Source organism: Pistacia vera, unplaced genomic scaffold (genome assembly GCF_008641045.1).
Source record: "Pistacia vera cultivar Batoury unplaced genomic scaffold, PisVer_v2 Contig180, whole genome shotgun sequence".
Taxonomy (NCBI): domain Eukaryota; kingdom Viridiplantae; phylum Streptophyta; class Magnoliopsida; order Sapindales; family Anacardiaceae; genus Pistacia; species Pistacia vera.
This window is the reverse complement of record NW_022195899.1, coordinates 195,987-308,522: the sequence shown is the minus strand read 5'-3', so window position 1 is coordinate 308,522 and position 112,536 is coordinate 195,987. Positions and strand designations below refer to the sequence as shown.

At 35.2% G+C, this 112,536-nt stretch overlaps 15 protein-coding genes and 1 long non-coding RNA gene across 21 annotated transcripts; 10 read left to right on the top strand and 6 right to left on the bottom strand.

The window, feature by feature from the left end:
• Positions 1-2,712: 2,712 nt before the first annotated feature.
• Positions 2,713-4,968, top strand: LOC116126589. 2 transcript variants are annotated; one of them, XM_031412268.1, is made up of 2 exons: positions 2,713-3,155; positions 4,594-4,968. In XM_031412268.1, exon 1 carries the CDS (start codon positions 2,945-2,947, stop codon positions 3,116-3,118), a length of 174 nt encoding a protein of 57 aa, XP_031268128.1. In that variant the 5' UTR covers positions 2,713-2,944; the 3' UTR covers positions 3,119-3,155; positions 4,594-4,968. The 2 variants fall into 2 exon arrangements, with proteins under 2 accessions (XP_031268128.1, XP_031268129.1); XM_031412269.1 differs by lacking the exon at positions 4,594-4,968 and adding an exon at positions 3,629-4,539.
• Positions 4,969-9,432: 4,464 nt separating this feature from the next.
• Positions 9,433-12,391, bottom strand: LOC116126563 (putative glycerol-3-phosphate transporter 1). Of its 2 annotated transcripts, XM_031412236.1 has the most exons (3): positions 12,239-12,391; positions 10,388-11,478; positions 9,434-10,283 (listed from the first exon to the last, which is right to left on the bottom strand). In XM_031412236.1, the coding sequence occupies exons 2-3, from the start codon at positions 11,394-11,396 to the stop codon at positions 9,715-9,717; spliced, it is 1,578 nt and encodes a 525-aa protein (XP_031268096.1). In that variant the 5' UTR covers positions 11,397-11,478; positions 12,239-12,391; the 3' UTR covers positions 9,434-9,714. The 2 variants fall into 2 exon arrangements, with proteins under 2 accessions (XP_031268097.1, XP_031268096.1); XM_031412237.1 differs by lacking the exon at positions 12,239-12,391 and having other exon boundaries at positions 9,433-10,283; positions 10,388-11,405.
• An 8,250-nt stretch (positions 12,392-20,641) lies between these two features.
• Positions 20,642-21,464, bottom strand: LOC116126564 (23.6 kDa heat shock protein, mitochondrial-like). The gene is made up of 2 exons (XM_031412238.1): positions 21,193-21,464; positions 20,642-21,098 (listed from the first exon to the last, which is right to left on the bottom strand). The coding sequence occupies exons 1-2, from the start codon at positions 21,389-21,391 to the stop codon at positions 20,689-20,691; spliced, it is 609 nt and encodes a 202-aa protein (XP_031268098.1). The 5' UTR covers positions 21,392-21,464; the 3' UTR covers positions 20,642-20,688.
• Positions 21,465-32,640: 11,176 nt separating this feature from the next.
• LOC116126591 (23.6 kDa heat shock protein, mitochondrial-like) lies at positions 32,641-33,593 on the bottom strand. The gene is made up of 2 exons (XM_031412271.1): positions 33,216-33,593; positions 32,641-33,121 (listed from the first exon to the last, which is right to left on the bottom strand). Exons 1-2 carry the CDS (start codon positions 33,412-33,414, stop codon positions 32,712-32,714), a joined length of 609 nt encoding a protein of 202 aa, XP_031268131.1. The 5' UTR covers positions 33,415-33,593; the 3' UTR covers positions 32,641-32,711.
• A 1,004-nt stretch (positions 33,594-34,597) lies between these two features.
• On the top strand, positions 34,598-41,213 carry LOC116126574 (conserved oligomeric Golgi complex subunit 7). Its single transcript, XM_031412252.1, has 10 exons — positions 34,598-34,987; positions 35,431-35,520; positions 35,601-35,720; positions 35,841-35,942; positions 36,026-36,306; positions 36,718-36,863; positions 37,671-37,869; positions 38,071-38,752; positions 39,542-39,874; positions 40,671-41,213. Exons 1-10 carry the CDS (start codon positions 34,703-34,705, stop codon positions 40,947-40,949), a joined length of 2,517 nt encoding a protein of 838 aa, XP_031268112.1. The 5' UTR covers positions 34,598-34,702; the 3' UTR covers positions 40,950-41,213.
• A 3,333-nt stretch (positions 41,214-44,546) lies between these two features.
• Positions 44,547-46,639, top strand: LOC116126533 (protein NRT1/ PTR FAMILY 2.6-like). The gene is given in 4 exon segments (XM_031412219.1): positions 44,547-44,554; positions 44,625-45,161; positions 45,762-46,461; positions 46,463-46,639. Coding segments are annotated over 4 exon segments (1,380 nt in total). The 3' UTR covers positions 46,598-46,639.
• A 1,428-nt stretch (positions 46,640-48,067) lies between these two features.
• On the bottom strand, positions 48,068-52,050 carry LOC116126521 (luc7-like protein 3). Of its 2 annotated transcripts, XM_031412195.1 has the most exons (8): positions 51,846-52,050; positions 51,634-51,762; positions 51,417-51,456; positions 50,169-50,244; positions 49,453-49,653; positions 48,972-49,184; positions 48,446-48,853; positions 48,068-48,341 (listed from the first exon to the last, which is right to left on the bottom strand). In XM_031412195.1, the coding sequence occupies exons 1-7, from the start codon at positions 51,886-51,888 to the stop codon at positions 48,488-48,490; spliced, it is 1,068 nt and encodes a 355-aa protein (XP_031268055.1). In that variant the 5' UTR covers positions 51,889-52,050; the 3' UTR covers positions 48,068-48,341; positions 48,446-48,487. The 2 variants fall into 2 exon arrangements, with proteins under 2 accessions (XP_031268055.1, XP_031268054.1); XM_031412194.1 differs by having other exon boundaries at positions 48,068-48,853.
• A 2,771-nt stretch (positions 52,051-54,821) lies between these two features.
• On the top strand, positions 54,822-55,717 carry LOC116126590 (peroxisomal membrane protein 11B). Its single transcript, XM_031412270.1, has one exon. The coding sequence runs from the start codon at positions 54,917-54,919 to the stop codon at positions 55,592-55,594; it is 678 nt and encodes a 225-aa protein (XP_031268130.1). The 5' UTR covers positions 54,822-54,916; the 3' UTR covers positions 55,595-55,717.
• Positions 55,718-57,935: 2,218 nt separating this feature from the next.
• LOC116126565 (cell number regulator 6) lies at positions 57,936-60,761 on the top strand. 2 transcript variants are annotated; one of them, XM_031412239.1, is made up of 5 exons: positions 57,936-58,069; positions 58,300-58,424; positions 58,580-58,694; positions 59,421-59,686; positions 60,260-60,761. In XM_031412239.1, the coding sequence occupies exons 2-5, from the start codon at positions 58,317-58,319 to the stop codon at positions 60,479-60,481; spliced, it is 711 nt and encodes a 236-aa protein (XP_031268099.1). In that variant the 5' UTR covers positions 57,936-58,069; positions 58,300-58,316; the 3' UTR covers positions 60,482-60,761. The 2 variants fall into 2 exon arrangements, with proteins under 2 accessions (XP_031268099.1, XP_031268100.1); XM_031412240.1 differs by having other exon boundaries at positions 57,937-58,068; positions 58,309-58,424.
• A 1,789-nt stretch (positions 60,762-62,550) lies between these two features.
• Positions 62,551-63,450, top strand: LOC116126503. The gene is made up of 2 exons (XM_031412174.1): positions 62,551-62,962; positions 63,059-63,450. Exons 1-2 carry the CDS (start codon positions 62,654-62,656, stop codon positions 63,242-63,244), a joined length of 495 nt encoding a protein of 164 aa, XP_031268034.1. The 5' UTR covers positions 62,551-62,653; the 3' UTR covers positions 63,245-63,450.
• A 3,365-nt stretch (positions 63,451-66,815) lies between these two features.
• On the bottom strand, positions 66,816-68,292 carry LOC116126572 (GDP-mannose transporter GONST3-like). The gene has a single exon (XM_031412250.1). It carries the CDS (start codon positions 68,290-68,292, stop codon positions 67,165-67,167), a length of 1,128 nt encoding a protein of 375 aa, XP_031268110.1. The 3' UTR covers positions 66,816-67,164.
• A 1,978-nt stretch (positions 68,293-70,270) lies between these two features.
• On the bottom strand, positions 70,271-72,677 carry LOC116126561 (GDP-mannose transporter GONST3-like). The gene is made up of 2 exons (XM_031412233.1): positions 72,580-72,677; positions 70,271-71,747 (listed from the first exon to the last, which is right to left on the bottom strand). The coding sequence occupies exons 1-2, from the start codon at positions 72,592-72,594 to the stop codon at positions 70,620-70,622; spliced, it is 1,143 nt and encodes a 380-aa protein (XP_031268093.1). The 5' UTR covers positions 72,595-72,677; the 3' UTR covers positions 70,271-70,619.
• Positions 72,678-73,602: 925 nt separating this feature from the next.
• Positions 73,603-74,558, top strand: LOC116126509 (probable aquaporin TIP5-1). The gene is made up of 3 exons (XM_031412182.1): positions 73,603-73,732; positions 73,828-74,078; positions 74,169-74,558. The coding sequence occupies exons 1-3, from the start codon at positions 73,603-73,605 to the stop codon at positions 74,556-74,558; spliced, it is 771 nt and encodes a 256-aa protein (XP_031268042.1).
• A 535-nt stretch (positions 74,559-75,093) lies between these two features.
• Positions 75,094-81,024, top strand: LOC116126567 (NO-associated protein 1, chloroplastic/mitochondrial). The gene is made up of 14 exons (XM_031412242.1): positions 75,094-75,111; positions 75,156-75,566; positions 75,940-76,125; positions 76,339-76,425; positions 76,528-76,607; positions 76,834-76,915; positions 77,341-77,361; positions 77,894-77,939; positions 78,907-79,025; positions 79,214-79,327; positions 79,414-79,512; positions 79,603-79,692; positions 80,286-80,395; positions 80,548-81,024. The coding sequence occupies exons 2-14, from the start codon at positions 75,177-75,179 to the stop codon at positions 80,795-80,797; spliced, it is 1,674 nt and encodes a 557-aa protein (XP_031268102.1). The 5' UTR covers positions 75,094-75,111; positions 75,156-75,176; the 3' UTR covers positions 80,798-81,024.
• A 1,705-nt stretch (positions 81,025-82,729) lies between these two features.
• On the top strand, positions 82,730-95,024 carry LOC116126602 (structural maintenance of chromosomes protein 2-1-like). Of its 2 annotated transcripts, none has more exons than XM_031412280.1 (22): positions 82,730-82,945; positions 83,222-83,559; positions 84,137-84,817; positions 86,979-87,122; positions 87,241-87,531; positions 87,616-87,801; positions 87,880-88,044; positions 88,136-88,195; positions 88,402-88,464; positions 89,478-89,569; positions 89,816-89,912; positions 90,322-90,438; positions 90,582-90,800; positions 91,292-91,432; positions 91,502-91,669; positions 91,744-91,928; positions 92,048-92,141; positions 92,212-92,300; positions 92,440-92,665; positions 93,515-93,589; positions 93,850-93,981; positions 94,688-95,024. In XM_031412280.1, exons 2-21 carry the CDS (start codon positions 83,242-83,244, stop codon positions 93,967-93,969), a joined length of 3,531 nt encoding a protein of 1,176 aa, XP_031268140.1. In that variant the 5' UTR covers positions 82,730-82,945; positions 83,222-83,241; the 3' UTR covers positions 93,970-93,981; positions 94,688-95,024. The 2 variants fall into 2 exon arrangements, with proteins under 2 accessions (XP_031268140.1, XP_031268141.1); XM_031412281.1 differs by lacking the exon at positions 82,730-82,945 and having other exon boundaries at positions 83,382-83,409; positions 83,505-83,559.
• Positions 95,025-97,079: 2,055 nt separating this feature from the next.
• On the top strand, positions 97,080-97,854 carry LOC116126501. Its single transcript, XR_004127494.1, has 2 exons — positions 97,080-97,374; positions 97,596-97,854. It is a non-coding gene; the product is annotated as an uncharacterized LOC116126501 (long non-coding RNA).
• The last annotated feature ends 14,682 nt before the right edge of the window (positions 97,855-112,536 follow it).

The following is a 112,536-nucleotide window of genomic DNA, read 5'->3' as shown; positions in this document are numbered from 1 at the left end:
AGCTCGTGTTGGGTTCACTGGTCGAGCAATTGGAAGAACATATCTCTTATGTGGGAGCTCGCAACTTTCATATAACTTTGCCAATCCCACCACCATGGTTAGTGTAGAAGGCCTATTTGCTTGCACGTCGGTTTGAATGCTGTCTTTCAAGCCTGTGATGAAACAACTGACTTTCCTAGATTGAGAGAAATATCAACTTTGGCCAATGTTCTTTCAAATGTGCTTTGGTATTCAATTACTAAGCTAGTTTGCCGCAATTTGATAAGTTCACTAAACGGGTCTTCGAACTGATTTTGACCAAAACAAGAGAAGAACCCATTTCTAAAATTCTCCCAAGTCACATAAAGGATTTCCTGTTCCAATGTTTGGAACCACAGTTGGGCATCACCCTCCAAGTAAAATGATGATAGCGCCATTTTGTCTGATTCAGCAATATCATGAAGCGAAAAATATTTCTCTGCTTGACTCATCCAAGTAACCGGGTCGTCTCGACCGTCATACTGAGGGAAATCAAGCTTTATGGTTCTTGGAATGAAATTCGTGCTAGAGCTTCCTCCCTTAGAAGAACGTCCACCCATTTTAACACTAGAACCTTCACTGGTTTCATTAAAGTTCTTGCCATATAATTATTGGCTCATCTTCTCCATTTGCTCAGTAACATGTTTGAGAAGATCATTTTGTCCATCAGAGAGAGATTTAAGGCCTTCTTCCAACTTCTTCACCTGCTCTTGCAAATCCATAGCCAGGCTCTGATACCAAAGATGATACACTCACTTTTGCTAAATAAACAATTAAGAAAAAAATAAGTTTCTTGACACTTTGAGTGGTCAAGGCCTCCTAATACAACAGTAAGTTGCATATTTTTTTATATTCGATACATTTATTCCATAATAAAAAATCATTTAAATACAAGTCAAAAGCCAAACTAACTAAGCAAAAATAGGGAATAATGTTAATAACTCAAACGTAAACTTAAACAAGAAAAACTAAAATGAATGAACTAATTCCATGTTCAAAACAGAATGACATGATCAATGTGGACTTGATATTTTGATAAGTTTCAACGTAACCATGTAACAGTTTCTTTCTTCTCTTTTCATCTTATATTTCTATTTTTCTTTATCTTTTTTTCTCCTCCTCCTCTTCTCCCCTTATTTTACTTTAAAAAAAAAAAAAAAAAAATACAACTATTTAGGACATTGCAACTAGCCAAATCTTGAGGGCTAACTTTGGCCACCAAGGTCTATTTGCGAGACCATTGATTTGATTAATCTTGCCAAATCACACCGGCACAAGTAGATAATCTCGTTTAGTCTTTTTTTCATTTGTTAAATTATTTATTTATTTATTTATTTATTTATTTATTGGATTCAAGTTAAATAAACTTTATTTTATGATTTATTTGATATCTTTGATTATTTTTGGTAAGAGGGAAAAAATATGAATTTACTTTTGGGTGAGAAATTTGATGAATGGACTTATGGACTTAATATTAAATTTGCGTTAATAAGTATTTGATGATAAGTTTTGTTGGTAAGTAGGAAAGTATAAGAAAATGGATTAATTTAGTTTAAGGTGAGAAAAGTTTGAAGAATATTGAATGAAGTTTTGGTGAGAGAAAAGAATGGAAAAGGAAATAAAAATATTGTTTAAATTAAGAAAATTGATATATTAAAATATTTATATCAGTATTAATTGGTAAAGATACTAAGTAAATGATTAAATGAAAAAAAAAAAAAAAAAATTGTTAGTGTTATTTGGATAAAAAATACATATGATAAGGTGAAAATGTTATTTTATAACTTGTAGATTTTCTTCAACGGACGCTACCGGTATGGGATTATCCTTGCATTTTAAATGGTGACGGGTGGTATAGTAAATTGCAGAAACTGTGGGGGGTTTATTTCAATGTTCTAAAACCCAGATCGGACGGGGCGGTCGAATTAGTCTGACCAGGTTTCGGTGAGATCATCGATTCAAAGAGGGTAAAAAACCAAGATTTGGCATTGGACCGCTTTAAACCGCTATTGGACCATACTGTATCAAACCGCCAGTCCAACCGGCCCAACACCCAAATTCGGTCCACTAACAAAACCCTAAACTAAACCAAATTTTTTTAACCCTTTTTTTTTTTTTTTTTTTGCGATTGTATTTGCTTTTTGCCTCCTCCTCCATTCGCGATCTCCTTTAGCTTCAAGTCTTTAGGTCTTCAAGTCTTCAACCTCTTCAATCGCCGTTGTCACCATCTAAAGGTCTGCTTCTTCCTTGCTGTGGTAGGTTTGCTACAGATTTGCGACTTCAACTTCAGCCTTCACATCTATCATTATTGTCACCGTCTGTGAGCTGCCGTCTGTCGTCGACCAAGTAACAAACTGTAAGAGTCATCCTATCTTTCTCTTTCTTCTATTTCATATCATGATATTGTATTATTGTGATGTGAATCTGTTAATTGAATTTCTAAAACTCTAAAAAGTAATTTCTCATGGGAAATTCGAAATTGATTGTGAAAGTTTCACCGTGAAACTTCATTACAGTAATTTGAAAGGGGGATCAGACTGTCGATCGAACTAGTCCAACCGTGAAAACTGGAAACTGGGCCTTTGGCTGAGTCGAGTCATGGTCCGGTTTTCAAAACATTGGTTTATTTACTTATCCCAACTTATAAGACAAAAAATAAAATAAAATAAAAAGTATACACTACGCTAAGCCGTTGACCATCTTCTCGGAGTCAAACGCTCAAACTATTGTGCTTCGATTACTTGTACATTTAAGCCGCCCAAGGCCCTTCATCTTCCCGACGGTTCGAGAAACCACGATGTTTCTGTAGACAGAAAAACCCTAAGAATTTCTCGAAATTTAAATACCAGAATATTAGCAGAACGATTCTTAGTTTTTGTTGGTTAGGGGTCGATTTGAGAGCATCAATCGTAAAAAACAAGTTGCGATGGGGATCATAAGAAGCAGTTTCTCGTTTATAGTAGGGACGGTGTCTGGGATTTACATTGCTCAAAACTATAAAGTTCCGAACATCAAGAAGCTCGCTAACGACGCGATTATCATGGCCAAGCGCACTGAAGAGACGTATCGTAAGCCCAAGAAGAGAGACAAAGAAGATTAGTTGCTGCTTAACGACGCCGTTTTGTCAACCAAGAAAGGTTATATTTTGTTATTCTTAGTTCAAAATTTATAAGTTTTTCCGGTTCAGATGCGGTTGGGAAGAGAAAATTAATCTATACAAACATGCTCAATTTTGTCTTGGCATAGATAAGATGATTCATGATTATAATCCATTGCTTCTTCAATGTTCTTATTTGTCAGATTGATTGCTATATTACATTTCAGTTGATTCAATTTAATTTATAGCCATCAGGTCAATATTTCTATTAAGATTTAGCCTTGGAAGATGTTTCTGATTGAAATGAAATAAGAGAACCAGAGAAGATTATGTATTGGAAAATAGAGTTATATTGAAGGTGGATGTAGACGGCTTTCGCATGATGCAGTATTTAGATTTTTAGCTTGACTACTGATTAGGGATCATATTTTGAACAATTCTTGAGTCTTTTTAGTATCATTAGGAATTTGTTATGTGTCTAGTTAAATAAACAAAAGTTTTCTAATTCTGTAGCTCTAATGGCCTGATGGAACATTGTCAGTGTTGAAGCACACATCGACAGACTTCTTTTGAAGAAGCCACATTTCTCGTTGCTTTTAAGCCATGTATTGTATTCTTGGGTATCTATCAGTGGAGAAAGTGTAAATGTATATACAAGTAGTTGCTATACCATCTTCACTAATTCAAATATCCGAATGTATTTTCTTCAATCATTTGCTGTGCTATAGTCTTAAATATCAATTCATGTAGCAGTAGTGCCCATACCTAATCCCATTGCACCCAACAACCTGTTGTTATTGTGTTTCTAAATTCATTGATGTAGTTTTTATATCGCGGGCCATAGCACTATTTTTACATTTGGGTTAAGGTCTCTATGTTCTATTCATCATGACCAATGTGATTCAGAAAATAGCTGATTCCCGAAAGGCATTATTGTTTACAAAACCCAGTTTCATGTGAAGGATGTATGCTTAAAAAATGAACAAATACCTGGCATAACCCCTTTCCGTAAGTTGATTTGATCGATGGAATTTGGGGACCTCAATTACCAATTATAAGGATCATACTATGTATGTTGGATCTCTGGCATGCAGAAACTCCAATATCTCTGTTTGAAATAAAAAAACTGGTATAACACTCTTAAATTGATTGATGGATTTTGTTTCATCCTTAATTACACATAGGTGGCTAGGAGAGTACATAACTGAGGTATTAAGCTTGTATTTTATGAATTTCATCCCACTTCTAAGCTTTTATGTGAAAGGAGTTTCTCTTTCTTTAGACTCATTCACTTTATCTCATGTTTCATGGTAAGCCTCTGACTTATAAACATATTTGTCTTTACGTATCTGGTTCAATAGAAATCAAGTTGTTTACTTCCCATTTTATGCTGGGTTGAAAATCTAAAGTATTGTAACCTGTTTGTCCACAATTTGATAGAAACAAAGTGTTATTTATTTATTTTTATTTTTTTGCAGAGTAAATGCTTAACCTTTTCAAAGTTGCATGATGGTCCACAGAGTGTGTGGAGAAAATCTGGAGAGTTCTTAAGATTCATTAGTCCTTGTGTTCAGAGGTGTCTAGACTTGTCCAGTTAATCCAAAATGTCGATTCTACCAGTTCTATTGAACTATTTCAGATCGTCACATCACTGTCTGAGTCTGAACAATGCTCAAAATTGTTTAAAGATCACAGCTTGTGGGGCTTGTAAGATCAAGGGATAAGAGGATTTGAACCTTTTACTTTTCAGGTTGGTATTCAAATTCTCAGTATTGTAACTGAGCTCTTCTAGGGCTAGATTTCACTCAGTATATCAAAACGAAAAAGGTAATAAAATTCTAATTTTCCCCTTCTTTTCCTCCATATATGAAATAGATAAAATTAGTCGAAGAATCTTAAACATAATGCTGCTAGAGCAAGCATCCCCTAATTGAGCCAGTTCCGTTAATATTGGTGCTGTCACGCTTGCCAGTGATCCAAATAACTAAGCCCAACAACCACCTTATGGGTGAAGCTTGATTAACACATAAATTGATTACCTTAAGGTGGCCCATAAATTTGCTATGCCTGATGGGCCTTTGGACTGGGTTCATATTCTTAGTAGTTCTACTTCTATGTTCTTCAATTAAAAATTTAAATGGAAGAACAAATCCTCTTTGTCAAGTCCATATATTGAAGGCGTATTTAACAATGTTTTAAGTGTCTCTTTATACTATTTTAATTAGATAAAAAAAAAGTAACTTTTAAGTATTAAAAAAAAAAAAAAACAGTTGAAGATTTGTATAATATTAGATAAATTGTTGGAGAGTTTAATACGGCAAACCTTTGTCATCCTCTAGTGCGTTTAGGTAATCTTATTGAGGTTTTATTTATTTCATAAGCCACAAATTCTTATTCTAATTTTAATACTGTTATGCCTAAAATAAAGACTGAATGTTATCAACACCAATCAGAATCAAAGAAATTATTCCACTGTCCAGAACATGACACGTCTCCACAAGCAAAAGGAATATAGTTGTCACAAATCCAAACCAATTCAAGATTTTGTGTCTGAGTAAATTTGGTTCGCATATCTATCCAAGTCTCATTTAAATTAATTTAAGGATATTCTTTGAGTTTTCAATGAATGGGAAGGCAAGAGAGATCTTCACAACACTACTTACAAAAGTGTAATCATTATCTTAAGCTAAACGGGTATAAATAGGCAGTTCTTCCTCAGAAAATCAAGATCAAACATTCATACATTCAACAAATAAAATAACAAAGACACATTATTTGAAAGAGACTGTCTTGACATTCTCTATAAACACTTGTAATCTCATATCGCAGTTCGTAACCTCTTGTAAACTTATCTAGCGACTAGTAAATAATTTATATAAATAAATATAGTAGATGTAGAATTTGCTTTAAACATCTGAACCATTGTAAAAATTATCTTATCAACTTTACATTTACGTCTGTGCATGCCATTATACTCACAATACCTCACCTACTTACTATAATTAACTTATATGTGATTCTTTAGCATTTTACACGTACAAAGTCGTGGGTGTCAAGTTTTGAGCATCAACTAATACTTTACAAGTTTATTGATTACTTACGTGGTGATTTTGTTCCCAAGAATAAAGAATCTGTGGTTAATAAAGAAATCGATATAAATCTTTATGGTGGTTTCAGAGTAAGGAGCATCAAGTTTGTGGTGGTTATTATTCAAATGGGAATATAGGATATTAGGATTGGATTGGGTAAAGGGTAGATAAATATGTCAAAATCTATAATTCTTTAGTTAGTGGCTGTCTTCTCAAATCTCAAATAAATGCATGGCACAAAACTAAAGATCTTTCACATTAGATTTAATAATAGTGGGTTACTTTTCATTTCAAAAGTGAACAAAGTAAATGCCTTTCTTTATCCTCTGTTTTCTTTTCCGTTGAATTTGACAATACCATGGATTTTAACCTCTCAAATTGCGGCATCTCCACTTGCACTTGCACTTTTTTATGTATATAAGCTGTAATATCACAATTCTGTCAAGCATAATATCCACCATTTTCTTTTTAAATTATTTCCCTTCTGTCGTAGTCTAGAGATAAAAACGAGTGAAAATTCCTGGATTTGATGAACAGGGACCACGTCAGAAATTTCTTGGTGGTTATATTGTTTGGTGCCTATCCTTCTCTAAGTCAAAGGTTGGTTTTAGAGTTTGGAAAAAAATACATTTTTTTCTTCGTCCCGTGATGCCCTTGCGTAGGCCACAAAAGGTTATGAAGGATCAACCTTTTTTGGGTTTTTGCTCCCTAGTATTATGATAGTACATGAAACACGACTCTCTCTGCTCAAATAGGTGTGATTCTGATTCAAATGGTCATTTGTGTAGCCCAAAATTTCAAAGTTACTCTCCAGCTCATCTTTCTTGTACCTGACAAAGCCCCACCAATTTGGTACCTGTAACATTTTTTCTTTAAGAAAGTAGAATGACTCTCTTTAACCAACAATGTTTTGCCGAGTGGTAAAGCTTACAGCCAAGGGATTTGTTCTCCTTGTGGCCTCAAGTTCGAATCACAAGAACGGTTCTAATATTGTTAGCCACAGATCACAGAACTTGTTCTGTTTCGAAAGCTTTGTTTGGGGTCGAAGAATTAGTCAAGGTGCGTNAACAGTTGAAGATTTGTATAATATTAGATAAATTGTTGGAGAGTTTAATACGGCAAACCTTTGTCATCCTCTAGTGCGTTTAGGTAATCTTATTGAGGTTTTATTTATTTCATAAGCCACAAATTCTTATTCTAATTTTAATACTGTTATGCCTAAAATAAAGACTGAATGTTATCAACACCAATCAGAATCAAAGAAATTATTCCACTGTCCAGAACATGACACGTCTCCACAAGCAAAAGGAATATAGTTGTCACAAATCCAAACCAATTCAAGATTTTGTGTCTGAGTAAATTTGGTTCGCATATCTATCCAAGTCTCATTTAAATTAATTTAAGGATATTCTTTGAGTTTTCAATGAATGGGAAGGCAAGAGAGATCTTCACAACACTACTTACAAAAGTGTAATCATTATCTTAAGCTAAACGGGTATAAATAGGCAGTTCTTCCTCAGAAAATCAAGATCAAACATTCATACATTCAACAAATAAAATAACAAAGACACATTATTTGAAAGAGACTGTCTTGACATTCTCTATAAACACTTGTAATCTCATATCGCAGTTCGTAACCTCTTGTAAACTTATCTAGCGACTAGTAAATAATTTATATAAATAAATATAGTAGATGTAGAATTTGCTTTAAACATCTGAACCATTGTAAAAATTATCTTATCAACTTTACATTTACGTCTGTGCATGCCATTATACTCACAATACCTCACCTACTTACTATAATTAACTTATATGTGATTCTTTAGCATTTTACACGTACAAAGTCGTGGGTGTCAAGTTTTGAGCATCAACTAATACTTTACAAGTTTATTGATTACTTACGTGGTGATTTTGTTCCCAAGAATAAAGAATCTGTGGTTAATAAAGAAATCGATATAAATCTTTATGGTGGTTTCAGAGTAAGGAGCATCAAGTTTGTGGTGGTTATTATTCAAATGGGAATATAGGATATTAGGATTGGATTGGGTAAAGGGTAGATAAATATGTCAAAATCTATAATTCTTTAGTTAGTGGCTGTCTTCTCAAATCTCAAATAAATGCATGGCACAAAACTAAAGATCTTTCACATTAGATTTAATAATAGTGGGTTACTTTTCATTTCAAAAGTGAACAAAGTAAATGCCTTTCTTTATCCTCTGTTTTCTTTTCCGTTGAATTTGACAATACCATGGATTTTAACCTCTCAAATTGCGGCATCTCCACTTGCACTTGCACTTTTTTATGTATATAAGCTGTAATATCACAATTCTGTCAAGCATAATATCCACCATTTTCTTTTTAAATTATTTCCCTTCTGTCGTAGTCTAGAGATAAAAACGAGTGAAAATTCCTGGATTTGATGAACAGGGACCACGTCAGAAATTTCTTGGTGGTTATATTGTTTGGTGCCTATCCTTCTCTAAGTCAAAGGTTGGTTTTAGAGTTTGGAAAAAAATACATTTTTTTCTTCGTCCCGTGATGCCCTTGCGTAGGCCACAAAAGGTTATGAAGGATCAACCTTTTTTGGGTTTTTGCTCCCTAGTATTATGATAGTACATGAAACACGACTCTCTCTGCTCAAATAGGTGTGATTCTGATTCAAATGGTCATATGTGTAGCCCAAAATTTCAAAGTTACTCTCCAGCTCATCTTTCTTGTACCTGACAAAGCCCCACCAATTTGGTACCTGTAACATTTTTTCTTTAAGAAAGTAGAATGACTCTCTTTAACCAACAATGTTTTGCCGAGTGGTAAAGCTTACAGCCAAGGGATTTGTTCTCCTTGTGGCCTCAAGTTCGAATCACAAGAACGGTTCTAATATTGTTAGCCACAGATCACAGAACTTGTTCTGTTTCGAAAGCTTTGTTTGGGGTCGAAGAATTAGTCAAGGTGCGTCCCGATAACCAAAAAAAAAAAAAAAATGACTCTCTCTGCTCAAATATAGGTGTGATTCAAAATTTCAAATGGTCAAGCTTAGAGCCCCAAATTTGAAAGTTACTCTCCAGCTCGTCTTTTCTTGTACCTGACAAAGCCCCACCAATTTGGTACCTGTAAGTCTGTAACATTTTTTCTTTTAAGAAAGTAGAAATGAATCCAACTGATTACCAGCTTGACCACTTACACTGCAAGTTGAAAGTTCATAGCAATTTGAGTCCATGTTCCCACCTAAATAATAATGAATCCTTTAACCGAGTACCAATTCATGAGTAGAATCTTTCAATTCATATAACATACAAAAAAATGTGTATATACAGACATGGAAGAATCTTTTATCTGATTCCTCTGATCTTTCCTAACCTTAATCGGAGAGAATTAAAAACCATTCTCTCCTATCTTTGAACATAATCTGAGGGTTTTGCCCTCTTTCAATTTTTTGTTTTTTAAATCAGAACTAGAAATACCCTGACCTATGAAGATTACACAAGATACAATATGAGTGATATTAGCATATCACACTTCTTCAATTGTCACTGATGGAGACCTTGATTGTTGCCTTCCTTGTGACCCTGATTCGGCTAGCTTTGCAGTAACCTCAGCCACAACAAGCCTAGTAAGAAGTAGCCCTGCAATCAAAGCTGCTGCCATCAGCATTGTGAAAACTGCACTCCAGCTCGTAGCAGAAATATAACCGGTGATTAATGGTCCAATAGCAGCCCCGATTGAGCCAGTTCCATCAATAATTGCGGTTACAGTTGCCAATGCCCGTGAGTTCCCTTTCAATGAACTGTGGGTTCCTAAGTCAGCTGAGACAGCAGTTGTTATAAGAGCATAAGGGCCATTTACAAACATGCCGGTGATGAACATAAGAACTATGTTTAAAATCAAGGAAATGTTTCCATAGCTCCTATAGAAGAACAAAGCAGGAATTGCACAATACATGAAACTTGCTGCTGTTATGGCTCTGGCATCCAGGCGATCCGAAATATGGCCAGCTAGGATGCCCCCAACTACGCCCCCAACGTCGAATAATGTTGACAGGTTTCCAGCTGCCGAACTGGATAGATACTTCCCATCTATGGCTGGAGATTGATGAACATAAATGAATAAGGATTCATCAAAGAATTATAAGAGTTGATATCTTTAAGCTAACCACAAGAATGAGAAGACAAACTAGACTAATTACCTGTATGGGTAATGTAGAAGGGAAGCCAATAGAGAAATGTATAAGCAACCAATTTGGAGAAGAAGAGGCAAAGAGCAAATGGAGCAACGCCGGGAATTTTCCATGCTTCTATGAATCCCACAGGTTTCTCTTTAACCGGTGTCTCTGGTCTCAACAAAGGCTCTGTTACTTCCTCCCCAATTTTCTTTAGAGAATGCAATTCATCTTCCTCTTCTCTATCAGCTCCAACAGATTCAGGACTAACAGGCAGAAAGAAGAAAACCACCAAGCCAAGAAAAGCAATCATAAGACCGGGCACAACAAAGGACCAACCCCACCCGTAACTCAATAAAGCAGAGGCAACCAAAGAACCAGTGATATTCCCGACAGATGTGTGAGCATTCCAAATACCCATAATTAGCCCTCTCTTACTCTTCCCAAACCACTTGCCAACCACTGCAACAACTGAAGGCCACCCAGTTGATTGAAACAAACCAGCCAGCATTTGTACTATCAAGTAGTAGTAGTAACTATGGATATTTCCCCAATATCCTACCCCAAATAATGAAGTAAACAAACCGGTTCCAATCATTCCAACCGTTAAAACTATCCTCAGATCCAGTCTGTCGCCCAAATGACCAGAAAAGTACATTCCAAAAGCATATACAGAGAGGAAAGCCACATCAAGCTCACCGAGCAAGGAAGTCCCATCTGACCCATTAAACGGAGCCCATCCATCTCCCAACTTCCATGATAACTTTCTACTTTCAGCTGGTTCATGAAGGTAAGTTTTCCTCCAAGGGATGAATTTCAAGCTCACATCTGAAGCTTCAGGATCAAGGGTACTCTTGACAATGCTAGTGGTTTTCCGAGTGGCATGATAGCTAGCATATGCCAAAAAAGTTAAAATTAAAACAATGACTTGATGGGTTTTGAAGGAAATTTTTGTTCCCTTAATGTGTTCTATCAATCCAATTCCAAGGGGCTTTCTATCACTTGTCTCAGGTGTCGGTTCTGCCAACGAACCCATGTATGGATATTCACTCTAGAAGAAATAAGGAAGAAGCAATGGATCAATTTCCTCCGATAGATTACAACAAGAAGCTGAAAGCCTGAAACACGGACACATAAACTTCATAATTAGATTTCACTTCCTCTAGCAAGTTCAAGCTAATACTATAAGATAATTTGAACGAGGAAACTTAAGAATGATATCAAAGGAATATTAACACAAGCACAAAGAAAAAGCATTTTAACAAGAAATTTAAAACAGATTTATTCTAAATTAAACACAAGAAATCAGATGTTTACTTTCTCCAGCAATAATTCAATCAAATTTATTCGGACAATGCAGTCTCAGAAAACAGAATAACAAAAAAAGTGTACTAGTCTTCTAGAACGTATAAAAAAGATATTCCATTTTATCACAGTAAAATCCCAGCTTTACTCTTTTGTAAACCGCATAACCTCATAATTCATTAATCCACCTGAGTCTTAAAAATTAAGCCCAAGAATGTCTAATCGAAAAAATAAAAAATAAACAGATTCAATCAATTGTTACATAAACACCTGAATGAATAAAAACAGAACCTGATTATCAACAACTATACATGGAAGAATATATTTGACGAAAAACAGTTTCAAACACATATCAAAGTCCGCAAAACAAACACCCATTTGTCAAATTTACTTCTTACTGGTATTTATTAATAAAAAGACAAAACTTTTGACATCGCAAAAAAAACTCGAAGAATAAATCAAAAGAATTCTAAAAAAGAAACGTCAACAATTTTTACTTCTTCCAAACGACGACCACCATATGAATTCAAGACACATAAACAGGCTTGAAAAAGAAGCATCCATTGAACTCACCAGCTACTTAAATAAGCTTCAGTTGATCGATGTTGCGGTTTCTCTCTCTAAAATATTCTGAGATACTCTCTCTACTCTGGATTTTCCAGTTGCTTAACGAACAAAGAACTGAGTTTGTGCTTTGCAGTTTGCGGAGGAAAGCGAGGATTCTTATGCTCGTCCATAACAATATTTTAATACTAGTAAATTACTATCTTGCCCATTTTTTTATTCTGATTATTTGTGGGTGGTTTTTCTTCAAACGTGTAACGGAATTGGGTGAGTTGACGAAATTGACCTTCTGACGTGCTGGTTTCTTTAGACAAACAACTAGAAGTAATGCTACAGTTACTGAAAGGAGCGTGGCTCAATCTTAACCGTTAATTAATATTAATTCATAATTAATCGATGATCATGATTGATCTACGTCATTCGGTGTATGAATTCGGTACGCTCCTTTCGATAACTGTATTATTTTTCAACAACTAAATATATGAAATTATTAGCTTTCTGTGTTTGTATTTGATTAAGATCTACAATAAGGCTAATTTCGATAGAATTTTAAATTATTCCCCCGATAACTAACAATTGGTTACATTTGGGTGAGTATTTACTTATGTCAACGTCGTTTAACTCTAAAAATACATTTTATGAACCATCATTGGATGATCGAACAGTCAACTATAACTTTTGGATATATTACTCAAGAGGTATTGAGTTCGATCTATTTCAGCTGCTAATTGATTGTCACTGAGGCTTATCCAATTGTTAATTTTAAGGTCTCGAGAGATTAATTGAGTTTACATGCAAACTTGATCGGATACCCTCGATATTAAAAAAAAAAAAAAAAAAAAAGTCTCAACACATAAATAATTTGTTAAATTCACAAGTTACAAAAAAAAAGATATAAAAGTTTACTTGAATAAAACGAGTATAAATTCCAAAATGCAAATGGGACAATTAGGTCTTCGTCATCTCTTGGTAATGTTAATTAATACGTGGCTTAAATTTCATCCGCAACAGACACTCACCAAAATATTTTAATTTACGTTGACACGCCAATTAATTACAGCCTCTATTGTTTATTAGAAAAAGTTGGTTTATATGGAAGTCGTGTGGAGAAGCAAAATGGAATATTATAATGTAATATAATTTAATTACGCAAACCAAAACTACTTTTAATTTATTTAATGTAATAGAAAATATATTTCTCATTCATATGATCCATAACATCGATTAAAGTTATTAGATGTATTATTTAAAAGATTTTGAGTTTAATTTATTTAGATTATTTATAGGGATGATCATTAAAGAGATTTATCCTATCATCAACTTCAAAGTTCTAAAAGATTAGTTGAGGTGTTTATAAATAAATCTGAATATTTTTATATCATCAAAAATAAATAAATATTTATTGTTACGAAGTCCTCATCATCTCTTTTGGGACCACAAATCTTACACTTACACGTTATCGTATTTAGGTCAATATCACTATTCTTTAATTAATTCTTCATTTTACGTGCACTTTCACATTGTCATTTCCAACTGATTTGACTACACATACTAAACAGACGGCTTCAGAGAGAAATGTAATTAGAAAAATAAATAAATAAATAAAAACCCTTTTAAAAAAGGCCATGTAATTAGTTTCCATTACCTTTTTTCTGAAATATAATGGAGGGAACCACATTTTTAGTACTTCTACAAAGCTAGGTGTTGTCTTGCTTATTCATTAATGGGTTGTTATGATAAAAGTGGTGGTCATAATTTGCACCATTATTACGTTGTTATTGCTTTTTAAAAAAAAGAAGGAATAAGGTTAAAAGTAATGGTAAAGCCAAAGCTTACAAAATGATTGTTGTGGGGAAAAAAAGATATGAAAATAATCATGCCAAATCTAGAGAAAAGATAACAATTAATGTTGTCAAAATTGGATTAAATGTAATAAGTATCCTCGGACTACTTGAATACAAGACTCTCTAAATATAATTAATTCTAATAACTAAAGTGTTTGTCATCCGATCACAAGGAGAGAGGTAATTTTTCTTAATTATAAGATAAAAATATTAGGATACTTATAAAGTTGAAACTATTTAATAAAATTTTTTTTTTTTTACTTTTTTATAATATTATTTTTATAAGAATTAAGCGTCCAAGTCCATTATATATCTTCATATTGATGTGGGCAACTTCGTGACATACCAATTCTCTTATGATATCACCAAATTTAGACACCTCCAAAATTTAATTAAAATAATTAAGAAAAATGCCTCAGAGTAAAACAATATGATAAATCTGTAATTATTGAACTCTTGATTTATTAAATTTTACTCATCAACTGTAAAATAAATCCTGATAACACAAATTTAAAATCATCCTTTTAGTCATATACGTCTTAAATTATCCATCCTCCGATGCGTCAAATTTGAACATCTTTCTTTTCTTAATCATCCCCCTAATTTCTTATACCAATAATAACCCCAATTATTAAAGGGGCAATTTGGTTAAACCAACCAAAAATTCAGCAAGCCCCAAATCGGAACTTTGGTAAACCAAGAGGGGTAATATCGTAACTTCGTTTCCGCCTCCGTTTCAACAAATTGAAAGGCTGGTGGCGGCAGGAAACGCATATGCGAATATCCAAAAAGAATTATTCTTAACACCAGGCGTATATCCGCATCAAAAAGCCGCGGGCCCATGACGCCACGTAGCATACGACAAACTGATGATGTGGCAGAGTTGATGGATCAGAATTGATGATGCCATGCACGTGGCAATGCAAATGATATTTATACTTGGCCCTGTTAAGAATGGTTGTCCGAATCAAGGACATGGAGAAAGAACAGAGAAAGTTCCTTCTGTGTCATTTTTCGAGTCGCTAGATAAGCTGATAAAGAGGAAGCTCATAATGGCGTTTTGGATTTTTGCATTTATGGACTAAAATTAAAGTTGGGATTTGAAAGCTGAAAGTTCCGTTTCATGGGGCAGCCATTTCTGTCGAGTTGTATATCCAAACAAATAGAGGGGAAATATGTAGTTTCGAATGGAAGAAGATAGAATTTGGATGAGGTTTGAGTGAAGGAAGATCTCGAATTAACCATTCGGATTTAATTAATTAAATTGAAACTGACACGTAATTGGGGAGGAAAGGAATAATAGAAAAATGGGTCGAGGCTCCATTCATTATTAAATTGTTTCGGTTTTAGTTTACCTAAGAAGCAATTAAGATAGTGTTTGATGAGTAGATGGAGAGCGATTTTTTATTTTTTTATCAGTTCATGTATAGTTCAATTAATTTTTTAGGATCCTGAAGTTAACAGTTTGATAAATTCTCTCAGTGACCAACCCAGATGAATCAAACTTAGAACCTCTTGAGTAATACATCCAAAAGTTATAATTGACCTTTCGATCATCCAATGATGATTATAGCACAAAATGGATGAAGGGCATTCAGTTTCCAATCCAGACTGCGTAGACATTTATTGACCACGTTTTTACATAATCTGCATATAAGATTCCAGAGCAAATGGGAACTTACATCATTCTAAGCAATTTATTATTATACATCAATAATAGTGAATACCAATAATAGGATCGTCCACAACTTGGAGAAATCTTTTTCAAATTAAAAAGGGCCCTTCAAGCACACATATTTTGATGTTCTAGAGTAAACACCCCGGGCTTGACTTAGCGGTGATTGAAAGTTGACCACAGAGTACAGACTACAGGAGTACAGGGTACAGAGGCTAGAGGCTGCTGTGTATAAGAAAGAAAAATATTCAATTGTTTAATTAGCAGAAGATAGATGCAGTGGCCTGCCGCACGAGGTATACAATTTGAATGTATTATATATATATATATATATATATATAATCAGTAATCACCTGGCAGGCTGGTCGCTGCTTCCAGAGTTCTTCCGTCTTGTCATTTACACTATCTCCAAAAAGTATAACCTGTTTATTATTGAAAACTTATTGGCTTCGTTTAGTTGGCAATTGGAAATACTACTTTTAGTATTCCAAAAAAATTAAACAGTAAATTATCTATAAATTACTTAAAAACTAATAATATTATTCAACTTTATTCAATTTTATTCAACTTTTTTTATACCCCATAAATTTATTAATTTAATTAAATGTCCCTAAATATTTTTTAAAAAATTATAAAAACACCCCAACAATCCACATTTATCAGATTCTGGCCACCACTACCGGAAAATAGTCGAAATCTGGTAAGATGGCACACTACTAGCTGAATCTGGCCGATAGTAAGCCGATCTAGCCTTTTCCAGCTAGATCCACGGCGAATCTAGCCGAAAAAGGCCAGATCTAAGGCCAAAGACGGCCAGATCTCTGGCCGTAACCAGTCAGCAACGACTGCCAACAAACGGTCGTCGTTGACCATCAACGACGACCGTTTGTTGGCAGTCGTTGGATAGCAAATACAGCCAGATCTGACCGTCAATGGCCAGATCTAACCGTAAATCTGACATTTGCTAGTCAGATCTACCGTGGATCTGGTCGAAAAAGGCCTTATCAGCGCACGACCGGCAAAATCCAACCGGTTATGCATCGATACGGTGACTTTGGCCACCCTCCGGCGGTGGTGGCCGGCTGTCCGTATTTGAGGGTGGGTTGGGAGTGTTTTTGTTAACTTTTAATGTTTGATTATAGAGTGTATTTTGTAAAAAAACAAACATAGAGAGTAATTTATTAATTTATAAATCCTACATCGTAATACCCGCCCAATTCAACTTTTTTTTAACTTTTTTTAAAAAACTTTTCCCAAAAACTCAAAATTTTGAATCAAACGGAGCCGATGTGTATGTATTATGGTGCACCCTTAAATAACCAATTCTTTTTCTATATTAAGATATTCTTTCTAGGTGTTTATATAACTCATCAATCCAATATCAAATTTAATATAATGATGCCTCACCAAATCTCAAATGACACGAATTTAAAACATAAAAAACTATCTCTAGATAGTTTGACAGTTCGCTTATAACTCTTGAATGTATTACTTAAGAGGTTCTAAGTTCGAATAGAGACTTACTTGACTGTTAACTTCAAGCCTTGGAAGACTAATCGAGATGCACACAAACTAATCCAAACACCTCTAGATACCAAAATATATATATATATATATAACTAATCGAGATGCACGCAAACTAANCATCAATCCAATATCAAATTTAATATAATGATGCCTCACCAAATCTCAAATGACACGAATTTAAAACATAAAAAACTATCTCTAAATAGTTTGGTAATTCGTTTAGAATTTTTGAATGTATTACTCAAAAGATTTTAAATTCGAATAGAAACTTATTTAATCCTTAACTTCAAGTCTTAGAAAACTAGTTGAAATACACGCAAACTAACTTAAACATCTCTAGATATAAAAAAAAAAAAATATATATATATATATATATTAAATTCAAGCATAAAGTTAGTTGCACTATGTGAAAATTGTAGCACTATTTAAAACTTTCATAAAGTGATTTAATTATGTGTAAATAATAAATTAGGGTACATGAGGAATGCTTTTATAATCTTTAATTTACACGTGGAATATTGTACGTTTATATAGATGACAGCCCAAGAAGCCAAGATTAAGAATGTGAGTCCAGTCTAAATGTTTAATGGGTTTGGTAGCAGAAAGGTAGCCCGTAAATTGGTCATCTGTTGATGGCCTTATGGTTCTGGTCCATGATCTTCACTAGTTTAAGACAGTCCAACACCAGGAACTGGAAAGAAGAAAAGGGGCTAGATCCAATGAAAAGCAATAATCAATTCATTTAAAAATACGCAGGATATTAATTGGAATTAGAAGCTGTGTATGAGCTAAGAAGTTAAGATGAAATGAATTACAGTCAACAGTAGGGGTATACACGAGCCGAGCGGAGTATTTAGACACTCAAGCTCAGTTCGTGATAAACAGTATCAAATTCAAATTTGAACCAATCTTAAATACTTGGGCTCGAGCTCAAGCTCGCGAATATGGATGGATACTTAAACTAGAGCTTTGAGTTTATTGTGAAAAGAGCTGTTTGTCATTTTATAAACTTAAAATAAAAAAAAAATACAAAACTTGTAATTTAACCCTTCGAGCGCAATGAAGATTGAGCTAAGCTTCACCCGAATCAAACTCGGCTCAACGTCTTAAAAGAGCCACTCGAGCCTCAACGTCTTAAAAGAGCCACTCGAGCTCAAGCTCGACTCAATTGACTTCAAATCAAGTTCAAGCTCTCGTGAATCACAAACCGCTTAACTCACTTCTCGTTCCTGACTCAACAGCAACAGCTCAATGAAGAAGACAAAGTGGGTTACTACTATATTCCTTACAGCTGGAAAAAATGCTAATCCAACGGTTTCATGTTTATTAGGTGATCATTGTTCTGAAACTTTAGAACCAGGAGGCTGAAATCTTGGGTGGGGTTGGTTGGAAGACTTGTTGAATGTCATGTCAAGGTTTTCTCGTATTCTACTTGGTGCTTGAAACTTGAGTAAAGCTGCAAAATGATCAAGTTACTGGGGATGAATCCAAATCAACAGGGAATTTAATTCTTGATTCGATTCAACAATTATGTCCAATTTTTTACAAGAGCAAGAATATCACTCAACCTTAACACGAATCACATCACACAATTACTCTCCTCTTCCTTGACCTAAGGAACCACCACCTTCGTCTCTGCCTTGATCTCATTGCTCTTGTACATCTACCTGGCAAAGAAAATTCTCATGGACCTTCCAACGCTACCTTCATCACCACCTTCGTTCGCTCCTTCACCAGCTTTAACCACCAGAGACCCTGTTTCCACTGTTACCTTCACGTCATCCTTCCCCAGCCCCGGCATATCCATTCGGAGATTCAGGCATTTTCGTCTTCTTTCAAATCCCGACCTGGTTTAAACTCATACAAATTAAAGAGTCGTAGCCGTATTGACGAGTACCGTTGGTGTTGTCGTGTTGAAGAAGTGAGAGGCTGAGGTTTGCGGTCAGAGTGATTGTGCGGGTGAATGAGCTAAGGAGGCGAGTTGAGAAAAAGTTTCCTGAGAGCGAGAGAGGACGCCATTAACGAGTATGAGTACAAGCTTGGAGAGCAAGAAAAGACTCTGTTATCCTCAACGCTTGGAGGTCAACAACGCCATTTGTTAAATATTTAAAGTTTTTATTTTAATTCATATTTCTGTATTTTATATTATACATTAGAATTTTGTTTAATCTTAAAGCATTTGATAATTGAATATTAACGAGTATGACTAGAAGCTTGGAGAGCAAGAAAAATATTTAACCGACAATGCTACTGGACAACGGTGGTTGTTGACCTCGAGTCCTCGACAAACGTCGTCAGACACGTCCGGCGACACCGTCGACATTATCAAGGTCGATTGAACTAAAGTTTTCTCTCGATACTACCAGGACCACACAAATACCACCATGTTACCGTAACATTTCTTAAATAAAAAATTAGAAAACTATGGAGATAATTCACCGGAATTCACTAATTCTCGTTTGTATCTTGTTTGGCTGGCTTTTGCAGTGACCGGATTAAATCAAAGCTTGCATATGACAGGACGCATTAAATGGAGCAAAATAAACCCACCACTCTTTTGGATCTATGCCAGACAAGTGAAATAGAGTGCCACAAAACATAGAAGACAATTCTCAAACCATTTTTGAACGATTAACAGACTATTTAATAAACAATTATCTCAATAATTGATTAATTACATAATAAATTAAATTACAATTAAATTATTTCATTTATTTGTGAAATTGTATTTTCAATAATTGAATATATGACTTTTAAATATTTTATTAAATACTATACAAAAGTAGTTACATATTCAGTAATTGACCTTAATTTAGTCATGTCATTTTGGAATTATTTCTATTTTTTATTATCTTTTCTGAATTATTGTTCATCAGTAATTTTTAAATTTTTTTCGAATTATTCTTAATAAATTTTTAAAAAATAAAGTAGACGTAGTACAATTACCAAATTAACTTTTTAAATTATATTATTATAGTAAAATCCAATCCACCACCCCCCCGAACACGAAGAACCCACCCCTTAAAACCACCCCAAAAATAAATAATAATAATAATAATTATCATTATTATTCCGATGGAATCCGTGCCAAACCCACCAGATTAGTTCCAAAAGTAGTCTTTCCTTTTGTGTATAATGAGAATTATCAGACAGCTATTGAATTTATTAACCTTTTCTCTCTGTTTTCTTAAGAGCTAAGAATAAGATTAAGGCTAATTTACGGAAAAATTAGTGAAAATAGAAAAAAAAAAAAAAAAAAACCTCAAAAATCAGATACCAGAAACGAAAAACCTCTTTTCACTTAAGAAGACGAAACAGTAACATGATTAGAGAATCAGATTCCAACAGTAACCTCACACTACACTCGCTACCAAATACCAATTACGAAATTATTCACTAAAACCTCTCGCCTTTCACTCAACGCTCACATGAACAACGTCACTCCTCTCCTCTTCCTTAACCTTAGGCACCACCACCTTCAACACACCGTTCTTCATCTCCGCCTTGATGCTATCGGTCTTGTACATCTTCTCAGGCAAATCGATTCTGCTCGTGTACCTTCGAACGCTCTCTTCATCATCACCTTCTTTCCCTCCTTCACCTTTGATCACCAGAGTGCTCTGTTCCAGGGACACCTTCACATCTTCTTTTCCCAGCCCCGGCATGTCGATTCGGAGATTCAGGGCGTCTTCGTCTTCCTTTGCATCCCAACCTCGTCGTAGGCCGCCACGTGTCCCGGCAAACAACGGATTCTCTGTCATTTGGTCCACCAGGTTAAGGACCTGGCTCAAGCTCCTTGTAGGAGAGAACGGATCAAACACATCTACAAACAAAATGGATCAAATCTTAGTTGATTTTCAAAAACTTGAACACAAACTAAGAGAGTTTAAATATTGAAACACATATTATACACGTACCTGAGAAGAAATCGCGGCGGCGAGGAGCAGAGCGCCTGTCAAAGTCGAGTTCACCGGAGTCAGAGTCATCGTATTCACGAACGGCATTGGTGTTGAAGAAGCGGGAGGCTGAGGTGGCAGTCGGAGTGATGGTACGGCTGAGAGACCTTGGGAGGAGAGTTGAGGATACAAATCTCTTGAGAGCAAGCGAGGACGCCATTCATGACTTAAGAGTAGGTCCTTAGAACAAACGAAACGACTGTGTTTGCTGAATCGTAGCTATTTACTTGCTGAAGACGAAATGGTAGAAGAGGTGAAGTGCATTTATAGGAGGAGGCGAAGGTGCGAGAAGGCAGAGAAGATTCTGGAGAGATTTCTGTTATGGATAATTCTGGAAGGAGAAGGACACGTCAGCAAGTGCAACTCTGATATTTGTTTTCCCCTTCCCCGCCTTGCGCTTTAAGTAATAATGTAATATCTTAATTTTGATTAATTAAATATTTAATTTAATTTCTTGCTTGTTTTAAATCAGGGAATTTAATCTGTTAATGTCTCAAATAAAAAAAGTAATTAACCTTGTAATGATGTATTAAATAGCAAGATAATAGAAGATAAAACTAGTAATTTAGTTAGTAAAGTATAGAAGCTTTTACAGTATTTGGTCATGACAATAAATTGAGATGGTAAAGATATCGTGAATACCAATAATAGGATCGTCCACAACTTGGAGAAATCTTTTTCAAATTAAAAAGGGCCCTTCAAGCACACATATTTTGATGTTCTAGAGTAAACACCCCGGGCTTGACTTAGCGGTGATTGAAAGTGTGACCACAGAGTACAGACTACAGGAGTACAGGACAGAGGCTAGAGGCTGCTGTGTATAAGAAAGAAAAAATTCAATTGTTTAATTAGCAGAAGATAGATGCAGTGGCTGCCGCACGAGGTATCAATTTGAATGTATTATATATATATATATTATATAATAAATCAGTAATCACCTGGTAGGCTGGTCGCTGCTTCCAGAGTTCTTCCGTCTTGTCATTTACACTGTCTCCAAAGGTATAACTGTTTATTATTGAAAACTATTGTGTATGTATTCTGGTGCGCCCTTAAACAAGCAATTCTTTTTCTATATTAAGATATTCTTTCTAGGTGTTTATATAACTCATCAATCCAATATCAAATTTAATATAATGATGCCTCACCAAATCTCAAATGCACGATTTAAAACATAAAAAACTATCTCTAAATAGTTTGGTAATTCGTTTAGAATTTTTGAATGTATTACTCAAAAGATTTTAAATTCGAATAGAAACTTATTTAATCCTTAACTTCAAGTCTTAGAAAACTAGTTGAAATACACGCAAACTAACTAAACATCTCTAGATATAAAAAAAAAAAATATATTATATATTATATTAAATTCAAGCATAAAGTTAGTTGCACTATGTGAAAATTGTAGCACTATTTAAAACTTTCATAAAGTGATTAATTATGTGTAAATAATAATTAGGGTACATGAGGAATGCTTTTATAATCTTTATTTACACGTGGAATATTGTACGTTTATATAGATGACAGCCCAAGAAGCCAAGATAAAATGTGAGTCCAGTCTAAATGTTAATGGGTTTGGTAGCAGAAAGGTAGCCCGTAAATTGGTCATCTGTTGATGGCCTGGTTCTGGTCCATGATCTTCACTAGTTAAGACAGTCCAACACCAGGAACTGGAAAGAAGAAAAGGGGCTAGATCCAATGAAAAGCAATAACAATTCATTTAAAAATACGCAGGATATTAATTGGAATTAGAAGCTGTGTATGAGCTAAGAAGTTAAGATGAATGAATTACAGTCAACAGTAGGGGTATACACGAGCCGAGCGGAGTATTTAGACACTCAAGCTCAGTTCGTGATAAACAGTATCAAATTCAAATTGAACATCTTAAATACTTGGCTCGAGCTCAAGCTCGCGAATATGGTGGATACTTAAACTAGAGCTTGAGTTTATTGTGAAAAGAGCTGTTTGTCATTTTATAAACTTAAAATAAAAAAAAAATACAAAAACTTGTAATTTAACCCTTCGAGCGCAATGAAGATTGAGCTAACTTCACCCAATCAAACTCGGCTCAACGTCTTAAAGAGCCACTCGAGCCTCAACGTCTTAAAAAGCCCTCAGCTCAAGCTCGACTCAATTGACTTCAAATCAATTCAAGCTCTCTGAATCACAAACCGCTTAACCTTCTCGTTCCTGACTCAACAGCAACAGCTCAATGAAGAAGACAAAGTGGTTACTACATATTCCTTACAGCTGGAAAAAATGCTAATCCAACGGTTTCATGTTATTAGGTGATCATTGTTCTGAAACTTTAGAACAGGAGGCTGAAATCTTGGGTGGGTTGGTTGGAAGACTTGTTGAATGTCATGTCGGTTTTCTCGTATTCTACTTGGTGCTTGAAACTTGAGTAAAGCTGCAAAATGATCAAGTTACTGGGGATGAATCCAAAAACCAGGGCATTTAATTCTTGATTCGATTCAACAATTATCCAATTTTTACAAGAGCAAGAATATCACTCAACCTTAACACGAATCACATCACACATTACTCTCCTCTCTGACTAAGGAACCACCACCTTCGTCTCTGCCTTGATCCATTGCTCTTGTACATCTACCTGCAAGAAAATTCTCATGGACCTTCAACGCTACCTCACACCACCTTCGTTCGCTCCTTCACCAGCTTTAACCACCAGAGACCCTGTTTCCACTGTTACCTCACGTCATCCTTCCCAGCCCCGGCATATCCATTCGGAGATTCAGGCATTTTTCGTTCTTTCAAATCCCAACCTGGTTTAAACTCACACAAATTAAAAGAGTCGTAGCCGTATTGACGAGTACCGTTGTATGTGTCGTTTGAAGAAGTGAGAGGCTGAGGTTTGCAGTAGAGCGATTGTGCGGTGAATGAGCTAAGGACGCGAGTTGAGAAAAAGTTTCTGAGAGCGAGAGAGGACGCATTAACAAGTTAGTAGAAGCTTGAATAGCAAGAAAAGACTCTTCACTAATCTACTGGATAAACAACGGAAAATGAGAGTACAATAATAAGAGGGAGCGAGGTGAAAATACAAGGATACCATAGCACATATGTTACAAATGTATAACAAACCTATAAATTCATGCCACCTTTCATTTTTTCTTTTTATCCATTTTTCATTTTTTTAAAATAACAACAATATTAGGATGAGTTTGTAACTTCCCTTATAATCACTCATTTCCGTTTCCATTTTATTTACAATCTATTTTATTTAATTTCCAAAAATAGTATTTAAGCTGTTAGATTTTAAAATTAACTTCTAGAATATTGAATTACAAACGCTTTAGATTAAACAAAACTCTAATATATAATATAAAATACAGAAATATGAATTAAAATAAAAACTTTAAATATTTAAAAAATATTAAACCGACAAATCTATTGGACAACAGTAGTTGTTGACCTCCAATACAAATGTCATCAGACACGTCCATCGACATTATCAAGGTCGACTGGACTAAAGTTTTCTCTTGATACACCAGATAGGACTGTATATGCCGAACCGAGTTGAACACTACGGTGTTCGAGCTTGGCTCATAAAAATTTAACGACTCGAACTCGAGTTCGACGAACTCTGAAAACCAGGCTTGAAGCTCGAGTTCGTTAAATATTTTGAGCTCAAATTCAGCTCGCAAATCGCTCGTTTTAAGTCCTCAATCTAAAGCAATCCATCAACAATCCTTCAAAAATAACCCCAATACAAAGCCAACCCACTAATCATCACCAACCATCATCAGATCCAAAGCCAAATAGCCACAAATATATGACTCAAAATTCAATCAACTGTGAGAGATAGAAGAAGATAGAGAAAGAAAAGCAAGAAAAGCAAAGAGGGAGAAGGAAAGAGATGGAAGATCGAAGAGAAGTAAAGAAAGGTGAAGAAGAGAAAATAGAGGAGGAAAAAGACGAAGGAGAAAAAAGATGAAGAAAAGGAAGGAAAAGTGGCGACGCTAAAGAAAGAAGATAGAGTTTAAGCATGGGATAATTTATATTGAATATAATAATTATTATATATATAACCCCCTAATACTTAAAAAAATAACACTTATACCTCTTCGATCATTCACAAGCCTATCAAACCGAATAATGGGTATTTCGTAACTTGGCTCGAGAGGGTATTCGAGCTGCTCAAACTTGACTCGACTTTTATCAAGCCAAACCTAGCTCATTCGAGTCCAACCGCGAGTGACTCAGCTCGCTTACACCCTACTATTTTCCAACTGATTTGACTACACATACTAAACAGACGGCTTCAGAGAGAAATGTAATTAGAAAAATAAATAAATAAATAAAAACCCTTTTAAAAAAGTCGATGTAATTAGTTTCCATTACCTTTTTTCTGAAATATAATGGAGGGAACCACATTTTTAGTACTTTTACAAAGCTTGGTGTTGTCTTGCTTATTCATTAATGGGTTGTTATGATAAAAGTGGTGGTCCTAATTTGTACCATTATTACGTTGTTATTGCTTTTTAAAAAAAAGAAGGAATAAGGTTAAAAGTAATGGTAAAGCCAAAGCTTACAAAATGATTGTTGTGGGGAAAAAAAGATATGAAAATAATCATGCCAAATCTAGAGAAAAGATAACAATTAATGTTGTCAAAATTGGATTAAAAAACTTAATAATAGGTCATTATCTTTTGTTTTACTTAATAAATGTGCTAATAATTCTATTATAACCTTTAATCACATTCTTCGTTTTTTTTTTTTGTTTTTTTTTTTTTTATGATTTTCGTTCAAATATATGAATTTTGAGAATGAGGATAAGACATCTCTTCAATGTTTTTATCCATTTTTATTTTTTTAGTCCTCTACAAGATTATTATTTGTCTATTTTTGGAGACAAATAATAAAACAAAAACAAAAACAAAAATATACTTACTATACCCTAAATATAATTAACTTTTAATCATAGTAATATGATAAGATTATCTTTCTAAGTTTTTGTATTTAGAAATATTTAATTTTTTTTTTTTAGGTATTTGATGTATCTAAGCCTACATTGGAGGGTGTCTAATTCTCAAAGTCACAGAACACCTTACAAGTTTAATAGATTAAAGTAATTGTACAAATATAGTAAGTATTTCTCCTGTTATTCGAACACAAAACTCTCTAGGTATAACTAACCCCAGTGGTTAAAGGGTTTGTCATCCGACCACAAGGAGAGAGATAATTTTTCTTAATTATAAGATAAAAATACTAGGATACTTATAAAGTTGAAACTATTTAATAAAAAATATATATTTTTTTTTTTTACTTTTTATAGTATTATTCTTACAAGAATTAAGGGTCCAAGTCCATTATATATCTTGATATTGATGTGGGTAATTTCGTGACATACCAATTCTCTTATGATATCACCAGATTTATGCACCTCCAAAATTTAATTAAAATAATTACGAAAAAGGCCTCAGAGTAAAACAATATGATAAATCTGTAATTATTGAACTCTTGATTTATTAAATTTTACTCATCTACTGTAAAATAAATCCTGATAACACAAATTTAAAATCATTCTTTTAGTAATATACGTCTTAAATTATCCATCCTCCGATGCGTCAAATTTGAACATCTTTCTTGTCTTAATCATCCCCCTAATTTCTTATACCAATAATAACCCCAATTATTAAAGGGGCAATTTGGTTAAACGAACCAAAAATTCAGCAAGCCCCAAATCGGAACTTTGGTAAACCAAGAGGGGTAATATCGTAACTTCGTTTCCGCCTCCGTTTCAACAAATTGAAAGGCAGGTGGCGGCAGGAAACGCATATGCGAATATCCAAAAAGAATTATTCTTAACACCAGGCGTATATCCGCATCAAAAAGCCGCGGGCCCATGACGCCACGTAGCATACGACAAACTGATGATGTGGCAGAGTTGATGGATCAGAATTGATGATGCCATGCACGTGGCAATGAAAATGATATTTATACTTGGCCCTGTTAAGAATGGTTGTCCGAATCAAGGACATGGAGAAAGAACAGAGAAAGTTCCTTCTGTGTCATTTTTCGAGTCGCTAGATAAGCTGATAAAGAGGAAGCTGATAATGGCGTTTTGGATTTTTGCATTTATGGACTAAAATTAAAGTTGGGATTGAGAGCTGAAAGTTCCGTTTCATGGGGCAGCCATTTCTGCCGAGTTGTATATCCAAACAGATAGAGGGGAAAGATGTAGTTTCGAATGGAAGAAGATAGAATTTGGATGAGGTTTGAGTGAAGGAAGATCTCGAATTAACCATTCGGATTTAATTAATTAAATTGAAACTGACACGTAATTGGGGAGGAAAGGAATAATAGAAAAATGGGTCGAGGCTCCATTCATTATTAAATTGTTTCGGTTTTAGTTTACCTAAGAAGCAATTAAGATAGTGTTTGATGAGTAGATGGAGAGCGATTTTTTATTTTTTTATCAGTTCATGTATAGTTCAATTAATTTTTTAGGATCCTGAAGTTAACAGTTTGATAAATTCTCTCAGTGACCAACCCAGATGAATCAAACTTAGAACCTCTTGAGTAATACATCCAAAAGTTATAATTGACCTTTCGATCATCCAATGATGATTATAGCACAAAATGGATGGAGGGCATTCGGTTTCCAATCCAGATTGCGTAGACATTTATTGACCACGTTTTTACATAATCAGAATATAAGATTCCAGAGCAAATGGGAACTTACATCATTCTAAGCAATTTATTATTATACATCAATAATAGTGAATACCAATAATAGGATCGTCCACAACTTGGAGAAATCTTTTTCAAATTAAAAAGGGCCCTTCAAGCACACATATTTTGATGTTCTAGAGTAAACACCCCGGGCTTGACTTAGCGGTGATTGAAAGTTGACCACAGAGTACAGACTACAGGAGTACAGGGTACAGAGGCTAGAGGCTGCTGTGTATAAGAAAGAAAAATATTCAATTGTTTAATTAGCAGAAGATAGATGCAGTGGCCTGCCGCACGAGGTATACAATTTGAATGTATTATATATATATATATATATATATATATAATCAGTAATCACCTGGTAGGCTGGTCGCTGCTTCCAGAGTTCTTCCGTCTTGTCATTTACACTGTCTCCAAAAGGTATAACCTGTTTATTATTGAAAACTTATTGTGTATGTATTCTGGTGCGCCCTTAAACAAGCAATTCTTTTTCTATATTAAGATATTCTTTCTAGGTGTTTATATAACTCATCAATCCAATATCAAATTTAATATAATGATGCCTCACCAAATCTCAAATGACACGAATTTAAAACATAAAAAACTATCTCTAAATAGTTTGGTAATTCGTTTAGAATTTTTGAATGTATTACTCAAAAGATTTTAAATTCGAATAGAAACTTATTTAATCCTTAACTTCAAGTCTTAGAAAACTAGTTGAAATACACGCAAACTAACTTAAACATCTCTAGATATAAAAAAAAAAATATATATATATATATATATTAAATTCAAGCATAAAGTTAGTTGCACTATGTGAAAATTGTAGCACTATTTAAAACTTTCATAAAGTGATTTAATTATGTGTAAATAATAAATTAGGGTACATGAGGAATGCTTTTATAATCTTTAATTTACACGTGGAATATTGTACGTTTATATAGATGACAGCCCAAGAAGCCAAGATTAAGAATGTGAGTCCAGTCTAAATGTTTAATGGGTTTGGTAGCAGAAAGGTAGCCCGTAAATTGGTCATCTGTTGATGGCCTTATGGTTCTGGTCCATGATCTTCACTAGTTTAAGACAGTCCAACACCAGGAACTGGAAAGAAGAAAAGGGGCTAGATCCAATGAAAAGCAATAATCAATTCATTTAAAAATACGCAGGATATTAATTGGAATTAGAAGCTGTGTATGAGCTAAGAAGTTAAGATGAAATGAATTACAGTCAACAGTAGGGGTATACACGAGCCGAGCGGAGTATTTAGACACTCAAGCTCAGTTCGTGATAAACAGTATCAAATTCAAATTTGAACCAATCTTAAATACTTGGGCTCGAGCTCAAGCTCGCGAATATGGATGGATACTTAAACTAGAGCTTTGAGTTTATTGTGAAAAGAGCTGTTTGTCATTTTATAAACTTAAAATAAAAAAAAAATACAAAACTTGTAATTTAACCCTTCGAGCGCAATGAAGATTGAGCTAAGCTTCACCCGAATCAAACTCGGCTCAACGTCTTAAAAGAGCCACTCGAGCCTCAACGTCTTAAAAGAGCCACTCGAGCTCAAGCTCGACTCAATTGACTTCAAATCAAGTTCAAGCTCTCGTGAATCACAAACCGCTTAACTCACTTCTCGTTCCTGACTCAACAGCAACAGCTCAATGAAGAAGACAAAGTGGGTTACTACTATATTCCTTACAGCTGGAAAAAATGCTAATCCAACGGTTTCATGTTTATTAGGTGATCATTGTTCTGAAACTTTAGAACCAGGAGGCTGAAATCTTGGGTGGGGTTGGTTGGAAGACTTGTTGAATGTCATGTCAAGGTTTTCTCGTATTCTACTTGGTGCTTGAAACTTGAGTAAAGCTGCAAAATGATCAAGTTACTGGGGATGAATCCAAATCAACAGGGAATTTAATTCTTGATTCGATTCAACAATTATGTCCAATTTTTTACAAGAGCAAGAATATCACTCAACCTTAACACGAATCACATCACACAATTACTCTCCTCTTCCTTGACCTAAGGAACCACCACCTTCGTCTCTGCCTTGATCTCATTGCTCTTGTACATCTACCTGGCAAAGAAAATTCTCATGGACCTTCCAACGCTACCTTCATCACCACCTTCGTTCGCTCCTTCACCAGCTTTAACCACCAGAGACCCTGTTTCCACTGTTACCTTCACGTCATCCTTCCCCAGCCCCGGCATATCCATTCGGAGATTCAGGCATTTTCGTCTTCTTTCAAATCCCAACCTGGTTTAAACTCACACAAATTAAAAAGAGTCGTAGCCGTATTGACGAGTACCGTTGATATTGTCGTGTTGAAGAAGTGAGAGGCTGAGGTTTGCAGTAGAGCGATTGTGCGGGTGAATGAGCTAAGGACGCGAGTTGAGAAAAAGTTTCCTGAGAGCGAGAGAGGACGCCATTAACAAGTATGAGTAGAAGCTTGAATAGCAAGAAAAGACTCTTCACTAATCTACTGGATAAACAACGGAAAATGAGAGTACAATAATAAGAGGGAGCGAGGTGAAAATACAAGGATACCATAGCACATATGTTACAAATGTATAACAAACCTATAAATTCATGCCACCTTTCATTTTTTTCTTTTTATCCATTTTTCATTTTTTTAAAATAACAACAATATTTAGGATGAGTTTTGTAACTTCCCTTATAATCACTCATTTCCGTTTCCATTTTATTTTACAATCTATTTTATTTAATATTTCCAAAAATAGATATTTATAGCTGTTAGATTTTAAAATTAACTTCTAGAATATTGAATTATCAAACGCTTTAAGATTAAACAAAACTCTAATATATAATATAAAATACAGAAATATGAATTAAAATAAAAACTTTAAATATTTAAAAAATATTTAAACCGACAAATCTATTGGACAACAGTAGTTGTTGACCTCCAATACAAATGTCATCAGACACGTCCATCGACATTATCAAGGTCGACTGGACTAAAGTTTTCTCTTGATACTACCAGATAGGACTGTATATGAGCCGAACCGAGTTGAACACTACGGTGTTCGAGCTTGGCTCATAAAAATTTAACGAGCTCGAACTCGAGTTCGACGAACTCTGAAAACCAGGCTTGAAGCTCGAGTTCGTTAAATATTTTGAGCTCAAATTCAGCTCGCAAATCGCTCGTTTATAAGTCCTCAATCTAAAGCAATCCATCAACAATCCTTCAAAATAACCCCAATACAAAGCCAACCCACTAATCATCACCAACCATCATCAGATCCAAAGCCAAATAGCCACAAATATATGACTCAAAATTCAATCAACTGTGAGAGATAGAAGAAGAGTAGAGAAAAGAAAAGCAAAGAAAAGCAAAGAGGGAGAAGGAAAGAGATGGAAGATCGAAGGAGAAGTAAGAAGAAAGGTGAAGAAGAAGGAAAATAGAGGAGGAAAAAGACGAAGGAGAAAAAAGATGAAGAAAAGGGAAGGAGAAAGTGGCGACGCTAAAGAAAGAAGATAGAGTTTAAGCAGTGGGATAATTTATATTGAATATAATAAATTATTATATATATAACCCCCTAATACTTAAAAAAATAACACTTATACCTCTTCGAGTCATTCACAAGCCTATCAAACCGAATAATGGGTATTTCGTAACTTGGCTCGAGAGGGTATTCGAGCTGCTCAAACTTGACTCGACTTTTATCAAGCCAAACCTAGCTCATTCGAGTCCAACCGCGAGTGACTCAGCTCGCTTACAGCCCTACTATCAGGACCACACAAATACCACCATGTTACCGTAATATTTCTTAAATAAAAAAACTAAAAAACTACGGAGATAATTCACCGGACTTCACTAATTCTCGTTTGTATCTTGTTTGGCTGGCTTTGGCAGTGACCGGATTAAATCAAAGCTGCATATGACAGGACGCATTAAATGGGGCAAAATAAACCCACCCATCTTTTGGATCTATAGCAGACAAGTGAAATAGAGTGCGACAAAACATAGAAGACAATTCTCAAACCATTTTTGAACGATTAACAGACTATTTAATAAACAATTATCTCAATAATTGATTAATTACATAATAAATTAAATTACAATTAAATTATTTCATTTATTTGTGAAATTGTATTTTCAATAATTGAATATATGACTTTTAAATATTTTATTAAATACTATACAAAAGTAGTTACATATTCAGTAATTGACCTTAATTTAGTCATGTCATTTTGGAATTATTTCTATTTTTTATTATCTTTTCTGAATTATTGTTCATCAGTAATTTTTAAATTTTTTTCGAATTATTCTTAATAAATTTTTAAAAAATAAAGTAGACGTAGTACAATTACCAAATTAACTTTTTAAATTATATTATTATAGTAAAATCCAATCCACCATCACCCCGAACACAAAACACCCACCGACCCAAAAAAAAAAAAAATATATATATAATAATAATAATAATAATCCGATGGAATCCGTGCCAAACCCACCAGATTAGTTCCAAAAGTAGTCTTTCCTTTTGTGTATAATGAGAATTATCAGACAGCTATTGAATTTATTAACCTTTTCTCTCTGTTTTCTTAAGAGCTAAGAATAAGATTAAGGCTAATTTACGGAAAAATTAGTGAAAATAGAAAAAAAAAAAAAAAAAAACCTCAAAAATCAGATACCAGAAACGAAAAACCTCTTTTCACTTAAGAAGACGAAACAGTAACATGATTAGAGAATCAGATTCCAACAGTAACCTCACACTACACTCGCTACCAAATACCAATTACGAAATTATTCACTAAAACCTCTCGCCTTTCACTCAACGCTCACATGAACAACGTCACTCCTCTCCTCTTCCTTAACCTTAGGCACCACCACCTTCAACACACCGTTCTTCATCTCCGCCTTGATGCTATCGGTCTTGTACATCTTCTCAGGCAAATCGATTCTGCTCGTGTACCTTCGAACGCTCTCTTCATCATCACCTTCTTTCCCTCCTTCACCTTTGATCACCAGAGTGCTCTGTTCCACTGACACCTTCACATCTTCTTTACCCAGCCCCGGCATGTCGATTCGGAGATTCAGGGCGTCTTCGTCTTCCTTTGCATCCCAACCTCGGCGTAGGCCGCCACGTGTCCCGGCAAACAACGGATTCTCTGTCATTTGGTCCACCAGGTTAAGGACCTGGCTCAAGCTCCTTGTAGGAGAGAACGGATCAAACACATCTACAAACAAAATGGATCAAATCTTAGTTGATTTTCAAAAACTTGAACACAAACTAAGAGAGTTTAAATATTGAAACACATATCATACACGTACCTGAGAAGAAATCGCGGCGGCGAGGAGCAGAGCGCCTGTCAAAGTCGAGTTCACCGGAGACAGAGTCATCGTATTCACGAACAGCATTGGTGTTGAAGAAGCGGGAGGCTGAGGTGGCAGTCGGAGCGATGGTTCGTCTGAGAGACCTTGGGAGGAGAGTTGAGGATACAAATCTCTTGAGAGCAAGCGAGGACGCCATTCATGACTTAAGAGTAGGTCCTTAGAACAAACGAAACGACTGTGTTTGCTGAATCGTAGCTATTTACTTGCTGAAGACGAAATGGTAGAAGAGGTGAAGTGCATTTATAGGAGGAGGCGAAGGTGCGAGAAGGCAGAGAAGATTCTGGAGAGAATTCTGTTATGGATAATTCTGGAAGGAGAAGGACACGTCAGCAAGTGCAACTCTGATATTTGTTTTCCCCTTCCCCCCCTTGCGCTTTATGTAATAATGTAATATCTTAATTTTGATTAATTAAATATTTAATTTAATTTCTTGTTTGTTTTAAATCAGGGAATTTAATCTGTTAATGTCTCAAATAAAAAAAGTAATTAACCTTGTAATGATGTATTAAATAGCAAGATAATAGAAGATAAAACTAGTAATTTAGTTAGTAAAGTATAGAAGCTTTTACAGTATTTGGTCATGACAATAAATTGAGATGGTAAAGATAGGATTGTTTAAAAAAATACAAAAACCGAATCGAATCAATTTTTTGTTATCTGAAAAATCAGTTCGGTTTCGGTTCAAAGAAAATAAAAATCGAATTTTCGGTTTAGGTATCGATTTGGGAGAATATAAAAAGTGTTAACCGAAACCGGTTAATAGTTTAATATAAAAATATTAAATTAAAATATACAATTAAAAAAATCTGATTTATTATTAAAATATTAAATATTAAATTAAAATCAGTTAAAAACCGATATTTTTTTTAACCGGTTCGGTTTCAGTTCAAGAAAATTCCTAAACCGAAAAATTGATTCAATTCATAAAAGTATAAAACTGGTTAATCAGTTTTAAAAGAGAATTGTAGCTTATTATGTTTTTTAAATGTATAATTAATAATTAGATGAAATTAAATTAATTATTATCTTATTGATATTAGATCATACTAGTTGACATTAATTAATTACTTTAATATTTGGGAAATGATCTACAAAATTTTCAATTATATCATATTTTGCCAATATCAATTACAATTTTATTAAAATTTCAATGAAAATGTAAATGTATTACGTTGAATTATTTTTTAATCCAGTCAATGAAATGGTTTCATCCTATTCCTTACAAAGAACAACATCCTCTTGTACCCAAACAGAAACCAAATTTTGTCTATTTATCCTGTTATACCATAAGTTTTTAAACTATTGCAATTGCCCCCCTGACTACCATACTCCTTACCCAACTGCAAGCAAGAGCTCGAAAAAACAGACTGACTGTAAGTAACGGACTCGAGTCCTCTGGCTAGATCCAATTCAAATCAGTCGCCATGATGCCGGATCTAGGTCCGTTCTCGGACGAGAAATTCGACCCGAAGAAATGGATCAACTCGGCGAGTCAAACTCGGCACTCGCAGGACTCTTTCGACAATCACCTGGTGGATCTCGAAATGAAGCTCCAAATGGTCTCCGAAGAAATCGCCGCTTCTCTCGAGGAGCAGAGTGCAGCCGCCCTTCTACGTGTGCCTCGCGCCACTAGAGACGTGGTCCGCCTACGTGACGACGCTGTGTCGCTCCGCGGTTCCGTCTCCGGAATTCTCCAGAAGCTCAAGAAGGTATACATTAGAGATCTAGTTTATATAATGATAAAATCTAGATCACTCAAAATTGTTGAGCCCTTAACGATACAGGGATACACATATTGATGCAGTAGCAATTTCCTGTGTATAAATCATTGAATGGTACTGAATGGGATGAAAATTTGGGTAGCGGTACTGTGATCAATGAGTTATTGATAAAATGTAACATTTAATGTCAAATTATTAGCAATGAAATTGCACGACCTCATTTTGGTAATATAGTTGCAGTATCTTATAATGTGTGATTGGATAATGTTAGCAAATTTGCATTGTAACTAGCTTGAGCCAGTATCATAGTTCTTTCGTACAAATCAATACATGTTCGGAGAACTACTGGATTTTTGTATACTGTGTCAGCTGATTGTATTGTTAATCAGAATGGTTGTGTGTTTTTGTAACAAGGGATGTCTCTCTTGCAGGCAGAGGGATCTTCTGCAGAGTCAATAGCGGCCTTAGCTAAAGTTGATACTGTCAGGCAAAGAATGGAAGCTGCTTATGAGACATTGCAGGTAGAGACTGTTTTTGTTGTAGATTTTGTGTGTTTGATGATTTATATAAATTTTTAATTTTTTTAATCGCATAATTACAGGATGCTGCTGGATTAACTCAATTAAGTTCGACTGTCGAGGAAGTGTTTGCCAGTGGTGATCTTCCTCGGGCTGCAGAAACCTTGGCCAACATGAGGCATTGCTTGTCAGCTGTTGGAGAGGTAATATTTTCAGTTTTCCCCAAGTGCAGTTATATTATGATTCTGTGATTCACAAAGTTTTGTTTGTGTGATTTGATTCTTTATTAATTTATTTAATTTTTTTAAATCTATGTTTGTTAGGTTGCTGAATTTGCAAACATTAGGAAGCAACTTGAGGTCTTAGAGGATAGACTAGATGCAATGGTGCAGCCTCGTCTCACCGATGCATTATCGAATCGCAAGGTAATTTTTTTTTTCTTTTTGTTTTGTTGTTCTGTAAAATTCTTTATGAATTGCCATGTGTTCAACCTTTTGCTATTATTCAGATTGATATTGCCCGAGATTTGCGGGGAATTCTCATTCGAATTGGGCGATTCAAGTCTCTAGAGCTGCATTATACAAAAGTTCACTTAAAGCATATAAAACAGCTCTGGGAAGATTTTGAATCAAGACAACGAGCCAGTAAACTTGCAAATGAGAAGAATGAGCTTGAAAGACTATCAAGTAATAATGAGTTTCAATCAAGTTCGCCTTCAGTTTCATTTTTCAGTTGGTTGCCAAGTTTCTATGACGAATTGCTCCTGTATCTTGAACAAGAGTGGAAGTGGTAATTTTCATATTGCTTACTTATAAATTCTTTCATATTCTCTGAGCTATTTGGTCAAAATAATAGAAGCAAGAGCCATTAATTTCTACACATGATGGATTTCATGGTAATACTACCACTTAGTTTAGGCTACCTTATTTTCTGAAACATCTAAATTGCGTACTTTAGAGTGAGGCATTCAAATTTCTGATGTTCCCATGGCAAATTAGCTTGTTCTCCTCGGTACTTAATCCATCCACATTATTTAGACAGCTTTGGTAGTCAACATATCATAGAAACTAGTTCATTTTGTGTATAATGATTTTTCACTATATGAATAAGCAATTAGAATGTATCAGTAGACAGTGTTATGGCCTAGCATTGTTTTTTCATTACATTTTAAGCATCTATCTAAAACTGGTTGTCCTGTAGGTGTATGGTTGCTTTTCCAGATGATTACAGAACTCTTGTTCCGAAGCTGTTAATCGAGACAATGGGTACTGTAGGGGCAAGCTTTGTTTCACGTATTAACCTTGCTACTGGAGATGTTATTCCTGAAACTAAAGCACTGGCTAAAGGTTATATTTAATATCTTTTAGAGTTATATAATTTAGAATTTCTATAAAAAGAAATCATTTCTTCTCTTTTGATAACATATGCTACTTTGTATGTTCTGATGGTGATACATCATTCAATTATTCACTGCTGCACTTTTTAGATTCTTGAGATGACTGCTGGTTCAGATCGTACAATTCTCATTTTGTATCCAAAAGTATTCTTTGGTTAATATTGGAGCCTTGTTCTGAAGAAACTGTTTAGTACCAATGGGTAAAAGTAAACTATAGAGTTCACTCTAGGATTAGAAAAATAGGAGAGTTCTCTTTTGGAAAGTACCTGTTTTCTATCACTCATCTGTGATTGTGTGCTATGTGTTCCCTTGAACAGCTTATCTTCTCTTATTTTGAAGAGTTTTTTTTTTTTTTTTTTTTTTCATCTGCAAATTCCTGATGCTGGGTTTGTTCACATGATTAGTATGTTGTGATTCCCATTTATTAGTTTGTATGGTACTCGTCACTGAGTACTTTGTATGCTAATCCTAAGACAGAAGCTTCTACCTGGACAAATGACAATCCAAGATGGGTTTGGTGCAAAATTCTTCTCACTTGTCTTGGTTGATGAGCTTGGATATAATGAAGTGCAACTTCAAGCATTGTAGGACCATTGGAGATCTATAATGCTAACTATCTTCCTATATTTATCATTCCTTTAAGTAGTGGTTGCCTAATTCCGACATCAGTGTTCTTTTCTTATGGTGTTTCTAAGTTTATTCAAACATTCAGTTTTTCTACCCTTTGATTCATCTGATTAAAGTCATATAACTTCAGGTATATTGGATATTTTATCTGGAGATATGCCAAAGGGCATCAGGCTGCAGACTAAGCATTTGGAGGCCTTAATTGAGTTACACAATATGACGGGTACCTTTGCAAGGAATATTCAACACTTGTTTTCAGAATCTGATGTCCGTATTTTAATTGATACAATGAAAGCTGTATACATTCCTTATGACATTTTTAAACAGAGGTAGGTTATTATTTAGAAAACTAAATCCGTGGTTTTAATTATATGACACTCTAGATGATTCCCATTTTTTCAAGTATTTTTAAATTAGCCGTTTGAATCCAATTAATGTCTGGCCTGAATCTGATTCTCTTTCTATGTTATAAATGGTAGACAATGTGATGGTGTTTACCACAACTTAACTAATAAGTAGATGTGCTCTAGGTACGGACAGATGGAGCGTGCTATTCTTTCCTCTGAGATTGCAGGGGTGGATTTGAGGGGAGCTGTTACTCGTGGTGTTGGAGCCCAGGGTATTGAACTCAGTGAGACAGTGAGAAGAATGGAGGAGTCTATTCCTCAAGTTATTGTACTTCTTGAAGCAGCTGTAGAGAGGTGCATAAGCTTTACTGGTGGTTCTGAGGCAGATGAGCTAATTCTTGCACTTGATGACATAATGTTACAGTACATTTCTACCCTGCAAGAACTCCTCAAGTCATTAAGAGCAGTCTGTGGAGTCGATAATGTTGGTGACGGTGTTACTTCAAAAAAGGAGATGGGTGTGGATAAAAAGGAAGGAACTCAAAATGCACGGAAAGTTGACATATCAAATGAGGAGGAATGGTCCATTGTACAAGGGGCCTTGCAAATACTCACTGTTGCAGATTGTCTAACAAGCAGGTCCTCCGTCTTTGAAGCTTCTTTGAGAGCAACCCTTGCTAGACTGAGCACTACATTTTCCCTTTCAGTCTTTGGTTCAAGTTTGGACCAAAACCAATCGCATGTGACCAGTGTTGATGGAAATGGGGAATTGTCGACAGGAGGAAGGGCTGCCTTGGATGTTGCAGCTGTGCGACTTGTTGATGTTCCTCAGAAAGCTAGGAAACTCTTTAACCTTTTAGATCAGGTACATGATATTTATATCCACTCCATTCTTTTATTTTTCTGAGGAATTCCTTTATTTCTTTTCAAATACAAATTTTCCTCATTTTTTACTTTTGACATCTTTAGAGGTTGGAAGGGTAGTTGTTGACTTATATCATCTGAATAGCAGCAGACACCCATCAAATCTTATTGGAAAAATTGAACATGAATGACCAGATTTTTCAACAGTCATTCACTGTGTCCACATTAGTAAATTAATGAACATTAATTCAAATATTCCCAAAAAAAAAAAATAATAATAATAATTTAAAGAGAGCCTTTAGAAATGTTAGTGGTGATCCAATTGTGGTTTACAAACTCAAAAGTATAACAAGTTTCTTCTTTCCAGTTTTAATTATGTTTGAATTGACCATTTTAAAATTAAACAAATCCTAATGAACTGAAATTGAGATAAATAAGCTAATTGCACATAAGTACATTTGAGTTGTGCATGCTTGTAATTGTTATCAGTCTTGATTATATGCTCAGTACACAAAGATGAGTGATATGAAATTCCGAGATATACCTTTTGAATGATTATAGCAGTTAATTCTGTTCCACATCCCACTTCTGTTGGAATTTCAATGAGCAAATTCCTATTACTTTCTTTTTCCTTTTACTTCCCACTTTCTTTTTTAAATCAACAATTTTTGGAATTTTTTTTTTTTTTATAATGTGTTTCTAAATTATCAATGCTTTCTTTGCCTTTGGAGATTCCTTTTCTTCGTGCTTATAAGTTTACACTAACAGATATTCTTTTGTTGTCATGTAGTCTAAAGATCCCCGGTTTCATGCTCTTCCACTGGCATCTCAGAGAGTTGCAGCATTTGCTGATGCAGTGAATGAACTTGTCTATAATGTCCTCATATCTAAAGTACGACAACGCTTCAGTGATGTGTCTCGCTTGCCAATCTGGTCCTCAGTAGAAGAACAAAGTGCTTTTCATCTCCCAACCTTTAGTGCATATCCACAATCTTATGTGACTAGTGTTGGTGAGTATTTGCTTACTTTGCCCCAACAGTTGGAGCCACTAGCTGAGGGCATTGCTACCGGTGATGTCAACAATGATGAAGCCCAGTTCTTTGCAACTGAATGGATGTTCAAGGTAACCAACCTATACTTTTGGGAATTAAATCTTGAATTTGAGTGCTCAAACCGATATATTCAAAAAATTGTTTAGAATGCTTGACATGCGGTGAATCCTGTGTTAACACCATATTGGTCCCATCTGGGATATATAGTTGCTGTGTGTAAAGTCTAGTCGCTCAAGTAACTAATATCTGTTGATAGTCTGACCAGAATATTCTTTAGTTTTTGAGAAGTAGAGAATACAATTATCAGCTTTACCAGGGTGCCATAATGCCTTTCACCCAATAATTCTCACCACGTCAGTTGATAGTGAGCTATTTCATCCTAAAATGTCTTGTCATAACATAAGCAATTCAACATAGAGAAGTGCTAGTCTTACAAAGACAAATACAAAGGGGGCATACAAAGACAACCCCTACTCTTGATCTTCATGGCATCTCTCTCTCTCTCTCTCTCTCTCTCTTTCTCTTTTTCCGTTTTTTCTTTGTTTTTTTCTTCACTTTGTAGCTTTCTTTGTATAAGTCTTTGTAAGATAGCATTTTTCTTCAACATATTGGTCACACTAGCTTTAATATTCAGTCAAGTCAATAACAGTTGAGCACTTTCAGCCAATAAAAATAAAATCCGCATTAGCTAAATGTTAACTAAATGAGATAAATCTTGTCTGATAACAGGTTAAAAAATTAAACCAATCATAGGGTCAGTTTCTTATATATGTATATAATTTCGAAATTATTTTTGAACTAGAATATTATGATCATGCCTTAAAATGCACTAATGCCACAAATTTTTGGTTTTTGTTTCTTGTAAAGGTTGCGGAGGGTGCCACTGCTTTATACATGGAGCAGCTACGAGGCATTCAGTATATAACGGATCATGGAGCCCAACAGCTTTCAGTCGATATTGAGTACTTGAGTAACGTGCTCTCTGCTCTCTCAGTGCCAATTCCTCCAGTTCTGGCTACATTTCACACATGCCTTTCAACCCCAAGAGATCAGCTTAAAGATATATTGAAATCAGATTCAGGGAACCAGCTTGATCTTCCGACAGCAAACCTTGTATGTAAGATTCGGCGTGTGAATTTAGATTAGACATTTTCATCCAACAAAATTTTGATTTTGGAATAGATAATAGTCTCCTCAAAATCTTTACCTTTGTTTATGCGTCTGTGATTCCTTTCCCATCAGAATATGATATTCTGCATTCTTTATAGTGTATGATATATATTACAAATGATTCTGCACAATAAAGACGTGTTAGAACCATTGTTTTAAAACTCGACCAGTCGTGAGACCCGGTAAGATAATCAGGTCACGGGTTGACCGGTTCAATCGGTTGGACCGTTGATGTCAGTAATAATTTTATTTTCAAAAAATTGCAAATTAATTTCTTAAATTTTAGTATATTACAAAATACCCTTAAAAAGTTTTAAATTAGTCCATAAAATTTTTATTTATTCCAAAATGCCCAAAAAAAATCAATTAATCTCTAAACTTTTGACAGATCTTTAAAACACCCCTAGAAAATTTCAAAGAGTCCCCATAAATTTGTAGTATTATAAACCCTCCTAAAACCTGAGCCGGGTCGGAGAAGTTGTCGAGTCCTGGTTTGATCAGCCAATTCGGTCCAGCTTTTAAAACAGAGGTTAGAACCCACTCACTCAATCAAATCAAATGATACAATAGTCACAGCCAATTAAAGAGAAAATCAGGATATAAAGATAAACAAGCAGGAAATATCCCAAACTGATGAAGATAGATGTATATATATTTGGTAATGGAAGATGATAACAGCTATACCGAGAAAGAAATAGTCAACACCAACCCAAAACAGAAAGTAAACAACAAAGAAAGACACAACTATTAAGAACCAAGCTAGACTTCGAGGGCCTAAGCCTTATCAACTCTTAATCTAATCGAATTAACTAAGCCTTATCACAAATGAATAATCAATGGAAGTTTAATTACACTAATTTCGAAGCACCTGATTCTATCGAGGACTCTGTTTTACTGTAACCACCCTTTCATTGTAACTGAGATCTTCTCTGTTGAAAGAATAAACAAACTGTTCAATGGATTGACAAGCTACCATTGGTGGTTACTGGAGAAGAAAATATCAATATCAATAGCTAAGATATTGATGATAACTCATACAAACAGGCTAGCCCATTGTAACAAAATGGCAGAAGCAATGGATGCCATTTACCATTGACAAAGAATTACCGAGTGTGGGATGACAGAGGCAAAAGAGGACGCTGGATCACCTTCTCTTTCATTGCAGGTCTCTCTCATTCTCAAGTACAATTATGTTATGTTAATATAACTCATCATGATCCATGAAGTCTCTCTTATTGCATTGATGGATTAGGGACGGTGGTGGGGTTGACACTCGCTTGTGGAGGGTGGCTAACAAACCTGATAGTATATCTAATTGAAGAATTCAACATCAGTCGTATTGATGCTGCCCAGATTTCCAACGTGGTTCATGGTTGCTCTATCTATTTCCGATTATCATCGATACAATAAACGCAGGCTCCTTCTTAGGCTCTTTCTCTGTCATCTTCACATCTTGTTTTATTTCCTTGCTAGTGATCGACACTGCAATTCCTCAACAGAAACTCAGGTACAAACATATGCTTTTAATAACTTGTGAAAGTTTGAGCATATAGGGTTATTGTTCTAATAATTTGTGTTCTTGGAATGGGGAATGAAACCAAATATTTATATTTTACATATATTGTGTTTCTTAAGCATGTTCTTAAGCCGTGCTGCACTGAAAACTGAAGGAGACATCCGGGAAGATCGGTCAATTGCAAAACCATGGAGGCTGTGCACAGTTGAAGAAGTAGAAGATTTCAAAAAAATAATCAGAATTTCTCCCCTATGGTCATCTAGTATATTCTTAGGCACCACAATAGGAGTTATCAATAGCTTGATAATTCTACAAGCTCTGGCCATGGACCGTCATCTTGAGCCACATTTCAAAATCCAAGCTGGATCATTTCCAGTCATTTACCTGCTCTCTAAATCCATCTGTCTTACCTCAGTCGATCGCTTTCTTTTTCCCATGTGGAAGAAGCTGATTCAACAGTCGCCAACTCCGCTTCAACGAATAGGTGTAGGCCACGTTATAATCATGGCTGCAATGGTTGTAGAAGCAGTATTTGAGTCCAAGAGGCTTAAAATAATCCATACTCACCACCCTCAGGTGCAAGCTGGTTCAGGGAACCATTTTTCTAGCCTTAACTACAATACTACATCACTCAACTCCTGGAGGCCTCCACCATGTAAAATCGGATCAAATTTGTGCAAAACTCCATTGAAAATGCAATTTCCACTCTTATATACGAGTTTAGCTCCAGCATCCATGGGACAGGGATTACACACTCTTTTAGCAACCGTGGGAGCCAACCAATTAGATAAGCCTCAGCATCGAGAAATTTTCTTCAACTGGTACTACTTCACCTGATGCACTTCCTTTGTGAAGAGTGCCACAACCATTGTCTATATAGAAGAAAACATCAGTTGGAGAATTGGGTTTTGTGTATGCATTGCTGCTAACTTCATTGGCTTAGCCATTTTTCTGCTGGGATACCATTTCTATCGTCGTGACAAGCCACAAGGTGGCCCGTTTTTGGGCTTAGCTCGTGTCCTTGTCGCTACTATTCGTAAATGGAAACTAGTATTCTCATCCAGAACTGAGGGTTACTATCAAAATCAAAATGGAATCTCCAACATGGTTCCTGCAACTCCCCAATAGGGCTTCAGGTACAAACTATTCAGAAAATTTTCCCCTCTGCTAGAACAAAGTTTATGATTTACATTTGGATTCTGATGCAGGTTCCTAAACCGTGCGGCCATAACTTCTGAGTTCAGTTTGATGAGCTTTACACTAATTGGAGGAGTTCTTGTTCTTTCCTTTCTCTGGTTCAATCTAATTATATCCTCCTTGTGTATAATTAACATCCCTTTATTTTTTTCAAGAATAACAATAATTAACCTCCTTTGATCAACTCTGTCTACTTATGGTCAATTGTAACAAATTCACCATGAATATGTTCACATCTCCACCTCCTCCATAGTTGCTTCACCATCCATATTTCTAACATTGGAATTGCAAAACATTGATTTTTGGACTAGAATAATCACTTATAAAAAAAATACATTGAAAAAGTACTTCAATTTATTCCAGAATATGATTCTAATCATTTAGTTTAATGCTAGCATGAATCAGCTTTTTTCCTTTTTTATTTTTTTTTTTTGCCGCCCTTTTTTGAAACCTGAGGTGATCAGAATTTCCCTGGTTTTTTTAAACATTGTGAGCCCTCCTAGATCGAAGCTTTTACGATACCACTCCACTGGCAGTCTGGTAGTGTTATTTTCTTTTTTATGCTATATTACTTTACTGTCACCATTTAACTAAATTTTATCACAGATCAATGACTAATGAAATTTTATCACAAACAAAAATCTTCTTGAACAGGAATCTGATTCTATCTTGGGACTATTCTTTTTATCACAACCACAACCACCATCACTATCAATATCATAAATTCATACTGCAGCATCGTTACATTTTAATAGGGTTCTTTTCTTAATTGTTCAGTGGAATGACACAACACAGTTGATGCTGCTTGAAGGAAATATTAATATTAATATTTATATAATATTGATGATAACTCAAATAAAATGGCTAGGCATAAGCCACCATAAGGCTGAACTATAACAAAATGGCAGCTGCAATGGAGGGCATTGCCATTGACAAAGAATTGCCATTCTAGCCTTAACTGCATCACTCAACTCCTTGAGGCCTCCATCATGTAAAATCGGATCAAGTTTGTGCAAAACTCCATCGAAAATACAGTTCGCGGTCTTATATACGAGTTTAGCACTGGCATCCATTGGACAGGGATCATACACTCTTTTAGCAACGGTGGGAGCCAACCAACTCGATAAGCCTCAGCAACAAGGAGTTCTCTTAAACTGGTTCTACTTCACCATATGCACTTCCTTTGTGATGGGTGCCACAGCCATAGTCTATATAGAAGAAAACATCAGTTGGAGAATTGGGTTTTGTGTATGCATTGCTGCTAACTTCATCGGCTTGGCCATTTTTTTGTCGAGATACCCTTTTTATCGCCATGACAAGCCACAAGGTAGCTCGTTTGTGGGCTTAGCTCGTGTAGTTGTTGCTACTATCCGAAAACGGAAGCTCATACTCTCATCCAGAAGTGACGATTATTACCAACATCAAAATGCAATCATGAATACGGTTACTACTGCAACTCCACAACAAGGCTTCAGGTACAATCTATTGATAAAGTTTTTTCCTTTGCTCATGATTTATATTTAATTTTTGATGCAGGTTCCTAAACCNTGTGCAAAACTCCATCGAAAATACAGTTCGCGGTCTTATATACGAGTTTAGCTCTGGCATCCATTGGACAGGGATCATACACTCTTTTAGCAACGGTGGGAGCCAACCAACTCGATAAGCCTCAGCAACAAGGAGTTCTCTTAAACTGGTTCTACTTCACCATATGCACTTCCTTTGTGATGGGTGCCACAGCCATAGTCTATATAGAAGAAAACATCAGTTGGAGAATTGGGTTTTGTGTATGCATTGCTGCTAACTTCATCGGCTTGGCCATTTTTTTGTCGAGATACCCTTTTTATCGCCATGACAAGCCACAAGGTAGCTCGTTTGTGGGCTTAGCTCGTGTAGTTGTTGCTACTATCCGAAAACGGAAGCTCATACTCTCATCCAGAAGTGACGATTATTACCAACATCAAAATGGAATCATGAATACGGTTACTACTGCAACTCCACAACAAGGCTTCAGGTACAATCTATTGATAAAGTTTTTTCCTTTGCTCATGATTTATATTTAATTTTTGATGCAGGTTACTAAACCGCGCGGCACAAAAAGCCGAAGGAGACATTGGAGCAGACGGGTCAATTGCAAAACCATGGAGACTATGCACAGTTGAACAAGTAGAAGATTGCAAAAGACTAATCAGAATTTTCCCACTATGGTTATCTAGTGTAATTTTAAGCTCGGCAGTGGGAGTTCCCAACAGCTAGGTAATTCTACAAGCCCTAACAATGGATCGTCATTTTGGGCCACATTTCAAACTCCCAGCTGGATCTTTTCCAGTTGTTTACCTGCTCTCCTCTGCCATTGGTGTAACCTTAATTGATCGCTTGTTTTTTCCAACCTGGAAGAAGCTGACTCGACGATCGCCAACTCCACTTCAACGAATAGGAGCAGGCCACGCTATAATTGTTGCCACGATGATTGTAGCAGCACTAGTGGAGTCCAAGAGGCTTGAAATAATCCATACTCACCATCTGCAAGACAAACCAGGTGGTTTAATTGTGCCAATGACGGCCGTGTGGCTATTTCCACAACCTATTTTGGAAGGCATTGGAGAAGCATTTCGTTCTCCAGGACAAATTGCATTCTATTATCAAGAATTTCCTGCATCTTTGCGGAGCACAGCGACAGCTATGATTGCTCTCATCGCAGGAATTAGTGTCTATATGAGAACAGCTTTTATAGACCTAGTCCGGAAGGCTACGACTTGGCTACCAGATGATATAAAATAATGGGCGGCTAGATTATGTGTTTTGGACATTTGTTGTTGTTGGTTTGCTAGTGTTTGGTTTTTTTCTAGCTTGCTCAAGGCTGTACACATACCGGAGTGTTAATAAGGGAGAAGATACTATATCTGGCTAATCTTAGAGGAACTGAGCCTTGAAGAAAAGAGGATGAAATAAAAGAAAGATGTTCAAGTTTAATGCCTTGGCATGTTAAAGCATTCAGTATGAAATGTGTAATTTGTTTACATATAAAATGTCCTGATCTTTTGTTAAGGGGATTACATAGTTATAAGGTGTTTATAAATTACAAATCGTAGCATCTACATATAATCATTCAGTCTGCAGATGTGCTACTCGTACACATACAAACAGGAATAGTCCAACATATTCAGATTTTTTTTCCATGAACATTGAATTGTAAAAACTGTCATGGAAAATCCTACAAAATTATCCCTTTAGATCAACTTAAGTGACCGAAAAAACAATTAAATAGAATTGTCTGGAGATAATACGATGGAATTATAGAACCCATCTTCCATACCAATATTTTGGCTTCACTGGTTTGTTCATATGATTATAAAAAAGCAAAATATAAAAAAGATTTATTATTGATTGCCTCGTGCTATAATTGTTTATCCCAAATATCATAAATATAGGATTTTAGGAAGCCCACTGCCTAGTCTCTGCAAAACCACTCCATCCTTCAGAGCTCACAAATTTACTCTAAAATATTTACAATGTCAAGACAAATTCATTGCGTTATAAGCACTAAGTAGTCCAGCAGATTTCGTTCACATTTGGATCCCCAATTTCAATCTTCTTTTAGTCTAAATAGTATGGCCAACAGTAACTAATTTGAAAATTTTAAATCCCTGCAGAAATCATTCCTTACCCAAACATAAGAACGAACATACTAACCAGCAGAAACTATGTATCTACAAGGTTCAATAAGTTACCTGCCGATCCTGCAAGCTGGGATAAAATTATGCTACTCGACAGATTATGAATTTATTACCTCCAGGCACCCAAATATTTGCAAATCTACTACACTGAAAATGGCCTTGCATCCCAGTTCACCGAAGTTGATTTTCATGCAAGTAGAAACCTCTGCTAAATAAACTGTCTTACAGAGACAACTAAGAAGCTACAAAATATCACTTTGCAAAGACAAAGTAGTTACCTATAACCATCTGACACCCACTTTTGAAATTTTAACTCCAAAATTACCCGAATCTGTAAAAGAGGAAATTTATTTTCACATAAAGATAAACATGCAAAAAATTTAAATTAATCATTAAAGACTCCTCCAGTCTACAGGTCTAGTAACTGCACATACATGCACATAATGCATGCACTAAAGTAGTCATTCAATTCCATGAAGGACCAGGGAAGGGCAGAAAGAAGGGAAGAGGAAAATGAGTTTTCTATCTTATAACTGTTATTGAAGAGTGAAATGCTGTGCCTCTGGTCAGCATTTGCAATTAAATTGGTTTAATTCAAATCCAGAAAAGAAAAACAGGGAAAATAAAAAGACAGGAAATCAGATATATGGCTAATCTAGGGCGAGCTGATGACGAAAAATGAAATTTAGGTTACCTCTAAACAATTGAAAAAAGAACACCTCCCTCAGCAGCAGTGTCATTCAAGCATATGTTTTTGAGCCTGTCCTCTTACATACTTGAGAACAGTTAGCCATCCATGAACCCAAAAAAGGGACTCTCAAACAATGTTTCAGCGACCATGCATAAAAGAATTCAGTTTAACCAAATCCTAAATTAAATGATAGAACAAGAGTTACATCAATATAGTTATACCTACCTCAACTCTTTTCTCCTCTACTAATAATTGATGAAAGGTAGATTGTATAGTCTCAACAAAAGCTGTGAGATGGCAAAAACAGTTTCAACCATGAAGATTGATGACCATGAAACGCAAGACTCCAAAAGCACACATTTATAAAACTCTGAGATATTAAAAAATCTACCTCATTTAATTTCAAAGCTCAGAGACCTATCTACACAATCCACTAATATGGGCAAATTGGACTTCTAGGTGACCTCCTGTGACCATGCCTAACAGGGGAACGTGATCTGCTACGATCACGATACTTTTCCCTGCTTTCATCTCTTTCTTTCTTGTATCTCCAATCCATCCCCCTCCCTCCATCTCGACCACTTCTACCATCCAACTCCCGAGACCTTTCATGATTCCGATCACGTTCTCTGTATCGCTCTCGCTCCCTGTCACGGTCTCTATCACGATACCTGTCCCTATCACCCGAATCACTTCTTCTCTTTCTACTCTCATATTCTTTCTCCCTCTGTTTCCTCCTCTCTTCTGCCTCTTTTTCCCTTACCAATCTTTCCTCTTCCCTTGCCTTCTCCTTCGCTGTCTGGAAAGCATAAATGAAATTATCAATTCACATAAAACTGGATAAGTGAATTCCAATTTGAATTATTCTTAATTCACATAAACAAGATAAAACTGTGAATTAACTAAGGGAGACTAACCTTGTACTCAGTAATGAAATCACGAACCATGCCATAACCAATATGCTGCTTTCCAGTAATATGAGACTGAGTCCTCTCAGCTGCATCATTTGCTACCAGAAAAGAACCACAGATCTCACATAGAGCCATCTTTTTCTCTTGAGCCATCATCAACAACTTCTCATTCTGGGGTTGTTGGGTCAAGGCTGTCTTCTCAATATTAAGTAGCTCCACCTGCAACAGGAAGATAGCATCAGTAAAAATCTTGAGATGGCAAATTCAAGGTTTGCAACCTGTAGTGAAATTATTGGAACATTCAAAAATGCAGACAATGAATAAAGAGAAGCATAATACTAGCTACTAAACAGTTATAAAATCTGTGTAGGATATATATTTTCAGACAATGGCAGTATACTTTCATCGAATTATTATATTAATTAACAAGTGCTAGTCAAAATAAAAGTTAAAGAGGGAGAGAAACTCAAGAGATGTATAGCAGCACCTTTCTCATAAGCGCTTCTGCTTCATCCACCTTGCCAGCTTCACCAAGGGCCTCTACTTGTTCCAGAAGATTCTTTATCTTCTCCTCCAACACAGATAGCTGTTCAGATTTTTCCTCTGGTACTGGAACAGGTGGTGCAGGTTCCACTTCTTGAGAAAGGCGCTCTCGCCCACGCCGAACTCTTCTATCCAGGTCCATGACCTACAATTAAAAAAGTACTATTAGATAATACACAAAAGTTACAAACCATCAAAAGCAGCAAAAAAATAAAATAAGCCACCATGTAATTCAATTTTTTACCTTTTGCTTTTAAGGAGTGACAATATAAATAAATATCTTTCGCTATTACCTTTTGTTTCCCGCTTTTAAAAATTGACATTAATGAATCTATAACTGAAAAAATAAAGCCAAAAATAACATTTTCACACATTTTTTCTTTTATTCAAGTCTTTGCCGCTCTGCAAGAAAACCATTAGGTTAACGACCGGAATAATCCCTTTTCAAGAGATGAAAGTTGGAAACTCGTGAACATTGGATTAAGTTTCCGAAAGAAAAAGTTGCTTTCCAACAGATACAAGATTCTTATCTTCTACTATATAAAATTGTATGTTTTTATGCGGGCAATAGAATGCTGAATTTTCCTTTTGAAAGGATCTAAGAGAGAAGAGAATCTTTCAGATGCATGAAAAAAGTGCTAATATAGATATCAAACCTACCAATTTCTCGCAAAACTGAGCAAGTTCAGCTTCAAATTTGGGTACATAAGCATCATGTCTTGTGGACTTCTCAAAACTATAATACACATCAAAACAAGAATATAGGAATGTAAGAATTTTTCCCACGGATTTACAATGTACCCAAAAACATATACTTCACCAACAAACAGTGATGCGGATAAACATAATATAAAAACACAAATTCAAAAATGATCTGAAACAAAGAAGACTTGTACAATCAGCAACACTGTTATGTAGCTTGCTATAAAAGAACAGCGACTTTGCACGTGGGAATTACTGAAGATTGATATTCAGCAAAACTAAATGTTAACCAAGCATATGAGCCCAAATTACTGTTTGAACTCGTTTATTGAAGCTTTTCAGAAAAGATGACGATTGATTCAACATACTTTGGATTTTCCAATCTTGTTGGAAGAGATGCTGTGACCCAAAGAAACATATAAAGGAGAAAAGGAGATGAACCAAGCTTCACAAAGCAAGCAACAATGAAGGCAGCTTTGTTAATAAAACCAGAAAATTATCAGTTCCAGATGCCCAAAAAACCAGAAAAGAAACTAAAAGAGAAAAATCAAAAGAGTGGGGCTCCCTGTCACCTTGATAACAAGATAAGGCAGCAGCTTCAAAGTTTCTAAAAGGCAACACAGAAGAAAAAAGTGCCAATGCAACTCTGCCAAGATGAACCTCGAGCAATTTCAACTATGTTTTCTTGTTCACTAGAGAAAGTAGCAACCTTAGCTACAAACAAGGAGCTAAAAATGGGAAGAGGAACATGGTAGCCAACACTGTCTCGTCACTTCATAACAGTAGAAAGAATTTAATTGCCAAACAATCTTTAGTCATTCCCACAAACTTAAAACTTCACTCATATATGGCAACACCAGGATTTAAAAGATGACGAAGTTATGGTGAGAAGGTTACCATCTAAAATCATACAAAATTAGTAGTACAGCTTTACTTTTACACTAGAAGGAAAAAAAATCAAATTAGTCAGTCTATGTAGAGATCATGAAATATCGCAAAAGTACCATGAATACTATAACAGCCAAATGAGGCGGCAAATTTCCCAAACTTACAACAATAAATTAAAAAATAAGGCTAATATCAAATTTAATGCCATTTAAACACATACAAAATCAAAAAAGAAAAACCCTAGAAAGTAGAAACACATGACAAAATCACAGGCAAGAATTCTATATACTAAAGAATTGGAGCCACACTCATATATACCTTTCCTTCAACTTTGGATCATGAATTCTAGGGCACGGTCCTGTTACAGTAACGCCATCAAACAATAAACTACAGTTAGCAAAATCTTCCTCTCTCTAATCATCTTAATGAACGATAAAATTAGAATTCATAAAATGTAAATAAAAGATATTAAATAAACACATTTAAGATACAAATTTTTGAACTGAATCTAAACAAAGTGAAGCATATAACACACCAAGATCGCTTCGAGTATTGACAAAGAGGTCATGAGGACAAAATCGAACCATATAAAATGCGCAAACCTCCTTATCATCCCATTTGACTTCTTTGTACCCTTTTTTCTCCTCTTCAGTCAAATTTCGAGCTAAAATAAACCAAACTCGTTTCAGAATAACATGGTGAATAAACGTTCAAATTCAAACAAAACCTAGGGTTTATGGAAAATACCTGCACCCATGAGTTCGTCCAGAAGAGCTCGCTGAGCGTCCATTAGATTGTTTTGAAGAAAACGTAATTGCAGATTTAAAGAGAAAAGTGAGAGAAATTAAAGTGAAAGGTTTTCGGGTTTTAGATAAATAGGAAATTGCGAGAGAATTTCGTGGTGACTCAGATGAGTGAGAGGTTAGAGCAACTTTTACAGGGCATAGAGGAATTACAACATATATAATTGGCCGCCAGTAGTGTGAAGAAAACGACATGCCGTATAAAATAATTTCTGAGATATGCATCAAGTTTTGCATATAAACGCAAGTAATAATAAATATGAGAATATATTATTTACAATATTTTATTATTTTATTAAATTTATAACAATAACCATTTTCAGTTTTCCTTTGGATAAATATAACATTGCAATGACTGAATAATTAAAAAAGAATGTCAACTTATTTAAATTATAATTATAATTTGATATAATATGTTCATCTCTCTTGCTTAAACTGAAAACCTCTGTAAATTAATGGGTTATTACTGATAAATGTGAGAAAAAAAAAAAAACATTCCATCAACTTTTTAACATTTATAATTGTTAAAATTTTCTCTTAGCATCAACCCATTAAACTATCTGTACGGATAATATATAAATATCACAAATATTACATTGATTTATTTTACATAAACCATAGTTTAGCTCAACGTCATTTTGTATAAACTATTTGTACGGATAATATTATTGGTCAATAAACGGGAGTTCATATTCAGAAAGACTGCAAATGTGTTGCAATCAAGGATTTTCGCATATGCATGAAACAAATACGTTAGTTTTGCCTTTTTTTAGACAAACTCGTGAACATGGTTTAAGGTTTAGAGGTTAAGGTTTACTGGTATAATAGATATTCCATTGTTGGTTAACGGTAAACTAACCGATTTTGTCAAGAAGGGTTGTTTTTTTCAGTGATGTTGCACTACAAATCGACTCATTGAATTAGAAAAGGTAACTAACCATCTTTATTTTTCCGATTTGAATTGGATGGGATATAGTGTTGTGTATTAATTTCTCTAAAAATAACATTTCTTTTTGCAAGTAATGTTACACTCACAACCTCTTTTCATAAACTTTCTCTCACAACCCCGACGTGGTAGCTCCTAATTGACCAGTTGCAATTTATCAGGTGGGACTAAAGTAGGACTTATTATAAACTGACCAATTGCGAGCTGACATATAGGATTGTGAGAGAAAGCTTGTAAAAAAAGATAGTAGATGTAGTATTTTCCTTTGCTTTTATTATCGAGAAAGAATAAAAATACCTTAAACAATTGGAAAGCTTTCATATATACCATCAAAAGTTGTAAAGGGATTTTCACAACATTGATTCTTTCCTTCTTCGGTTGTGGATACTTCAATTCACTTTGCCTCCCTTCAAGTTACTTTAAATTGTGAAAACATGAAAAGAGTTCTAAAATATGTACTCACATTCTAGCTTTTTCTTTTTACTTCTTATTTTTATGCTTTTCATTGTACAAGAACTTGTGTGATTCTTATTGTATGGGCCAAAATTCGTATTGGGCCTGACGAGGTCCAATCGCAACAATGATATGTGATGGCTCAAAGCCTTGACTCAATCCTGATCGGGCCCACGCTTATAATACTTTAGGAATTGCCTACTCTCTGAGTTGGGTCATCTCCCGAGTTAAGCTAAACTGAGTCCAGCCCATTCACCCATAACAGTCCATGATAAGGATCAGAATCTTACCCAAATTCCTCTTCTGACAAGATCCTGTATCTCACCTAAAGAGAAAAGCCTTGAGAGATAAAGGTAAAAAATTCAATCTCTTTCCGAAAAGAATTCTCCTACCAAGTAGAACTCAAAGTCCTACTGGGATTCGAGCCCCTGAGGTTCACTATATAAACTGAGGCCGGTCCTCTCATTAGGGAAGAAAAAAGAAAAAGAGCACCCTGAAACTTTAGTTTACGTACCTTCAAGCCTCCCCTTGCTTTGCTAAAGTTCCAATTGCTACGCAAGAAGACGCTTCGCAAGTCCATCAAGGTTGTCCATCAAGGTTGTCAATGGCTCTCTTCACAAGATTCTACCTCCAATTGTAAATTTTGTCGTTTACACTCATAATATTCATATTTTTAGCTTAGGTCAATTTTAATATAATAACGTCAGCAAGGATCAAATTTTTGAAACAAATAAATTATTCTAACACAAAAATATATTTTGTGTGAAATTACTATAATAATCTCATCATTGCCCATTTTATGGGCTTCACTCATAAATATATATATGAATAATACTAAGCGTCACTAAAACTCTTTTTAAGCTTCATAAATTAAACAATTTTAAAATAAAAATTATATTATAGAAATTGAAGAAACATTAACCATTTAAAATACATGAAAATGTCAAATTTATAGTAATTTATAGCAAAAGGGAGAGAGAGAGAGAAAAACAAGTGCTTAGTGTAACAAATCCTACATCGGAAGCATATTGGAAAAATCATAGACTTATAAAAAGAGAAATTCCTTCACCTAATAAGTTAACTTTTTAGATGTGAAACTCATGATAAGTTCTATCAGAACAGATCCAGTCTGTCTTTCGATATCTCATCAAACGTCCATGTCAGGGCCTAATAAAATAACCTTTTGGGTGTGAAACTAGCAGCGTGTGACATTAAGAATAAAATTAACAAAAGGTATTTTTAGAATATATTTAAAAATAAATTTAATAAGTTTAATTTTCAAACCATTACGGCATCACCCAAAAAAAAAAAAAAAAACAAAACAAAACAAAAAACAAAAAGAATTTTGTTCTATAGTTGATGACTGGTGAAGTGCTGTTTCCGCACAAGACAAAAGAAGTGTAGCGATGGAACATATTTAACACAAACTGCTGGATGTGAAAGAGCTAAACAAGAACCAACCACAAACCAAACCGTGGAGTGTGTTATCCGAAAACCCTTTTTTTTTTTTTTTTCTTTTTTTTGTGGCTCCCCTTTGATTATTATTATGAACACCGAATTTCGTCATCTTCATAATCTATCTCGAACAAACTACGTACCCTTTCACAGCTTGAACCATGAATGACACAGTGGACAAACTCGTCATCTTCCTCGCAAAGAGAGACGGCATTGACAAGCTCGTCAAGACTTTTCAGTACGTGTCCAAGCTTGTTCACTGGCACGTTGAAGCCACTCAACCAGATATTGCGCAAAGATTCAAACATTGGGAAGTTGCCTCCGGCCTCAGTAGAAAAGCCTTCAGAACCGGCAGGTTCCTCACTGGGTTTAACCTTCTCCGAAGAAATCCTGGCTCGACACCAACTCTCAGGTTTTTGGCTGCTCTCGCCAATTCGGGAGAGATGGTTTACTGGTTTTTTGACCACTTTCTTTGGTTGTCAAGAATTGGAACTCTGGACGCAAAGTTGGCGAGAAGGATGAGCTTCATATCGGCGTTTGGTGAGTCTTTCGGCTATATATTCTTCATTATATCTGATTTTATTATAATGAAAGAGGGGTTAAAAGAGGAGAGAAAGCTTGTAAGTTCGAAAGAAGATTCAAAGGATGTGAAAGAGATTGTGAAGAAGATAAGAGGTGATAGAGTGATGAGGTTGATGGGAGTGGCGGCTAATGTTGCAGACTTGATAATTGCACTGGCGGATATTGAGCCGAACCCATTTTGCAACCACGCGGTTACTCTAGGCATTAGTGGATTGGTCTCTGCCTGGGCTGGTTGGTACAGAAACTGGCCGTCATAAGCAAATTACTGGTTCATGTATAACTTTGTCAGTTTGTTGTAACTATCGACTTTGGGAAGATGTTGAGTGTATTTTGGAACTGAGTTTATGGACTCAGAATATGCTGTTTCTTTTGCTTAAAATGATTCTGCATAGAAATTACTGATAAATTGGATCGTTATGTACAATATATTCTGAAACAATTTTGGGTCATTATTTTCTTTGAAGAATTTCCCACTTCAAATTTAATTTGCCTATGCAATATAAATTTACCTTTTAGTCCTTATTTTCAGTTTATAAATCCTGTTTTGATGTAACGATATGGGTTCATTAAATAATAAATATTATCCTTAAATCGCAAAAAATTGTCTTTTTTACAATTTTAAAAGATTGAATTATTTAATTAAATATACCTTGAATTCAAGCACAAATACCAATTAACCTCTTTTCACTCGTATTATTGTTGACTTGCTTTTACAACAAATTTCATGTGCACAAACACCTGCATGTATCCGAAAAGAAATTGTCATCCACCATGTCGGGTGCTGACCCTTAGGGAGCAAACAGAAGGAAGAGTCTCTAGAATTAACGAGAACAATCGAGCTAGTCTCTAGCCCATAATCACCGGCCACCGCAAATCAAAATTTCGTGCACGATTCCGATCGACTCCAACCACCGCAATTCGGCCTTCTACCATCAAATGAATCACTAGTCATCCCTCTTCAATAGTCCTAACAATTGGACCGTGATAGCTCTCCAATTGTCGGTGATCGTGGTTCAATTCTTTTGTTGAATGGTTGGTGTCCAATGAACGTTGAACAACCAAAGTCTAGGATGATGGGGCTTTTAGAGAGGAGGTGTCGCTGATACTAAAAGTGGCTTCAAGTGAAATTTTCGGCAACAAAATTGGCCACAGTCTGGCCTATAAGCTCAACAGTCGTGCAAACAAAAAACCAACGGTGGTCGGCGATCGGCGTGCTCGATGTGGTGGAAAAGTCAAGGGTTTTTGTGAGTGAAGGATGGGGAAGCTGAGGGTGGAGCCTGTAGTGATCAACGGTACCAAGATTATGTCGAATTGCTTGAACCAGTGGTTAGGGTTTGGGAAGGTATCTAGCCAAAAGGACAATATGACCATTTTGCCCTTACTTTTAACTAGCTTTTGACCATTCTGCCTTTGTTCACAATAAAAATTACCAACATATTTGTGTTTTGGGTGGAAAATGGTATTTTAATAGTGTAAGGGTAGAAAAGTGTTATTAAACCATTTTTTAGGTTGGAAAAAAGTCATTAACTCTTCTATTAATCAACAAAAAAGGGGTTCTCTGACCCATCGCCATCCCTTATGTTCTTATCCTGCAAACGCCTAAAATCATTAAATTGTGTTAAACTTTTACATAAACCTTTCTGAAAAACATGGCCATATTCCTTGTTTTGCAAACAAATGTGTTTTATTTAAATTTAAATTTACATCGTTTTTAACGAAACAATAAGGATCCTCTTACATTGCCCGGTAATTGTCGTATTAATTGTTCAATATATAAGGGAGAATGACATTTTCCCATCCAAGGTTTGGTGAAACGACACTTTCCCACCCGTTAAGGTTCAAAATGGCACTTTCCCACCTTTCGTCAGGTTCTATAATGTTTTTGGTTAATATTTAATAGAAAATACGAAAATACCCTTAAAAATTTTTATTTCTTAATTAGTTTATTACAAATTAAAATTTAGTTAAGTCAAAGTTTTAACTTGATTATTTATTAGTTCAAATATAAAGATAAATCTTTTCCTTTGTTTATTTAATTAATTAGGAATATTGATATTCTATGTTATTTAGTAAAAATGAAAAATATTATAAATTTAGTAGATTATCGAATAATAGTGATGAGATATTGATGACATTATAAATAAATATTAAGGTCATTTAACTTTAAACAATTAAATAGTATTACTCCTAGCTTTTTAGGTGGGGTTAACTATTTTTTCTTTTTTGACTTTTTAATATTTGATTTTTTGGTTAATTAAAAAATAATAATAATTTATAAGGTCAAATATTTAAGGATATTATCATCTTTTCAGTAAAATATTAATATAAAACATAACACAACCTAGTGAGGGTGGGAAAGTGTCATTTTGAATCTTGAAGGGTGGGAAAAGGTCATTTCGCCAAACCTGGGTGGGAAAATGTCGTTCTGCCAACATATAACAAACAAAATGGACAAAATGGGGAAATACTAAATATAAGGTAAGAAGGGTGAAATTTCATTGAGAAATGATGACGTGTAAAGCAGTGATTGGTGGAGCCTATAAGGATATAAGCCTATAACATTTCAACCTTAGTTATTGCGTTTGAAGACTGGTTAATAGTTGACTTCATTGTCTTTGCTAGACGGTTGTTTTTGGCTTCTGCGGACTGTTCCAGATTCAGATCTTCTCCAGTTTCAACCGCATATCTCGCCCATTCTCTGCATCTGCCACAACGTCTTTTACCTAATTCAGGCAAGAACCCTAGCTTAATTGCTTTTCTTCAACTTCTTTTTCTTTTTCTTTTTCTAAACGGTTGAATATACTTCGGCATTAATCTTCGTAGAGAATTAATTTACGAAATTGAGAAAGCGTGTTCGTTTTGAGTGTTAGTAAAGAAGTTTATAAGTTAATTTTGCTTGATTATTTTCATCTGTATTTTATCCCTAAACTTTAAATTGTTTCATACTTGGTTGTTAAATTAGTTTTGCGCGGTGATTAGATGGCGGAAGGGGGAGTTAAATCAAGATATGTGAAGCTGACGAAAGATCAGGGGCCTTTGGAGGACATCAAGCCTGGTGAGCTCAACCAGCCCATTGAGGTTCCTCAGGTGACTCACACAAACAATATGATTTAGTTAACATGATGTATACTTTTTATTTTTTATTTTTACTTTTTGTTGACGATTGAAGTGAGGCTTAATTTTATTGAAAGATGTCATGGATTCGATGACTAATGATGGTGATCATGTGGGTAAATGGGCAGTTGAATGTTCGTAAATGCAATGAGTGCGGACAGGCTTTACCTGACAATTTTGAGCCTCCTGGTGATGAACCTTGGACTACTGGGATTTTTGGCTGCACTGAAGATACTGAGAGTTGTAAGTTGATTTAATTTGTTGATCTCAAGAGGGTGTTAAATGTATTACTTGATTAGTTATGTTTGTCTCTGAGCCACCATTCTAACCGGTTCTGCATGAGCTTTTTTTTTTTACTCTCTCTCTTTCTCTTGGTCTTTTTTGGTTGGCGTACATTGGTCATACTTTCTAGAATCCGTATTGGTGGAATGGGATTCAATCCGCTCATCACTGAGGTGCTGCTGGCTGGCATAATTGTTGATTTCATACTGAGATGGGGTGTTGTTTTTGGAATTTTGGGCTTTATGTTACCATATATTTGGTTTTCAGTCTGATGAGGAATTGAAATAGTATTGAGAAAAACTGGATTAGAGATGAGTTGATCTCGATGAATATAGGAGTGACATTATCAATTGACATATTTTAGCATGTTTAAGAATGATGATGATGGTTTTCCTAAAGAGAAAAGATACAAAAATTTAAAAAGATAAAAAAAAGTTTAATTCTGGTTTTTAGATGGCATTGAGGATTTAGAGATATTATGATAATATGCTTCACTGATGGATCTAGTTATTGACTTTGACAGACCACAGCCTGTTAGCATGCCCATTAGTTGCTAATTCAGATTGATTGGAAAATGATGATCTTTTCTCATTGTTTTTCAACAAGTGTTTCTTCATTTCTAATACATTTCTTGCATAAATTAGACGTGAGAATTTGTTATAATTCTTTTCTTTTACGTCTCTGCAGGCTGGACTGGACTGCTTTGCCCATGTGTTCTATTTGGGCGTAATGTTGAGAGTTTGAGAGAAGATACCCCATGGAGTACACCATGCGTTTGTCATGCAATTTGTGTTGAAGGTGGCATTGCATTGGCAACAGCAACAGCAATCTTTCACGGCATTGACCCAAGGACATCATTTCTTATTTGTGAGGGTTTATTTTTTGCTTGGTGGATGTGTGGGATATACACTGGTCTTGTTCGGCAATCCTTGCAGAAGAAATATCATCTCAAGGTGAATCAATTTTTCTTTATGTTGACATGCAATAATTGGTAGTATAAGTTACTCTTGATTTGCTTACAATTTAAATGTATGCAGTACAATCAAACCTATATGTCATAGATGTACAGATAATATGTTATGTATGCTGGTTTGCATATGTTAAGAAGTACTTGATCATGTATGATGTATCATTAAAAAATCATTTTAGAATAAAGTAGGATGATTGCTGATGCTCCAGTGTCTTGCGTAGGAGCACAGTGATGTTTACTGTGGTCATGTTTCTAGATTAGTTTGTTCTAATTGGTCTGTTCATTTATGTTGTTTCTTCTTGGATCAATTCATTGAAAGGAGGCATAGATGAATCCTAGTTAATATTTTTGCATGTATTGTACAATTCAATATACATATTGGTTGTTAAGTTTGAATTTTTAAAGAATTAGTTTTTAATGGGATTGTAATTTGGAACGAGATTGATTGATAGTTTTTGGTCTGGAGGGTCTGAGACTTCCAGCTTCAGAAGGAAAGAACTGCTTCTTTCTTTGTCGGATTTTACTTCTTGCTGACCCATATATTTGATAACCGCAGAACTCACCATGTGATCCATGCCTGGTTCACTGCTGCATGCACTGGTGTGCATTGTGCCAGGAGCACAGGGAAATGAAGAACCGTCTCTCAGATAATATGGTGATGCCAATGACTATTGTCAACCCTCCCCCTGTCCAAGAGATGAACTCTGCCAGTGAAAACCAGGATCCTGCACCATCTTCCGGAAACGACACCACCAATTTGGAGATGCAAGCTTTGTAAGATCCACCATAAAGATACAGAATAAACTCATTTGATCTTGAAAGGGATTGTTTCATGTGTTCCCCATGTCGGAAAAAAAATTGGATTACCTTTATACAGTTTCTTCCTTGCCTGTGTGCACCAAACTGGTAATTTTTAGCCCCTTGTGATAGTTGACAGAGAGAGAAGTTCACTTGTATTCAAACAACCTTGAGAGATCGTTTGAAACTACAATTTTAGGTATACAAATATTTTTGCTTTTAGTGATAATCGCTTCTTTGTACAGGTGGTCTGTTTTATATGTGAAACCTCAGGTTGTTCCAATCCATTAATCGCATTATTTTTTGTCAACTTTATAAAAGCTCTGAAGGTTTTTTCTTAAGAAATTTGAAATGTTCAAGTAATGAATATTATTTTATCATCGAAAAAAGCTAAAATAATTTATCAACTTAACACGTTTTGTGAAATAATATTTTATTTTAACCTTCTAACTTTAAAAAAAAAATAAACTCTATGGTTTGTGGGCAAATTGAAAGATGCATTTGTTTTTATTTTGATCTTGTAGCATGCCAGTTCAACGGAGGCCAAATTAGCAATTCCTTGTGTGCATGAAATAATAATGTTTCGTTTATAATTAAGTCATATAATCAAATAAAAATTGGATAAAATTTATGTAAAATGATTATTTTATCTTTTGTTTTTTGTTTGGTTATACAACGCAATTATAAATATAGCATTGCTTGTTCATGAAAGATAAAAAAAGGTTATCAAAATTACCTTTAAATAAAAGGTAATAATATACTTACAATTCAATCTCATAAACTTTTTTTCACAACTCTGACGTGACATTTTGTAATTGGTCAATTCATAAATGAGTCATATTTGCTTTTTATGGGTCTCGCTAGTCCAATTGTGAACTAACATGATTGTAAAAGAAAGTTTATAAGATTGGTTGTGAGCCGATTTGTTTCGGTTTTGCATTCACGTTTGGAGTAAAATTTCTCACGAACTACTTTGCTTAAGGTTTGAGGCATAAAGGAGTGCTTTATCAAACAGAAGTTGAATTTTTGCAATAAATATTACATAGTATTAGCAAATTAAGGTTGATTTAACAAATTCCGATGCCCAAATGCTTCGTTTTAAAAGATTTGATGTAATTTATTTATTGGATTCAACTGCAATTATTATGTATTTTTTGCCTTTAATTTGTTTTATTTGCAAGTTTGGCACTACTTTTGTCCCATAAGCAACCGGGTGATTTCAAAAATATTAAAATAACCTCTATATCTCAAATTTCTCTCAAATAACCTCCAAAGGATCCCAGCCAAGCCAAGAATCCGGCCAGATTTCGATACCATTGGACCTCCACGATACCACCATCAACATCCCCTTATCTTCCTCACAAAAACCCCTAACTTTTTCACCCGATTGCACCTCGGCTAAGTGCCGAAATTTGGCACAAAAAAAAGAAAAAAAACCTAAGGAGAGGCGACGGTGATCTGGGGGGTTGGGCGGGTAATTGCAGTTGGTGATGTTGGGGGTTTTGGTGGGGGTAAGCTGGCGATGCTATTGGTGGTCTTGGGGGTGGTTTTTGGTGTCGAGACTTGCCGGAATTTAGATGAAACACCGATTGACACTAAAAGTGACAGCTCGCAATTGTGGGGTTCAATTAGGCGGGGAGGTTAAGGGTTTTGATGTGGGGGTTGAGGGGATTATAATGGTGGTGTCAGGAGAGGTTGATTGTGTCAGAAACAGGCTGGAATGACCTAAAATCATCGATGAGGTAAATTTGAGAAATAAAATGTTATTTTGAAATTTTTAGGTGGGGTGAATTTGAGAAGTGAAAGGTTATTTTAAAATTTTTATCTTTAAAATGACTATTTTACCTTTTTAATTATTAAATTAAACAGTTATTTGTTAAGTTAATTTAAGGGTGGAAATCTGTAATTTATGAAATCAGGGGTAGGAATTAAATTCGCCAAACCTTGGGTGGGAAAATGCTGTTTATTCACTATTTTATAACAGAGTCGATAATCTACAGCTATAAATTCTCACTCTATTATTGCGCCCCCTACTCTGCACCTAATTTGTCGCTTATAATTTAAACTTATTGCCAGTCAAAGATCGTTCAAACATTTTTGTTTCTCTCTCTCTCTCTCTGTGAAACCCACTTTTTCTTTCTCTCACACCTTCATGGAGAGACCAGACTCAGACAATGAAAGAAGGAGAAGACTTGCGGTTGCGAAGAACAAAGGGGTGGTAGTCCAGTGCGCACCAAGGCGCATGTTAGCACTGCCTCCACCACCACTTCCCGTTCCTGCTCATCCATCGAATCAGGCGAAGCTAGCAGCCATAGCCGTCGATTTAAACGTACGGCTGAGATCAGCCGACATGCCCCCTTCAATGCAAGAACGTGTGATCAGACACGCTAGAGCTCTTCTCGACTCCAACGCCGACAACAAGAAGCTCAATAACACTCACTTGTCTCTGTGTCTTAAAAAGGTAAGAAAGATATCATCATCAATATTATATATAATGTTTCAAACGGACGTTGAAACGAAACTAAAACTACACCGTTTTATTATATTTTTGTTTCAGGAATTCGATGCAGTGTACGGTCCGGCATGGCATTGTATTGTGGGGAAGAGTTTTGGGTCATTTGTGACGCATTCGAGTGGGGGATTCGTGTATTTTTCGATGGACAAGCTGTGTTTTCTGCTGTTCAAAACAGAGGTTCGTCCGGTTGTTAAAAAGTCTCCATTGTTGCTCCAGTTTAACACTTGATAGGGTGGGTTGGGGGGAGAAATTAATTTTGAAATTTGTTATACACTCTGACAGCTGGGTTAAGTTGTTTAACAGGTGTTAGACTGGAATTCCTCTCAAAGTCATTGCTCGCATTATAGGTTTTGATGGAGTTTGGAGGGAATTAGTTTAAATTTGTGAGTCCAACTTAATTTCTTTGTTGGTCTAATTCATCTGTCATTTTAATTGGACGTATTTGTGAATCTAAAAAGGGTAATATTACGCTCACATACCTACCATTCTTGATTACTTTCTCGTACAAATGCAACGTGGTACTAGAGATGACAATAGGCTTGATATTTTCGGGTACTCGGTCTGGCCCGACTCGAAAAGATGGGGTTTTACCTGATGTTTGCAGGCTTGGGCTTGGGCTTAGGCCTGATTTTAAGGCCCGACCTCGGGTACAGGTCGTGCTTGGGTATATCTTCAGGCTCGATCCGATAATTTTAGTATTAATTATACTGAATTACCCTTATACTATATATTTAATTACAAGATTATCCTGCATATATATACTCATTTTTTCCAAACCCTACATGGATAGATGGATGCACTTTATGGAAAATTATTTATATATTTGGTGAGTATTAAAAAATAAATTAATATTTAAAAATTGTTTATAGAATTAAAAATATAATTTTTTTTTTAAATTTATTAATATTTAAAAATTCACATTATAAAAATTGACGGGCTTAGACGGCACCTGAGGTTAGTGATGGCAATGGGCCGGGCTGGGCCGGGACCGGGTACCCTTTGGCCCAGGCCCAAGCCCAACCTCATGACACAGGCCCAAGCCCGACCCGAGCCCGCTACGGGTATGATAGGCAAAGCCCAAGACTGGCCCGACGGGTTTTTTATAACCATAGGCCCGGCCCAAGCCCGCCTTTTTTAATAATGTTTATTTTTAAATATTAATAAATTTCAATTTTTTTTTATTTTTAATTTTAGAAATAGTTTTTAAATATTAATTGAAGCTATTTCCGTAAATAATTTAAGCAATAATTGAGTAATTAAAACTCCATAATATTTGATTATACTAACTTTTCAGCTGTGCATAATATGTTATGGTGAAATCCACTTTTATAAGTTGAACCAAAACCATCTAACTCATTTAAAGGCAATTTTAACATGTTAAACCTTCAATATGGGATAAAAATTGAGGTTAGGGTTTAGGAAAAATAGATATATATAGGATAATATTGTAATTAAATATATAGTATAAGGGTAAATTAGTAAAATTAATATTAAAATTTTCGGGACGGGCCGGGCCTAAAGATGTACCCATGCCTGGCCCGTACCCGAGATCGGGCCTTAAAATCAAGCCCAAGCCCAAGCCCAAGCCCGCCAACCTCGGGTAAAACCCGCCCCTTTCGGACCGGGCCGGGTACCCGAAAATGTCGGGCCCATTGCCATCTCTACCTGAGGTTATAAAAAGCCCATCGGACCGGGCTTGAGCTTTACCTATCATACTCGTGATGGGCCTAGATCGGACTTGGATCTTTGTCATGAGGTCAGGCTTGGGTCTGGGCTAAGGGGTATCCTGTCTCGGCCTGGCCCATTGCCATCACTAGTTATAACTCATAATGAGTTTTGCTTGTTCAACAATGAATTCCGTTTGATCAATTATGAGCTGATTAATTGTGAATTATCACATCGCGGGTTTATGAGAGAAAATCGGCTTTGTCATATAAATAACTATACCAAATAATTTTTTAAATTTAAGTAGTGCTGCCTATGCCTGTGACCATGCAATGAGGCATATGGTACACTGGCGCTATTCCAAATTTAAAATAAACAAATATATACTCTTATAAAAAATTGAATTAAAGATTTTGGAGTCCAAAATACTTTAACTTCTATTAATTTTAAATTTAAATATTAATATCACATCATTAATAACTTTCAATTTTTTTTAGTCAAAATTATGAATGGATAATACCCATCTATTTGTAAATAAGATATCTATTAATCTAAGATCTTATATGAGGAGGAAGATAATTACCCTTAGTTAATTTACTAAAATAAAAATTTTGAAATTAAACTTGGAAGACATTACATTATTCTTAAAATTGATAATTTGTAAGTATATAGTTATTTTTATTTATTAATGTTTGATATTAAAATAGCAAATTGGCTTCACCATCAAATTGGTTTTTAATAAATATTATTTTGTGTTTAATTATCCGATGACAAATAGTGTAAATATCCCTATAAAATTCTATTAACAAATAGTGTAAATCTCCTTATAAAATTCTATCTTCTGCTGGCAAAAAAAAAAAAAAAAAAAATTCCTATAAAAACCTCATTTCAAATTAAAGAAGAATTTACTTGAGTATATGCATAGCAATTAGCAAATAAAGAAAGTGTGTGGTGTTTAGTTTGGTTCAGTGATGGCAAGAAGAAGAGGTTATAGCTCTGATGGGAAGGAGGTTTCTTGTTCTTGTGGTTCTTTGGTGGATCCTTCGTGGTCAAAATATTCTGTGGATAATGATATATTTTTCGGTGTTGATGATATGGGGGACTCCAGAGATTTCATGTATAAGGAAGATGTGATTGAGTTCTACAGAAGAGAAGAACCTACGAAGTCGTTGAGGAGTATACAAAGAGAAAGATTTTCCATTGCTGATTGCTTCGAGTTTTTCAAGTTCATATGCTGCATTAGATCTTGATGTTATTTAACCTTAAAACTCTTATTTAGTTTTTACTTGTATTATATATATATATATATATTCTTTGTTCTTTTATTTCATTATCATTACCCATAAAAACTTCCAATTCTTTCCACATAATATTTGAAGATATCAAAAATCTAATGGCCTACTGTTGCTGCCCTGTCTATTTATTCTAATCAAGATAAGAAAATATGAGCGGTTACCGTTACAGCTCTTAAGAGCAAAATTAGCATCGAAGGTCGATCTATTTGAATTATAAGTTGTTTTCTCACCCTATCCCAATCGAACAACGGTAGAAAGAAAACCATTATTGCTTGAGATAAGTAATACTGAAGGGTTAATTTCTTCTTTACTTATTTGGTAACTAGAGGTGTCCGGATTAGCTTACGTGTACCTCAATTAATCTTTCGGGACCCTAAAGTTAACGACCGAGTAATCTTCTAGTAGCCACCCTTATTAACAACTAAAGAGAATTGAAGTCAAAACCTCTTTAAGTAATACAGCCAAGAGTCTCAATTGATCGCCGCCTGGCCACCTAGGGGTTGGTTATTAAAGGATTAGTTTCACATCCTTACATTGCCTTCATCAGATTTCAAAACATAATAATTCGGAATTTTTCACATTTAAAAAAAAAAAATAATAAAGACATCTCTACAACCTAATAATTGCTTGAAGATAGCTCTCCTCTTATGATCGGATGACAAACCCTTTAGTCATCGGGGTTAACTATAGTTAAAGGTCTTGTGTTCTAATAGTTGGAGAGGCAATTACCGGGTTTATCCAAAAAAATAAAAAATAAAAATTGCTTAAAGATTATTTGATTGACAAATAAGCCAATTTCAATTAGATGAGCATTTTCGCTACATCCATTCTAACAAAAATGCACTCTACTAAGACTGTTTGAACGAATTAAGTGTTACAGTAACACAAACAAAAGAACAAAACATCCCAACCTGGTTCTGCTTGGATGTAAAAATCAAAAATCAACTATGAATGTAATACAAATTGCAGTATTCTTGATCCAGGGGATATTATCACCAATTTGCCATATGTGAACCACCTCTGAACCTTTCTCTTTGGTAAGGAAGTATTCTGCTCATGCGCAGATAGTTGCTTGGATAAAAATTGCCGCCATTCCAAGAACATACTAATAACAACTCTGGACCCAGGAATGGCTTCAAAAACACAATGGCAAAGCATCAAATAATGTTGCCTTCTATAGAAGCTCTCTCATTTATCTTCTTCTGACTCTTTTACTTTCTTCTCGATATTGTTGCTTTCTGTGTTCTGCATTTCAAGTAGCTTCTGTTGTTCCTCTTCACTCTCTTGTGCCTTAGTTTCTGTCACAGCCTTGGGTTTATTGCTAGTAGATTGCTGATACATAACACCACCTAGCATACAAATCAAAAGTCCAACTGTTCCCACCCATGTTGAATGTTTATCCCAAATAACCAAATTAATCACAACAGTCAACAACTTATTCACTATACCGAGAACTGTAAAGCCTGTTGCAGAAATTGCCCTTCGACAAGAAAACCCGAAGAAAGATATTGCCAAACCAAACAAACATGATAACCCCACCGGCAAAACCACCTCAAAAGAGTGCCAATCTGACTCATCCGAGATTTCATGCTTTATTTTTTTCAACTCCCCCATAATAAGTAGCTCCAAAGGAAACAGTAGGAGAGCCTCAAGATTATTGTACAGAACAAGACCCCATGTATTCAAACCAATTGTCATTACCACATGCTTTATGTAAACAAAGTCTATCGACATGCTTACCAAGTAAGCTAAAGCCCAGCTATATGCCATGACAGTGAACTGGTAATCTGTTAGAACATAAATCACACTTCCTCCAAAGATGGTAGCAAGTGAGATCCATGTCTTGATCGCTGGCCATGGTTGGTGCAAAAAGAGGGTCTCTCCTACTGCTACAAAGATGGGAACGGCTGAACGAAAGACGATAAAAGTGTCAACATTGGCATGGAGGAGGAGCTCACTGTTAGTGAAAAGCGAGAGGTAAAATATAATGGCTGCTGGTAGAAACCGCCACATGGTCAAAAGGTCAAGTGCATCATGCTCTATGAACTTGAAGTAACCACAAAGGACGACACCGGCTGCACTTGTGAAGTACTGTAAAGCAGTTAGTGCCCCTGGATAAGGAAATTTCATGACAGCCCATTTGTTGATAATGGAGAGCAAAGAAGCTGAGAGGCAATACCCGGCAGCTACACCATAGATGGAAGCTTGCTGAAGTAAAGCATTGTACCAGGTCACTTGGATTTGATTGGTCAGAGATGAAGCTTTTGAACCATTTGAAGTTTTGCCAACTTGTGGGTTCTCCTCATCATTAGACATCTAGAAAGAAAACAGAAACATTTTTTTAGCAGATCTAGACAGAATAAACGCATTTTACTTCAAATAACTGCAGCCCATGGATAGGTCAGCCAGAAAAAAGGTTATTAAACTAGAAGAACTATGGCACAAATCTCGTGATACAAATCTACACCTTGTGTAAACACCTCACAAAGAAAACAGAAACAATGGCACAGAAATAAGAGAAAATGAACTCGGAAAAATAATAAACAAGCCCAAAACAACACTACAAAAACATTTTTTTTCATCTAGAGGTAAAATTATAGATACTCCGTCTTTATGAATAACAAAATTATCATTTCCAAACAAATTGGTATATTACCCTTCAGCAAAAGGTAACTGTAAAATACAGAGAGAAAGCAAAAAAACAAAAAGGGGCCCTAAAACACTCCAAATAAAAGAAACAAATCACCCTTACCTCTTGATAAAAACAGAAAATCAATGGTAAAGGTTGTAACAAAACTTATTGCGAGGAGCAGCGAAAGAGAAACTGAAGTTTTAGAGACGCTTAATACCCACGAATATTTATGGGTTAGTATTTGCAGATAAAATTAAGTAGTTTTTACTATTACAAACTTGAATAAAACCGAATTAGTCTTTTCAGATTCATTTCAACCATAAAAAAGAATTAAGAAAAAAAAAAAAAAATGAAACCATTATAACTACTAACTTTAGTAGTATTTACTACTACAAACTTGAATTAAACCGAATCATAATAAACATCACTCACCTTTCTGGAAACATAAATCAATTTCTAGATCAAATTAAAACGAAACTAAATGAGATTGTGAAGAAAAGAAAGAGAAATAATTACCTGTTGCCGGAACATTTGTGATTTAACCGGGTAGCTTCGCCGTTGGTTCGCGGATCTGGCAGCCTCAAACTGCCTCCAAATAAGAAATCTGGGATGAACTCGAGCTGTAAGTCTGTAAACAGTGAAGCAACCTTCGCAACTCTGTTCTGTTATTTCCTATTTGGAATTTATATTCTTCGTTTGCAGGTGTTGCACGTGCAACCAGTAATTGGGCTCACCCAAATCAAGGACTGCACCGCCGTCCGCTGGCTTGGGGTTGACTAAAAACTCTTCTAATTTAAACCCTAAAATTATTCTTTAAAATAGTCTTATATTTACATATATTCTTTGTTCTTTTATTTCATTATCATTACCTGTAAAAACTTCCAATTCTTTCCACATAATATTTGAAGATATCGAAAATTAATGGCCTACTTTTGCTGCCCTGTCTATTTATTCTAATTAAGATAAGAAAATATGAGCGGTTACCGTTACAGCTCTTAAGAGCAAAATTAGCACCAAAGGTTGATCTATTTGAATCATAAATTGTTTTCTCACCCTATCCCAATCGAACAACGGTAGAAAGAAAACCATTATTGCTTGAGATAAGTAATACTGAAGGGTTAATTTCTTCTTTACTTATTTGGTAACTAGAGGTGTCCGGATTAGCTTACGTGTACCTCAATTAATCTTTCGGGACCCTAAAGTTAACGACCGAGTAATCTTCTAGTAGCCACCCTTATTAACAACTAAAGAGAATTGAAGTCAAAACCTCTTTAAGTAATACAGCCAAGAGTCTCAATTGATCGCCGCCTGGCCACCTAGGGGTTGGTTATTAAAGGATTAGTTTCACATCCTTACATTGCCTTCATCAGATTTCAAAACATAATAATTCGGAATTTTTCACATTTAAAAAAAAAAAATAATAAAGACATCTCTACAACCTAATAATTGCTTGAAGATAGCTCTCCTCTTATGATCGGATGACAAACCCTTTAGTCATCGGGGTTAACTATAGTTAAAGGTCTTGTGTTCTAATAGTTGGAGAGGCAATTACCGGGTTTATCCAAAAAAATAAAAAATAAAAATTGCTTAAAGATTATTTGATTGACAAATAAGCCAATTTCAATTAGATGAGCATTTTCGCTACATCCATTCTAACAAAAATGCACTCTACTAAGACTGTTTGAACGAATTAAGTGTTACAGTAACACAAACAAAAGAACAAAACATCCCAACCTGGTTCTGCTTGGATGTAAAAATCAAAAATCAACTATGAATGTAATACAAATTGCAGTATTCTTGATCCAGGGGATATTATCACCAATTTGCCATATGTGAACCACCTCTGAACCTTTCTCTTTGGTAAGGAAGTATTCTGCTCATGCGCAGATAGTTGCTTGGATAAAAATTGCCGCCATTCCAAGAACATACTAATAACAACTCTGGACCCAGGAATGGCTTCAAAAACACAATGGCAAAGCATCAAATAATGTTGCCTTCTATAGAAGCTCTCTCATTTATCTTCTTCTGACTCTTTTACTTTCTTCTCGATATTGTTGCTTTCTGTGTTCTGCATTTCAAGTAGCTTCTGTTGTTCCTCTTCACTCTCTTGTGCCTTAGTTTCTGTCACAGCCTTGGGTTTATTGCTAGTAGATTGCTGATACATAACACCACCTAGCATACAAATCAAAAGTCCAACTGTTCCCACCCATGTTGAATGTTTATCCCAAATAACCAAATTAATCACAACAGTCAACAACTTATTCACTATACCGAGAACTGTAAAGCCTGTTGCAGAAATTGCCCTTCGACAAGAAAACCCGAAGAAAGATATTGCCAAACCAAACAAACATGATAACCCCACAGGCAAAACCACCTCAAAAGAGTGCCAATCTGACTCATCCGAGATTTCATGCTTTATTTTTTTCAACTCCCCCATAATAAGTAGCTCCAAAGGAAACAGTAGGAGAGCCTCAAGATTATTGTACAGAACAAGACCCCATGTATTCAAACCAATTGTCATTACCACATGCTTTATGTAAACAAAGTCTATCGACATGCTTACCAAGTAAGCTAAAGCCCAGCTATATGCCATGACAGTGAACTGGTAATCTGTTAGAACATAAATCACACTTCCTCCAAAGATGGTAGCAAGTGAGATCCATGTCTTGATCGCTGGCCATGGTTGGTGCAAAAAGAGGGTCTCTCCTACTGCTACAAAGATGGGAACGGCTGAACGAAAGACGATAAAAGTGTCAACATTGGCATGGAGGAGGAGCTCACTGTTAGTGAAAAGTGAGAGGTAAAATATAATGGCTGCTGGTAGAAACCGCCACATGGTCAAAAGGTCAAGTGCATCATGCTCTATGAACTTGAAGTGCCCACAAAGGACGACACCGGCTGCACTTGTGAAGTACTGTAAAGCAGTTAGTGCCCCTGGATAAGGAAATTTCATGACAGCCCATTTGTTGATAATGGAGAGCAAAGAAGCTGAGAGGCAATACCCGGCAGCTACACCATAGATGGAAGCTTGCTGAAGTAAGGCATTATACCAGGTCACTTGGATTTGATTGGTCAGAGATGAAGCTTGTGAACCATTTGAAGTTTTGCCAACTTGTGGGTTCTCCTCATCATTAGACATCTAGAAAGAAGACATAAACATTTTTTTAGCAGATCTAGACAGAATAAACGCATTTTACTTCCAATAACTGCAGCCCATGGATAGCTCAACCAGAAAAAAGGTTATTAAACTAGAAGAACTATGGCACAAATCTCGTGATACAAATCTACACCTTGTGTAAACACCTCACAAAGAAAACAGAAACAATGGCACAGAAATAAGAGAAAATGAACTCGGAAAAATAATAAACAAGCCCAAAACAACACTACAAAAACATTTTTTTTCATCTAGAGGTAAAATTATAGATACTCCGTCTTTATGAATAACAAAATTATCATTTCCAAACAAATTGGTATATTACCCTTCAGCAAAAGGTAACTGTAAAATACAGAGAGAAAGCAAAAAAACAAAAAGGGGCCCTAAAACACTCCAAATAAAAGAAACAAATCATCCTTACCTCTTGATAAAAACAGAAAATCAATGGTAAAGGTTGTAACAAAACTTATTGCGAGGAGCAGCGAAAGAGAAACTGAAGTTTTAGAGACGCTTAATACCCACAAATATTTATGGGTTAGTATTTGCAGATAAAATTAAGTAGTTTTTACTATTACAAACTTGAATAAAACCGAATTAGTCTTTTCAGATTCATTTCAACCATAAAAAAGAATTAAGAAAAAAAAAAAAAAATGAAACCATTATAACTACTAACTTTAGTAGTATTTACTACTACAAACTTGAATTAAACCGAATCATAATAAACATCACTCACCTTTCTGGAAACATAAATCAATTTCTAGATCAAATTAAAACGAAACTAAATGAGATTGTGAAGAAAAGTAAGAGAAATAATTACCTGTTGCCGGAACATTTGTGATTTAACCGGGTAGCTTCGCCGTTGGTTCGCGGATCTGGCAGCCTGAAATTGCCTCCAAATAAGAAATCTGGGATGAACTCGAGTTGTAAGTCTGTAAACAGTGAAGCAACCTTCGCAACTATGTTCTGTTATTTCCTAATTGGAATTTATATTCTTCGTTTGCACGTGACGCACGTGCAACCAGTAATTGGGCTCACCCAAATCAAGGACTGCACCGCCGTCCGCCGGCTTGGGGTTGATTAAAAACTCTTCTAATTTAAACCCTAAAATTATTCTTTAAAATAATGACTTAACCAATTTTTTCTCAACCAAATAATGGTTTAATCCACTTCTCATCTAGAGACTTTTAAAATATTTTTTTACTATCAAAATTTATATTTTAGCTACGAAAAAAGAGCAAATTTGGTCCAGATTATTAAGAATTTTAAAGAGGGGAGATCGGTGTGTTTTTTTATGATGGAATGTTGAATTTTGGTAGTTAAGATTTATCAAAATTTGGCTTAAGAGAGACAGCTATGCAAACCCTAATCACCTGATGATTGATTGGGTTGACGGGAGAAGAGTTTGAGAGGTATTGGTGAATAATGATCAGAGAAGAGAATAGTGGTGGTATAGGATTGTAACGATACCAGAATCGAAAACAAAATATATATTTGAGTAGTAAAATTGTATTTTAAAAGGTTGGATGAAAAAGTGTCATTAAAGTATTATTTGGATGGGAAAAAGTACTTTACTCAAGCTATAATAAATAACAATTAGGATAATATTTATAATTATTTCAATTTTTAAGGATGTATTAATAATTCTGAAAAATATAATAACGGTATAAACGGTCCAAAATCTAAACGCACAATCATACACGGCCACGTGGTCTGCGGTTAGTTTTTTGAAAGTTTTACGAGCTTCTTCATGAAGCATTGCAACCATTCTGCAATTATAAATACTTGTTTCAGTCTCCGCTAAAGGCCTCTCAATTTTTCATGCTCTTTTGCAGAAATTACAATGGCCCCAACAGCACTTTCTGAGCGTCTCTATCATTCGGTCACCAAAGATGCTCTCAGAGCTTATCTTGCAGAATTCATCTCAACTTTCTTTTATGTGTTTGCCGCTGTAGGATCTTCCATGGCTTCAAGCGAGTTCTGAAAACTGTCCAATTTTTCGCTTATTTTCAAGACGCTGTAATTAAAGTTTTCTTGAAGTTAATGTTCAATGGTTTTGGTGTGACAGGGAAGTTGATGCCTGATGTGGCTGCAAATCCATCTAGTCTTATGACAGTTGCCATTGCAAACGCCTTTGCGCTGTCATCGACTGTTTATATTGCTACAAATGTTTCCGGTGGACATGTGAATCCGGCTGTCACTTTCGCCAAGGCGGTTTGTGGACACCTGAGTGTGGTAATGGCTCTCTTTTACTGGTTTTCTCAAATGCTCGCCGCTGTCATGGCTTGCCTTTTCTTGAGAGTTACAACCGCTGGCCAGGTAACAAATAATCTGGACAATTAAGGGGAAAATTTTATACTTGAATAATATTGTTCTAGTTTTATGTTCGGAATGTTTGATATTTTGCAGCCCGTTCCAACCTACGAAATTGCGCAAGAAATGACAGGATTTGGGGCGTCTTTATTGGAAGGTGTTATAACTTTTGCTTTGGTTTACACAGTTTATGCTGCTGGTGACCCAAGGCGCGGTCCATTGACCGCCATTGGGCCACTGGCAATTGGGATGATGGCAGGAGCAAATGTCCTGGCGACAGGGCCGTTCTCCGGTGGGTCGATGAACCCGGCGTCCGCCTTTGGGGCGGCGATTGTCGCTGGGAGTTTCAAAAACCAAGCAGCTTACTGGGTTGGACCTCTGTTTGGAGCCGCAGTTGCAGGACTTGTGTATGATAATGTGGTGTTTCCTGTTCAAGGCCCTGATTCAATTTCAGTCAGAGAGGTTTCAGAGGGGATTGGGGTGTGATTACTGATTAGTGCCAATTTTGAACTTTTAACTTTGGTGGAATTTTTGTATTTGTTAGGATTTAGGATTGGCTAGTAGCATTGTTATGTAATGCTAAACTGTTGTTTCATTTATGAAATCTGATTTGTAAATACATTTTTAATGATAGAATTAGTGAATTTTAATTATTCCGAGTGCACGGGCACTAGGGGATAAATCATCACTGGATAGCGAGTTCGATATATCTGGGTTGTTAATAAGGGTGGTCATTGAGGAGATTTATCCGATTGTCAATTTTAAGGTCCTGAAAAATTAGTTGAGATGTGCACAAGTTGGTCCAAACATCCTGACACTAAGGCATTAATTAATAAATAATGCTATGTGTATAACTAAGTCGTACAAACAGACAAAACACAAAAAGAAACGAGGATTATTACCAAGGCAGAGAAAGTAATATTGAAGAAATTATAGGGACGATAAGTAATTATGGAAAAATAAAAGGACTCTATATACATATATGATATATCTGTGTAATACTCAAAGCTCTGAAGTGCGGCCTCATCTCTGTATCTTTCCAAACCAGAACGTACTGTCTTGTCTTCTCGGCGGAACCAACGCCCAACGGTAACCCACCGAGCAATGGCGCTTAAAACTCTCTCAACATTTTTATCTCCTCTCTCTCTCCCTTACCACCACCACCACCTCTTTACAAACTCTACCCCTAAATTCCTTAAAATTCACACTAAACCCCCTCTCTTTTATTGCAAATCCACGCTTGTATCAGACACCCAATTCGACTCCGAAGGCAGCGGGGCAGCTGCCCCGACCCGAGGAGATCGGTTTCTTGAACTTCAACAAGCTAGGGAGGCTGCTAAGGCAGTCATAAAAGAGAATAAGAAGAAGAAGAGGAAGAAAGAGAAGGTTTTGAAGGTTAATACGGCTGTTGCTTCTTGCTATGGTTGTGGAGCTCCGTTGCAAACCTCGGAGTCGGATGCCCCGGGTTATGTGGACCCGGATATGTATGAATTGGTATTAAGCTGAGCCATGTTATTTTTCAATGGGTTGCTGGGTTTAGTTAGAATTTTAAGGGTTTTTCGTTTTTATCTTATCCCGAGGATGTTACAGCTTAAATACTATTGTTTGGTGTTTACCTATGCACTTAAAAATTGACATTAATTAAATAACTAATAAGTTGTATAACATGTCAATTTAAAGAATGCAGACAGTTGAGAGACATGAGATTACAGACCTGATGTTTTGTAGGGGCGAGAACTTTATTTTCTGAGGAATGATTTTTCGAAATGGGTTTTGTTGCCTATTTATGAATTTGTATCATTGTATGGGGAAATTCAAAGCTGGATGCTGTGAGGGCGCTTACTGAATGTTTACATTTGGCTTGCAGAAGAAGAAACACCATCAGCTGAACACTGTGATTTGTGGGAGGTGCCGGCTTTTATCCCATGGCCACATGATAACTGCTGTTGGTGGAAATGGAGGTTATTCTGGAGGGAAGCAGTTTGTTTCAGCCGATGAGCTTAGGGAGAAGCTATCTCACTTGCGTCATGAGAAAGCTTTAATTGTTAAATTGGTGAGCATACCTGAATTTTGACCTTTGTTAATCAAGTCAAGTGTATGTTAAAAAAATCTGGGTCTAGAAAAATGGAAAAAAAAATAATAATAGAAAAAAATTGGGCATACAATTCTATGTTTTTAACTCTATATCCTGAAATTACTAATCCACTGGATATTCTGTGAAATAAATTAATATTTTCCTCTAATTTTTTTGGCTAATGACATTTAGGTTGATATTGTGGATTTCAATGGGAGCTTTTTGTCTCGCATTCGTGATCTTGCTGGTGGAAATCCTATAATATTAGTTGTAACTAAGGTAATCATTATCACATTGGTGATTGCTGAAGTTTATCATGTCAATTCGTAGTTTCTGATATTAAATTGCTCAAATTATTCATGCTTTAGTTATTACCATTAGGTTGATCTTCTTCCAAAAGGAACTGATCTTAATTGTATTGGCGATTGGGTCGTAGAGGCCACAATGAAAAAGAAGCTCAAGTAAGTTTTGGCTCCTTGCCTATGATTTGATGGTTTTTTCTATCTTCCCTGATTTGACTGGTATTCTTAATGACAGACAAGAAACCATGTTTTTGACCTAAGTATTTGGTGTTAGGCTTTGGTGTGTTTCGAAGCATTTTCTAAATTTTTACTATAAGGTTTTGGGTTTTATGATTTAAATTTGGAAGCTTTGTTCTAAATATCTGGGACTGTGCTATTTTTGCAGCGTCTTGAGTGTACATCTCACCAGTTCCAAGTCTTTAGTAGGAATTGCTGGAGTAGCATCAGAGATTCAAAAGGAAAAAAAGGTACTTATTACAAAAAAATTATTTGCATACCTGCAGTTGATATTTCTCAGTTATTTTGTGTTGGTTCTTACTGATATTGTTCTCTTAAGTAATCTTCTTTGGAGTGCATGCATGAATTAGTAGGTTACTGATGCAGAAAGTTTAATGAATATTGGTGCTCACATCAGTTTCAAAGTTCTCCTAAATATGTCTAATTCTGTGATTCAAAACCTTGAGAATTGTACCTTGCCATTATTAGAAGAGCTAGTAATTTGAACTTTGTGTTGTCTATTGTTAAGCTTTAAGTATATTAAAATATATATTAATATTACATTGCAGGGAATAAATAATTCCGAATTCATATCCTGGGAATAAGCTTAGCTGTTTTCATGAAATAATGAAACCATGATTTTCTTTAGTTCTTAACTTAGACTCTTGTGGTGCAGGGGCGGGACGTTTACATTCTGGTTAGTAACCTTCTGAACTGGCAGCTTCACATTGGTTTGCTGGAGTAGACATGCTGGGAATATCATCTGGTTTACAAGTTTTGAAAGACCCTTGTTGATTTATGTTTAAACTGCTTCATACTTGTTTCAGATTTAACTTGTGCGCCTTAATACTTTCTCTCCATTCCCCAAGAATTTAAAACAAGCAACTGCTTGATTGACCAATATTACTTTCAGAGAACTAACTCACTACTCCTTAGATACTAGTCGAGATACTAGTCGTTTTTGAAATCAATCTGTAAAGAGTTTGGTATGATTTTTTTTTTTTTTTATTATTTTTTTTTTTATTTCAATTTGTATAAGCATTACGTTACCGAAATTCAAAACAGTAATATCTTCTTCTGCCGTTCATCTTCCAATTCTCTTAAGTACGTTTTTGGTCTCAAGAGTTAAATTGTTTGTAATTCTGCTGTGATTTTATGAATTTGAAACAGTATAATCTTTTATTGGGCATTTATGATTTTCTAATTCTTCAATTTCATTATTGCTGCAGGGGTCAGCTAATGTTGGGAAATCTGCATTCATCAATGCATTACTGAGTAAGTTAATGTTATTTATATTATGTTGATTAAGTTGATGTAACTCTGTGTTCAAGAAAATAAAAAAGGAAAAAAGATGTAACTAAATCGTTAAGGGCATAGTGGCAACTTCAGTTTCAGAATAAGGTTTTGTGTCAAAAGTTTCTGTTGCAATATTTTCACTGCATTATATGGTCTTTGGACAACCTTTTTGAAATTCACAGAAATTTGGTGTTTATACGTGTTCTGAGTCCAAAACCCAATTATGCTACAACATAGAATTTTCTGGGAGAAAACAAATCTGTGATCGAGCAATGATTACTTCTCATGTCCACAAAAATTGATGTATTTAATATATTCTTGACTTAAATATGTGGTGGGTGATTACGGGAGTCAAGTAAATAGGTTTTGTTCTTGTGGGAATTATCTGTCTTTTCTGTTTCAAAATTTGAAATAAAGTCATTATTTCCATTCATTGACCTAAATATGATAAATGGAACAATAGGGATGACATAGTTTCTGTTGGTAAATTGACAGAGTTGGTCTATTTTCTCTTCAAGCTGACAATAACCTATTTTGCCTGTTTTGGAACTTTATTAGAAAGAGTTTTAGTTACAGAAAAAAACAATACACTAACTTTAAATATGAATTTTGACATGCTCATATCTCTGTTTCAGTTCTGTTAAGGTCTGTTCTTACATCATTATCAATGAATGAATATCCTATTTATGTGTTCTCCACTCTTTTTTCTTCTTCTGTAACGAATTCATATTATTGACAATAGTTGATACAGATGGAACAGTGTACTTGATTTCTGATAATATTTGTTACCTTTAAAGTTTGTTCTGAATATGTTATGCTGTTCATAAAAATTTTATGTTTTGACCTTAATTTAGAAATATGTTTGAGATTTTCGTTATTATTCTTTCACCTATAGTTATTGGCCATGTATAAGCTTTGACTTATAGTTATCATTGTTTAATTTCAGAAACAATGGCAGAAAGGGATCCGGTTGCTGCAATGGCAGAAAAGCGGAAGCCAATACAATCCGCTGTTCCTGGAACTACCTTAGGTCCAATTCAGATTGATGCCTTTCTTAGTGGTGGGGTATGACCCTCATATTACTGCATTAACTTTGTAAAGGCTGCCTTCCCTTCAGATTGTTAGCATTCTTGTCTGTAGTTAATTTTTGTTGTTGAACTAGTCAGTTTTAACCCATATATTTTAGGATTAGTAAATTAGTATAAAATTTTATTGTATGAAATCTTCTATAAATCAGCATGTTCTTCCTACAGAAATTATATGACACACCTGGAGTTCATCTCCATCATAGGCAAGCCGCAGTTGTTCACGCAGAAGATTTACCTGCTCTTGCTCCTCAAAACCGGCTCAGGGGTCAATCTTTTCCTGTAAGGTTTTTTCCAAGATTTCATTAAGATCACACCATTAGCCTCTATCTGCAGGATTTTTACTTTGTTGCTTCCATAATTATCAGGTGGCCACTGAAAAGGGAAAAGCAGATGAATTCAAATCCTATGGCTTGAATGGATTTACAATATTTTGGGGAGGTCTTGTCAGAATTGATGTCTTGAAGGTTTTGCTCTTTTAGTTTCCATGATATATTGTTTTTTGACTGGTAAAGGATCCTTTACCTTTTTTTTATGTTGTATCTTGATGCTTTCAGGTCCTCCCGGATACATGTTTGACGTTCTATGGACCCAAGTCTTTGCAGATTCATGTAGTACCCACTGATAAAGCAGATGAATTTTACCAGGTAGTCCGATAAACTGTTCAGTGTTGATCATATTGTTATTTGATGCTTTGTATTTCTATAATCAGAGAATTGCAACTTATTTTTAGTATACAAAAATGTACTTTGTTTTTCTGTTGTCTTGAATACTTATAAAGTGCTTGCCTTGGCCGAATTAGTTTTGTACAATTTGCTATTGTTTGTTTTCTCGCTACCAAAAACAATGTCTTGATTTTCAGTTGATCTTATTTATCCTTTCCAACCATAGAACAAATAAGGTTGTATCTGAGTGGTAGGACATTGCACTCATTTTTTGATCATCTACCTGCCATTGCAACTCACATTTCATGAACTCTTTCTTGCATAACATTTGAAGCTGCATGAACATTCTGGTGTTGTTTATAATATATCATTAAACAAACGCCATTATAGCTGTTGCCATTTGATAATTAGAAAGTTGTTATATTGAAGTTTTTATCTTGTCTTCCTATAAGTCCATTTGCTTTCAACTTATCATTTATTTGTTTGTTTTCCTTTAATGGCATCTGTGGCATCTGTGGCAATTGTATATTCTTGCATTTTTAATGTCAATAGAGTTATTCATTGAATTGCTGCAGAAAGAACTTGGTGTTCTGTTGACACCTCCAACTGGAAAACAAAGAGCAGACGGTTGGAAAGGACTTGAAATAGAGCGCCTACTGCAAATAAAATTTGAAGATCTGGAAAGGTATAACTGAAATTATGCTTATTGTGCAATATAGATTAATATGTCTCTACCTCATATTGTCTTTGTTCCTCATTAATAAAAGGCTCATAAGCTGATGCCTAATTTACCCAAGTCAAAACATGTAAAAGTTCCATTGTGCTTTGGTTGGACAGGCCTGCCAGTGATGTGGCTATCTCTGGTCTGGGATGGATTACAGTTGAGCCTATTTGCAGATCACTCAAAACTTCTGATATAAAATTAGATGAAACTTCTAAAGAACTGCATTTGGCCGTCCGTGTCCCCAGGCCTGTTGAAGTGTTTGTTCGGAATCCATTGCCAGTTGGCAAGGCTGGAGCAAAGTGGTACCAGTATGAGGACTTGACAGACAAAGAACTGGAAGAAAGACCAAAATGGTATTTTTGATTGTGGTGGTTCTCCTTTCTTTTTTTTTTTTTTTCTTGAGTATAATCAATTTTTATATTTCAAATAAGAGATGTTGTATCGTATACAAAGTGAGAGAGCCACTGAGAGCATACTCAGAAACTTGTATACCTTGTAAATTGTCTGTAGAATGGGAGAGTTGCGTTAAATTTTGAGGTTGATGAATTGTAGAATAGACTTTCCTTTTACCAAAGCAATGAATAAGTTCAATTTAGTCTATAATATTATGCCTTTGGAAACTTCTGAGTTGTATTGTATATGTGAATGTTCTTAGCTTCTGAAAGTGCTTTTCCCAGAGTAATTACAGTTGGGGTTTTTCATCTTTGTGTGGGGCTAGTTCATGATAGCATGTAAATAAATAATTAGCACAATGTCAAATATATATTTGTAAGAAATTTTGTTTTGTAGGGTCAGTGATATTTGATTATATATCCACATACAAAAATAACCTGAGAATATAGGGAAGTGATCTTTAAGCCCCATCTTCAATTTAAAAAGGGTCAAAAAATTTTAATTTATCTTTTTATTTAAGATTTCTAAATCATGATAATCCTACAAAGAAAATTTTCTTAGGGTGCGTTTGGTTCATTATTTTGGATAGGATTTTGGGGATAGGATTGGATAGTTGGATAGGGTTATGATTACGAGAATATGATTTATAGAATATGTGTTTGGTTGAGTATTTTGACCTTGATATTTGTGTTGAATATTTGATTAATATATTTTTTTATAAATGATTTATTAATATAATATTTTGTTGAATTTTGTTGAAATAATTTATTATTATATATATAACTTATCAAGTTATATTTTAATAATACTAAATATTTTATTGGTAATTTTGTCACCCGTAGATATTAAAAAACAAAAACTCATATTAATTTCAAGTACTAATCCAACTGTTTAAAAACATCACATTAATACATATATAACAAAAGTACTAACTATCAATCCTTACAATCATTATTACACGTATACTCCATTAACAACTACGACAATTCAAACTTGTGTCAGGATCATGTTTTGGGGATAGAGTTTTGAAAAAAATAAATCAAATATTATTTTAATAATCCGATCCAGAATAGGAATAAAAATAACGAACCAAACATGCTGTTAACTATGTAACTCTTAAGAGAAAGTAAATACTGATATTTAGAATAAAAATTTAATGCCTTTAGTATGAACCAATCAAAATAAACAAAATTTCAAAGAAAATCTCAAGCTCGGGGGAATTACCCAAACTATAAAAACTGTAAAATGTTTTTCTTTTAAAATTTCAACCAACACTAATTCTAAATTCTTATAAATTGGAGTAAAGTGAGATAAATGGTGTAAAAATAAAGTGATTGGAAGAAGGAATGAATGAAAGTAGTTGAACAGGAGGAAGTGAGCAGGCGTTGAAAGCTTTCATCTTCAAGTGCCACCATTAACTATTGGCTGGAATCCCAAACTTCTGGTAATGATAAAAACAGGGGTGAGCTAAAGCTATTTTATTTTGTCTGGGAGCTAATGATGAAACTAACTACTACAGGTAGTTTGATTGTTCGTTTGAGACTTTTGAATAGATTACTCAAGAAATTTTGAATTCGAATCCCCATGACTATTAATAAGAGATAATCACTGAAAACTTATCTGATCGTTAACTTTAAGGTTTTGGAAGATAAATTAAGATGGGCACAAAAAGTCAAACATCCCAAATACTAAAAAAATAAAAAATAAAAAATATTGGATCTAAGAATCACTTCCCATAATATATACGGACTTAAAGTGGTTAAATTCCTGGGCCGGGCCAGCCCAGCGCATTGGCGCCAATATCGATGTCTCAAATAATTCGAAATCGAACAACAACAAAATAATTTTCCCGCTTCTTGCTTCTTCACTTCCAACTTCACAAAATCCGACAGTAGGCCTCACTGAAACCCATTTGCTTCTTAAGCTATCAAATTTCAAATTCATCACCCCCAAAAAGTTAAAAAAAAATAAAATTCACCTCCTATCTTTAACGTTTCCGTCTCGGTACCTATTCAACTCTCCAATTTTAGGGTTTCAAACTCAGAAACCCTTCACTTACAACCTCTCCAACTCCCAGACTTCATTTCACTCCAATTCTTGGCTTCGGTCGCTTTCAAGGTAAGCCCATAAACCATTTCACAGTTAATTTCTCTGATTTGCATGGGATTTTTTACAATATATTTTTTTGGAGTTTTAAAGTTTAGGATTTCAAATTTCAAATTTTTTTTTTTTAGCTCTAAGATCTGAACAAAAAGATAATTCATTTCTTGTCCGCAGTTAGGTAAGCTAACAGGGATTTTTTTATATTTACTTTTCAACCTTGTTTATAATTTATCTCCACTTCTTGTGTTTCTGAGTCCGTATATTTATTATTGTTTCCTTCTTTATTTTCAGCGGCATAAGAATTGGGGAAAATGTACATTAAAGAGATATGCTTGGAGGGGTTCAAATCCTATGCGTCAAGGACAGTGGTACCAGGTTTTGATCCGTATTTTAATGCGATAACGGGTCTAAATGGGTCAGGAAAATCGAATATTCTGGATTCGATTTGCTTTGTTTTGGGCATAACCAATTTGCAACAGGTTCGTGCTTCGAACCTTCAGGAACTCGTATACAAGCAAGGCCAAGCTGGAATTACTAAAGCTACTGTGTCTATTGTGTTTGATAATTCTGATAGGAATAGAAGCCCTCTCGGGTATGAGGATCATCCAGAGATTACTGTCACTCGACAGGTTGGTCACAATTATGTTGACTCCTTGTAGGAATATGCCTTTTTTTGAGCTTTTTAATATTATCACTTTATGAAATTTTAGAGTTGGCATTTTATATGTACTTTATAGAGTTTGTTAGGTTTACAAGTAAGTAAATTGATTTGTTAAGAATTTTAAATTAGGCAAACATGTGGGATGGTGACTTTCTTTGGTTATTTTTATGGTAAACTTTTGGTTTAAATTGACTGTACGTTTAGGTGTTTTAAACATCTCTCTCTCTCTCTTATTTTTTATTTTTAATTTGTTTACTGGTTTTCTTTAAAATAATGTGAGGTTGCTTATGATTCTGGAATTTCATCAGAAATTTAATCTTTATTTCCATTATGGGTTACTTCATATTCCACATTACAAGGATTATTAGTGTTGATGTGCTTGGATCTTAGAATTGAATTATGGTATGTATGCCTGAAAATAAATATCTGTAGAGCAAGCTGTATCATTTTAATGTGAGTATAGTAAGTAGATGACAATTTTGACTGCTATGGTTCTTCATTGAAAATGCATCTATATATGTTGAAATGTATTTGCTTCAATGCAGATTGTGGTTGGTGGAAGGAACAAATATCTTATCAATGGAAAACTTTCTCAGCCTAGTCAAGTCCAAACCCTCTTTCATTCAGTGCAGCTCAATGTTAACAATCCACATTTTCTCATAATGCAAGGTCGAATCACCAAGGTCTTAAATATGAAACCCCCAGAAATTCTTTCTATGCTTGAAGAGGCTGCTGGGACAAGAATGTATGAAACAAAGAAAGAGGCTGCATTGAAAACACTTGAGAAGAAGCAGAGTAAGGTTGATGAGATGAATAATCTTCTTGACCAGGAAATATTGCCTGCTTTGGAGAAACTAAGGAAAGAACGGACTCAATACATGCAATGGGCTAATGGCAATGCTGAATTAGATCGACTTAGAAGGTTCTGCATTGCCTATGAATATGTTCAAGCTGAAAATATCAGAGACAGTGCAGTTGGGGAAGTGGAACAAGTGAAGGCAAAGATTGCTGAAATCGATGATGATACAGAAAGGACACGGTTGGAAATACAGGAAATGGAAAAGCAAGTGTCAAACTTGTCTGCTGAAAAGGAAGCCAGCATGGGTGGAGAAGTCAAAATTTTGTCTGAGAAAGTAGATGCACTATCTCAAGATCTTGTGCGTGAAGTGTCTGTAATGAATAACAAGGACGACACACTCAGGAGTGAGAAAGAGAATGCTGAAAAGGTGTTTCTTATCTTATTATACTTGTAATCCTGTATATTTGCCGTGACTATTCATTGAAGTCTTTGTTCTCTGTTCATTTCCTACTATTATATGCCATGTGCTGGTATCATATTTAATTCAACATCTTGATGTTGCTAGATTGTTCATAATATTGAAGATCTGAAGCAATCTGTAGAAGAGAAGGCCTCTGCTGTCAGAAAATCTGAAGAAGGAGCAGCTGATCTCAAAATGAGAGATGAAGAACTTTCTAAGAGGTTGGAAGAGTATGAAAAAGATTACCAGGTAAGGAGTCCATAAAGATATTGGATTTGTTTGTTTACCCCACTGGCATTGTTGTTGTTGTCATTCATCAGCAAACCGAGTTGTTTAAAGAAAGTTGCCGTAATTACTCTGAGTGCAGGGTGTACTAGCTGGCAAGAGCAGTGGGAGTGAGGAGAAATGCCTTGAGGACCAGCTAGGCGATGCCAAGGTTGCTGTTGGGAGTGTTGGAACCGAATTGAAGCAACTGAAAACTAAAATAAGTCATTGTGAGAAGGAGTTGAAAGAGAAAAGAGATCAGTTAATGTCAAAGCGTGAGGAAGCTGTTTCTGTAGAGAATGAACTGAATGTTAGAAGAAAAGATGTAGAAAATGTTAAACAAGCATTGGAGTCTGTTCCATATAAAGAGGGCCACATGGAAGCGTTACAAAGGGTATGCTCTTCCCTTGATGTTGCAACTGATAATAAAAATATTTCTTTTGGTTAAATTTGTTTATGAATCATATCATATTATCAGGACCGCGCATCTGAGATGGAGCTGGTGCAGAAATTGAAGGATGATATACGGGATCTTTCAGCACATTTAGCAAATGTGCAGTTCATATACCGTGATCCTGTGAAAAATTTTGATAGGTCAAAGGTGAAGGGTGTTGTTGCTAAACTCATTAAAGTGAGGGATAGCTCCACAATGACTGCCTTAGAGGTTTGTAATCAGTCTTATATAGTTTGTTTTATAGCATAGATTCAAATGGTAATTCTCTATTAATGAGTTTACTTGCAGGTGACTGCTGGAGGAAAATTATTTAATGTTATTGTAGACACTGAAAATACAGGAAAACAATTGCTTCAAAATGGTGATCTTCGAAGGAGAGTAACAATCATTCCTTTGAATAAAATTCAATCCAATACTGTTCCTCCCAGAGTTCAGCAGGCTGCTGCTAGATTGGTCAGTCATTGGCTTTCACCTTTTTAATATAATTGGAAGTCAGGAAGCTTTGTTCATGCTCTAATAATTGGTTTTATCATTGCATATGCAGGTTGGCAAGGAAAATGCGGAACTTGCTCTTTCTTTGGTTGGCTACAGTGATGAATTGAAGGTATATGCTGCCTTGACAATTGTTGTTTTGGAACTTTGAAGTTCGTTGTGAAAATCATTTTTGTTATGTTTTAGTGATGGAAAATGGATGGCTACAGTTGTAATTAGCTTTTTATATATATATATTTTTTGGATTATTAGAATTTAGATACTCTTAGGTCATGTTCTCTTTTGGACTGTTCTGCTCTGAAAATTGATTCTCATTGCAGAGCGCTATGGAATATGTTTTCGGTTCAACCTTTGTCTGCAAAAGCATTGATTCTGCAAAAGAGGTATTCAACATCTTTTGTAATCCATCGGTGCATTGTTTGTAGCGCAATTCATTTCATAATACAATTTCTTTGTTCTAAGGTTTGATATGATGTAGTGGATAGTTTTTTGAAATTGTTAAGCTGTGACTATACAATTTAGTTCTTTTTGTAATTAAATGATCGTAAAACAATATAATGGTAAAAATATTATCATAGAAAAATATCTTAGAGCATGTGGTTGATTGGGAGTTTCTAATTCAATTTGTCTCTTTTTATCTGATTTTTATGATTATGTTTGAAGTAAGATTATTTAGTAGCATGGTCTATGCCAAAGCTTATACAATTAAGAGAAGTAACTTTCATATTAAAGATGGCTTTTATTTATACCATGGATCACTGGCAATATTTATTCTTCTAGATTTAAAATTGCCATATGCATTTGATCCATTTTAAAGTCAGCTGCAATAAATTAAAGAACTGCCACTTTGTTGGGTGTTATTCCTAGAGATTGGATNGTGCTGGTATCATATTTAATTCAACATCTTGATGTTGCTAGATTGTTCATAACATTGAAGATCTGAAGCAATCTGTAGAAGAGAAGGCCTCTGCTGTCAGAAAATCTGAAGAAGGAGCAGCTGATCTCAAAATGAGAGTTGAAGAACTTTCTAAGAGGTTGGAAGAGTATGAAAAAGATTACCAGGTAAGGAGTCCATAAAGATATTGGATTTGTTTGTTTACCCCACTGGCATTGTTATTGTTGTCATTCATCAGCAAACCGAGTTGTTTAAAGAAAGTTGCCGTAATTACTCTGAGTGCAGGGTGTACTAGCTGGCAAGAGCAGTGGGAGTGAGGAGAAATGCCTTGAAGACCAGCTAGGCGATGCCAAGGTTGCTGTTGGGAGTGTTGGAACCGAATTGAAACAACTGAAAACTAAAATAAGTCATTGTGAGAAGGAGTTGAAAGAGAAAAGAGATCAGTTAATGTCAAAGCGTGAGGAAGCTGTTTCTGTAGAGAATGAACTGAATGTTAGAAGAAAAGATGTAGAAAATGTTAAACAAGCATTGGAGTCTGTTCCATATAAAGAGGGCCAGATGGAAGCGTTACAAAGGGTATGCTCTTCCCTTGATGTTGCAACTGATAATAAAAATATTTCTTTTGGTTAAATTTGTTTATGAATCATATCATATTATCAGGACCGCGCATCTGAGATGGAGCTGGTGCAGAAATTGAAGGATGATATACGGGATCTTTCAGCACATTTAGCAAATGTGCAGTTCATATACCGTGATCCTGTGAAAAATTTTGATAGGTCAAAGGTGAAGGGTGTTGTTGCTAAACTCATTAAAGTGAGGGATAGCTCCACAATGACTGCCTTAGAGGTTTGTAATCAGTCTTATATAGTTTGCTTTATAGCATAGATTCAAATGGTAATTCTCTATTAACGAGTTTACTTGCAGGTGACTGCTGGAGGAAAATTATTTAATGTTATTGTAGACACTGAAAATACAGGAAAACAATTGCTTCAAAATGGTGATCTTCGAAGGAGAGTAACAATCATTCCTTTGAATAAAATTCAATCCAATACTGTTCCTCCCAGAGTTCAGCAGGCTGCTGCTAGATTGGTCAGTCATTGGCTTTCACCTTTTTAATATAATTGGAAGTCAGGAAGCTTTGTTCATGCTCTAATAATTGGTTTTATCATTGCATATGCAGGTTGGCAAGGAAAATGCGGAACTTGCTCTTTCTTTGGTTGGCTACAGTGATGAATTGAAGGTATATGCTGCCTTGACAATTGTTGTTTTGGAACTTTGAAGTTCGTTGTGAAAATCATTTTTGTTATGTTGTAGTGATGGAAAATGGATGGCTACAGTTGTAATTACCTTTTTATATATATATTTTTTGGATTATTAGAATTTAGATACTCTTAGGTCATGTTCTCTATTGGACTGTTCTGCTCTGAAAATTGATTCTCATTGCAGAGCGCTATGGAATATGTTTTCGGTTCAACCTTTGTCTGCAAAAGCATTGATTCTGCAAAAGAGGTATTCAACATCTTTTGTAATCCATCGGTGCATTGTTTGTAGCGCAATTCATTTCATAATACAATTTCTTTGTTCTAAGGTTTGATATGATGTAGTGGATAGTTTTTTGAAATTGTTAAGCTGTGACTATACAATTTAGTTCTTTTTCTAATTAAATGATTGTAAAACAATATAATAGTAAAAATATTATCATAGAAAAATATCTTAGAGCATGTGGTTGATTGGGAGTTTCTAATTCAATTTGTCTCTTTTTATCTGATTTTTATGATTATGTTTGAAGTAAGATTATTTAGTAGCATGGTCTATGCCAAAGCTTATACAATTAAGAGAAGTAAGTTTCATATTAAAGATGGCTTTTATTTATACCATGGATCACTGGCAATATTTATTCTTCTAGATTTAAAATTGCCATATGCATTTGATCCATTTTAAACTCAGCTGCAATAAATTAAAGAACTGCCACTTTGTTGGGTGTTATTCCTAGAGATTGAATAAAAAACCAGTATTTTATTTTTATTTTTTATTTTTTTAATAGAGCTCTTTAATGTGAAAGTTTATAAAGTTTAGAAGTGAACTTAATGTGCCATCTTATGTACAAATAGTATATCACTATATTTAACTTTGGGTTTGGTACCACGGGGTTTCTGAAGTCTACTTTTTTTCATTTTTATTATCTTTCTTACAATTTGGCCTTAAACTTGTTGAAGAAGATGTCAAATAATACTGAGGTATTTGCATATCAGAATTTGTATTCAATTTCTCAAATGTAATTTTATAATTGTTTTATGAGATTTTGATAGATTAATCGTATAAGAAGTCACTGGGAGGTGAGTGAGATCTTCGATAACCTTAGTTGGCTTTACTTGTGCACCCTAAGATGCCATCATCTTAAAATTATATCACCTGTAATGAATTTGGGCTGTTTATTTGAATCATTTTCAGTAATCATACAACATAACTTTTTGTTTGTTAATATATTCATTATGACCTGCATTATAATGGATATTTTGCAGGTTGCTTTTAGTCGTGAAATTCGCACCCCAAGTGTTACTCTTGAAGGTGATATATTTCAGCCCAGTGGTCTTCTAACAGGTGGAAGCCGCAAGTAAGTGCTTTGCTTGATTTTATTTGTTGTAATGTTTCAAATGGGTTTTTCTGTATTTTTTTTCTCTAACTTGTCTGAAGTGGGGCTTGGAGGTAGATGATCTCCCGGATTCTTTTTTTTTTTCTTCATATTTTTGCAATTTTATACTTCCAAGTATTATATAATTAACATGGCACTAAAATATGCTTTCAAGTGTTTTGCTTGCTTCCAATTTGTGAACCTTGTAAAATAAATTTATTGTTGCAGGGGTGGAGGTGATCTGTTAAGGCAACTTCATAATTTAGCGGAGGCTGAATCTAACATATTAATACATCAGAAAAGGCTATCTGAAATTGAAGCAAAGGTAACAACCTCTTTTCTTTTCCAATTTAGAAGTGAAGAGATTAGCATTTTTTTGTTAATGTGAAGCATCTGTACAAGTCCTCTGACTTGTATTTTTCATGAATTTGTCAGTTGATATAATTTGTGATTGATGCTTTAGATTTTTATGTTTTGTATGCTTATCTTTGACTAGTGCATTTGTTTATGTCATGTGGAACATAATCTTCTGTTGGAATACAAATGCATAGAACATTTAACTAGAGAAATATAAATTATAGTTCCTATGTTTTGGATCATTTATCCATTATGTTACTGATGTAGTTTCTGTGGTTTTTAAGTTCTTACTCGTAACAGGGTCTTTCTTTTATGCAAATAATATATTGTGACAGTTTTTAGAATCTTCCTTACCATTTTCCTATCTTCCATTTCAGATCAAGGAACTTCTGCCTCTTCAGAAAAAGTTTATGGACCTTAAAGCACAGTTAGAGCTTAAATCATATGATCTTTCATTATTCCAGGGCAGGGCTGAGCAAAATGAGCATCACAAGGTTTGCATCTTTCTTCTGTTTTGGATATCATATTCCATGCATTTTAGTCATCCTGCTGCCTCATCTCATCATGTACACTTATAATACTGTATATTACTATATATTTTATTTCCATTTATTCATCTTGTGTGGCTGAAATATAGCTTGGCGAGATGGTAAAGAAGATTGAACAAGAGCTTGAAGAAGCAAAAGCTGCCGCCACAGAGAAGCAAGTTTTGTATGAAAACTGTGTTAGTACAGTGTCAATGCTTGAGAAATCAATCAAAGAGCATGATAATAATCGAGAGGGCAGGCTCAAGGATTTAGAGAAAAAGATTAAGGCTGTAAAAGTACAAATGCAGTCAGCTTCAAAGGATCTAAAGGTAGGTTTTGTTGCTGTTGAGTCTACCATTAGATTGCCCACAATATCTTGTCTTGCGGTGTTTTTCTTGATTCTGGCTAGATTTTGTTTTATATTTTGCCATCTTTGTGTCAGAAACTGTCATTCCCTACACCTGAAAAGTGGGATTTTATGTCCTGTGTGATTGAGATGCCTTTGTTTTCTTTTTCTGTAGTAGTTTAGTTCAGTTCTCTTGAAATTTTCATCAGTTTAAACTGTCAAGGATACACACACACAAAAACACACACAGGTGTGTGTATGTGTGTGTGTGTGATATTACTATAATAATGAAATGATGCTATACTTGAGATCCATACTTTGTGGAACAGAGTTTTCCTTCTTATATGACATGAAATTAGACCTTGTAATTATTTCATCTTGTATTACTCTTGCCTGCAACCTTTTCTGTTGTTCTGATGTTGGTAGTTATAGGTTCCCACTCTTAATAGCTCTTGAACTTCTTGTGACTAGTAGGGGCATGAAAATGAAAGAGAGAGACTTATCATGGAGCAGGAAGCAATCACCAAGGAACAAGCATCTTTAGAGAATCAATTAGCTGCATTGAGAAGGCAGATTAATGGTCTCTCTTCAGAAGTTGAAGCACAAAAAGCCAAGGTAGACCCTGATCTCTAAATTGACAAATTCTGTTTCATAAAAACAATGCAATATGACTTTCTGTTGTAGGTTGCTTCTACTCGGAATAATCATGATCAGGCGCAGTCTGAGCTCAATTCGATTCGTTTAAAGATGAAGGAATGTGATTCCCAGATTAGTGGCATTGTAAAGGAGCAGCAGAAACTTCAACATAAGCTCAGTGAGACAAAGCTTGAGAGGAAGAAGCTGGAAAATGAGGTAATATTGCTTAGTATTTTGTACACATTCCTTTAATAGTGTGAGGTACTGCAACTTTTTAAATTCTATAATAGGTAAAGCGGATGGAGATGGAGCAGAAAGATTGCTCTGCAAAGGTTGACAGATTGATTGAGAAGCATGCCTGGATTGCATCTGAGAAACAGCTATTTGGGAGAAGTGGGACAGATTATGATTTTTCATCCCGTGATCCTTTTAGAGCAAGGGAAGAGCTTGAGAAACTGCAAGCCGAGCAATCAGGGTGTGTAACTTTCTTTAACGTTCATATGCTTAACAGAAATGTCATAGTTTTGTTGCCTTTTATGAACCTAAGTTGTGACTGCTTTTGTAATTATTCTTTTTATTTTTCATCATATGAAGCCTGGAGAAAAGGGTCAACAAGAAAGTTATGGCAATGTTTGAGAAAGCAGAAGATGAGTACAATGATTTGATGTCGAAGAAAAACATTATTGAGGTTTGTACACTCTATTTGTCTAAACATTGTTCTACATTCTCCTTACTCATGCTAATTTTTCGTTGCCTAGAATGACAAGTCTAAAATCAAGAAGGTGATTGAAGAGCTAGATGAGAAGAAGAAGGAAACTCTAAAAGTTACTTGGGTCAAAGTTAACAAGTGAGTTTGTTTCGTGCTAGTTATCTGCTTCCTATTTTGTGTTTTTTTTTTTAATTATATTTTATCATTCCCGTCCCTATTGATGGTTCTTGACGGAGGTCAACACAATTTAATCACTCTTAATCTTCACTTTCTTCAGGGACTTTGGATCAATCTTTTCTACATTGTTACCTGGTACAATGGCAAAGCTAGAACCTCCTGAAGGTGGTAGCTTCCTTGATGGTCTAGAAGTTTGTGTTGCTTTTGGAGGTGTTTGGAAACAGTCCTTGTCAGAACTGAGTGGAGGTCAAAGATCTCTACTAGCACTATCTTTGATTTTAGCATTGCTTCTATTCAAGCCAGCTCCTCTTTATATACTGGATGAGGTATTCTCATCTCTTGCTTTTTCTCTATGGTATATTCACTCGTTGGTTGTGCTTCATTTAGCTAGTTGAATCTGAATGCATCTGAACTATTTTAATCTTATAATGTTTAGTTTTTTATACAAGCTCATTAGGCTGTGTAGTTCATTTTGGTGGTCATTTCCTGAGAAGTACATCACTTATAGTTACAATGATACTAAAATAAAGGTTTATTCTGTCATTTTATTGTATTGTACAGTGATAGCATATCACAACATGGTTCAGTTTAAGTAGAGGTTGTTAATTCTGTTGATTCTGAAATGTGGGATATTTGGTCTTTATTCTAATAAGTTTGCTATAATCGAGGCTTAATACAATCTAATGCATAAATTATTCGCATATAAAGAGATCCAACTACATAATGATTTTTTAAGTCCTGGATTTATTTTCTTTTATTGGGATTCCTGTGGCTAGTTAGAATGGCAATAAAAAACATTCCCATTGTTGCTGAAATGCATCACTGAATTGAACATTGCAAGGGAACATGCTAAAGGGCCTGTTTATTTGTTTGGTTGATCTTTCAGATATATCTAGAACGTGTAAGGAAGTTTGGCAAAGTTGGTTTATTGTGGAGTAATTGTCTCTTGATTTTTCATGTTCTAGCCATGGAATTAAGTTCAAAGAAAATCCTCCAAAGAATAGCTAATTTAAATTCACGATGATTAATAGCTTTAACACTGGAGATACTTAATGCCTAGAGTTTATGTTTTATTTATACTCGTTCTAACTCTTTTTTTCTACCACACAAACATGTCGAGTAAAAGGTTGTTATCAGATGGATTTGCAAATAATGATTGTCAAGGTTGTTAACAGGTTGATGCGGCTCTTGATTTAAGTCACACGCAAAACATAGGGAGAATGATCAAGACTCACTTTCCTCATTCCCAGGTCTGATAATTTTCTTTAAAGATGATTGTAGCTTCTTGTTCTCTTTTAAATCTAAGGTGAATTCAGTTAAAAAGAGTTTTGCAACTCAAATAAGTGAAAAGAAATGTTAGGTACTGCTTGGCCTTAGTTATTAAAAAGGAAAGATAAGGAAAAAAGACTAAATTTGAGTGCTTCAATTGTCGATTAAACTATAGGGTAAAATATTCTTGGATGAAGTTTTATTTTATTATGTGACTTCTTTTGGTATTTATGTCTCGCAGTTTATTGTGGTATCACTAAAAGAAGGCATGTTCAACAATGCTAATGTTCTTTTCCGGACAAAATTTGTGGATGGTGTGTCTACTGTTCAGAGGACTATGGCTGCAAAGCAGATCAAGTGAAAGCTTTATTTTGTGAGTCTTATGTTCTATCTTATTTTTATGCAAGTTTACATTTTAAGTCAGAATGTCCCTTTGGTGTCCACTGATTGAACCATCCTTGAAGTTTTTCTTTAAGCAAACGTACTTTATATTAATGGTACTTTGAACAAGTGTTCGCCAACTTGTCACCTTCTTGCCTAAAGGTTAAGTGGTAGCTAATAGCTGTATAGAATTACATATACAGCAACAATGATGCATACTTTCATATTGGGTGGGAATGTTCAGTCTAGATAGTTGTGTTCTAGCCATGTGTTTAGTATTTAACCAAAGGTTCTGGTTAATTATAGGGGATCATAGCTATACAACAGTTGGGGTTAAGATGATGGCAAGGTTGAACATTTTTGGGGGTTGGTTATTATTTTATTCTCTTGTTACCATAATTTTTAATTTCCCACTCCCACTCCCACTCCCGCTCCCACCTAGCCATGCTATGTATATGCCAATACTTGTCCTCTAAACCTTGTGTCTGTCACCTAAGTAGGCCTATCATAATCAATAACTTTGCAGATTGGTGGGTCTGAGTGAGCAGAGAAATACTTTCTAAATGAGTGCACACGGCTACAAAATATTTTACATTCTGGACAATGTTAGTATTAAATAAATCAAATGTTTGCTTCCCTCGTTCTGTTTCTTGTTTTGATGGTAGTTTTATCTGATTATAAAGATCCTGTCTGTTCAGATGGTTTTAGCATGCCTTGCCAGTTGGGAGCATAGGATTTGCCTCTGCAGTAAATTCAGGCCGTTGAAGTTCATGATTATCTTCCTTCGGCTGATGATATATTTTTGTATGTCTGTTCACATATATAGCTTATAAATTATTATTATGTATATAATTACCTGTGTGCGTGATATTGCTCAGTCTGTAGAAATCCTGAATTCTAATATACATTTCGACCTCTTAGTTTTAAGATACTCTGTATCTCATTCTCAGTTTTTGTTATTACCCTCCAAATGTATACTTATGCAAGTGGCTCACTTGCATTTTTATCTAGCTAGCAAGAATTTAACACTGAAGTTTTGAGATCAACTATTTTATTTACAAACTTGACTGCATCTGCTTTATTTGTTAATGTTGAAAATCGGCCAATCCCCTTAAATTTAATCAAATAACAAAAATTCCCATGACATTTTAGAAATATTAGAACTCCCCTGTCGTTAGTTAATTGTTAGTGTATTATTACAATTTATAATATGATGGGTTAATGAATATTATTTAACTGTTCCTCTGCTTTTTATTTTAACACTAAAAAATTAAAGGTTGGTGGTTAATTATCAATAATCCTTCAAGATGTCAAATTTTTTTTTTTTGGTTACTTTGAAAAGCATTGTTGTAAAACTTGGATCGGATTGATTGGTCTGACCAAGAATTGGACCCTTAATTGGTTTGGATACATTTTAAACTCGATTATAGCAGTTGGACCAGATTGACTCGGGTTGAACCGGCGGAATAGTGTTGAATCGTCGGTTCAACCTTTGGGTTAGAGAATTGGTGGCTAAACCAGAATCCTAATTCCTAAAATTAAAATCCCTAAATTCTATTATTCAATTTCATTTCTTCATCTTCAATTTCAATTGTCAGTTCTTCATATTCACTTCTTCAAATCTTCTAATCTTCAATCTGGATTGTAGTCCGCTTCGCCTTTGCATCATTGACCATGTGGTCCCTCTGTGCTTGTTCAACCTTCCTTTCCTCTTCGTGATGGCTCCCTTAGTTTGTGGTGGGTTTTATTGTGACGGATGGTGGGTCCTGTGGTGGATTAGGGTTTTCATGGTGGTTTTTCTAGTGTTGGGTTGATTTAGGATGGATTGTAGTTGTGATGGCTAGGGTTTCCTAGCCAAATCATAGGGGTGTTTGTTGGATTTCAAACTTGCAAGGATTGATGCGTAATTTCTTGGGGGTATGTCTATTAAGTTCCATACTAATTAGTTCTATGTTGATGTGACTGGTCTAGGGTTGTTCAACGAAGTGAGTTGTTCGCGAGTCAACTCGGCTCGAGTACGGCTCGTTAACTGCTCGTTTCGTCTGAAATCGAGCCGGTTCGGCTCGATTCGTGAGAGAGTTCTAGTCGAGTTCGAGTTTCCTCGGCTCGGCTCGTTAGGCTGGCAAGTCGAGCTAGGCTCAAATTATTAGGGGTTTTATTAAGTATAGGGGATTAAACTAAAATTTTTAAAACAAAAAGTTTGCAAAAATGACAAATAACACTTTGATGTTAAAATCCCTAAAAATGCGACTAAATCCTTTCCCCTAAAACAAAACAAAACCAAACCAAACCATTTTAGGGAAGTTGTTGGTGCCGGATTTGGTGGAGAGTGCAAGGAAACAAGGAGAAAGAAGGCAAGAAATCAGAGTTGGTGGAGAGTGCAAGGTAAACAAGGATAAAGAATGAAAGAACGAAAGAGAAAATAGGAAAAAAATGAGAAAGAAGGAAAGAAAGAGAAAATAGGAAAAACCAGATGTCATTAGAGGGAAAGAAAAGAAGAGAAAACCAAAAGTAATAAGTAACAAAAGAGAAGAGGAAGAGAATAACTTCAGAGTTGGTGGAGATTGGAGAAAGCAAGGGAAACAGGGAGAAAGAAAGGGAAAAAAAAAAAAAAAAAGAGAATCCGTGAGCCATTGTAAAGGGGAAAAGCATTGTAGAGAGAGAGAGAGAGAAGAAACGAATCAATAAGAAAAGATGTGATGGAGAAAGAGTAGTAAACCAGAGAGAGAAAAGAAAGAGTAATAAATGAGGGAGAGAGAAAAAATCTACGCTGAATTTTAAAAAAAATTTGCATGTTTTTATTGGCTCATGAGTTGGCTTCGCGAGTCAGGCTCAAAATCTTTTTTTTTTATGAGTTGAGTCAAGTCAGGAAATTAAAAACTCGATTTGGCTCGATTATTTTTTATTTTCATGAGCCAAGCTCGTTAAGTTAAAAACTTAGTTTGGCTCATTAATAGCCCTAGACTAGTCAGACCCATCAATCAAACCGGTTCGATTGCCTGACCTCGGGATTGGCCCCTGACCGGGTCAAGGCCCGGGTATAAAAACATTATTGAAAAGTAATAGTAAGCAATATGGTTGAATAAGTGTTCTTGTTCCTGCCAACCCGAAGAGAAAGTAATAAATGGCGCTGTTGAAGTTGACTTTGAATTTATAGAAATTGAATGGAAATGAACTAAACGACTCTTGGGAGGCTTTCTAACACAATACATATTCTGGGCATAGCGCGTTGTTGCTTCACTGAAGAAAAAAAACATGGCCTACAAGAATTGGAAGAACTTTTTGATTGCTTTAACGATTCTCAAGGTTCTTGTCGTGCTTCTCGTCATAACCTCAGAATTTTTTGCAAGCAAATTTCGATGGACTTTCAAACCTTCAATCACTCGTAAGTCTGCTTTGCCTTCAATCTTCTTGTTTTTCAACGCTTTAGATTTTAGTCTTTGATGATCTCTTCTGATCTTGAGTTCAAATTAGGTTAATCGGAATCTTGAGTTCAAACCCATGCTAAATATGTTGGCGTTTATTGTTAATTAACATAAATTTACTGATTTAGCGCACAAATGAAGCTCCAAAAAAGACTTAAAACAATATACATTGTTCTTTCAGGTGAACACGTACGGAATAAGCTTATGCAGTTTCACTGGTAGGACTCAAGTAACACGTACGGCATATTTTGTGTTAAACAAGCGCCATCATATTTGTTGACTGAAAATTTTAATATTATCTTGAACTTATAAATAAATAAGAGTGAGGATCCTTCCTCTGTTCTGAGGATTTCTATCCTGTGCAGATGGTTTCCAGCATTTAGAAATCATCATCCAATTTTTCGTCTGAAAAATCTATATACATAAAAGTTTTTCTTGCATCTCTTTATGAATGGAAAGACTTCATTTACAATATTTTGGAATAAATTATTTCCTGCAAATCCTAGTTACTTGCAGTAATCCATTTTCAATATCCATGGAGGTGCAGTAGAAAATGTTATGAAAGAATCAACTAAACAAATTAGCGTTTATAATTATTAGTAAGTACACTCAATCCTCCTCTTTATTTCTGCTAGCTATTTTATTGATAAGGTAGATATTTGTTTGAATACAGAAATATGAGCAAATTCCTACAGATACAAGATATCATGAATTAGATTTTAATTGTATGATAGAACAGAGGGTTTGTATTAAAGTGAGTGTGATGAGAAAAGCAGCAGCAATGACAGAAACAGTAGTCCATGGAGAGTTTTGAAATAATCTTGTTTCAAGGTTGTCTTCCAGTTGTGCCAAGGTCTTCTGCAGTACTTGTTCAGCTCTTCCACCAATAAAGAAAAGTGAAAATGTGGAGGATTGAAATTGAAAGTAGGCCGTTCAACAAGGCTATGAAAATGCTTGACATCTGTTCACCATCTCCGAGTTGATTGTGAATAATTTCATGTTGAACGAGTAATTCCACATTCTTCGGAGTCTTAGCAAGACAACGAATGTATTAGCAAAAAATAATCTTTGGACCTTGCCAAACATGAAGCATCTATTACATGGTCCAGGGCCATGTGGCCTATGTCAAGATTCACATCATGGGCCAGCCCATTACACCAATCCAGCTTCCCTCAAGTTGGATCATCCAAATAGGGCCTCGTTGTTGGTCCACCTAGGCCTAGGCCTATTGGCCCATGGTAACTTCAAAGGCTCCAGAGTCCAATTCAAACCCTAAAACATCTATAGCCTATTTCATCTTTATCCTGATTCATCCAAGATCTTGAGTCCTATTTCATCTTTATCCTGATTCATCCAAAATCTTGAATCTTACATGAATTAGGACTTTTACTCCTACAAAAGCAAGTAAATTAGGTCTTTCCTATTTACTAAGATTTCACCATTATGAATTCAAAGTTCTATTAGGATTCAAAGATCTTAGGTTCACTACATACTGGCTTCTAAAGTTCTTTGCTCCTAAGAACTAGCACCTTCGTCTAATCTCTGATCAGACTTTGGTAAACCTTCCTCCCCTTAGCCCTCACTAAATAACATCTTTCAGCTTCGTTGACTTGAGCGTTAGAGTGTCTATAGTAGACATTATACCAGTGTTTTACGTAAGCTTCGTGCTTTCTTTTTTGTGTTTGTAGGTTTAGCAAATCGTTAATGACCCCAACCTCACAAGATTAGCCTATTCCGTAACTATAGATTTTTACCATCTACAATTTATTAAGATAAAACAGTGATTTAAGAGATGAACTTTGACTTTTCTCGAAGGCCAACATATTTTTCACTACATATTTCATTGGGCTACAAATTGTGATTCGTGGGATTTCTAGTATCCCATTTTTGAATCTTATATCAAACAAGTTTTTGCTTGATCCAAGCTTGAATTTTACACCAGCTTGATGTAGTTTTGTTACACTTGGTGACGTTGTTAGGATTTCTTCTCTATCTTTCTCAATCGACTTTGAAGGTACAATGCTGCATCTGAGGAAGTCAACAAGATGATCCACCTTTGAATATTTACTTTCATCCAAACTCTCCTCTATTCCCAAGTAACCCCAACGAAGTTTGGTGAGCTCACGAGTAATTTCAAGAAGAGAGAGCTTCTCATATTTGTTGGAGGATACATTAATGTGGGCTAATTAGACTATCATGAATAAAATCCTCAAGAATAAAGAACGGAAGCTGATTTTCGAGCATATATAAGTCATCCATTGTTATAAAATTAAAACAAGAATTCTACTTCGCTCAATTGACAATGTGAATAAAATAAAATTAAAAACAACATCCCAAAAGATCAACACTAAAATTATAGAATATTAAATTAATAGTAAAGGGTTATAGATAAATCTGTTTGTGCCATGATTCTTGATCCTTGAATTTCTTAGAAGAAAAGCAACTGTTTTTTTTTTTTTTGTTTCCCCAAAAGGCAGAGAGCGTAAGTCTTCCGTTTCAATAACACAAACTGATGATAACTTTCAAAATGAGTTTCAGTTATCTTATAGCATTTGGAAATGAGACTTAACTAATTTAATAATAGTTTATTAGGCTTTCCCATTAAAAGACCAATAAACCCTAAGGCCCACACTTTGTTGTCAATCTAGATTAATCAAAAGAAGTGTAATGGGCTAAACTTTAATATGATCACATTAAATCCATTAGTATATCAATGGACTATTAATTTACACAGTTTTAATCAAAACTAACATATAATTAATGTTAGCCCATAATTAGAAAACTTTTCTAACATTCTCCCACTTGGGCAACATTAATTATTTTATTTTAATTTTAAGAAAGAAAACAATTTTGACTCCGGATAAACATAACTTTTTAACTTTAAAGTGGCCACTATTTTAAGAAAACAACATAGTCCAGAGATAACACTTCAACCAACAATCTAGTCAATATGATTATCAATAATGAGCCGAGGCAATCTTTACATCTTAAAACAACATAAGATGAATCCATGATTACAATTACTAATAATCAAATCACATAGATCAATTATCTGGCAGTGTGACAAGGATAGCACCCCAACAGGTGATCAAAACATGTGCTATTACCCTGTTAGTCCTGATTAAGATCTCTCTTTAATTTTTATGCTTTAAAGAAAAGCAAGAGACGTCTCATAGCTTCCAACCAAGCCACACAACTTCTAACAAAACCAATATGTTCCAGTCAATAATATTGCAATTTCCATATATGAAACATATCCTTACAACTATTATTCCCAAGAGAAATCTTATTCTTGAGACACAATGTTGTATATTAACAATTTATATGTGCATATATATATATATCAAAACAACGATCATGACTGAAAAAAAAATAAAATGCTAACTCATCATCAATAGTATAGCATAAAATCAATAGTCATACATCAATAACTCCCACAGTCCCACTAACCTAAAGTATCAAAAGACTATAAAATAGCCATATATTCTACATGACCTTTAAAAGAAATGGGTCTAAGTCCTTTGGTTAGTGAGTCAGCCAACATACTATTAGTACTAATGTACTGTACAACAATGTCTCCCTTTTTGACCAGGTCCTTGTAAGACATTTTATCTCCATATGCTTTGACTTGCTACTGATTTTAATGTTCTTGGAGAAGAGCACGGCTGCATTATTATCACAATAGATTGTTAGTGGCCTAGAAATGGAATCAACGACACCTAGATCAGTAATGTAATTCTTCAACCATATAGCCTGAGTAGCTGCCCTATAACATGCAATGAATTTTGCGTACATGATTGAAGAAGTCTGCTTAACACTTTTCTATGATATGGTTCCACTTGCAAGCAAGAAAATGTATCCCGAAGTAGACTTTAAGTCATCTGGAAAACCACCAAAATTTGAATCAAAATATCCAACTACTTCAAGATTTTCAACCCTTTTGTATACAAGCATGAAGTCTTTCGTCTTTTGCCAGTATCTCATAACTTTCTTGGCCGTAACCCAATAATCAGAACTTGGATTCGAAAGATAACAACCAAGGACATTTACAGCAAAAACTATGTCTGGTCTTGTGCATACTTGTGCATACATCAAGCTTCCAATGGCACCAGCATAAGGAATATTCTGCATAGATGCCCTTTCCAAATCACTTTGAGGACATTGCTTGATGCTGAACTTGTCTCCTTTTACCACAAGTACATCTCTAGGCTTGCAATTTTACATGTTGAATCTCTTTAACACACGCTCAATGTAAGCCTTTTGAGATAACCTAAGCAACCCACGAGTTCTGTCATGAAAAATCTCAATACCAAGAACAAAAGAAGCATCTCCAAATATTTCATGTCAAAAGCTTTAGACAAGATCTATTTTGTCTCATGCAGTATATTAACATCATTATTGGCTAGTAAGATGTCATTGACATAAAGAACCAGAAATACAGACTTACTCCCACTAATCTTCATATACACACATTGATCAAACTTATTCTTAGTGAAACCATATGAAGTCACAACTTCATCAAACTTGAGATACCACTAATTGAAAGCCTGCTTTAAACCATAGATTGACTTCTTCAACTTGCATACCATGTGTTGCTTATCTTCAGCTGCAAAACCATCAGTTTGCATCATTTAAAGTTCCTCATAAAGATTTCCATTTAGAAAGGCTGTTTTGACATCCATTCCAAGACCATTATAATTCTGAATGAATCTTTAGTAGACATAAGAGAGAATGTCTCATTGAAATCGATACCCTCTCTCTGAGTGAAACCCTTAGCAACCAATCTTGCCTTGAACCTATCAATTCTTCCCTTGGAGTCTCTCTTTGTCTTGCAAACCCATTTCCAACCTATGGGTTTAAAACCATCTGGCAATTCCACAAGATCCCATACTTTATTGTCTGCTATTGACTTCATTTCTTCTCTCATTATAACAAACCATTTATCGGATTGCTGACCTGAGATAGCTTCATTATAGCTTGTTGGATCGAGAACTTGACCAATGTCATATTCTGCCTCATCAAGACAGACATAATAATCATCAAAAATAGCAGAACGTCTTTCTCTGGTTGATCTCCTAAGAGCAATCTCAATAACCGGTTCATTAGCAATATTATGTTTTACAAGTAATTCCTCTATAATGGGATCTACAATAAGTTCATCAGCGTCAACTTCATTTTGCACAGTCTCATGTTCTGTAAGAATCTTTGGAACCTATTGATTCTCCACTAAAACAAGTTCTGAAACCATACCATCATGCCTAACAGATAAGGGAATAGTACATGATGAGCCTGCTTTACAATTCTCCAAGGGTTGAGTATTGCTACCTTTAGCTATATCAAGTTCCAAGAACTTGACGCTCATAGATTCAACCACCCTGGTACCCCGAGAAGAGCAATAAAACCAGTATCCTTTAGAATGCTCAAGGGGTGTAAATGATCCGTGGATCCAACTTCTTCTTAGTGGGGTTATAAATCCTCACTTCAGCTGGGCAACCCCAAACTCAAAAGTGTCTCAGGTTGGGATTTCTTCCTGTCCAGAGTTCAAACAAAGTCTTTGGCATAGATTTACTACGAACTCTATTTAAGATGTATAGTGCAGTCTTAATTGCTTCACCCCATAAAAACTCAGGCAAATTTGATCTACTCAAGGGGCGTAAATGGTCCTTGGATCCAACTTCTTCTTAGTGGGGTTATAAATCCTCACTTCAGCTGGGCAACCCCAAACTCAAAAGTGTCTCAGGCTGGGCTTTCTTCCTGTCCAGAGTTCAAACAAAGTCTTTGGCATAGATTTACTACGAACTCTATTTAAGATGTATAGTGCAGTCTTAATTGCTTCATCCCATAAAAACTCAGGCAAATTTGATCTACTTATCATATCTTTACGAATGCGATTGCATCTCTTAGCTACACCATTCTGCTCAGGAGTCCCTGACATTGTGTATTGAGAAACAATACCACAATCTTGTAAAAACTTAGCAAAAGATCCCATCTCCTCTCCTGTCTCACTATATTTGCCATAATACTTCTCACCTCGATTAGACCTAACGACCTTGATGACTTTTCTCATTTGTTTTTCTACTTCAGTCTTGAAAATTTTGAAATTTTCAAGAGCATCATACTTCTCCTTAATCAGAAAAACATAACCATATCGAGAAAAATCACCAATGAAGGTAATGAAGTATCTACTGCCACATAAGGTAGACGAGTAGGGTCCACTAATATCTATGTGGATGATCTCAAGAAGACCTTGACTCAGAGTTGAACCTTTTTCTTAGACTTGGTCAACTTACCTCTGATACAGTCAACACAAGTTCTAAGATCTTCATAATCTAGGGGTGGAAGAATCACTTTTTTTATTAGCCTGTTAACTATTTCTCTGGAAATATGTCCCAACCTTTTATGTCATAACATAAAGATCTTTCTTTAATCAAAGATCTTTTAACTCCAACACTCTCAACATTAAAGGAATAATAAAATTGATTAGGATCAAAACACATTCTATATAAGCCATTCGATAATACACAAGATCCAATAACCTCAAAATTAAAACTCAAATCAACTTTTCCATTACCAAAAACAAGTCTAGAACTAGAACCAGTTTTATCTAGTAAAGAAACAAAAATTAAATTTCTTCTAAAAGAGGGAACATAAAAAGTATTCTCCAAATACAAAACTGATCCAGAGTCTAAAATCAGCTTCATTGTGCCTACACAACATACTTCAACATTAGCATTGTTCCCCACTTTTAGTTTGGACTCCCTTTCAGTTGGATCATGCCTTTTGTTCTTTATTCTTCTTCTCTAACCAACCCTTGTACTTAAGACAGTCAACCTTCATGTTACCCTTCTTCTTGCAGAAATAACACTTGTCCTTCATATTTGCTTTCTTCTAAGGTTGATCAGAATCTCATTTCTTAAAACTCTGATCATTTTTCAGGCCATGAGATTTAAACTTTTTATTCTTCAATTTTTCCTTATTGTGGGTCTTAGACTATGCAACTAGATTAGCAGTCTCAGATATTTCCTTCTTCAGCTTTTCCTCTTCAGCCACACATTTGATAATTAGACATTAATACTCCAAGTTTGACTCTGAGCAATAAAACCTGTCTTGATTTGACTGAAATCAGTGGGCAGAGAGTTCAGAGTATGATTAACAATGAAGTTATTGTTGATTGGGATCTCATGGTTTCCAAGCTTCGACTGACTATCTATAGTTCTGAAAATGAACTCTCTCACTCCTTTGGAATTGTCATATCTGGCTTTAGTTAATGCACTCATCAAGTTGCCAGCTTCAGCATTATTAGAAACCTGAAACCTCTAACTAACAGTAGTGAGAAACACCCTAGCATTAGTGGTCTTAGGTAAACCACTCATTAGATAATCAACTATTTTTCTCTTCATTGCAATTAGACTCAACTTGTTTGACTTCTCACATCTAGCATATAAACCCCTTTCTGCAGCACCACTTTCCATAGTGGGCATAGGTGGTTCATTCTCTTGAAAAGCCATATCGACATCAGCAATCCCCAATGCAAAATCTATGTCTTGCTTTCATGTCTTATAGTTACTACCAGTCAGGACCTCAATGGTTGCATTATTATTGTTCACTGTAGTAGGGACTGTTTGAAATAAAACAATACAACAGATCAGTATCATAGGCAATAAATAATCAAAAAATAGCTTTAAACCTTACAAGCTATTTCACATGGAGATACTATATGCATCACCATTAACTCTCTTTTGGGTAGAGAAAATGACATGCAATTAAGATCCCAAACACAAGGTTATAATAACAATAAATATGAACATATGATCTAGAAAAAATTATCTCCTTTGGACAGATAACCCTTCCAAGCCATTGTCCATCCTCCATTTTATAGGAAAATCCATGGTTTTAAAACCTGAATCGGCTTGACCGGTTGAATCGGTTGGATTGGGACTCGGGGCCTTTTCCGAGTTGGGTTACCCTTTCAACTGTTCCAAGTTTAAAATCTATCAAACACAACCCTGATTAATATGCATTAGTCCCTGAAGGTTTGAAATCTAGTAAACATACCCTTTGGCCAAATGCAAATCGGTGATGACCTCCCCTTTTCCAGCAACCTTCTTCTTCCCTTGCTGTCGAAAACCACCTTCTAACTTTCTCCAAGGCCGTGACGCTTCATCTCTCGTCGCCGCGTTATGTTTCGTCATCCAACAATTTTTCTTTCATTTCTCGATGTCGATTGTGCCTTCTTCGACATCGGTAAGCCTCTTCAGCCACCGATCTACCTTCTCCCAAGCTCCCTTGCCGTCATTCATGAAGATCCACAGTCATCTCGCCAAAAAAAGCCCCCACAACCATTTGACTTCCACCACTGATCTGCCAGTTGTCGATTCGCCCTCCTTATCACCTGATCTATCCTCCCTTGTGTGTTGCCATCGCTTTCCAAGCCGATCGCCAATTTGATTTGGCCAGGGGTTGTGTTTGCTAGATTTCAAACCTATAAGGTCTGATGGTATTTATTAGGGGTGTGTTTGCTAGATTTTAAACTTGTCAAACCATTGGTTAAACCGGTTAACTCGTGACCCGGTCGCCTGAACGGGTCACCCACTGAGTCAGGTTTTAAAAACTTGGAAAATACATGTCAATTGAAAAACAACCACTTTTGAGTGATTGTATTTCAAGACCAACACATTTCTTGAATTAACCTTATGCTACCATCAATTTTAACATGAAGAATAACCACTTTTTAGTATAAAATTATGTGTATTAAAATGAATAGTGTACCATTTTCCAAATGAATAGTTTTGCAAGTTTCAATGAATATATTGCTTTGGCAATTAAACATTTTGACAACTCACTAGAATTATTCGAATGATACTAAAACATATTGCTAAATTAAAATTTCATGAGATACACACTTTATTATCTCTATTATCTCTGACAATCTTAATTTAATATTGTTGCATTTTATTCCAATGAACAATTCTTGTTTCCCAAAATTTATACACTTCATGCCCCGCCATGCGCCCCATACGCGCTTCCACGCGCCTTCACGCACCTGCATATGCTTCCATGCGCTGCCACATGCCTCGTACATGCACTCATGCGCCTCCACGCTTCCGCACGCGCGGTCAACGACCCATCCAACCCGATTTGATTGAGTTGGGTTGAACCGGCTTGGATGGGTCGGGTTGACCCAGTTTGGCTAATATATAGAGTAATTTTATTTTGCCGCTTGAAGGTTTATAAAATTTTATTTAGCCCCAAAAGTTTTATAAAACTGCATTTTAACTAAATTGGCTAAGTCCTCTTTCCAAATGCCATAAGATAACTGAAACCCATTTTGGAAGTTATCATCAGTTTGCGCTATTGAAAGGGAAGACTTACGCTCTTTGCCTTTTGGGGAAAAAAAAACAGTTACTTTTCTTCTAAGAAATTCAAGGATCAAGAATCATGGCAAAAACAAGTTTTTCTATAAACCTTTACTATTAATTCAATATTCTATAACTTAAGTGTTGATCTTTTGGGATGCTGTTTTTAATTTAATTATATTCACATTGTCAACTGAGTGAAGTAGAATTCATGTTTTAATTTTATAACATGTGGTATCAAAGCCAATCACTTTAGATTATAGGATCTGAAATTCAAAATTGAAATCAAGGTTTTATTCAATTTTGTGTAATTAGGGTTCATGTACAAATTAGGTTTTCTTTTAATTTTTAGATAATCCCAATTTGGGGTTTCTATGAATTGAACACATAATGGGTTTTTCAGGCCACTAAAGGTGATAAAGGGATGAATTTTGGCCCCTTTTATTGGGCCCTTCCATTAAAGGATCAATAAACCTTAAAGCCCACACTTTGTTGTCAGTCCAAATTAATCAAATGAAGTGTAATAGGTTAAACTTTAATATGATCACATTGAACCCATTAATATATCAATGGACTATTAATTTATTCGGTTTTAATCAAAACTGACATAATTAATGTTAGCCCATAATTAAGAATTTTTTCTAACATCCATTACACCGTATATATCTCTTACGTGGACTACCATAGACACATCCAATTTGTCATATTTTTCACTAAAATAATGTATCAAAACTACTTCAAAAATGAAGGTAGCATCCATTAAAATCATTTTTACGAAGTCATTACTACCAAGTTCAATGGTTTCTTCATAACAATTACGCAGTTTGATTTCCCTTTTCTTTATAACTTTTATAAGTTCGTCCAAACGTACCTCAGTTCGGTGAATAAAATTCTTTAGGTACTTTCTTTTGTAGTGTTCCATTGCTTTGAACTGTTCTTTACGGTGATGAATTGGACCAATGGAGACTATTCGAGGGGCATAGGCCCTTTCATCCAATTATCGAAGACTCTCTTGAACTCTATGGATAGTACATTCGCCAGATAAAGAATCAAATGCATCCATTTCGTTCTCCATAGAAGCTGTCAATGCTAAATAACACAATAAATAACAAGCGCATCATAATTAATAATTAAAACGAATGCTTGGAAAATTAATCTATATACAGGAATCGACATTCCTCTAAATACATGAAGATTTTTTTTTTTTTTTTGGGTTTTCCATTTTTTTGTGTTCAAGTATGCATTCCCAATTATGTATCGGGTATTCAAAAGGCTCTCAAAATCTTGAAAGTCAATGACGCCAAAGTCTCATTAGAGCAATACAAAGAGTAGCATTATACTTACAACTTTTTCATACAACTCTGATGTGATAACTCGCGATTGATCAGCTTATAATGAGGTCTCATCTGAACAAATGTAAACTGACAAATCATGAGCTACCACCTCAAGGTTGTATATATAAAAAGTTGTAAGTGTAGTTTTATTGGCAAGACAAAACCCATATACTATGATAACATGTTTCAATAAACCAACGTACAAAGAAAAGACAAATATTTGAGATATTAATGAATTTATTTTACTGTTTGCTTGTTCTTTTCAACACAAGAAAAATTAGTCCTCATGATAAATAAATTACCACACAAATACTTTTGATATCACAAAATTAAGCAAATAATTGAAGTGATAAAATTTGACCTTAGAATTAGGTAGCTTGTGTACTTATTACGATTATTTATTTATCCAAATTCTTTATTTTATAAAATATTAATCATGTTGAGTGATGGGTGGTGTTTACTTTTGTTGTTTATTTAAGAACTAAACGCCTTTTCCCACCCAAAGTTTGCCTTAATGACATTTTCCCACCCAAAAAGCTTCAAAATACCACATTTTCACCTAAAGTTTATATTCTTTTAATACTCAAAATACACTTCATTTTTTCAATTGAAATTCAGTGAGTTACTAGGAGCTAGGGTAAGATGGGTTTTGTAGAGTGGAGGCCGGTGGATTGAATGGTGGTGATCAACATTGTTTTAAAAACTGGACCGGAGGGCAATCCGCTCTGCTGGCCTAGTCACGGTTCAACCGGTCCAACCGGTTGGACCGGTGATGTCATCACAATGTGTGATGACATCAGTACATTTTTTAAAAAAACTTTATCCAAAAGGCCACTGGCTGGAATGAGATTGGAACACACTTCATACAACAAATAATTCTCACCATCTTTTAATTTCCTCCATCAAATCCTTAACCATTTGGCAACAAGTATGAAATTTCTCAAACAATAGAATTAAAGGATCTTGGGCTTTTGTGTAGCCCAAATGTTAGATACAATATAGTTTTAGCCCCATTCTACAACAATTGAGACTTAAATTGGCCCATGACCAAGTAGTGGAATACAACTGGCCTTGGAAAACAACTGCAACATTTCCAGTAAGCCAATGCTTTGGTTTTGGGAAACATTGGAAAATTTGAAAACCAAAATAAAACAGGTTCAGCACCGACACCATGCCATTACCAGACAAAACCAATGGCTAATCAATGGGCATGACATCCCCTATTTTTTTTCTTCTGGTGACTCAACTTCTTCATCTCAAACACCAAAACTCTGATTCTGTGGAAACAATACTCAGTCAGTTCCCCTCCTCAACATATTTCGCTGACCAGAACCAATTGAAACTGTAGACTAACAGCTATATACAAGCAACTGTGGAAGATGAAGATCTAGCGGCGTCAAGGTTCCGCCTGGACACGCACCGGCCTTAAAGACTCAATTTCTTGATCGCAAGTTTCAATCTTGTAATCGATTATCTCTAAGTCTTCCTTTTCGTTTTTGTTTTCCATTTTCTTTCTGTACATACACAAGATGTGCATACGTTTTATAGAAAAAAAAATCATCAACGAAATTTAATGGAGAAATTTTCGAAGAGAAGTTGAGAAATCTGAGAAATTTTAGTAGAGAAATTGAGAAAGAGAAGAATCTGAGAAACAGAGAAAGGAAATCAATGGAATGGGCTGCGGTAGTGCGATTGGGTAGGGTTAGGGGGTTTTGAAATCAGACTGGTTTATCCGCCGGTCTGATTGGGCCGGCGGTTTATTGACTTTATCCGGGTTTTGAGCGGGTTAACACTGTTTAATGTACAATGATGGTTTTAATGTTGACTCTGACAGGACATGTGATCGGTTCTCGGTCCAACTGGTTAGACCGGCCGGTCCTGTCCGGTTTCTAAAACAGTGGTGATCAATTGAATATTTGCTGTTGAAATCAGTTGAAAATTAACTAAGAACCGGAAACCCTAGCTTTGCGGTGGCTAGCAATCAGCGAGAAATCATGTGTCAGAGTGAGAGAGGAAATTGGGGGTTCAAATGGTGGTGACAGAGAGAATTTTTTCCGTCAGAATGGGCTTTGGATAGACATAATATTAACTTTGGGTGGGAAAGTGGTGTTTTGAAACTTTTTGGCTAGGAAAGTGTCATTAAGGAAAACCTTGCGTGGGAAAAAGTTGTTTACTCTTTTTTTTTTAGTAAGTTTATCCTTTGATGAGCTTGCCTGTGGTGTGGCGGCTATATGTATCTTTACGTACATTGTTGAAATATTGATAACAAATTTAATAATTTTTTTTAACGTAAAAAGTTGATAAGAATTTAATAATCTGGCCATGTGATAAATTATTTTTCCATCCATTTCTGAAAAAATTATTTTCTTTCATGATTCCATTTATTGATTACTGATCTATTGGATTTAAAGAAGTTCTACTTTTTTTTTTTTCCTCTAATTTTAATAACTGAATATGAATTTAACAAAGATTAAGCCCTTGTTTGTTACATTATTTTGGAACATTATTCTGTTATCCTGTTTGGATTAAAAGTATGATATGTGTTTAATCCAATTCAAATAAGATTTTTTGTCCAAAAATGAAAAAAGGTTGGGACGTGTTTTCTAATTATCCAACTCTATTCAGCTGAAATCATTTTTCTTTCTCTCCTCCTCATTTTTCTCTCCTTCCAATCTGAAAATTAATCAACCCAAAACCACCATCGCCTGCTAGCAACCACCGTCAGTGATACTGACCATCGTGGCTAGAACGACGCATGACCATTCGGATGTGGCCGATCATGCGCCGATATGACCGTTTCTAGCCAGATCTACAGCCAGAGATTTGGACGTTGACGACCAGATTCTAGCTGAGATATGGCCGTTAATAATTATGCATTTGCATTGTCTATCTTTTGGTTTGTTAAAATTTCTAAAAGTAAAATTTGGCTAATTAGTTTATTAAAAATATATAAATTGACATTGTTACTTTAAGGATGAAAATCTGAAATTTATGAAATCAGGGTTGGAAACTTGCCATTTCACGAAACCTTGGGTGGGAACATGTCGTTTACTCGTTATAATGATTATGCATTTGCATAGTCTATCTTTTGGTTTGTTGAAATTTCTAAAAGTAAAATTTGGCTAATTAGTTTATTAAAGTATATAAATTAATAGGGGTGTACAAAAGAACCGATCGGAACTAGAACCGATGGGTACTCGAGGTTCCTACCCGAAATCGGTAGTGACAGGGTAGGTTCTGGTTCTAAAAAACTGGAACTGACACTGTGCAGTTCTAGTTTTGGTTCCACCGAGTAGGAATCGATGGGTACTCGGGAATCGAGACTTAAAAAAGTATATATAAATCTGGGGGGTTATATGATATTTTACACTAAAAATTTAAATTAGTGCAGACTAAAATTCCCAATTCAACTCTTTAACCCTAAACGTCAAATTGAAAAAAATCCATTCACACTTTGCTTTGGTTTTTCATCACAACAACAACAGAGCCCTGTTTGGTTAAAGATTGCTACTTCTTCATCAACTCAAGTGGGATTCCTTTAGCTCCAGGTATCTTGTTTTCATTTCTCTTTCTAAGACCCACTTGAACTCTCTTCTTCTAAGACCTTGTTATGTTGACGATGTGAAGTGAGTTTTTTCACAAACACTTTGTAGGCATCATTCTTGTGTTTAAAAGTTGTGAAATGCAAGACCATTGTGCTTACTGCTTCCCACTATGTTGACTTACTTCCCCATCTTATTAAGTGTTGACAGATCTTTATTATCAAATTAAATTCGAAAAACAAAACAGATGGAGAAGAGAATTACACAATTGGACCAACAAAATGAGACGTGCAGCTAAATTTGACTTGGTGGTTGCATAAGAGACAAATATAGTTGAGAGATTCTTGGCTGTGTTGGCCTGTTGGGGGTAAAGCCACAAAGTTAAGGCATTACTGCATTAGGGTCGCAATGGTCCACCATTTATTAATTAAAAAAGATAGCTTGCACCAATTTTTATGTCATTGATATTGTTCATTGTTGGATAGAAAAGTGATTGTATCTGATGGTAATGGTTTAAAAAGTAAAAAATATTTACATAGTAAAAAGGTCAGGAAAGCAAACGTAGTAGTGGCAAATGGAAAAATAAAATTAATGAAATTACGTTTAAGACTTTATAATGTATTTGTAATTTTATTTTTTGTTAACAAGTGTCAGGGGGTGTATTTGTAGGTTTTTAAGGTTTTTTGTTATTTTATAAACTTTTGGGGGGTAAAATTAATTTTACAGGGTTTACAGGTTCCAGTTCCAAATTTTAAGGAACCGTCGGTTCCTTAAAAAAATGCAGAGTACCCAGAACCGAACACCCCTATAAATTAACACTATTCGATTTAGATTTTTGAGTTTACAACAAGGTTTTAAAACCCAACCTGGGGGGTGACCCATTCAGTGAC

Excerpts from the sequence above, each read along its gene's own strand:
- LOC116126589 (XM_031412268.1), top strand. The coding sequence starts at position 2,945 with ATGGGGATCATAAGAAGCAGTTTCTCGTTTATAGTAGGGACGGTGTCT.
- LOC116126563 (XM_031412236.1), bottom strand. The coding sequence starts at position 11,396 with ATGGGTTCGTTGGCAGAACCGACACCTGAGACAAGTGATAGAAAGCCC. Across the intron at positions 10,284-10,387 it reads CTTCTACATTACCCATACAG|CCATAGATGGGAAGTATCTA; the intron begins GTAATTAGTCTA and ends ATCAATCTCCAG.
- LOC116126564 (XM_031412238.1), bottom strand. The coding sequence starts at position 21,391 with ATGGCGTCCTCGCTTGCTCTCAAGAGATTTGTATCCTCAACTCTCCTC. Across the intron at positions 21,099-21,192 it reads CCGCCGCGATTTCTTCTCAG|ATGTGTTTGATCCGTTCTCT; the intron begins GTACGTGTATAA and ends TTTTGTTTGTAG.
- LOC116126591 (XM_031412271.1), bottom strand. The coding sequence starts at position 33,414 with ATGGCGTCCTCGCTTGCTCTCAAGAGATTTGTATCCTCAACTCTCCTC. Across the intron at positions 33,122-33,215 it reads CCGCCGCGATTTCTTCTCAG|ATGTGTTTGATCCGTTCTCT; the intron begins GTACGTGTATGA and ends TTTTGTTTGTAG.
- LOC116126574 (XM_031412252.1), top strand. The coding sequence starts at position 34,703 with ATGATGCCGGATCTAGGTCCGTTCTCGGACGAGAAATTCGACCCGAAG. Across the intron at positions 37,870-38,070 it reads TATGACATTTTTAAACAGAG|GTACGGACAGATGGAGCGTG; the intron begins GTAGGTTATTAT and ends GATGTGCTCTAG. Across the intron at positions 39,875-40,670 it reads CAACTGAATGGATGTTCAAG|GTTGCGGAGGGTGCCACTGC; the intron begins GTAACCAACCTA and ends TTTCTTGTAAAG.
- LOC116126521 (XM_031412194.1), bottom strand. The coding sequence starts at position 51,888 with ATGGACGCTCAGCGAGCTCTTCTGGACGAACTCATGGGTGCAG. Across the intron at positions 51,457-51,633 it reads CAATACTCGAAGCGATCTTG|GACCGTGCCCTAGAATTCAT; the intron begins GTGTGTTATATG and ends TTACTGTAACAG. Across the intron at positions 49,185-49,452 it reads CAGAAGCGCTTATGAGAAAG|GTGGAGCTACTTAATATTGA; the intron begins GTGCTGCTATAC and ends TTCCTGTTGCAG.
- LOC116126590 (XM_031412270.1), top strand. The coding sequence starts at position 54,917 with ATGAATGACACAGTGGACAAACTCGTCATCTTCCTCGCAAAGAGAGAC.
- LOC116126565 (XM_031412239.1), top strand. The coding sequence starts at position 58,317 with ATGGCGGAAGGGGGAGTTAAATCAAGATATGTGAAGCTGACGAAAGAT. Across the intron at positions 58,425-58,579 it reads AGCCCATTGAGGTTCCTCAG|TTGAATGTTCGTAAATGCAA; the intron begins GTGACTCACACA and ends GTAAATGGGCAG. Across the intron at positions 58,695-59,420 it reads CACTGAAGATACTGAGAGTT|GCTGGACTGGACTGCTTTGC; the intron begins GTAAGTTGATTT and ends ACGTCTCTGCAG.
- LOC116126503 (XM_031412174.1), top strand. The coding sequence starts at position 62,654 with ATGGAGAGACCAGACTCAGACAATGAAAGAAGGAGAAGACTTGCGGTT. Across the intron at positions 62,963-63,058 it reads TGTCTCTGTGTCTTAAAAAG|GAATTCGATGCAGTGTACGG; the intron begins GTAAGAAAGATA and ends TTTTTGTTTCAG.
- LOC116126572 (XM_031412250.1), bottom strand. The coding sequence starts at position 68,292 with ATGTCTAATGATGAGGAGAACCCACAAGTTGGCAAAACTTCAAATGGT.
- LOC116126509 (XM_031412182.1), top strand. The coding sequence starts at position 73,603 with ATGGCCCCAACAGCACTTTCTGAGCGTCTCTATCATTCGGTCACCAAA. Across the intron at positions 73,733-73,827 it reads AGGATCTTCCATGGCTTCAA|GGAAGTTGATGCCTGATGTG; the intron begins GCGAGTTCTGAA and ends TTGGTGTGACAG. Across the intron at positions 74,079-74,168 it reads GAGTTACAACCGCTGGCCAG|CCCGTTCCAACCTACGAAAT; the intron begins GTAACAAATAAT and ends GATATTTTGCAG.
- LOC116126567 (XM_031412242.1), top strand. The coding sequence starts at position 75,177 with ATGGCGCTTAAAACTCTCTCAACATTTTTATCTCCTCTCTCTCTCCCT. Across the intron at positions 79,026-79,213 it reads ATGCCTTTCTTAGTGGTGGG|AAATTATATGACACACCTGG; the intron begins GTATGACCCTCA and ends TTCTTCCTACAG. Across the intron at positions 79,328-79,413 it reads TCAGGGGTCAATCTTTTCCT|GTGGCCACTGAAAAGGGAAA; the intron begins GTAAGGTTTTTT and ends CATAATTATCAG.
- LOC116126602 (XM_031412280.1), top strand. The coding sequence starts at position 83,242 with ATGTACATTAAAGAGATATGCTTGGAGGGGTTCAAATCCTATGCGTCA. Across the intron at positions 92,142-92,211 it reads CGAAGAAAAACATTATTGAG|AATGACAAGTCTAAAATCAA; the intron begins GTTTGTACACTC and ends TTCGTTGCCTAG. Across the intron at positions 92,301-92,439 it reads ACTTGGGTCAAAGTTAACAA|GGACTTTGGATCAATCTTTT; the intron begins GTGAGTTTGTTT and ends CACTTTCTTCAG.